The following is a 120,026-nucleotide window of genomic DNA, read 5'->3' as shown; positions in this document are numbered from 1 at the left end:
GGGCTGAGAACAGGAGAGCTCGGCTCAGTACTTGTAGCTGAACTGCAAGTATCATTTTAGGATGAGAAGAACTGCTTGAAGGATTTAGCAGTAACTTTAAGAAACACTGACAAAATATTCAAAATAAGCCCTAGGCAGAGAGGTTGTGGACTCCCCATCCCTGGAAGTGTTCAAGGCCAGGCTGGATGGGGCTCTGAGCAACCTGCTCCAGTGGAAAGTGTCCCTGCCCATGGCAGGGGGTTGGGACTGGATGAGCTTTATTGTAGAATCATAAATGGTTTGGGTTGGAAGGGACCTTAATGTAGGTCTACCTCTTGGTCTTGGGATTTATTAGTTGGATTGTCCAAGTATTCCCCAGGAGAGGGGCAGCCAGGGACTGGCAGGGCATTTACTGGTATAGAGACATTACACCAAGGTATTATTTTTCCTTTTACAGAGGTCCTGTTTGTTTCTAACTTTAACTTTATCCCTAGAAATGTATTTAACTGGACATTCAGAATCAATCTTTAAGCACATGATCTTACACTGTGGATATGCTGCTGACTCCTGAACAGAGCCAGGTAGAGTCACCTCCCAGCTGTTGGGAGCACACGCACACTTAAATATCAAGAAAGTGGTTGACTGAAATAGCTTCCTGTACTATGGTGGAGGTTTTCCTGTACAGAGCTGTGCAAACCCCATGCAGAGCAGAGGTGCTGATTAGAGACTGGGTGGGACATGCCTGATCTCGCTCAAAGATGCCATGACACACTATTCTAACCATCTTTTTCAGGGCATTCTGAATGCTTAGTTACATACTGCAGCTTAGAAATATAACTTAAAGCAGTTGAAATTCTGTTACAGCAGAAGCAATGCCAATTAGTGTTTGCTTAAGGCAAAAGCCAAGAAGGAGGTTGTGTGGGCAGCAGTGGCAGTGCCCAGGAAATGGAACATATTTACACAGTCAAATCAATGCAGTGAGTAACCTGTAGCTGCTTTCTTTAAAGAGCCTATTCTTGTGTAGCTGCTTGGAGGTGAAAATGCTTGTCCAGTTTTGGGGAAAGATGGAGAGTGCATGTGGAAGTACACAAGCCCACCAGTATGTGAGTGGTGTGATCTCTGCTCAGCATTGCAGAGATCCATTTTCCTGCAGCATTTCTGAGTTACAGCTCAGAGAAGTTCAGCCAAGAGTGACAGCATGGATGAGCAGCCTCTGCACAGAGCGTAGAGCAGTACAGCAGGAGGTTCAGTAGATTGTCAAGCCTGCTGTGAAAGTTTAAGAGGGAAAATTAAGTCATCACTGCCTGAATTTGGTGTTTTAATAGTTCTTACCAGTAGGTGTTCAACTTAAAGACAATAAATACATCCTTTTACTCATTTAAGTTCAGCCAGAATTATTTCAGCATCCAAATTGCTGTTAATAATGAGATTTGCATGTTTATCTCTAGGCTGGTTATTTCCTCATCACAATCTTGGGGGTTTACAATCATTCCTAGTACAGGGTTATGCTGTATGCAAAGTTCCCATGGATCAAGTTAGCCTCACTTGGGGCAGGGCTTGGCCAGGTTTCTGTGGCCCTTGTTGAGCAGAGGTTTGATTACCCGGGTGGGAGGAGGTTCTGTGGCTCCAAAGGCCCCTCCTGGCTCAGCCCCATCAGCCCTGGGTGCTGTGGCACTGGCAGGAGTACAGCTCAGCAGAGATGGGCTTTGCTTAATCCTCACTCTAATACTTGAGCTGCTGGGAGCCTCTGTGGGTTTAACGTCTGCCAGACCCGTGTCCTCAGGCTCAGCTGTTAATTTGAGGGAGCAGCTCAGGTCTGGAAGCTCATCCTGTTGTGTCTGGCCATACAAAGCACCCTGGTGCTATAATGTCCAAGGTGACCTCCCCCTCCCTTTGTTTTACCCTTCTGCTGGTGTCCAGATACTCCTCCTTATCTCTGTGGAAGAGCTGCTGCTGTCGGGTTTAGGGATGCCCTCAAAGTTTAGAGAGTGAGAAAGGTCACATCCAGCTCCTGTTTACCTGGAAACAGATGTTTGGGACAGCACTGGGCTGAGTGGCTGTTTGGTTTTGGCTCTGAATCCAGCCACCCTCAGGTGCTTCTCCTCCTTCTTTTAGGTTTTGAAACTAAAATTCCCATCACTCACAAGAGTGGGCTTTCTGGGCTGCAGCTGTGAGGGAGTATCCAAATGGGCAAGAGAAAAGAAATTTGACCAGGAGGTCTAACTCTTCACCTCATTTAGCATTTGAATGATCAGGTTTCAGGTTTGGAGAACGAAACATCCTCCTGCTCAAGGTTTAACTCCTTGGTTTTCCAAACCCCTTCCCAGAGCCAGTTAACACACAGAGGCTGTGCACAGACTGAAGTAAGTTTAAGCCATTTATTATGGTGACATTTGAAATCTAGCATGAGTTTTGACATTCCCTGCTCTTAGATTTCTAACGGCTGTTTGGAGTACAGAGTCACTTACATGAGCTATTACCCTCTCATAGCCATTTTTGAGAAAGGTGTAAGACTAGAAACAGTCCTAAATAAACAACATGAATAAAAAACCACCTAGGTGTCTTCAGGCATCAGGCTCCAAGATCAAACAAACCTAGGATTAGTTTAAATTACATTTAATTTTAGTGTTTGGCTGTTCATCCTTGTAACAGTCAGCTGGGGGAACAAAAGAGGAAATTTATTTTAGCAATACAGGAAATAAAATTGGGTCACAATTAACAGACCCTTTAGCAGACTAGAATCCACTGTCAATTCTACTGCCTTTAGTTAGAGCTTAATACATTCTCTGAAGCAACAGGTACTTCGACAATCCTGTTCAGAACTACTGTACTTGCAGTATTTCAGACTAACAACAGATCAAGGACACATTTTTTGTCAGGGTGGACTGATCTGAGGCCCTCGTGTGCTGTAACTTTGCTTGCACCCTTTGGCTGAAGCTGAGCTGTCACAGGCAAATCTGGGGGATCTGGAGTCCCATCCCTGCATCGGTACCAGATTTCAGGCCAGGCAGCTGTCACTGATCTGCACAGCGCAGAAACAGAGCAGGAGCCACAGCAGGGAAAAGGCAATCAGGCACTATTGTGCTAAACGCCCCCCAGCCTTGTACCCCCATCTCTTAATTTACTACAGATTTTCACCACAGTAGCTGAATTACTCCCTATCATCAGCTTTGAAGTTCCATGCTAAATCACTGCCCTGAAGGTTATAAAACCACCCATGTCTTCCATTGTTCATGTTTGCCGTTACATTCAGAAGCGATTTGGAGACAAGTGCAAACAAAAAAAGCTGCAACAGCCAATTTCTGCTGCTGCACAACAGTCCCATGTCTTAAACTTACAGCGATTTGTATAAAAATAGTCATGAGTAAATAGAAAAGCACAAGCAAAGGAAAGCTATTTCTCAGTCACTACAACAGCCAAGACGTTCAATCTTCACCAAGAACGTTCATCACCCCTACGTTAAAATCATCTTCAATTTGTTTCAAGTAACCATCATCATTCCCTCCCCCCTCATTGTTTATTTAACTGCAAGGCCACCACCCCAGTCCACTTCAAGAGCAGTGAATGACAGGACCCACCACCATGGCTTTGTCCCATTTGGGGCTGCAACTTCCAACCCCTGCTGGAATAGGTGTGGAGGAGGTACACGAGTAACTGTTACACAGAAGGGACTTAAACCAAGACAGTCTGCAGAGTAGTAAATAGGAATAAAAGTATCTTAGTGTTAAGAAATGCCTTGCAAGTCACAAGAACAGTCTAACCAAGGTGTACCATTAGAAAAGCTTTCTAACAAATCCAAACTATAATTTTTTTTTTAATGCCATCAAACACACTGATAAAAATCATCACTAAGTGTCACTGTTTAGGCACAGTGCCTTCGTAAATACATTCAGGAGCACTTGTAGGCAAATGTGAATTCCAGAACTTGATGTTCTGCCAGCGTCCACCTTGTTTCTGCATCAATTTTTCCCTTGAGCTGGTAACTTTGGACAGCATTCAAAATTCTGAACGTAGATCCATTAAACAGTGATTGGAAAAGACAACAGGATATGTACTTCATGTGATTTCTTTTCTAGTATTGTCTACACTAACAAAATAGACTAACTGTAATTCTTTCAAGATCAGAAAAATATTCCAAGCTGTAGCAGTGCAGCATTCAGCAGTCTGTAAACAGCAGCAGGGTCCATTTCACGCGGGATCTTGCGCAGCTGCTTCTGCTTTCTGCTCACTTGCTGCTTCATCCTCTGGTGTCTCTGGAGCAGTGGTTAATGAGCTCTCAGTGCTGTTCACAAGCAGCTTGGATTCCTGGTTATCAGCATCAGTTCCTAGTGTTGCTTTTGAAGAAATGTCATGAGGAAGATCAAGAGAAGGTAAAGATGGAATTGAAGGCAGGAGGTCATCCAGTGTGGGCTGCTTCCCTGATCCTTCAGGATATGGGGTTACACCTTCGATGTCCAATGTTGATGCATTTTCTGGGAAATGGAGATAAGTTTGTAAAAAAAAAAGTTATCAGGCTAAGAGACAGTGCCTCTGGTTACCCTACATCTAGAAAAATCAGCATGATTGAGACTCCTCCTACAGGACATGAACAGATTCACAACTGTCAAACGCCTGGGCTGTTCACTCAGCTCTCCCCAAATCCAGAAAATCTGATGCTGCACAGAGGTTTTAAAAGAACACAAACCATTTGCTCTGCTGTGTTCTTGCCCCTTTTGTTATTTTGTGTTGCAACTTTACAGTCATCCCACCTTTTAGAAGGGAAATGTGTACATCACGTGAAAGTATTTTTTACTTTTTTTAAATAGAAGAGTGTATTGGGTTTGCAGGGCCAGGCTTTGGTAGTGGGGGGCTCCAGGGGTGGCTCCAGTGAGGAGCTGCCAGAAGCTTCCCGTGGAGCCAAGGCCAGAGAGCTTCATGGCTGAACCCATCAGTGTCTGTGGCAGCACCTCTGGGATAATGTAGTTAAGAAGGGGGGGAAATGGGACTGCAAAACAGCAGCCAGAGGGAGGAATGAGAATATGCAAGAGGAAAAACTCTGCATAGCCCACAGTCAGTGCAGAAGGAGGGGCAGGAAGCACCCCAGGCATCAGAGCAGATTCCCCTACAGCCCAGGGAGAGGCAGCTGTGCCCCTGCAGCCCAGGGGGGAGCCCATGCTGGAGCAGGGGATGCCCAAAGGAGGCTGTGACCTCATGGGAAGCCTGTTCTGGAGCAGGCTCCTGGCAGGACCTGTGGCCTCATGTGGGACCCAGTCTGTTCCTGAAGGACTGAGCTGGTGGAAGGCACCCGTGCTGGAGCAGGGGGAGAGTGTGAGGAGTGCCCGTCCTTAGGAGGAGGGAACAGCAGAGATGTGGGATGAGCTGACTGCAGCCCCCATTCCCAATACCCCTGCGCCTCTGCCAGGAGGAGATGGAAAACTTTGAGTAAAGCGGAGCCTGGGTAGAAGGGAAGGGGTGGGGCAGAAGGTGTTTTTAAGATTTCAGACTATTTCTCATTATCCTGCTCTAGTTTGAATGGTAAGAAATTAAATTTCCCCAAGTTGAGTTTGTTCTGCCTGTGACAATAACTGGTGAGGGATCTCTTCCTGCCCTTATCTTGACCCATGAGCCTTTGCTGGATTTTCTCTTCCCTACCCAGCTGAGGAGGGGAGTGACAGATTTGACTTGCAGAGCATCTGGTGTCCAGCCAGGGTCAGCCCACTATAAAAAGGCACTATTGAGATGACTGCAATTTTGTTTTCCTTTTACAACTGTGAATTTACACTGATTTTAGAAATACCTGCTTTTAGGGTCAGTTTAACCTGGATCAATCAGCATTTTCATTTAAAGAGTCCCACATTCTATAAACTTAAGGAAAAGCGCATTAGATTTTTCCACTTCTAAACCTGATTTCTGCTACTTTTTCCATCTCACTTTTGCCATTCTTTCTGATTTTTATTAAAATTTGCCTATTTCCAAGAAGTGGGATGATGTTAAGCAAGCATGAGTTGGTGCCATTCCAGAAATAAGATCTAAAGGAAATCTTGAGTGCACTTACCAAAATAAGCAGAGGCTTCACTATTTGACATTAATGTTTCAGGGCCTACAGAAGCAGCTGCTGCTGGCACATTGAAGGAGGCAGATGGTGACAGGCTGGACACTTCTGTTAAGCTTGTGAGCTCAGAAACTGAAATTCCAGACATATCTAGAAATCCTGGAAGAGAAAGCAAATGTCAGTTAGATACAACCCAAAATTCTAGATTCAAAAGGACATGTAATATCCAGACTGAAGTCAGTGAAGTCCCCTTCCCACTAAATGCAAATAAATTTAATTTATGTGGTACCCAAATTCTCCAGCTCTGAAATCCAGGGAAGTCAAAAACTTCAAGGAAAACTACCACTAAGTGCTCACAGTTCTGAATTTAAATCTCCAGCTCGTTTAAGACCGTATTAGTTTCTTTAGATGTCCTCTAAAGAATTCGTGAAAAAAGCACCTAAGAAAACATACCTGGATCCATAACTCTCTGGAGAGGGGGAGGAGGAGAAAGGGAACTTTCTGGTGAATAACCACTTATTTCTTGATCTGTGGCATGATCCAAGTTCATAACTGTTTCAGAGCTGTCATTCTGAGAGGTAGCTGCCAATAATGGAGTCTGGAATAAGATAGTAAGAAGGAAAAACATCTTTTTACATCAGAAGTTTCACCTGAAGCCAACCTTCCCAAGAAAGCATCCTGCCTGTCTCCATATAAACCAGTTCAGAGAGAAGCTGTGATGCTGAAAGTCAAACACCAATTAGGACATGTTCCAGTTCAGCCCTTTAAAGCCAGTCTGTTCTCAGAACTTGGTTCTTGGAGGTGCATCTTTCTCCTAGAGAGGTAGGTGTTCCAACATGATCCTCATTGACTGGCACAGCTGTAGGATGCAAGACTTGAAAATAGGGAGAGAATATCTGGCAAAAGCTTTCATCAGCCACCACTGGTGATCTGGTACCTGCTCAGCAGCATCAGCTCTCATTTTCCCTTTACCCAACTCCATTTCATTCAAGCAAAATTGAATGCTGTATTAAAATACACTCTTACCGATGTCCCAAAAAGCAGAAAATTTTGAAACTCTAGAGAACATGGCAGAGATAGGAATTTACTTCTTTCCTACCTCTGTGTAACCATTAGTGGATGGCACAGGAGTTCCAGCTTCTGGCGAGGGTGAAGGTGATTTGCTTTCTGGCTTTTTCTTTGATGTTATGGACTGTGTTGGAATTCTGTGCAAATAGCCATATCCAATACCACATCCTAAACTGTACAAGAGAAGTAAAATGACATAAAAAAGGTGCTCTTAACAAAGCTAATATTTTTAATTTTGACTCTTTTAAAGAAGAAGAGTTTGAGTCTTTTATCTATAGCAGGAAATACCTACCTGCAAGAATTTCCACTTAGAGCACTGAAGGAACACTCTGCCATCAACTTTTAGACATGCACAGCTTAGCTTTCAGTGAATTATTTTATATCTTTACAAAATATTTAACCTGACCTGATGTGGGTTTTGTTCTTGCTTTAGCTAAATATTTTGACTATGAGAATGCAGATAATGAATCTGCTAATGGGGAACTCAACATAGGGGTTTTGCCATTTGATTCAACTCGAAAAGGATTAGATCCAGAATGTGCCCAATTCCTAGTTCTAAGCTAATTTTTTTTATGGAAAGATTAACAGTTTTATGTGACAAGTGTGAGGAAACAAGGCTTAAATCAGAAACACCAATAATTGATAGCAGTAATACTCTTAACAGGAGCTTATTTACAGCAAGTGTGTAACCTGTCATCGACAGAGATCAGTACCTTCCTTCTCCACCCCAAGCTCCATTGGGAGTCACAACTACCTCTCGGATGGAATCTGCTTCAGTGTTATAAACCATCAGCTTCAGCGGCTTCCCCTCATGGGATTCAATCAGGGAAAAGAAATCCTCTGACTATGAAAAAAATAAAGGAAAGTATTAGTTAATAAACCCAAATGTGCAAGTCAACATTTTACATAGTTATTTACTCAATGTGAGATATTAAACACCCAGAGACAGAAAAATCACCAATGTAGTTTGATCTTTAGTGGCAACTTCTTTTTATTGTCACACTAAAAAGAAAGATAATGTTTACCTTAACAATAAAGCTTCTGTCATAAAATCAACCTTCCAAAATCCCCCAACACCATCCCCATACATTTGATTAGATTTATAAAAAAACAAATCCTACAACATACACTTGGCAGGCACAAAGATAATCACTCCCCACTGGAAGGAACATGCACCCTACCTCCTGGAGAATCTGATCAGATCCAACAACGTAGTCAGTGTATGGCTGGAGACCAGCCAGAGCTGCAGGAGATGAAGGCTCAACGTCCTGTGAAAGAATGACACGAGTCATCTGCACCCACAGCAGGATAAACTACCAAGATCCAAAAGAAAAGCTAACTTCCAGAGCAAAGAAGGAAAGAACATTTTGTTAATGGGATAAAAAAGTTCTTGAATAGTCTACATCTGTGTGTGATATCCTGTAAAACATGCTGAGTAAGAAAGATGAGGATGCTACCAATTTAAAATAACATCCTCTGAAGATGTTGAGAAATTGCATCTACTTAAACAACCCGAAACATAAACATTCTTTCTTATTCAGTTCTACTCTGTCAGCTATTTTGTGATGCTTTTTGTAACATTAGTATTAATTTAATGAAGTTTAGCCAATACAGAGACACCAATCAGGCCGGAATCTTTTTGCTTTTGCCATTGATTCTTCAACATAAAACAAAAAAACCCTTCCCACCTACACTGTTTGGTCCAGTTGGGATGGAGTTATTTTTGTCACTGTCACTGGCAACACTAACACCACCCACTCCTACTCAAATAGCTCAGACAAACCTTCAGGACTGTGTTCCCTTCCTGTGTGTGACTGCAGCACTGTACTTTACATAACAGCTACTGCTAAACATCACAGTGTAAAACAAGGTTACATGAACAATAACGAGCCACCCAAGAACTCCTCCTCACCAGAACATGCCAGACGTGTTCATTGGCTCCCTGGAAGCTGCAGAACCTCACACTGGCTCCAAGGAGGCCTTGTCCTCCCCACATGTTACTGGGGATCACCTCCACCTCTCGTATTTTCATTGTTTTGATGTTATACACCTCCAGCTTCACTGCTTTCTCAGCATTTGCCTTCAGCAGGTCTTTCAACATATTGTTTTCCTTGTTCTGTAGAGCAGAGATATAGGACTAGCATTATTTCCAATTGCACCTGTAACATGTCACATCTGTGGCAGAATTTGAATACAAAGAACCAAAACCATCAGTGTTTAGGCTCTGTGGTTCACAAACACAGTTCCATTTTCTTTTACTAGAAAGCAGTTAGTTCTGTCAACACACGTCCCTTTCCATAAATACTTCCTATTATTCCATTTCATCACTGGCATTCCTGTCCTTCACAACTACTATTAAATAATACCAGCAGTATCAGATGCCAACTGTGTAGTCTAACCATGAGCAGCAACGTTTCACTTCATGTCTCTGAGCCCCATCCCTCTTCAACAGCCCTTCAAAGTCACTGCAAACTGACTGTGAAATAATATCTTTATTTCTGTCATGTTAGAAGATTAAATGATCTTCCCCCAAATCTGCCCTTACAATGACCACTTCCAAAAAAGGTATCTCCACTCATAAAACCAAGACAAACTTAATGAATTCAGCTGGTATGTGGTTAGGGTGGAGCATACCAGGCAAAGCTTTGAGCCTTTTAAATAAAGAAACAAAACCCCAACCAAAACAAAAAAAAAACCCATCAAACCAAAACTCAACTCTCCTCTCCTAACCCAACACACAGGAACTGTGTTCTTGGTCTCAAAAGTATGATTCTTTTTCATGTTTTATCAAATGTTGAAACAAGCTTGTTTAAACAAATGTTGAGCTCTGATTATTGACTCACCAGTTCAGTATTCACCTTGTGGTAGAAAATCTCTATGAATAAGCAATAAAAAACACTGTGCTGACCTGTTAAGAAGTTAAGGTGAGTAAAGGCATAAACAAAACCTTTTCCTCAAATTTGGATCTAGCCAAAGAGACTTTGAACACCTGCAAGTTTTACTCTACTTTTAACGTCCAATGTGAGAAGTTTCTCTACTTGTGACAGTTTTGGGTTTTACCTTTCATCGCTACCACGCCCACATTTCATGTAGGGTGGAAAAAAACAACACTGAAATCATTTGAGACTTACAAGCCTCGTGTGTCCTATGGCAATGATGAAATCAAAGAAAGGTTCCAGTCCTCCTTGTTGGGCTGGGGAGTTTTCTTGAACCTGCAGAACATACATTTTATCGTTATTCTACATTGATCTCCAGTTACGTAAGTGAAAGTGTTAATCTTTCCACTTGATTCAATATTTACTTTTGAGCTGAGCCAGAGATAAGGCACCAAATGACTGCCCTCAAGAAGCAGTCCATAATTAGGACCTCACTTTTATAAAGCTATGAACAACAGATGTCCAAATCAAGCTGTAAAAAGCAGGTTTTGAACTCCATATCAGACACAAATGTTGTGATTCAGAGTTCACAGCCTGGAATTATTAAATACTGAATGCTTTGGAGAAAGGCTTGGTTTTCAACGTGCTGCTTCAGGATTTTCTTCCTTGATTCTAACAACCTGAGCACAGTGAGAGTCCCCACTTGCATCAGAGCCATTTTTCCATGAACACAACTGACAGATGGGTTCCCACCTTTCGAGTCCATTGGAACAGGAACACTTACACAAGAGCACTACAAACACACGCCTGCTCACAAGTTCAGGTCAAGAAAACTGCCACCACTTACAAAAGATTCCTAAGAGATCAGAGTTGGGACATCTCAATTTCATTATAACCAAAGTTGTCGTAGGAGAGATGTCATAAATATAGACAATACTCATTAAAACACATTCATACCAGGAAAACCCCCACCAAAAGTTCACAGATTACATGAGAGTCCACCCACTTCAAGGTAAACCGACAAAGCAAGATGGTATTAGGGAATCACTGCAAACCTACTGACAGTTTGCTCTTAACTTCACTTTTTGTTAACTCAGCAGCCCTTAACCTTGGATATATTTGACTCCTGAGGGCTACCTCAGAATTTAAGCACAAAATTACAACCCATGCATCACCTAAAGGAAGTTCATTGATACATCTTATATTTGGTCTGGTGTTACCAAAATGCTAGATATGCAATTTTACTTTTTTTTAATAGATAAAGTTGTATTGGTGCTTTTGCTGGCAGAATTGTCTATAAAAGTTATATATTTAATAGCATAGCTACTTCAGCAAAACCTTCTAAAGCAAAAGTAAGAATAAAAATCATGCTTTATTATTAAACAGTCAAGACTGAGCACCGTAACCACAGCTGGAGTAGAAGTATTAACTTTTATCACAACCCTGAACTGCATCAAAAACAAACAGGCAGCTTTATACTGATGCTGAGAAACACAAAATGCAGATGAAGTGGAAAGCAGCACGTGGCAGTAAAGCTCCCATTCTTATTCCAGGGAGGGAAAATAGCCACGAAAGAAACGATAACTCATGCAACAGCTGTTATCAGCAACAGCTCTGCCTATCCTTAAACTTCCAGATATGCATTTACACCACTGTACGTGCAGGAAATCTGCTAAAGAGAGCAGTTAAAACAAACTTGCATCTACATCTGGGAGAGGCAGCCACGGAGGAAAACACCGCTGGAGCGGGAATTAACCCCCTAACAAGATGCTGTGAAGATCAACAGAGAAGGGCGTAGGGAAAGGAAGGGAGCAGGGAGGGAAGAAAGGGAATAGGTAGAGAGAAGAACAGGGAGAGAAGGAGAAGAGCAGAAAGAGAGAACAGGGAGAGATGGAGGGGAGCAGAAAGAGAAGGGGCACCGGGAGGAGAGCAGGGAGAAAAGGAGGGGAGCAGGGAGGGAAGAAGGGCTGTTCTACTCTTAAACTACTTCCAGTTCCCCGAGAGCAGCCCTACAGGCTCCCCCGGGCTGTTCGGCACTCAAGTCCCGGCCTCGAGCCCGCTGCAGCCGCCGGGATGGGCACCCGCTGGTACCGGGAGCGGCGCGGCCGCCCCGCCCCTGCCGGCGTGGCAGCTCCGGGAAGGAGCCAACAGGTGGGAGCCAGGGCGGCCCAGCCAGCGCGGGCGGGATGCGGGAGCGAAACCCCGCCGGACCCGCCTCAGCGCCCGCCACCCCTCGCCGCCCTCCCGCCTCCCTCTCTCCCTCTCCCCGCGGGCCCGGTGCCGGCCGCCTCACCCCGTGCACGTGGAAGCCCTCGGCGCCGCCGCCGGGGCCCTCGGAGCTGGATCCCAGCCCCATGGCGGCCGCCCCGCCACCGCCCCGCCGGGACCCGAGCGGACCCGGCCCTCAGGCGGCGCCGGCCCCGAGCATCGCCCTCACGCCGCTCCCGCAGGCCCGAGCAGCGGAGCGCCGAGCGCAGCGCCGGGACACAGCGGAGCGATGTGGGAGCGCGGCTCGGCTCCGCGTCCTGGCGCGTGACCGGCGGGGAACGCCCCCTAGCGACGGGGGCGGGGCGGGAGAAGCGAGGCGTTGCTGCGGGGGGCGGGGAGGGGGCGGGGTCAGTGCCGAGGGGCGGGGTCAGTGCCGAGGGGCGGGGTCAGGAGTGAGGGGGCGGGGCCAGCGCTGAATCCCCGAAATTCGCTGAACCACGGGATTTTTCAGGGTGGAAAAGAGCTCTGGGATCACTGCATCCAACCTCTCAACGAGCCCCACCGTGGCGACAGACCATGGCACTGAGTGCCTGTCGCTGTTGGGGCGGTCACGACACACACGGACAGTGCCTCTTTCAAGGGCCAAAAAGCCCTTTATTAAACAAAGCAGCCTCTTTTATACGCCTTTTGTATGTTATCATTCGTGTTACAGATTCGCTGGCTGCTACACTACTACAATAGACTCATTGGCTGTTATTAACTACAGCATATTACCATTGGCTACCTGTGGCATAAGCGTTCAAGCATTCAGAAAAATAACGGGTGCGGATATGTTGCTGTTTTCTCCTTCTATTGTTTAAATGTCATGCTTCTGTTAGTACTACATTCTCACAGTTAAAAACTAATTGTTTTTCTTCTCATGGACTTTTCTTACAGTCCTTCTCTAGCCGAAGTAACAGGCCTGAGCCATAGTTTTACAAAGACAGCAAGGCCTTCATTTTATAAGGTTTTACTTAAATGCCACATGTGCCACATCCAGTCTTCCCTCAGACACCTCCAGGGATGGTGGCTCCACCACCTCCCTGGGCAGCCCATTACAATATCTAATCACCCTTTCAGTGGAGAAATTCCTCCTTATGTCTAACCTAAAACTCCCTGGGTACTGCTTAAGACTATGGAAAAAAACCCAAAACCTGTCCACTACTGTTCTCATTTTAACAGCCTTTAACAATTATTCCCCTGATAGTATAATCCAGAAAGAGATTATTGCTATTTTTTTTACCAATATTGTGTTTCTGTTCCTCTCTGTAGGCAGAGAATTGTGCTCAAGAGCAGTATTTCTACCAGCTGAGACAATTTTTAGCATTAATAGCTGAAGAAGCAAATCAATAGTCCAATGTTGCTGTTTTCCAAGGTGTAGGTGATCACTACGAAGATGTGGTATTTCATGTCTGCCCCATTGTGTTCTACTTAAGATGGATCTTTCTGATTCTGCCTTAACTCATGAAGGGAAAAGTTCTGAAAGTTTTTAAAGTAGCAGAATTAATTTGAAACGTTACTATATTAATATCGTTAAAATGCTAGTTATATTTTCTGCATGAGCATTTTCATTTCCATATAGAAGTATTGGTTTCATTAAAACTCCGTGGCCTCCAAGATCTCATTTTTCCAAAGGATCCATCAACATAATCTCTCTGGTTCAAGTCCGATATGTAAAAAGAGAAGAGAAAAAAAAGCTGCTTTTTTCATCCTCTGCCTTTGCTTCCAAGTGAAATTCTTGCATTCCCTGTCACTTCAGCAGCTATTTATGCTTGAAAATCCACAGACATTGGTTCATATTTATCCAAAGAAAGCATGGGATAGTCTCAGAAGCATTTTTAAGTAACTTTTCCCTGGAGTTGTCTCTAAGCTGTGACTGCAGATCCGTGCATCACGTTCATTGAGCAGATGGGAAGTAAAAGTATTCAGAAAAAAAAATAAAATTATGCCTAGCATTCATCTGTGGGGTTTTTTGCTGTGTATATTTGGGAACCTCATCTCATAGTTGTGTTTTTTATGAAACTGCTTTTCTTCAGAATGTTTTTTGTAACAGGTGAGCCAATGAGGAGCTGCAGTGCTGGCCGTGTAATTGTATTTCTACAAACAATAGAAATGAGAAACCTTTCTTCAGACGTACCAAAAGTAGATGCCAGAGAAGAGAGTCTGATGCCAGTACTAAATTAGGAAATACAAGACCATAACAACAAAAAAAAGGAAAATCTAGAGGAATTCTTCGCATTTGTGTTTATCACAGAAGGCAGTGAAGAGGTTTCCATTCCCAAACCTTTCTTTGCATTCCCTTATGTTAAGGTGGAGGTGAAAGAGCCCATGAACAGAGAAAACAAAGAGTCAGTTTGCAGGAATAGGTGGTACTTGCCCCATCTTTCTGGAGGAGCAGGGGAAGGAGCTGGCACACCACAAGCACATGTTTTGTACCGTTTGCTCAAAGCACTTTGGCTGCAGGGGACTGGGAAGTGCCAAACACAATTTTTAAAAAGGAATTCTAGCAGAGATCTGAAGGGGAGGTCTGTAAGCCTCAATAAAGTAATAGAAGCTACAGTAAATAACAGTTTTAGTGGGTACCTGAGTATTACATCCCTGGGAAGAGCCAACATGGCTCTGACAAAGGGCTGTCCTGTGGAAATACACAGAAAAGAGTGATCTGCTTACTTGGATTTCACAACTCCCTCATCAAAGCATTGTCAAGGTTTTTCTAAGGAAACTAAGCAGCAATGCTTTGAGTTATATTTATTTCAATGAGTGGCTAAAATAGAAGAAATAGATAATGGGAGTGAATGATCACTGAAAGATCATCCAAAGAGCTATCAAAAAAACCAAACGTTGGTTTGCCTCATAACCTAAAAGCCTGGAAAGAGAGGTATGCAGTGAGAGGACAAAAGGTGTAAAAATATAGATAAGGTGGTCTTTTTTTTAACTTATGCTTTCACATTTTGCTTGTCACAAGTTTCAGCAGTCTGAAACTTGGTGATCCCTTAGTCCAGTGTTTCATCCATCTCTGCAGGTTAAATTAGGAGTTGTAGAATAAAAGAAATCTAGGAGAGATTTGGTAAATGTAGGCATGTTTTAATTACTATTTTATCTAATTTACTAAAGAAACCGGTACCAAAAGTAGTGCTGCTGTCAATAAATTACTGAAAAAAAATCTAGTCCGCCCTGGGCCACTTTTTTGCAGCAGTTTTGTTTGGAAAAATACTTTAGCTCATATTTATTCAACACTTGAGCAGCACTCCCATATTAAATTTGTCAGCTTACCCAGAGCCCAGAGACTCCAATAAATTATTAAAGAGCAGCATTGCGTAGCAGGATTTGTAGTGACACATTGTGTCTTCTCACAGAGAGAAATCAAGCTTTATTTTCATGTAGCTCCCTTGAGGATGATTCTGTGCTGCACAGAGATTTGCTTTAAATGGTTGCATGGGTGCTTCGGGAGCATCAGCACAAAACTGTTTCAGACACTAAAAAAGAAAGTTATTTATTCGATTAGAGGTGATAAATTTTAGGAAAACAAAGGTCTGTCAGTGGAGAATTATATATAGTGTGTGTATGAATATATATGTTATATAGTCAATGCGACATTTTGCAAAAATATTTAATTTTTTAAAAATATACTTTCTAAAAGAGAAAACTTACTGCTCTGCTTTCCAATCTGGCAAATGTTGAGTAATTTTGGTTTCAGCACCACAGTCCGAGGAGCCCTGCATGTCTGTTTCAAGCATTGGAAGGGTTTCACTTCGTTTGAATGTTGTTGCTGTTACATCACTTTTCAAAATTTTGCACATTTAGCACATTTTTGGTTTAGTCTTTAGAATCTGAATATTTTAGTTTTTGGATTGTGATGCTGGTTTAGAGCTGGAAAATCAAAGAAACCAGAAGAATACATGGATAATTAATTATATTATGCAAGAATGTTTTTATAGCTAATGGATAAAAATTATGAAGGACTCAACAGAAGGCTGGAAACATCTCCTGGATCTTAGAGGGAGTGTATCAATGGTAGTTCATCCATAGCAAGGCAGAAGGCCTCGCTATTTAAAAAGTAAAATGAGATCATTAGACTTTTAGCCAAATATGAATAAGTATAAATATGTAAAAACTAATGCATACTGTACCTAAGTTTATAATTATCTAGATTACATTTCTTGTTTACTATAAAATCGGGAATAATTCGTTGTTTTGTTTGGTTTTTTTTGGTGAATACTTCTGTATTATTCAAAAACTTTTTCACATGAGGAAGAACGTTTATTTGTTTCTACGGAGGGAAAATAAAATAATCTTTGGGGTTAACACTGTTTTATTGTGTCTACTTTGATTTGGTTGTAACTTTGGAATTGCTTTGATGTAATTATATGCCAGAGGCAAGGAGGCTGGAATCAAAGAGCTTTCTGAACAGGTCTTACTGACTGTTCCATTAAGAGGCAAATCCCAACCTAGTGGCAAAAAGATACGAGGACTTTAGGAAGATTTTCCAGCCTCTTCTCCCTGTGGGGTTTTTTTTTTTTTTTCTGTGATTATTCTTTCCTCATTAGTCGTGTTGTACAGGAAACAGTCTGCATTTAAAAGTTTAAGTTTCTGCATTTAAAAGAGTTTCTGAAAACGGGCAAAGGAGGTTTTTTGGTCCCATGTGGCACTAAACAAAGGTGGCATCTTCATGTCATCAAAACTGGTAAATCCATAAATGGTGGATGAAAACTGTTGTCAAATTTCTGAGCAAACTCTTATTGAAATTTTACTTTTTAAAATTTTATTATGTTAATTGTGTATTAGACAGTGGAAATAGGATTGAATTAGTGTTAATAAATAGCTAGGATTAATATTTTAGGTATTCTCCAAAACCGTTTGTCAACAGAGGATTTTCCTGTTATAGTAAAGTCAGTCCATGATAAAAACCAGCAAACTGGTAATGCAAGGTTAAAACCATAACAACTGGTGGGTCATCAGAAATTTATTGTGGTTGTTACAGGGCTTTAAGCCACTACAAATACTGCAGCGTTATGACATTTCCACACAATGATATCTGCATCAGGTCTTTGCTTTTGCAGATACCGAATTTTGAAGGAAATGTCATTTATCATTCATGGCAATGGAACTAAAACAATGTAATCCAGAATTGGCAGATCCTGCAGAGAACTGAACACTTTAAATGCTTATTTTTCAAAGCTCTTTGTGTGCTTAGCAATTTCAGCTTGACTGTACCATTATTTTCTCAAATATCAGTCTTTTCTAAACGTTCCTCTGTAAATGTAAGATGTGTGCTGACTGCTCTACATTTAGATATGTAGATACAGTATAAAAAGCTGCAGCTGAGTTAGTTGTAGGTTTCTTTTTTCAGTCGGTGGAGAAAGTTTCAGGCAATTCTTGGCTGTAGCTGTTTTTAAAGACTTCTCAAGGCTGTTGTACAAGTAATTTTTCAGTATAGCAGAAGGACTGTGTAGCATGAATAAAGATCTTTGGCCTCTTTCAGAACTGTTTTACTGTAGAACTCACCAGAAATTAAGAAATAAAGGTATAACCATTCAAAATCTCAAAGGATTAATGTTTTCAAATACTGACTGTCTAAAATCAGCAAGCTTCAGAAGTAAGCTTGCAATGCAGAGGAAATTCTGTGAATGAATTTAATTAGTTAAGAATGATGAAAAATATTAACAGAATATTAGTTCTTCCGTCATTATCAATGCAAAATATTTGTGTAGTAATAGGCCTATAATAAATTTCAAGATTATCAAAGAAGCTGACCCTAAACAATGTTTTGGTCAAAATAATTGGGAGTAGGAACTAAACATTACTGAGGACAATAATGTTTACAGAAAGTGGTTATTCAAAATCAAAAGGAAGAGCATCTCGTAGATCAAACCAGTTTAAATTACATTTTCTTAAGGAAATTCATTTCATCTTCCACTTGTGCAGATGATGTGCAGGACCTTTATCATGTGAACAATTGAATTTAATCCTGAACAATTATGTATCCGACAGGATTATCCACTTCACTGGCAAATATTAATAAATCTGTCACGATCTTCAGTCATATTTATTTATACCTCTTGGAAGGCAGGCACAGGATGCTCATGAATGGGAATTCTAACAGTGATTAGACAACATTTTCATATTTGCATCATACATAAACAATTTAAATGATCATCATATTGTTAACAGTATCACCCTTCAGAACTTGTAAAGCATTGAATCTTTTAACCTTGGAGAAGCATAAAGAAAGATAATTCTATATTTAAGAGTTGCCAGGCAGGGGCAAAGATTCAGCTGTATCCAGTTTTGTTGATTTTGTTGTACTAGTGTGTTTCAAGCCTCCCTCTTGTACTCACAAAAGAGAATTTCTATTTCTTATAAATAAGATATTGATGGTAAAGGAAGTTGGTGCTTCCAAATCTATGGAGTGCAGCTACATTCAGTACAGCTGTATGGAGCATAATATGAGTTTTAACAGCGTGATTTTATTTATTACTAAGCTTTGCAGAAACTACACAGCTCATTCTTTTGTCTCTTTTACTGTACCACTGTTCCAGTGCTATCAGACCTGCTCGGGTTGGTAGGCAAAGGTATTTCCTGTGCAAACGGAGCTCTTGGAAATGTTCCAGCATTTAAGCAGCACTGCTGGATGCAGGAGCAGCTCAGCTGGGTTAGTAGCAGTCAGTAATGCAGCCATCAGCACACTGGAATAACTGGGATTTTGGGATAAGTCACCTCAGAGCTTTGGGAGTGAAGGGGTCTCCCATGGAATGGTTGAAGTTGGAAGAGACCTCGGAGGTCACCTGGTCCAAGCTGCCTGGAGCCAACTCTCCAGGGCAGAGTCAGCCTGCCAGCCCAGTGAGGATGTGTCAGGCACTCTTCCCTAGAAAGGCACTTCAAAGGCTTCGTGAGACCGTGCTCAAGTGGCTGAGTCACTCCCAGGGGACTTTTTTAAAGAGTCTGAGCTGATTAACTCTTCAGGCTCCAGCCCCTTTATGATGATTGTAGCTTTGCTGGACTTGTTCCAGTAGATGAGTATTTTTCCTTGCACTGGGGAGCCCAGAACTGGGCGCAGTTCTGCAGGAATTCTGTCCAACAGCTGCTGAACACAGAGTGGGAATTTCTTCCCCTGACCTGCTGGCTATGCTCCAGCTGATCCAGCCCAACACATGGTTGGCTTTATTTGCTACGGGGGCTCATTGACTCATGTCCAATTAGTTGTTCACCAGGACTCCCAGATCCTCTTCTGCAGAGCTGCTTTCCAGCCAGTCATTGACTTCAGTCCTCTGGTTTGGACCAGAAAAAGTGATCACAAGGTTCCCTTCCAAAGGACACACAGACACACATGAAACTGCTCTGAAAAACTTTCAGAAATTGTTGTGATGGTTACTTCATTTTCTTGCACTCTTCATCATTGCTGCAGGTTTCTGAAACACAGCAGAGGACACAAAACCCTGATCCTTTGAAGGAGCCAAGACCAATTTCTTCCCGGCAGAATTTGGCAGCAGTGATTAATGTCCAGCACCATCAGCACCAGGACCATGTACGAGCTGCTGAAAGCTATAAAGATGCATTAACCTCCTCTCCAACAGATCATAAAGAAAGTATTTTTTAAAATCTCAGTCGGCATCTCCCTATACAAGGTGAGAGAAATTGTTCTTTTGGTGTCACATCCTCAAAAATATAGAAAAGGAAATATTGCTTAATTTTTCAAAACCATGGAATTATCATGGTGGAATTTTAAAATAGTATTTCTGACATTGAAATGGAATAAAAACCAAAAAGGAACATGAACATAAAAAGGAAATCCAGCCACGTTAGCAATTTTTGTACTTATTTATCCATTAAATAAACTGCATCAAATTGAAAAATATTTTAAAATTCCTATGTAGTACAGTAAATCATCAGAAGAGAGCATCATATTACAAATATAAAAATAAGGTCAAACTCAACAAAAAGGAAAATTGCTCAGGTATAGTTTTCTACTCACAGTAAAAGCCACTTCTTAAAGCCCATGAAGTATTGGTTTGGAAAAACTCTCATTTACGTTTGTGAATGTTTGATTCTCAGGGCCATTAACTGGCAGAAAATTGCATTGAATTAAGTATGAATTCCATCTACTCTTTTCCTGAGAATTAATGATATGCAACATATCACAAGCTTTAATGTCTTGCAGCTTCATTTAAATAGAACAGCCATTAACATTTTGCAGGATTGCTCTGATTTTCAAAGAGAGGCCATCTCCTTGTTATTTGTACTTGACTTCCTCCGTGTTTCCTCTACTTGTTTATTCATGATAGAAATTATGTTAGGCCTGTCACTTCAGATAATTAATGATGCACAGGAAAAATCAGTAAAGAATACCCTTGGCTGATTATTCATAATTACTCAGATACTGCAATAGTTGCGCTAATGGGGAAATCTATCTTTGATTTAATTATAAAACTAGATTGAAATTGTTTTGGGAAAAAAATTGATCTGCTCTGTTTCTTTTATGATAGAACTCAGTAGAAGGAAAATAAGAGGCTCTTGATACTTACTACAATTGTTATCTAAATACTTCATTTTTAATTACTTGTTATTTTCTCAGACAATAATGAAGTTGGCTTATTTTAATTTGGGTGATTGATTGTCAAGATGCAATAACTGTTTCTCCAGTCTACACACCAGCACACTGTTTTTACATAAAAGCAGTAAGCAGGAAATTGCTCCATGAGTTAGGTTGGCATCACTAAATTTTTTTCCAGAGAAAGTCAGAGAAAAGGAGTAAAGGAATGAAATTATGAAAATGAGAGATCGGTAATCCCCTAAATACTGTCTCTGTTGGACAGAAAAAATACTTATTCAATACGCACACCTGAAAATAGAAGAAATGTTTGGGTTTTGTGGGTAATTGTCACCAAAGTGGTGACTGATCCATCCATCCTTTCTTGTGTGACATCTAATGATAGGTTTGGAACTCTTCCTAAACAGGGGAAATGTTCTACATGCTTTTGGGGATGGTAATACTAGTTCTTTTGTTATCTATTCTGATAGTATTTAAAGTAAGCAAATTTGGAATATTGTTTAATGCCAGTTCATGTGTAGGGCTTTTTATTTGTGCATCTCCTTTTATTTTCACAAGTTTTTGTCTTCTAGATGAGGAGCGATCTCATGTTCAGGAGACAAAAATATGAACAGGCAATAAACCTGTTGGGGTTTTGGGAGGTCCCCCTCTCTTTTCTCTCGAGGAATTTTTCCCATATATGTTGCTGAGGCGACAAATTGCTGGGTGCTTGGGAGAAACAAAAGACCTGGCCATAGATGGAGGGGTCCAACGGGCTGCTCTCTTTCACCTGGGCCTGTGGGGTGTTGTTCTCGGCGTTCTGACGGAGAGAGAGGCTGCCATCATGGTGGAGGGAATTCGTCAGCACTGCAGGCGTCTGCTTTCGGCTGCCTTCCTTCTACCGTGAGTGGAGCCTGCTCACTGGAGCAGCTGTTGCACCAGGACCCTAACACCCCACCTCACTAAAAGAGGCACCTTTTCACCATCTGCTGGGGTGCCTCAGGGAGAAACCCTGGGATTCCCAAGCCCACCTTTCCCTGCCCCGCTGGGAGCTGGGCTGCAGCCGCCCTGCCTCTGGTGTTGCTTGGAGCCTTCTCTGCTCTGTAGCCCCGCTCACCCTGCCTGCCCAGACCTCTGGGGGTTCCCGCTGCAGCTCTGGAGTTCGATACATCTCGTCTGCCACCTGGGATTTGTGCTCGTCCTTGCCGTTCCAGCCTGCTGTTCCCGAGGGTCCGGCCGGACACTGGGATCGGCTGCCCAGGGGTTTGTGAAGCCTTTGTCCCATCCCTTCCCGGGATCCCAGGGCACCGGTGCCGCGTGCTCCCCGAGCTCGCTCCGGAGCGCCCCCTGCAGCCGCGGGGGAACCATCGCACCTGCCCTGCTCACCGGGAGCCGCCAGCGCCCCTGCCGGCTGCGAGCGGAACTGCACCCGAGGGGAAAGGGCCCGACAGCCGAGAAGGCTGGCACTGGGTTTGTGATTGTTTGCTGTTACTGCCACAGTTATTGCTGTTTGTTTGACTGGTTATACACATATAGATATATAATAGTAAAGAACTGTTATTCCTATTCCTCATATCTTTGCCTGGAAGCCCCTTTAATTTCAAAATTATAATAATTCAGAAGGAAGGGGGTTGCATTTTTCATTTCAAGGGAGGCTCCTGCCTTCCTTGGCAGACACCTGTCTTTCAAACCAAGACAAAACCTTTACCAGAATGTTGTAGAAAAATCATAGGTATATAATGTTAAATAAGCTTAAAAATTTTGATTTCATTCAGATTTCCATCCCAAGTTTTAAAAAAAAAACTCGTGAAAATATGAAAACTCTGTTTTCTTAATTTCACCTACAAAATTTTCCCCTTCTGGGTAAAATCCAGGATTTCACAGGAGTGTCTGTAGTGTGACATGGAGAATTAATAGATCCGACAGGTTTGGAAGAGCTTTCTGCTTCTGGAACATGGAGACATCAGCAGCATCTGAATTCCTCTTGGCTCTGTGACTTTGCCATTATTTCTTTTAAAAATCTGACCCTTTTCCCAAGAGATAAACAGCATTGCTGTATCTGATTAATTACAGGCACAAACCAAAACAAAATTAAGTGTGCATGATTTAAGTCAATATTTAAATTTTTCCAGATCTGATATCATCTGAGTTATTGTAAGGTAGAGATAAAATGTACTTTAATGCTTTATCATTTTTAGGTAACTTTTCAGCCCTGGAAATATTAAAATTGCTGATAAGTAGTAACCTTAATAAAACTAGAAAAAAAAAATTTAAAATTTTAAAATAAATTCTTTGGAATGTTGAAGAAAAGATAAATTTTGTAATCTGGCTATAACTACTTCAAGGGACTCTACTGCTGGTCAGGCATACAAGGGAATATTTGTGGATTTGGGATTTTCAGAGCAACACCTCTGTGCAGTTTATGTGACTGCTCTAAGGCTCAGTTTGTAACCCAGATTGTTTGTAGCTGGAGTCTCTTCCCATCTTTAGTGATTCTAGGGATGTTTGCTCAGGGTGGGTTTCTACAGGCCTGGGATGTATGAGAGTGGATGGCACAGATCTTCCATCCTGCACGGGACTGTGCCTGCAGCACTGGATGAAAAGCACAGTAAAATGGTCATTATTTAGATGTGCAATTTTTTTACTTCTGAGCATTGGTGTCCAGCTACAAATCCAGCTACCCCTCAAGAACTTGCTGTACTGAGATGGGAAAGTCCTGCTCCTCCTCCAGTCTTAATTCTTGCCGCAGGGTCTCACCTGCCTCTTTAATTCTGCACCTGATTCAGCTGTCTGAAACAACAGGAAAACGACCAGCAAAAATAGGAATACATTTTCCCTGGCTTAGTGAATCAAACCATTTCACCCCATGAGAGGAAAGGTTCCAGAGCTCAAGGCAAGTGAGGGATCTGTTGCCAGGAATAGAGTGATAACAAGTCACTTCTTTTTGCAGCAACAAGCTGTTAGAGCAGTTCAGCCGTGCCTGTAACATTACCCCTGGCACAGCTGATCATCGCTTCTGAGCTGTGTGAGTGCCTGTAACTGGAGAGCCACGAGTCAGTGCCCTAATGCTCCGCGCTCCTCTGCTAGATAAATTATCCTCCCCAGCTGCTCGAAGGGATTGTTCCTTCCGGAGTACGGTTGTTGAAGGAAATGCTGCTCTTTATCAACACCGCTCTTGATTTTATTTGTCATCATCACCGTAGTGCAGGTGTCTCTTTGTGAATGGTGTCAAGCAACTCAGTTAACACCTGGCGCGACTCATCGATTCTCTTGCTCAACAAAGGGAGCTTTGTGCCTTTAGCAGAACTCAGGGGTTTGCCGCGATTTCAGGGTGAGTGGGAGCATCAGCTTGGAGATTTAACGGAGAAGTTTAGAGAAATGCAGTCATTTATGTCCCAGGGAGAGATTTGAACTGGCTGCTTTCCAGCAACGCATGCCTTTGACAGAGTTTAAATTTATTTAGTGCCTGGCAGAAGTACTTCATTAATTGCAGCAGCACTCCTTGTCTAAGCATATAATCAGAAACAAGGCACTTAAGCTGTCATGATTCAATGCAAGAGTCGCAGTACTTGGGGAAAAGTAAACAAACTCATTTTCCTCCGAGGCTGATTTCTTCCTTGGCAGAGTTTATGTGCTTGGTGCCTGATTTGTCTCTTTTTAAAGTGGTTGATTTTGCATTAATCTGTGCATCAGAACTGGCAAACACATGATCTGTAAAACTGCAAGAACTGTGAAGCTATAAATGGCATATGAAGGATGGCATATGTATGAAAAAACCTGTACATTCATCAGTATATTATAAAAAGTTAGACATCTATCTGAAAGAAAACCATCCACTTATTGTTTATAAAATTATATGCAGATATATGCTTACTGCAAATATTTCAGAATTCTCTTTTTTGTAAAACAACTTTTCTATTTCATGGTGCTTTATATAGGTAAATATGGAAACTTCACATTGAGAAGATTGGTCAGCCTCTGCTTTTTCCAAATAGGCACATGGACAATTTAGTCAAGCTCTGGGATAATTTGGGAAAACTGGAAAGAACAGAAAGCTATGAAGAGTATGATTCAGATTCATCCAGATCCTCTGGGGCTTTGGCTCTTCATGTGGCACAGGACCACAGCTTCGCTGACAGATCGTTTGTAACTTCTGGAAGTGATTTTTCTGCTCTGGTGAACTCAACCACCCCTTCCATTGTTTGGGATAAGACCACATTCCCAAGCTTTGTCTCTATCAAATCCAAGACTTGTACATGCAGGGCTGTCTATAAGGAACGTTGGCTGCTATCCTCAGGTTTTCCTGTGCATTTTCATTTAACTGTGAAGTACAGAACTCATTTGTGCGGTCCTTTTTCAGTGCTTGAGCCAAGTTCTGACCCTTTGAAAAGGACTAATTTGTTTCACCGCTTCCAAGAAGTTATCCTGTTAATCTCCAGGGAGAACACAATGTGCCACCACGTCCTCAACTCCTTTAAAGCTCACAATGTTCTCTTTGCTTCAGTCACCGTGAGCCATTCAAGAACAGCATGAACCTTTTAGAAGCTGGCAGTACTGGCAGTACCCTGTGCTTTGTCCTTGAGTACCTTGCCATGGCCTTTAGCACCAGAACAGGCATTTTGAGTTCTTGTTCCAGGTTTCAAAGCAATCTTTTCTTTCTTTTCCATTCCCACCTTTCTGCATCAGCACATGTTCAGTGCAAAGCTGTCAGCTGTGTCAGTCCAGACCCATAAGTGTTCAGAATCCTACCCTGGAGCTGCACAATTCAGTTCTCCTGCAGTCCTTTGCCTTGGATTTATCAGGGCAGGAAGGAGATTCCAATCAGGACTTGCCACAGCTGCAGGTGAACATCTTACCCTAAAATATCAAAACCCATCTAAAAATATATAAGTGCAGAATTCCTAACAGCTTTTTGCTACTATTAAAGAATAAAGGAGGCTGGGAGGCCACTGAGGATTTGAGGAACTTGGACACTGATTCAAAAACCGCTGTTAAAGTTTGCCATTGGAAATCCCCACTAGGATATTGGTTTACTGCCTTCTGATCTCAGTCAGGTTGAATTATGTTGTTTACCATGGATCAGAACCATGACCATGAGTAGAGAGCTCTGTTGCTCAACTGCTTTGCAGCATCCAGACTTTTTTAAAAGGTGATATTGCTCATCATACACTTAGAGGGTCAAAAGATTAACTGCAACACTGCATCAACATCAGCCTTACAAAGGAGGAATCTGAACAGGGTTTCAGCTGATGAAAAAAATAATTCTGACTCTATTAGTAACCAAATGGGCGCCACACATTATTTATTCCTGAGTCCAGCTGGCAAGACACATCTCACATCCATGTGGTTAAACTCTTTTTTCTCTAAACATGAGTGTGTGCAACCCAGTTGCCCACTGGAATCATTCCTGGCCCATATTATGCACTAAAATTAGACCAAGTATTGTCTGGGATTGTGGTGGCTGACATGGGGCAAAACCACACCAGGAATTGTGCAAATAGTTTCACAACATAGGCAGCAAAAAGAAATGCCAAGCCCTTGGCTCTGGTAAAGTTTAGTTCTTGGTGTAGAAAGAGATCTGGGTCTGAAGAGATGTGTGGAAAAGTTCCCTTTGAGCCAACTAAACCTCTGGATTAAACCTTTGGTTTTGGATTGGTGATGTTGAAGATGCAGAGCTTGGAGTTGGTCAGTGTAGCAGCTCTCCTGAGCACTTCATCAGTTCATCAGCTTGAATATCCCTCTTTGTACAAAGTCCTGGGGTTTTATTTCTCCATGGCAAATGTGGAGAAAGGGTGTATCAGAATGCCTTTCATCTTACCTTTGCTACTCGAGTTAACAGTCATGTTTGCCTCTCTGTCTGGTTGGAAGGTTCATCTCAGTGATCTGAAAGCTCAAAGTTTGTCATGTTTGGGAATATCACAAGGGCCTACATGGAGAAAATCCATCAACCCTACACAATAACAGGTAATCCCACTGCTGTGACATCAACAGATAAGGTACTGCAAAGGTTCCCATCTTCTTTGCCAGCAAGCACTTACCATCAAGTTAAACAGCAAGGAGCTCATTTTCCAAGAGTTCCAAGTGAAAAGTGCTGATTTAAAATGCTGGCCATGAAATGGGGAGTGGGGGAAGAAGGGATGGCGAGCTGCATCCTAAACAACATAGCTCAAGCAGGACCAAGTGCAAGGACCTGAGCAGCTGTCCCAGGGTACAGACCCAGATGAGGCTTGTCAGGTGCTTTTCCTCCTCATTTAGCATTTCCTCCAATGGAGCAGTTTCCACAGGCAGCTGAGCACCGAGGGCTGGGAAGGCAGGGCTGCAGCACCTGCTGGTGCACTCACAACCCTTGCCAAATGGGGTTTGTCAGCAGGGATTCATCTGGTCCTAGCCTGGCTGAGGACCTACTGGTTTGGGGGTACCCAGTGAGTCCAAGAGGCCTGGCCTTCCTTCCAGCCCTTGTACTTTTTTCAGGCCAGGCTTGCCATCCCTGGCCCTGCCATCCCTGTTCAATGTGCTGGTGTTGGTTTTTCTGCTGGATTAGACCACACCTGCAATTTCCTAGCAAGGGAAATCCTGATCCTCAGCCAAAAATAACTTCAGCAGGTATCCAGGTACAGGTGTTCCTCTGCTGCTGTCTTCTCGGGGGCTCTTGTTGGTTTGGCTGGAACGTGTGGCACTGCAAACACAGTTAAACTGCAGCTAAACTACACCAACCAGAGGAAACTGAGCCACATCCACACGTGGAGGCACTCAGCCTTTTTCTGCTCTTTATGCTGAACTTCCTGAAACTGGCTGAAATTTTGTTCTTTCAGATATGTTTTTGTGTGTATGTTCCTACATCCATGCTTTGAGGCCATGAGTTGGGTTTTATATTCCAGAAATTCTGATGTTGAGAAAAACAGGTATGGCAGGGTGTGTGCCTTTCTTTTTACACCAGCATGAGCGATGTCAGAAAGAAGAGAGGAGGGAAGATAAGAGAAAGGTGCCTTGATGTTATTCCCTAAGCATACAACTGAGATAAAAATTTGTCAGTCTTGAGTGCATGAATATACATGGAGGAAAAGCACAAATATACATACTGACAACCCACTTAGATACAGAATATTAATTTCTTTCTTTTTTTTAACATCTTTTCACTTTAAAAAATACAGGAAAACGCAGCACTTCTAAAAACCTCCATGCTGCAAGAGCAGGATGGCACCATCTACAGAGCAGGTGTGCAGGTTGTAGCAGTTTAAGGTGATGAATTTCCAGTCTGGGGCACAGTGTGATTTATGAGATAATTAGAAAACCAAATGCGTAACCACCCTGTTTACGCGTGTGGCAGTCAGGATTTATAGACAAAAGCTGCATTTTGCTTTATATTAGTCACTATTTGAGAAACTGGGAAATGCCATTGAGAATTTAACACTGCAGTAATTGAGATAAATAGAATGAAGAGGGGCAACAGGCTGTAAGAACAGCAGAAAAGTTATTAAAGGAGTTTTGTTCTTGTTTGCAAGAGGGCCCAAATCATCTAAAGACATTACAGGAATATTATGTAATGGCTACTACAGACAGAAAAGATGTAGAAAAAGCTCTCAGTCTACTTGTAGAAATTGAAAAAAACATTACTTAAAATAGTCTTTAGATCTTTTCATGCACATTCCTTTCTGTTACAAATTACACATAAGCTCCTGATTTGCTTTTCCACTTTTTTCTTCACAGTGAATAGCATTTTCTTTTTCACTTTAAATGAAAAGCACTGAAATTAAATTAATAAGCATATTAAAATACTATATATGAATGTTTTTACTATTTTTTCCATGTTGAGTAAGGACTCGGAGGCAGAATGTAAGCTGTTTATCTTGTACTTTTTCCTCTTTACTTAAAGTCAAAGTGAACCTTTCCAGTAAGCACAGTGGGCAAGATTCTGATGTCATTAATACTAAAGTTTTCCTTTCATTTCAGTGGAGTTAGGAGTGTTTATAATGTTCCACAGAGTACTTTTTCTAAAGCATGCAATTTATTTTCTTATAGAAAAACCACACACATAACTCTTAAGAGTTATGGGACTGAAATCTATGGATTTCAGTAAACTGCTTTCTAGTGCAATGGTTACTTAAATACTGAAACAGGAGGTTGAGTTATGGACTGAAGGTTCTGCAGAATTTGGAGCACGGTCAAGTTACTCTGCTGTTAGAAGTAAATAAATAAGACATTATTTCTCAAGACTTCTTTCAGTTCTGTGTGGTGCTTAAACAATATGAATTACTGATGTTTTGCTTCTCTCTTTAGATTTTTCAATGTAATCAAATCAATATTGGGAAATAACAGTGCGAAATTGCAGCTAACTGAGCACTTTGGTCTGACCCAACAAAACATTTCATTACGAGCTGCAAATGAACACTTAATGATTTTAATGGGGCTTTATGAATGCTCAAAATTAATCATCAGTCATTAAACATATTAAAGCAGGTAGCAAGTTTTGCTGCTTAAAGGAGCCCTTTGACCTTGGTTTGATGAGCAGTGTTTTGGATAATTAAGAGTCTAACCATCCAAATTCTTCATACTGCACTGAGTAAACATTGTCACACTGACAGCACCCAGCTGTAAAATGTTATTCCTGAAAATTTTATCACTGCCTGTACCAGGGGAGATGGTTTTCTTTTTGTATCCTCTGTGCTCAGACAAGCTGAAAAGCTTCTACAGGGAGTTTAATGACAAGAACTTTTGATTCATCTATTCCATCTAGTTTGTCAATAATATATATTGATATATAAAGTTTTAATATAGAGATTTAATATTTAATACATAAATTCATTTATATTATGAGATTCTGTCTGTAGGAATTCAGGTGCAAGCTGTGCCACTGCCTCACTACCCTCACAGGGAAGAATTTCTTCCTAAATATCTAATCCAAACCTGCCCTCTGTCAGTTTGAAGCCATTTCCCCTTGTCCCACCACTCCATGTCCTTGTCAGAAGTCCCTCTCCAGCTCTCCTGTAGCTCCTTTAGGTGCTGGAAGGTGCTCTAGGCTGCTATTTCCTTGGAAGGAAAGCATTCAAATTATTTTGACAGTGACCCAAGTCCGTGTGATACTTAAAACAGAAATGCCAAGGCCAGAATTCAAGTCAAACCATTAGCAAAAGTAAACTGGGTGTTGTCAGATGCTGCTGCTGATAAAAAAGTGGGGTGTTGGTTGTTGTTACTCATCTCCCCATTCACTGAGCCTTATGCACTGGTTTACTCTCTGAGTAGAACATGTGCCAAAGATGGTCCTGAATCCATCACCTCCCCAGATGGTGCAGAAAGGTTTTAAATAAAACCAGTAACTCTGTCATGTTGGGGAAGATGAAACAGGAAAGCCTTATAAATATGATTGCCTGACAAAAGATTTTGGGAATATGAAAACTATAAGCAACATTGAAATGAAAGCCACCTTTTGAGATACCAAGTCTTAGTTACGGAACAACTGGAAAACAATGGTATGGCCGACTGAAGGTAATCCCCTCTTGATTGAACAATACCCTCTGCTTGCAGGCAGGTCCAAGGGTCAGAGCAGACCCTACTAGCTCAGCAGAAGGGGTCCAAAGAGTAGTTTTTAGGAGTTAAGATGTAACACTCTATGGTAATATAAGAACTCTTATAGGCTGTATGTAAATGCTATAGGATTTGTATCTTGTATTAGATTGGTTAGTGACAATTAGAATATTCAGTACAGAACATGATTTATTGTATTGTAACCAGGACTTCAGACACTCTTACTACACTCTCTCTCACTTCTTCACTCTCATTCCTCTCGCTCTCTCTCTCTCTTTACTTACCCGCTTACTCTCTTGCTCTCCTGGGCCTGCTCCAAGCTGAGTCTGGCAGCTCTGAGCAGTGCCCCTGTACCCACGCCCTTTGCAATAAACCGCATGTTCAAAGATCTGACTTCAGAGATCTCTCGTCTCCGTCCGTCCCGACCGTCCAACCACTGACACACCAAAGCTCCCGCACTGTCATATGCAGTAGTCTATGTTGGGAACATTATATAAGGCCTGACATCTCCAGCAACCCCCAGGACCTGGGATTTCTCCTGCCCAGCTGCTGGAACCCAGCCTGGCATGCCCTCAGCCTGTGGGATCTCTTACTTACCTCCTAGTCAGAGAATCATGGAATCATTAAGGTTGGAAAAGACCTTTAAGATCATCAAGTCCATCCACTTGTCTTGCATATCCCCCTTGAAGACCTCAAATCCTCAAGTTCACCTTTTTTTCCCCTTCTTATCAGTAGCACCTTCCCAATTAGCTCCCTCCAAAGCTCAGTTCTGGTCTGGAGATTTTGTTCTTCATCCCCACCCTGTTTATCCCTTGTGTCCCTGTGTTTTGTTTATCCCTTTCCCTTTTACTTGTTATCCCCTGGGTACTAAAAAAGCCCTTATCTTGTAACTTTAGCGAGTCATGTTCTCGTGTTCCATGTGCCTCTGACAGTCTGTATATCAAACTTGTTTTAAAAATTGCTCTCAGACTAGAGTTTCTGTGTGCATTAGAACTTCCCTGCACCTCAGCTGCCCTATAAATTTATCAGGCAGCATTTCTCATGAATGTGTACGTCCCAGTGTGTGCTAAACTGGGATGCTGTTCAGTCCATTTCCCTTTCCATCAGACATCACCATGTGAAACATCAGTAAATGTGGATTAAGTGTCTGTATTTCCTGAGACCAACTTTAAGTCTGATAAACATTTTTACCATTAAAGTGAGTATATATACATATGTATGTCCGGAATTCAGCTTGTGCTTTAAGGGCTCCCTGAAAGACAACTTTTTTTCTGCGCTCAGTAACTCTCACTGGATCACATCAAGTCCACCCAAATATCCTTATTTGCTTGTACAGTCGCAGAATCTTTTCCCATCATCCATCCTATCCCACATGCTACCACCCCTTATGCTTCCCATCACTCCTGAAATATTCTACTCATCCAGAAAATTTTTCTGTCATCAAAATATTTAATTCTGATCCTGTGTGAACAAGGACAAAAGGCTGTATACTAATTAAAGAGTGCTAGATCACTAATTAATGAAACAATGCCAGAAGTCCAATTAACTGAACAGTGCTAGAGCACCAACTCAGATGTTCTGCTTTTTTTTGGACAGAAAAATGCTCACACACACTCTGGCATAACGCTGGTTTGCACCAGCCCATGCTCTTCATAGCAACTTTTACACACGGTTTGGAAAGCCAGTATGGATAAGGATGCATAAGCAACATGGATGAGACCTTTCTGTTTCAGAGATAAAAGAGTTTTGCCGTATGGACACAAAAAGGGACCACTTGAGTTGGTTTTGTGGTGTTGGAGTTGGACATGATGATCCTTGTGGGTGCCAAGGGGAAACGCAGACATCCCTCAAGAGCTCTGCACTGAAACAATGCCTGGAGTGGAGGAATTCTGAAAACAGCTGTAATTCATCATCCCCAGTGTAATTTATTTCTCCTCTGGGCATTACAACACAGCCCAGCATCAAAGCCACAGCGATGATAGCATGTGCGTGGCTGTGGAGGACAGATTACAGACAAACAACTGCTCGAGATAAATGCCTGATGTCCAAAAGGAGAATAAGCCACTGCATTCTTAAACACGGTTGTTTGTAGGGAACACATAAAGCCTTTGGAAAAATAAATTAGTGGTTGAAAACGAGTGAGCTGGCTAGGCCTAACTGGGATGATGAGTGCCGTGAAGGTGAGGGAAGAGACTGCTTGGGTAGGAGGCTGCTTTCTGACCTCCTACCAAAACTATCTGGAAGCTAAAAGTGGTCTGTGATGTGAGGGGGAAAATGTGCTCAATGACTAAAAGAGGGTCTCAGTGCTGAAATATCACACTGAACTTTTTATGGCTCCCACTAAAATAAAAATGATTTGTGAAAGAGGTCTGTAGGGGTTATATGGGAAAGGTCCTTGCTCGTGCATTCCATGGAGAGTGGATCCCATTAACACAACTGGGTGGGTGACCCTTGCTGTCTTCTCCGGTTCATTTCCTTAACTCTCCCTTTTTTTACTTGACAGCTACTCTCTGACTGCAGTTCAAGGTGAGCTTTACTTCCCACCCATTGATGACTTGTGTGCCCCAAGGGGATTTCCCCTGATCATGAACCCAAATCTCTGGGTTTCCATCAGCTGCAGGCATTTCTTGTTTTCTTCCTGTCTGGACACAAAAAGCAGAGCTGTGTTTATATTTATATTTATATTTATGTTTATATTTATATTTATATTTATCTGAAGAACTTATGCATCTACTATGCTCCCTGATTGCACCTTTAACCATTACATGGATATAAATCATGACGTTCCACCAGCACAAAATATAAGGGACTGCAGTTAATGAGGATATGAAAAAAGCTGTGGTTTTGTTTATCTATTTTACAAAGATCAGTTCATGTCACATGGAGTAGCACAAAGCTGGACTGACACATAAATCTCTTACAAGGGACTAATACAACACGTGCACCCACAATTGCTGGTCTGAAGCATTGGCCTCTCCAGCCTGGATCTGCCCTACCTTGTTTTCACTTGATCTGAAAGAACTCCAAATTTCTCAGAATTTTTCTGCCTCATGGCTCTGGGGGAACCATACAATGTGGAGGTGTTTGTGTAGCCTTGGCTCCACATTGAGCAGTTGGGTTTTTTCCCCAAGGCAACATTTTTTATCAGTTTAATAAGTTATGGGTATAGATAAGCTGTATTGATCCCAAATTTAGACACAGCTGCTTAGCAGATATTTTAGTATAAAAAGACGTTTTCCTGGAACAGTGTGACCATTTCATTAAAGATGTTTCAGCTTCTGGTTCTTCTCGGCTGCCTGAGTAAGTAGCAATTTATTTGAGCTGGGGAAGGGTGAACCTCTCAGCCTCTAAGTGGCAAAGATTAGATTTTTTTTTCTCTGCAGTTTCTGTGCTAGGGCAAAACCTTATGTGGAAGGGTTTTCCTCTATTATGGAAGCATTATCTCCATGGGAAAGGTTTGGGAGTTCTCTGAGGGAGCAAAAACCTGCAACCTGAAAGAAAGAGAATGTAGGTTGGTGCATCAGGGTGGGGTTGGAGTATGGGAAACAACTCAATTTATATCAGAGCTCTGTATCTTGAAGCCTGTTTATGGTCTTTTTCACTCATGGAGGCTTAAAGAAGCCTCCAGGATGGAGAGTGACCACAGTGTCACCACGTGCAAACATCAACCACTCCATCTTTCAGACCCAGCTGGCTGTGGTGACTATTTCTCTTTAGGAATCCACACAACAAACTGCTCTCCTTCCTTATTTGTGTTAGGGGCAATCTCTGGGACTCCCCTGAGGGATGCTCTTCAGAAAGATGCACTGGCAGAGCGAATAATTGGAGGCCATGAAGCCCAACCAAACAGCTGGAAGTGGCAGGTAAAGCTGGTGTCTTATATTTGAAAAAAAGCCTTAAATTTGAAAAAAAAAAACAGTGAGAAAATAACAGCTTCCACTGTCCAAAGCCACACACACTGTTTGTGCAGAGGCATGGCATGGCTTGGGTGTAAAATATGTTGTTGTTTGATCCAGGTGTCACTTCAGATTTCCTACCCCGAGGACATGGGATACTACGGCCACATTTGTGGTGGAACCCTTATCAGCAGCAAATGGGTCATGACTGCAGCCCACTGTGTCAGCATGTGAGTAGGATAAAAAGTGTTAAAACTCCTGTTCTGCTCCTCATTCTTGCTGCAGATGGGAGCCAGACCCTTTTCCTCCTCAGAGCTCCCCAGTTGTGTCCTGCCTTGCACAGCTGGACGTCTCCCTGCTCACTTAATCAGGGGCGCTGGAAAACTCTGCTTTAGCCTTGATTTTACATATTAATGGCTAACTTCCTGGGAGTGGAAATCAAGCTTATTGCTGATTTGCATAAGAGGAGGTGCATTTGCATGAGTGTGAGCATTGCTCATGTGTTTGCATCCCGAGGGCCTGCAGAGAGATGGGAAGATGGAACAAAAGGGGTGTTTGCTTGCTCTCAGGCCGTGCTGTACAAGTCTGACATGCACGCCTCCAACAATGCCGTGGGACACCAGAAAGCCAACAGTCCCCTTTAATTGCTTCTGCCTTTAGTGATTGCACTTACACAGTGTGACCAGCTGGTCCTTCACACTGCTCCAGAAAGGTGCAGAGATGCAAAATGAATCTTCTTGTTCAAGACCAAGCTCAGCATTGTGGTAGCTGATGCTTCACCTTCAGTTTCTTCATCAGCAAACTGCAGACAGCATGTGCCTGATTTGTAAAACCACTTAGAATCATAATTTAGGTTAGAAAAGGCCACTAACTAAAGGCCACTAACTAAAAGGCCACTAAAAGTCCAGCCATTAACCCAACTCTGCCAAGCCCATCATTAAACCTTGTGGACAAGTGCCACACCTGCACATCCCTCCAGGGATTTAAAACCACTCCACCACTGCCCCGGGCAGCCTGTTCCAGTACCTGACCACCCTTTCAGTGAAGAAATTTTTCCCAATATCTATTGGACATTTCCTCTCATTTTGTACTTTTTACGTGGGAGAAGAGACCGACTCCCACCTTGCCAGAACCCTCTTTTCAGGTAGTTGCAGGAAGCAACAAGGTCCCCTCTGAGCCTCCTTTTTCCCAGGCTAAACACCCCCAGCTCCCTCAGCCGCTCCTCATCAGACTTGTGCTCCTTCACCAGCTTCCCTGCCCTTCTCCAGACCCACTCACAGCAGATTTGGCTACAGTCTATTGGAAATCCTCTGATGGAAGGTGCTTTGGAAATGATGACACTGGTAGAAGGTCTGGGTGGTGCAGGACTTGCACTGCAAACCACTCAGTGGGGAGTAGATTTTGCATCAATTACTCTGTGATTCCTTTGCAGGCCCCCAGATGTATCCTACCGGGTGGCTCTGGGCGAGCACAACCTCGTGCAGGTGGATGGCACTGAGTACTACATTGATGTGGATGCAATCTTCACTCATGAGGGCTGGAATCCCAATGCCATTGCCAACGGGTAATTATTTTTAATGACATCGGGTGTTTGAATGACACTGAGCTTCCTGTCCCACTAGGGTTTATATGCATGTTCAGTCCAGCTCCCAGTGAGGCTGGATTTGTGGGAAGCACTGGGAGATGCTGCAAAGGAGATTCCCCAAATGGCTTCCTCTCTTGGAGGTGTTCCATGGTGTCCACATGGATGATCTCAGTCCTGTTTTGCCCAAGGTGGGGAAAAGATGGGCCTGTTTTACCCATCTATGGGAAAAACAGATGAATCCAGGATGTACAGAAGATTAGTGGACTTGCCATAAATCACAGCACTGTGTGCATCTGATGAAGGAAAGCCAACAAGAAAATGCTGAAGGACTGTCTCAAACCCCCCTCAGAGACATGCCTGTCCACCCAGGGTCCACCAAAATTCACCTCAAACCTATAGGAGACTTTTGGGGACTGTTATCCCCTTATCAGGCTGTACCATGGCCTCTTCTTTCTTAATTGCTTTTATTTTCCTGTCACCTGTGATAGCTGTAAGGAATAATTAATTATGTTTGCAAGGTGCTTGTCTGTTGTGCAGAGGCTAGAGCCCTGTGTGAGTGCTGAAATTGGACTGAGGATGTCTGATTCATGCCTCATCCAGGATTTTCAGTAAGGAATCTTTCACCTGTGGCCTGTTTCAGCTACGACATTGCCCTCCTGCGCCTCAAATCTCATGCCTATGACAATGGATTCGTTGAGATTGGAACACTTCCGCCTAATGGACAAATTTTGCCCAATGACTATCCCTGCTATATTACTGGCTGGGGAGTGATCAGTGGTGAGTAAGGGGGAAGGAGGAGTGTCCAGGGGGACCACCATTCAGATAAAGCCTCTTTCCTCAACCCCTGAAGCTGCTGGGCTAAGATGTCACCCTTTCTCGTGTCCCCTTTTCTGTGTAGTGAATGGTGACAGCCCGGACAGGCTGCAGGAGGTGGTGGTGCCCGTGGTGGACCACAAGATCTGCTCCCAGCCAGACTGGTGGGGATCCCAGGCAAAGGAGACCATGATCTGTGCGGGTGGAGACGGCGTGAGGGCAGGATGCAGCGTAAGAGCTCTTATAATCTTATAATCAGAGGGTTTTCAAGCTGCCCTCTTTCTTTTTTCTTTCTCTTTCACCTTGCTGTGCCTTCAGTTCTGGTTTTGCCATTTCTCCACCTGCAAGAGCTCTCCTGCAAACCCTGGCCCCTTGGCCGCTTTCTGCTGAGTATCTTCTGAACCAGGCCTTCTCCACATTCCTCCATCTCCCCAGAGATCAGAGAACAGAGAGAAAAACATGCAGATCCTCAGGGTGCGCTTCTCCCCTCTGATTTGGGAGAGTAGATTGGCCCTGTCTTTCAGCAGCATGTCCCAAGTGATCCTGGGGACAAGGCAGTCACCTCTGCCCTGACCCAAAGGATGAAGCTGCGGGGAAGTTTGTCCACTCTTCCAATGCTGTTGTGTTGTTGCACCCTGGGCCAGGCAGTGCTACCCCCTGCTTGTAACCCTTCTCCTTCCCATCCACTCTGTTTACAGCTGAGGTTGCTGCAATTTTGGGCTACGTCCAACAGCTCCCTCTGGCCCAGGTTAGGTGGAAAAAGATGATGTTGTGAGATTCCCGTTATCCCAGGGGATCCAGGTGGCCTCAGCATCAAGGCAAGGAGGTTTGGCATGTGAAGTCAAGAAATACTTGCTACCTCTCCCTGTATTCCTTTCACTGTAGAGGTGGCTTCTGATAAAAGCAGCCATGCAGAGCCCTTAAAATATTGTGGGAAAATGCATAATGTGTGATTATGTAAATATAGGAATATAATATAGAAATATATAGAAATAAAACAAGTTGTACAATTATACATAGTACAGTTATAGGTATGGGATAATTTTAGGTCTGTAGATATTTAGTGTATATTTTTATGTGGCTTAATTATGTCAGAACCTTGTTACAAACCACGTTTTGAGACAAGGAAGAGCCTCATATATTTTAACTCTATAGTGCTCCTTACCCCAGTCATTGCTCAGATAATTTGGCCGAATATTTCGTTTCTTTCCTCCAATCCAGGGGGACTCTGGTGGCCCTCTCAACTGCTACAGGGATGGCCGCTGGGAAATCCACGGGATTACCAGTTTTGGGTTAGTTCCCTACTGTAACACCTACCATAAGCCCACCGTCTACACACGTGTGTCAGCCTACTTGGACTGGATCCGGAACGTAAGTGTCTTCGTGCCTGTGAGGTAACCTGGTGCATCTCCCCTGAAAGCAAGGGATTGCCAGAGGAATGTTCCATTTATTTTTCATTCAGAGGAGTTTTTTGTTTATTAAACCATTAGGAGTGGAACTGGGAAATCTGGAGGGGTCTAAAATCAGGATATTTGGAGCTACTTTTGGTGTAGTCAAACAGTTCTAAGGAAGGAGCTGCTGCCTTGTAGCTGAAATGCTCTGCCGAGGACCATGGACAAAATTCAAGCCAGGCAGGAGCTGGGCTCCGTGTCCAAAAAATTATCATCACCATTCACCCAGACAAAACCTTGCTTCAGGAAACCACAGGAGGAATTAGCTGGATGGGAAATGCAGCAAACATAAAGCACCTCTAAAAGTGAAAATCCTTCAAATCTGCACTATCCACCCTCAGCTTTACATTTGGGAATGAACAACGAGCTCTTTGCTCCTGAAATAATGACTGGCACTGCCTTTTCCCAGACACAGGGGATGGTTTTGTGGAAAAGCCTCTGTAAATTGTGGGTTCTTCTGGAAGCAAAGGTGGGGAGAGGTATTTTAAATCAGTGTGGGTTAGAGGGAGGGCACTGTGGTCCATAAACCCTTTTGGATGGGAATAGGTTGTTGCATCAGTCCCCTGGCCCAGCTGGGAACAAGCCCTTCTTCAGAGCATTCCCTGGCATGGAGACTTGCCTTATTCTGCTCTCTGCTGAATTAATCTGTTTTTTGCTTTCCAGACTATTGAGAAAAATGGAGATAACTAGAGAAGGATCACCTGGTGCATGAATATATGAGAGAAAATGGAGTATCTGTGCTCATTAACCCTTCTCTCATCCCTTCTGCACCTCTCTGGGCTATTAACAGCAAGATTTGGCTAATACTGGTGTAATAAAGTCTCAGTGAATGCAGCTAGTGACCTGTTGGTGTGTTTGCTCACACTTAGGCTCTGGGTCAGAACCCTGTCAGCAGGGAAGGAGGCTCAGGGAATGCCCCAGTCTGTGACAGTGCCCTTAACCTGGGGCTGGGCAAGGCTGTCATTTTGGCACCAAACCTGCAGAAAATGGTCATGATGGACTTTTCTCGTTGAGGGGTCCTTAGGGATAGCCCCACCAGAGGCAGAGGTGGTCAGGTCGGTGCTTCCAGGTCGGTGGGAGCAGAGCAATGTGTGATGCTGCTGGGCACAAGTGTAAATGCTCCTTTCCTGATCTATTCTCAAGCAACCAGCAGAGGTTTTGCTCACAGAACTGGGTTCTCTTCATATTCCCAAACAAACAACTTCAATCAATCACTGCTCATGGAGAGAGCATTTGCCTCAAGTGTATTGGCAAGCTCAATCTGTAGAAAGTACAATCCATCCAATTTACTCTTAAATTTACTCTGTACAGGATGATTTTTTTAAATTCATTTTTTAAGACTGAGAACATAGAAAAGGGCATTGCTGGAGGGTGCTTTTCTAGGCAGGAAGCAATAAATTCCGTGTAAAACAATCCCCTGTGTGGTTAGGTGTGCAGGGGCCCTTACTCAGCCAGCTGAGCAAGCCTGTCTGCAGTGAATATTTCCAAATATTGTCCACTCCCTGTTAGAGACTGGCAGGGCTGGTAAATGGAGGGAAGAAGGAGGAGGAGGAGGTGTATGTGCACGATAAGGCAAGATTTATCTTCTGATCGATTTCAAAACCACCCTTTCCCATCCCTGGAAGAGTTTAAGGCCAGGTTGGATGGGGCTTGGAGGACCCTGGTCTGGTGGAAGGTGTCCCTGCTCATGGCAAGGGGGATTGGAACGAGGTGACCTTTAAGGTCTCTTCCAACCCAAACTATTTTGTGATTCTGTGAACTACGAAACCATCCTCTTGGAAAACACAGGGAATCCTACACCCCCCCCCCCCCTTCCCTTTTTCTGTGTATGACATGCACATTTATGGATGAAGGGTTTCGATTTAGCTCTTTAATAATTTTAAAGTACCTATGTCCTATCTCTCCTAAAACCTGCACACACCTAGGGCATAGCACTATTTTAGCAAAATCCTCTCTCTTTGGGGGATGCACAATTCTCCTCTCCAGAAGCCACTAGAGGGCATTTGCCAACCAAGGGAATGTCCCACACGGTTATCACCGACTGCTAAAGGAGTTTTTGTGGGTCAAGACTGATAACGTGCCATGTCTCAGCCTTGCACTCTGCCCTCCGTGTTTGTTTGCAAACCCTCAGATAAGCAATGACACACACAGGAGCTGCTTTTCACCTCTGTTTCCCAGAGCTCTTCTCTGCAAACTGTTAAATCTTCCTTATTATGGCAAACTAAAATGAAACCGGTGGTATTTTCTGTAAGGCTTGTGAAGGAGCAAAGTCCTGGCTGTATTTTTGGCTCTCAACTTTGTTAGGCTGCACTTGGCAGTATCTCCTGGGTTCTCAGCAGTTTGGGAGTTCTCCTCTTCTGACAAAGTAAAAACCCTTCAATCTCAGTTTTTCTACCCCTTAATATTACTGGATGGTTCTTGCTCCTTTTAAGAGCATTTGTGACTTCTGCTGCTATGTCACAGAATCACAGAATGGTTTGGATCGGAAAGAATCTTGAAGTTATCATCTAGTTCCAGCCCCCCCTGCCAGGGACAGGGACACTTCTGAAAGAGCCTGGGTGTGGTGTGCTCTGTCCCAGGAATGTCCATTCTAAGAGCACTGAGCAGCCCTGTGTCAGGAGCACACTGGCACCTGAGATCTTGGCTTGACTGTATTCAAGTTTTTCCTTCGCGTTTCAGAAGGAATTGAAAGGACATTGATCAAAGGCTTTGAGAAATGGCAGTTTTTAAAGGGAGCCTCTCGAACGACTTCCAGAATTACTCAGATGCTGAGAAGCGAAGTGTTGCTGTGCCTGATGCCTGGGGGGGTCTAACCTTGTGTGCTTGCTGTATGGGAGGATTTGGGGATGTCCCAGGGGGTCCCAATTTCTCATCAGCCTCCGTCCCTGGCCAGGGCTGAGAAAAGCTGGGAATCACTGGAGATGTTGCTGCTACTGGGACCACGCCAGGAATTTAGTGATTATGCACGTGCCTTGCCACAACCCAAAACACCACAGCCATGCCCAGTTTGTCCCCTGATGTGACAGCAGTGATGGGCTGTCCCTGCTTCTGCCCACAGTTGTCTCCACAGGGCATCAGGTGCTTGAAACCTCTGGTCATAAGCTGCCCTCAAATCCAGGCTGGACATCGCTCCTTTAAATCCTTCCTCCACATAAGCAAGCACTGGACCTGTTCCTACGACAGCCAGGAGGAGAAACCTCAGGCTGTACCCACAGGAGCAGGAGAATCAGGTGCTGGAGACGTACAGCTCTAATTCAGGGTCATTATCACATCCCTGGTGCCAAGAGCAAGGTTTTCTTTCCACGTTTTGCTGACAGGAACAGCTTGTGCTGCTCAGCCATGATTTATTGTGGAGGATAAGAGGGAGGCAGGAGCTGGCAGCACACGGGCAGGGCATGTGTGCCTCTCCTGTGCCTCATTTCCCTGTCACTATCCAAGTGCCTGGCTAGAGCTGCTTGTTCCTCAGCACTGCTGGGCAAAGCTCTGATCCCAGGAGCCCACCTTGGAAAGCCTGTGGAAAATGCAGCACTCCACAGGATTTACTGTGTGGACACGATAGGTTTAACAGCAATGTAATATCCAGTGGTACTGGGAAAACACGGCTGGGCACAGTGTTATAATGCTCATAGGGAATGTCCACATCCTTTTCCTGCTTCATCCTCACACACTGCGTCGTGAGGATGAAGCTGAACCAAGGAATGAACTAGATTTTGGAAAACTGGTGCTTTCCACGTCCCTGTGGAGAGCAGAAAAAGGAGACAACCATGGCAACAGGAGAAATAGCTCCTGGGGGGCTGGCTCTGCCAGGTGTAGGGTGCTCTGGTGAGGTGTAAGGCTGGCTGCAACACTTTGAGATATTTTGGGAGGTAAGGCTGCAGATGCTGTGAAACAGGGGGTTCACGGGTCAAATATAGGGGTCTGTGCCATTAGGGATGTCTGAGAACATTCCATCCCATTATATCCCATCCCATCCCATCCCATCCCATCCTTCTGTGTCAAAGGGGCACAGCTCTCCTGAAGTCCCTTGTCATCTCACCACCCCCATGGGGATGTCTTCATAGCCTTGAGCACCTGAGCTGGCCCAAAATACAACAGAGCTCAGGAGTTCCAAGTCACACAGAGCTAAGCTCAGCAATAGGGCCCTCAGCCACACCATGGCTGCATAGAGATATTCTGGTTACAGAGATTTCCTCATCCAAATCCTACCCTGGCACTGCTGTCCTTTATCAGAATAACCCCCAAAATCTCTGCAGTTGAAATTGTACCACTCCTTCACCAATAATTCCTTGCTCACTCGCGGGCAGAAATGATGGATATTTGGGAGTGTGGCTGCAAGGGGCTCTGTTGCCTCCTGACAGCCATTCGGCCTTAATTACCAGAAAGCACTTTGGGATGCTTTGACTATGAAAAGCACTTAGGTACCATTAAATTTTCATCTCTATTTACTCCAAAGTAGTAGCCAAGTATTTATTTCCAGGGAAATGTAACAGGTAATAGTTTCCTTTGCAGGGGATCCCAGGGGAGCAGGTTTATTTTGGAGGGAGAACCTTCTGTGTTATTCATCCTGTAGTATCTTACCCCCAGTGTGTGGCTCAAGTGGTCCCCAAGGAATCAGCTGTCAAGGTCATCTCAAGTCTTTCAGCCTCCTCATCTGGGCTGACCTGAAAGTCTTCACAGTCTCTGAGCTTGTGACAGAATACTTCAGCTCTGCTGGTTGCAGATGTTCCAGTTTTGGTGGGTTTCATGCACCTACTGATGTAATGGAGTCAGGCAAGTCCAGCACAGGCATTTTGTCCTCACTCAGCTTCCCCAATCAAAATAGAGGTGCATCCATGGTGGGGTTTTGAGCATTTACCTTCTGGAGATGGTTTCATCCAGCTGAGGATGTGTATGACAGGCCAGTGAAGCCCCAGAACATCCGCATCTCTCCTCCAAACCCCAGTGGGCCATTTAAGCCTTATTTTGTTTTCATTTACTGTGATATCTTTCATATACTGTGAGATACGTGGTGCCTCGGGTCCCACAGAGGAGGACAAGCATTTCCCAGGAGCAACTTGGCCAGCTGAGAGGCTGGGAGAAGGAGGCAGCTGCCCAGTAGATGGCAATACTGCCATTTACTCAGCAGCAGGCTGGGTGGGGTAAAACAAGCTGATGGAGACGTGTGGATTAAGCACCCTGAAAATTCCTAATGGTCGTAGCTGTGAAGGAGACTCACAGAATCATCTCCTGGTCTGGGTTGGAAGGGACCTTAAAGATTATCCAGTTCCCATCCCCTGCCATGTGCAGGGACACTTTCCACTTTCCACTATCCCAGGTTGCTCCAAAACCTGTCCAGCCTGGCCTTGGACACTTCCAGGGATGGGGAATCCAGAACAGCTCTGGGCAGCATCTCACCACCGTCACAGGGAAGAATTTCTTTCCGATATCTAATCCAAACCTCCTCTCTTTCAGTTTAAAGCCGTTCTCCCTTTTCATTTTAAAGCCATTGCTCCTTGTCCCATCACTCCATGCCTTTGTCCCAAGTTCCTCTCCAGTTCTCTTGTAACACCTTTAGGCTCTGGAAGGGGCTCTGAGGTCTCCCTGGAGCCTTCTCTTCTCCAGGTGAACACCCCCAGCTCTCCCAGCCTGGCTCCAGAGCAGAGGGGCTCCAGCCCTCAGAGCATCCTCATGGCCTGCTCTGGACATGCTCTAGCAGCTCCACGTCCAGGGAGCAGCAGTTTATCACAGCCTCTGTGCCAGGAGGAGCTTACGTTTCCCTTGAAATGTGAGGCCAGAGAAGCCCTAGGGGAGTGTCTGGGCTGGCTGGAGATAGTCCCTCTGCAAGGTGCTGCTCTTAAAGCCCTGCCCACTCTGCTTTTACAGGGCTGCACCTTGGAAGGGGTTAAACCAGCTGCAACCCACAGTTTCCCCCGTCCTTGGCAGGGCTGAAACCAGCCAGCTGTATGCACCCAAACCTGTCCCAGCCCGGTGACACCCAGCTGGCACTCCCGCCCCGCTTGGCACCAGGCAGTGCTGCTCCTTCCCATCCCTGGCAATCGGTGATTCACTGACCCCAGATAAACCCGTCCGTGCACTCCCCACCTTGCTTAGGGCTTCACCACCCTCTTGATTTCCATTTATTTTCTTTTTCTTTCCCTGCACGCAGCCACCCCGCCCGCCCTGCTCGCAGCACCCGGAGGCTCAGCATTACTCATCGCCCGCTTTCGGTTCGTTCCGAGGTGCCAGCGCGGGTCGGGCTGTGCGTGCAGCCACCAGACTAGAAAGCATTTTGTCCCCGGGTGGCGGAGCTGCCTCCGGAAAAGGGATGAGTCATTTGGCGACCCGGGGCCGCCGGGGACGGGAACAGGCTGTGACGCCAGGCTCGGTGACTCCAGACCTGGCGCCGTGCGGGAATGAGAGTCCCGAGGACTTTCCTCATCAGGAACAGCTATAAAATGACGGATAGGATGGACTTTAACTCCGTCAGAGGAAAAAAAAAAAAAAAAGAAAAACCAAACAAAAAAACTCAAACCAAACAACACAGGAGATGCAGGGCAAGGTGAGGGCAGGGGTGTTGGCTCTGCAGCACTGAGGGCATTTCCATAGGGCCAGATTCTGCATGCCGAGGGCTTGTGCTTGCCTTGGAGGCAGGAGATCTGGGGGGAAATCTCTTTTTTTTTTTTTTTTTTTTTTTGTCGCTTGTGTGGCTGATAGAAGGAAACGGGCACGTTTGTAAAGCGTGTCTGAGCAGCGGGACACTGCCGTGGGCAAGGGTGTCTCAGGTCTTCTGCAGGGGCAATGAAAGCATTCTCGGCGGTGCATCCGTGCTGGCTTCGAGACCTCTGCCACTCTAACTGGCACTTCCTCTGCCCATCCCCGTGCATTTTCCATGGAATTCAGCAGAAGTTGTCCAGAGCTGAGGTTTTAACTCAGACCTGGAGGTTAGCATGCCTTTCCCAGGGAAAGGGCACTGCATTGTCGTCCATTATTGGCAAGTTCCCATGTGAGTTTTAGTCTGTCACTCGTATGGGATGGGAAAAAAACCCAAGGTCCTGCACCTGGGTCAGGGCAATCCCAATCCCAAGCACAGGTTTGGTGGAGAATGGATCGAGAGCAGCCCTGGGGAGTAGGACTTGGGGGTGTTGATTGATGAAAGGCTGGACACAATCTGGCAACGTGCACTGGCAACCCAGAAAGCCCCAACTGTGTCCTGGGCTGCCTCCAAAGCAGTGTGCCTAAAGGAGCTGGAGAGGGACTTTGGACAAGGTCACGGAGTGATAGAACAGGGAGGCTGGCTTTAAACTGACAGACGGCAGGTTTCCATTAGATATTAGGAGGAAATTAATTACTGTGAGGGTAACCTGGCACAGGTTTCCTAGAGAAGCTGTGAATGCCCCATCCCTGGAAGTGTTCACTGCCATGCTGGATGAGGCTCAGAGCAACCTGGTCTAGTGAAAGGCATTGGAGAGGGGCTGAAGTAGGTGATCTCAAAATAATCCCTTCCAACCCAAAGCATTCTATGATTCTGTGCTCCCCATGGGGATGCCCATGCCAGAGGCTGGTTGATGGGATGCAGCACCTTGGGGCTGTTCCAGCACTGTCCCTTGCGGATGATGGGTCTGGTGATGATGCCTCGTGCCAGGGCGTGCCACAACATCATCACTGCGAGCCAAAATCCCACCAGTGCTGCAGCTGGAGCTGTATGATGGGGACTATTCCTCTCCCAATCAGAAAATAGTTAATTTAAGAGGGAACTATAGACATAAACCCCATAAAAGAAAAAAAAAAAACAACAACCCATAACCAAACATCCTTCTGGGTGGGTAAACAGCCTGGGCTTCACCGCGTGTTGCACAGCCTCCATGGATGAACCTCTTTTCAGTATTTCTGCTTTTACAGCTCAGTAAATAATTTGTAACAAATAGTTCATTCAATTAATTGAGCTTCTCTGCTCTGGGGGCAGATGGCAACCTTTAAAAATGGATTCCCAATGGAAAACTAGACAATGGCATTCTTTGGCCAATTTCCCTTGTTTTCAGGTCAATGGTAGTGGTTATGATTTATGCCTGTGCTGACAGCCACAAACCCATGGGAAAGGTGCACTTTTCCCCATCTAGATTCCTGGGATTTATTAAAATCCTTTTTCCTTTGTACCATGGGCTGCTTCACATCCTCCCCTGGTCTCTCTGTGCTGTTGCCATGACCAGGAGTATTTTCTCTGTTTTTCCCCGGGGGCACAGGACCATGGTGATGCTTCTGTCCAGCTGCATCCTTCCAGGTCCCAGGGGTCTCATGGGGCAATGAGAAATGGTTTGTAACCCATAAGGGAAAGTGGTTTCCAGGGTTTCCCAAGATTTCTCCTTGGTGATGTGGATGCTGCCATGGCTGTTGTCTATTCCATCATCCCTTAGAGACAAGCCGCCACCATCCACAAGCCCAAAAAGTTTGGGAACACCACATCCCATGCACTGATTTTTACTTTATTTAGGGAAAAGAGAAAAGGTTATTGTGTCAGCAAAGGACATGGGAGAAGACACTGCCGTATTCAAACAAAATTCTTTTATTGAAAGTGTAATGGAAATTTCTTCATATTGCTTTGATGAAATGAGAGACAGCAGCTGTAGACAAATATGCTTTTTTTTATAAACAAATGCAAATGGATAAGGTAAAAATAAAGCATTTTTTTTAACTTGTACCTTTAAGCAACATAATCACAATATATACACAAAGAAAGCTAAAATAAAGCTGTGTTGAAACCAAAGCGTTTCAACCAATACATTAGATAATTACAGATTGTGTCAATAAATACCCAGTTTTAAAACTGTTTAACAGGCAACTTTTTACACAGATACCGAGAAGAAAAAAAAATTATATATTTACAATTCAGTGCCCTGGGGAAAAAAAAAAAGAGAAAAAAAATCTTTTTTTTTTCTTTTTGGCACCAACACAAATAAAAAGAATAAATTATTGAAAAAAAAAAATCCACAAAGGCAGGAGTCAATCCCAATCATTCATTAAAAAAAAAGTGTGTGTATATATATATATAAAATATAGGCATATATTTTATATATATAAATATACATATGCAGAGAAACTTAGGAATGTTACAAAATATATTAGTGCCAATAAATACAGAATGGTACCAGACTTTCAACTGTCAGTATTTTTTGATGCAGTCTGAAGGATAAGGAACTACCACCTAGGAGATAATTGAAAGAGGGATTTTTCAGTCTGAAGAAACAATGACAACAACAAAAAAATAACAATAATAATAATAAAAATAATAATAATAACAATAATAATAATAGATATATCCAGGAAATCCTCCATCTGCCAGTAGTATTCCTACAGTCGCCCTCCTGCCCCAGGGGCGATGCCTTGCGGGAGGAAGCGGCGGCAAGCGTGGGCTCAGGACTCACTCGTGGCCGTGGGGGGTCAGCTCCACTTCCAAGTTGACCGGCTCAATACCAGAGAAGATGTACAATTAAATAGCAACAAGAAGGATTTAAAAAAACCCAAGCAACCCATGTTTCGTACGCCAGAAGTTTCCTAAATTGCTGGCAGGTTTGCAGTGAGGCACCTGTCGATGAGCAGGTATCCAAGAGCACCATCCCTGTGGTCGGGGATAGAAACAGTTCAGCCAATAGAAAAATCCTCAGATCTGTGTTTTGGGGTTGTTCCCCTTTGTCTGTGTGTCTCTGCACCCCCAGAAGTTCCCTCCAGCTGCTCCCAGGGCAGCAGGGCTGGGACACCAGAACTGTCTCCTCCTCCTGTGCTGGTAATGCCGGGAATCACTCCCATCACCAAATTTTCCAAGGGGGACTTTAAAGCCGGCAGGTTGTGAATCCGTTTAGCTTTTTCCATACCACTGGTGTAGGCACTTAGTGTATCACTGATGCTCAGATTTTTTGTCCAGTTACATCTCATGGCCAAATAGTGTCATGTTCTCAGACTGACTTAAATAGCAAAAGGCCAAGGCAGCCTCCAGTATCCTTCCTAAAACACGATGATTTATCTCATTTTAAAAACCAAAAGCCTTCAGTTTTTCAGCTTGGTCTTCAGGTGTTGCTGTTTCTTCCCTCAAAAACTGTACTCACAGAATAAATAACCCAATAAAATTCATATCCAACTGTTTTGCTTGAATTACCCGATTCACCTATGTAAAAAAATAGCACAATCAGTGTGACCCACTGGATTTTGGGGAGTCCGAAGGAGCACTTGCTGAGGAGCTTGAGCACAGCATTGCTGTTTTGGCTTTGCTCTCCCAAAGCCCCTTGCAAGGGCTGCCCAGGTCCTTATGGTTACACCTCCCCACTGCTGCTGACAGTTCCTCTGCATATTCAGGCACCATAACTGATGGGGAAAGATCTCATGGCCAAATCCTTACGAAATTAAATAAATTATAAAATAATTTACAAGAAAAGGGGTTGGGTTTTGTTTCGAGCTAGTTCATGTCATTTCTTAAATAGTTGAAGGTTTTGCTTGTTTTGCTCTCCACAGTGGTATTAGGCAGACCAGACACCATTCTCATGTCTGCTACAAGGCCGGGAGAAACCAAGGGATGTTGCATGAACTCTTCCCTCATCCCTCCCCTCCCACCCACTTCTGTTCAGTGTTTTTAGAAATGTGAAGTGAAGACCAAACAGCCAACATTATTCAGACTCAGAAAAACCAGGGTCATCTTCCTCTTGAAGACCTTATTGCCCTTCCAGGTCATCGACAAACCACAGTGCTATTCATGTACTACAGGTAGAAAATAAATAAATACAGATATATTATGCAAAAAAATATGATTGTACACATAATACATCTGAGGTATTACCAATTTAAATAAGGTTTCATGCTAGTTCAAGCTTCAGTGGCTAGTTAAATTCTGGAACTTGCAATAAATAGATGAAGAATGATCATGTATATAGTGTATGGATCTCTTCTGTAAACCTCGTCAGATTTAAACGTAAGAGTGTGTCGGGTCAACTCTTACGCAAACCACAAATTTTCACAATAAATACAGCTTCAAAAAGTTGCCTTAAAAAGTTCCTGCAACACTGAAACGTTTCTAGAAGGGGCTGTATGGACGACTGGCAACGTTAGCGAGGAGTATTTCTCAACAGGTCTTTTCATACAAAACACAAGGAAATTCTCAGGTGAAAGTCTGTTTCCCTCCCTCCCCTCCCCACCCCATCATGAAAGTTTAGAAATTTTTGCACAAACAGCAAGAGAACTGATTGTAGCTGCAGTATGTCAAAACGACCATGTTCTATAAAGACCAAAAATAGTTCATTTGCTTAGAAAGTCTTGGGCTGTTGCTGTTTTTTCCTCCTTATATTTGAGTAGCACACATCATCCTTTCAGTGAAAGTTTGCCTGTCCAACTGTTTCTCTGTTTTCCTGTTGGCATCAGTCCTTGCCCGAGCCATGCAGGTGTTTCACACTTTCACTGTCTCCATCAGCGATGACTTGATGGCATCCTCCAAAAGTTGATTGTCTGTGAAAGGGGCTGGGGTTTCAGGGACGGATTCGGACAAACCAATGAGGGACTCCAAGAAACAGGAGCCCTGATCTCCGGCTTGCGGGAAGCCAGGGAAATTAGGCAACTGAAACTGTAATGCTGAGAAGTTATCCAGGTTCTCGTACTCCTTTAAGGAGTTGTAAAGGGGTCCCAAGTTATAGTCTGAGAAGGACTGGAAGAAATCCAAGGAATCAGAGGAAAGGCTGAGATCGGCATAGCTCTTGGAGCAGGGCTCAGTGGAGGATGAGGCGCAGCAGGACAGCCCCTCACACCTCACGTGGGCTGCATCCTCCAGCAAACCCCCACTGTCCTGGTTGGCATTCTCATCCAGGCACTCCGAGAGGTGGGACAAGTGGCCAGGGACAGGCTTGGCCTCGCTGCCGTGGTCCTCAATGAAGAAGTCGGTGGGGTGGAAGCAGCTGAGGTCATCCTGGCCACGCCCGCTCTCCTCCTCGGCATCTGAGTCGTTGAAGTGGAGGATGCGCGCCAAGCCGTCGTCATCCACGTCTGACTGGGATTTGTCGGAGGGGAGGCTCTCGTAGGGCTCCTCCAGGTCCTCGCTGGGGTGGGAGGAGATGGAGGAGTCTGTCATGTCACTGCTGCAGCTGTTCTCCCCCAGGGCCTCCAGGTCGGGGCTGAACTGGAAGGCAGGTGCCAGCGGCACTGCATGCTCCTCCAAGGAGCCCTTCCCTGCCACGCATCCCAGCGGCGGGAGCCGCTCCCGGAACGGGGGCTCAGCTTCCGCTACCTTCTCGCTGCTCTGCTGCTGCTTCTCCAGCTCCAGCTTCATGATGGTGTGGATAAAATGTGTCTGCACGCGGGCCTGGTTGAACTCGATCCTGCCCTCGGTGTTGCCACAGCCGTCCTTGGTGCAGCCGCAGGGGAAGGAGGTGTGATCCATCTGGCACAGGGAGAAGCAGAGGGGGAGGATTAGGATGGAACCCGGTGGCACAAAACCAAAACTGCCCGTGACTCGTCTGCCCTGAGAAACCAAGTGGCAGCTGAGGGGTTTAAAAGCAGGAAAAAAAAAACAAACCAAAAAGAGACACTCTGCTCTTTTGAAGAGGTGTCATAAAAAGTTGGATTTCAGTACAAGTGAAGGAAATTAAAAGATTCCAAAAAAAAGGCAAAATATAATGGTCCAAAAGGAGACATAAAGGGGCAAAAGTGAGTTTTTTCTTTATTGCTGTTTAATGATCTCACTATCTGGTCTGCAGCAGCCACTAGAGGGGGGCTGTGACATACACATGGAGCACCCGTGTGCACCCACCTCCGCCACCCCCAGCCTCCAAACACGGCACCGAGGGAGCGAGCAGCGCCCAGAATAGGCATTGAGGCTCCCCAAATACAGCTGGGCAGGCACTCGCAAAAAATACCCTGAAAAATATAACTCACTAATTGAATACAGAGGGATTATCCCACAGTGCAGGTGGCCTGCACAGCTCGCTGTGGGCTGACGCTCAGCTGACACTCCCACGTTTGCCTGAGCGTGCTGGGATTTGTGACACACACCAAAAGAAAAAAGAATTAAAAATAAAACCTGGAGGAGGGGGAGAAAGCGCAGCCTCGTGTGAGGAGCAAGAAGCTCTTCCTTGAAGACATTCCCACGTGGCCCATCTCCAACAGGAGATCAAGCAGGTGTGAGTCTCGTGGGGATGCAGAGCAGGGACATTCTCACTGCAGGCTCTGGCAGCGTGGGAATGGCTGCACGTGTGATTTGGGAAGAGGACAGTTTCGAGCAGAGTCTGCCTTGCAGCCTGAGGGATGCTCCAAGATCTCTCCTCGCCTCCAAGTGCAGGTAGGAGCAGATGGATTTACAGGCTGCCCCAACTTTGTCCAACTTGCTCACACCCCCCTGCTCTAACGCACAGCTGGAGCCGCGGCATCCCCCCCGTGCCCAGGGCGAGGGCAGTACCTGGCATTTAATGCCTGCCAAGCTGCAGCTGCAGGTCTCGGGGTCGCAGACCTCACGGCAGTCACAGCCGCAGTCCTCCCGCGACAGGCGGATGTTGTGCAGCTCCCGCTTCTCCTCCTTGTCGATCTTCTTCACCCCCACGGCCTTCAGCAGCGCGCGCCTCTTCTTGGCGGGGTAGGGCTGCAGGAAGAAGCCGTCCTCCAGGTCCACGTTGCTGACGTCGATGTCGTCGTCGGAGATGTCCTCGATGGTGAGCTGGTTGGCCTCTTCGGACTCCTTCGTGCCGTTCATGGTTAGCTGAGGGCGAAAAATGGAGAAAGCATTAGGGGCTTGTTTGGGACTCAGAGCCATTGGAACCCCCAGCTCAGGGAAAACAAGAAAGGAATGACCTCCACCCCATGGTGGCCAGCCTCAGGATCAGTATCTAAGTCAGAGCCCACAGAGATGTGACACCTGACTGAAGCTGTGTCCTGGGATATCAAGTATCTAAATGAGAAATGAAAAGACTTCAGGAGATGCCAAGAGGATTCTCAAGTGGATCCCAGAATGGAGAGCTACTACCAAAAGAGTAAAAAACATGTTCAGCATCCTTTCCATCACCTTTCAAAGGTGGAGAGCTAAATGCAGATTCCCCACCAGAGCCTGTGTTTCTTGGAGACCCAAACTGAGAGCCAAGGATTGATGCCCCCAAGTCTCAGAGGCTCTTACTAAAAATTGGCCAATTAACTAACAACATCCACCAGCTCCTCATCAACCCAGCCCCACGCTCCTACTCACTTTCCATTTCAACGCTTCCAACTTCTCCTCTTTTAATTTCTCTTCGAGTTTGCCCCGACGGACGTTTTCCTGCTCCTTTGAAAACTCTGCCAGCGTGAACTGCCGGGAGGAGCTGTGTTTGCTCACCATCCCCAGGGTACAGCCCCCACGGCTAGGCACACTCGTGAAGCCCTGGCAGCGTGGGAAGTAAAACACAGTGACCCGGTCAAACTCCACATTGTTCTTCTTTAGTCTCTTGGATTTCTTCAGGATAGATGTGGCTAAAAAGGGGAGAATTAAAAAAAAAAAAAAAAGAAAAAGAAAGCACGAAGTCAGTGCTGCCATGCTGCAGATGGAATAGAAATACTACAAACAGGTGGGACTTGCAAGTAAGTCTCTCAACAGGGACACGATGGGACAGGGCTACAACATTGCTTGGTGGTGTTTTAGGAGCTAACACTTCAAAGGTGGGATGAGGATGGAGAGGAAGCTAAGCCAAGCCCCGCTGCATCGGAGTCACCGATGAGATTCACCGTACGCGGCGGCTGCTGCTTCTCCTTCCCGCTTGACTTCCCCCAGGGAACATCCATTTGCTTATTCTTCACGTGTGGCACAGCATAATGAACAAGCAACCAGCCATCCTACACATCTGTCTCTCTAAATCCACTCTGCCCCACGCTCAGGAGCCCCTGGTCTGCTCCCAGGATGCCGGGGCATTGGCATTTCCAGGGCTGCATGGCTCCAGCTTTTGTGGCAGGGCAGAAAACAGCCCCAATGTCTGCTTTTTCTGGTACTTCCTTTCACCATCCACTGGGAGGAACTCTGAATCTATGGTTTAATCTCCAGAGACTCATTTGAGAGCAGCTGCAAAGATGTTAATCTTTGTGCAGGTGATCCCCGGGTAAACATGGCAATACATGACTCTGGTTTATCTTAAAACTGCTGAAACATGCTACACACCATTTACAGCAGAGCCTCTCCAGAGATACCTGGCCTAGCACATCTGCACGTGCAAATGCAGCAGATGGAGGGGGATTAATTAGTCAGGGCAGGTTCAGAGTCAGTGAGTTTCCACGAGTGTGGCTGGCCAAGAAAGGAAAGCGAGGCTCAGCAGCCCTGGGTTGCAGAGCTGCGTGAGTGTGGCAGGAACAAGAGCCAGCTACACCCAAATTTGTGGTGGGGAGGTATTTCAGGTCCCATGCTCTGCTGGTGCATGGGTGCTTCAGCTGCCTCCATGGAAAAAAATAACCCAGAAAGGATGGGTGACTGCTGCAGAGCTGGGATCAAGCCTGGCTCCTCTGGTGGCAGAGCCACAGGCAGCCCTACAGTGGGATCCAAGGAAAGGACTACAAGAACCCGAGGGGCTCAGCTGGTTCGGTGGGCCCCAAGGGCTGTGAAAGTGCAAGACTGGACAGTTAACTGCACCCACATTTCACAGGTCTCACTTGCCAAAATACAGTGTTTCGGTTTCATGTGAAAAAAAAAAAGGAAAAAAAAGTGTTCACCCAGCTGTGTCAGCAGCTTCTGCTCAATAGCTGGGGGTTCACACTGGGCCCTGCAGTCACTCTGATCATATCTTTGCACTGTGAGTTGCATTTTCACAATAACCTTGACTCAATCTCCTAAAACACGAGCTCTTTATCAGTAGGCAAGTTAACCACCACGATCGTCTATTGGCCGAGCTGCTGCACTTTGGCATTTGCTTCTCTCTCCCTGCACCCCTCCTCCGAAATTGTTTTCCCATTCCTGACCCTTTTCCAATTGAGCCAGAGAATACAAAAAGTTCATTGTTTTGTCACAAAACCTGGGAAGACAAGCAAGAATGAGACTCTTTATTATTACAAGACTTCTAAAGCCTTTTCAGACCGCTGCGTGTTTGTGTATGTCTGCTAAGTGGACCTTAACTGCTATATACAGTGGGTGTTCAGTATAATTTACTAGGTTGGACTATTTCTCCTCCATGAAGATGTTCCTCTATTGTACTTTTTATTTTTCTCTTCTCATGGCAGATAAAGGGCTTTACAACACTGCCTTCTGTGTGTTTTCCTAAAAGCTCTCAAAACTTATATTGCTGGGAAAACAAAATAGCTTTTATCTGTACTAGCAGCGGAGGCAATGTCAAACGTGTCATGTTCTTTGGCAAAGTACCAAATTCACGTAGGAAACAAGTTCTGAAATGGTAATTACACTACTGGTTAATCATTTTTAAAAACCAGCATTACGGGCCTTCGCTGTCTGATTAGTTTTTTTCCTGTGAAACAGCTTGACAGGGAATTGAGGGTTGGTGGGATGGTCCTGCAGCAGGGGCTTGGAGGCACCCACATGCCTCTGCACACCCAGGTCCTTGGGTTTCTATGCCTGGAAACCCAGACTTCAGCAAAAACATTCTAAAGGAATAATAAATACTGGAAGGAAGGGCTGAGGAAGACCACTGTGGGGAGGCTGGATGATTATAAATTGGTGTCATGACAGGTAGCTGGCATCACAGCCACTTCTACCCATAAGGGTGTGCTCCAAGACGGTCTCTGTGTGGTCACGACCCACCAACATCCTATAAAAAACCCATGCAGAGGCATGGCTGATCCTGGGAAAGCCAGAGGTACTCACGGGTGAAGCTGGACGTTAAGGCAGAGCTGGGCTTGGGCTCCCCACGGGAATTCTCCTCATCAGTGTCCCAGCCTGAGGATGCTGAGGAGGAGAGGGGGGAGCAGGAGGAGGAGGAGCAGTAGGTGCTGTCATCCCCCAGCTCTTCGTACTTCCTTTTCAATACTCCGCTCATGGTGACGCCGTTTTTGTCATATAACTGGAAAACAAAGGAGAAAAGCAAAATGAAGCCAGGGAAATACTGGCAGTTTCCAGTGATGAGCAGGACAGCTGTAACCCCCAGCAAGGCTTCCCCATCAGATCCACCTGGCCGTGCAGATGTGATCCCCAAAAAGTGCTCCCCTAAAACACCTCCCCTTACTACACTCACTGTGCACACCTGTGAATTTCTCTCCCATTTGACAACACTGCAGAAAGAAAATGACCATCCCAGACAACAAACTGTCCAGAAACCAATTCAATCAACACAAATGTTATCAAACAGTAAGTATTACATTTTGCTTACTAATTCTTTTATGCTCACTCCTCACCCAGATCGCTTTCTATGCAGTTACAGCTTTAACGTCTTGCTAATTACAAAAATAAGCCAGTTTGCAGAAAACAATCTGTTGGCATGATTTACTTGCTACAGCCCCCCGGGGAAACAGACTTATTAAATGAAGCACTGAAATACAAATATATCAACTGTGAAGAACAGCCCTTCTCCTCACGGTGCCTTTCATAGTCAGTCCCCCATTCAATAAGCTATTCTTGTTTAGGCTGGGTTATGTATCAAGCATAGTAGCAATTAAAAACAACGCAGCTAATTAAAAACAAAGGCACTCTGTACTTGCCTAGATTCCTAAATTTCCTGCATGCTTTGCCCCTGCTCATCTTAAAGGGAAAAAAATAAAAGAAAAGCCAAAAATAACTGCGTTGCATCTTTTAAACTTCGCTTTTATAAAGTTTGTGCAAATTCAGAGGACAAAAAAAACCCCACAAAAGCTACAGACTTTGCCCACAGTAGGTTTGGACAACAGTCTCAGGCACAGGGTGGGATTCTTGGGGTGGTCCTGTGCAGGGCCAGGAGTTGGGACTTGATGATCTTTGTGGCTCCCTTCAACTTAAGATATTCTATGGTTCTAATGGGTAGCAGCACCCACCCAACCTGGGATGCTCCTGCACTGATGACAGATCATTCCCCCTTTTAGACCCTGACAACACCACCCCAGCTGCCCCTGCTCCTGCAGAAGCCACTGCCAGCTTATTTTGGAGCCAGTGAGCCATCCCCAGAGCCGAGAGCCAGGCTGCAGCCAGAGGGGTGACTTGCTCTGGCCCCATCCCACCAGGCTGTAAGGCACAACCATGATGGGAGAGATTCAGCCCCAGCCCAGGAATTCCTCCCAGCAAGGAGGGGAGAGCTCCAGCCACCCCATAATACACAAAAGCTAAAGCATCTCTACAATTTGGATAGTGGTGGGACAGTAGACAGCCCTGGGACAGTGACAGTGCAGATACAGGGGTGCCAGACACCCAGTCCACATCCCCTCCCACCACATGAAACTTCTCCACCGGCCAAATTCATTCTTTGCAAACCAAACACTTTCTCACTCCGCTTTGCATGTCTGAAGTTAATTAAAGCCTCTGAAAAAGAAAAAAAAAAAACAACAAAAAACCACTAAACCTGCCATTCTGACAGCCCTGAGGAGGCAGCACAGACACCACACCAGTTTCAGAGCCTCCCCACGATGGGATTTTCAGTGTCCCGACAGCACTGAGCAGTATCACGTTGCAGGACAGGAGCACACACAGTTCCTTCCAAGCCCTGCACCAACCCTCCCTTAATTATGTTTACCACCAGCTTCCCAGGAGACAATAGTCACCCAAAAGGTCAAAAAAGTCCCTGGATGAAGCACTTCCCTGGCCTGAAGAAGTTAATCATTCTCTGCAAGGCTTACTTACAGAGCCAGTATGTCCCCCATGGTCCCCTGAAGCTGGGGAGAAGTGATCCCTCCATCCCTCCTCCTCCTCCTCAGCAGACCTGGAGCTGCAGGTGGTTTTGCCACAGAGGGGTTGTTGTTTTTTTGGCCTTAATCCAAAATAGATGCAGAGAAGGTGGATTTGGCCACGGTCCAGCCCCAGCAGCACATGTCCTACCCGACACCTGGATTAACCCCTTTCCTGCCTGCTCCACAGCAAAGCTGAGCTCACAGGCAGCCACAAAACAGCAAATAACAAACCTTTGATTTGTATTATTTTTGTGCATGTGCCTCTTGTTCTGTCTCACATTTGCTTTAAGAAACAACCAGGAGCAAAGAAACTCTCCAAATCCACGGCAGGGGTCTGAATCAAAGCCTGGGCTGCAGCCAGAGGTTTGCAGACCCCACTGCCCACCTGGAACAGGCAAAAACTTGGCAAAAAAAATCCCACTTGTGTAGCTTGAAAGGGCATCAGTTCCTGCTGCAGAGAGAATGCTCCAAAGGACAGTGACGGATGACAGTGAGGGATGCTACTATAGCCAAGGGAGGGAGGCACCAGCTCCCCAAAATGCCTGTAGGACACATGTCCAACAGCAAATGCCCTCAGAGATGCGATGCTGACCACATCCAAGTCTCGTGGGAGACACCGAAGGGTGATGGAGCAGCCAAGGTCATGCTGCTGAGACAGGGTTAACTCCCAGGCCTGGACCAAAGATGCAGCAGCCCTGATGCTCAGGTCACCTGCCAACCCAAGAGCCCATCAGGGGCTGCACCACATCCCCCCAAACCACCCCACAGGGAAAACCAGAGCACTCTCCTCCAGCCAGCGAACCGAGCTACACAAACACCAAGCTGGAGCCAAGGCAAGCTGTGCATAAGATGGTGCAATTCTATTTATTTATTTTTTAAATACTGTCATCAGCCAGGAGGATGAAGGGAGGTGTGTGCAGCTCCCCATCTATGAGAATGAGCCAAATGAATAGGGAAAAACCCCACTTTTGGCATGCTGTCTTCTTCAAGACACCTATTGTTTTGTTGATGCCAAGTAGGTGTTGTGCAAACAGGAATCCCAGCTAATGGGAAAAAACTGGTGAACCTGCTGCCCACCAGCCAAAATATATTAATTTTCCACTGTTACACCTTCCCCCTCATTGCTGATTTATGGCTGTGATGTTTTCCAAGTTTTCAAATCCTTCTCAGGAGCGATGTAGTGGAGCTGCACCCATCGATGTAGGCATCTACCCTACCCCAAAAAATCCTCCAGATGGACATGTTACTGTCAAAGCCAGGATGATCCTCTGCTCCCCTCCTCTCCCTGGCACGTGGGGACAGAATTCACACCAGCAATTTGGATGCTGCCTTTAAAGCCATGTCACTGAGGCCACTGGCCACTCAGCCAAAAAAGCCCAGACACAATGAGGATATTTTAATTGCAGTAATTTTGCAAGGGACCTTAAACCCACAGCGGTGTCTTACAAGCAAGTCACAAAAATGTCCACAGCAGCATGGAAAAAATAAATATCTACATCTGAGCTTGCCACTGCAAATCTCTGCAGGTACCACCGAGTGCAGGATTTTACCATCTTCTCCTTTTCTTTTTTACATAACCTGAAATAAAATAATCCTATCTTCCTTTCAGTTGCCAAAAAAGACATTCTGTTCTTGGCTAAGACTTCTTACTCATCTATTTTACTGAAAACAGCTTTTGGAACAAGTACATAATGCAATGGATCAAACCCGCAGGAATTCCTCTCTGGCACCAGAACTCCCACTATCCTGGGAATACTTTCTAACAAATATTTAGCCCAGATGTGCATTCCTTTCTTTCTCTCTCCCTCCTTTTTTTTTTTTTTTTAAAGCATTAAAGTTTGGGGGGGGGGCGAGGGGGGGCAGTCTAGTTGGGGGGAAGGGAATCAGATCTGCAAAGTCCCATTTCTGGCACCCAGCAAGTCACAGGGCAAAGCCCTAACACACTGGAATGCAAGGAATTAATGTTTTAACTATCCTCCTCTTGGACGACGTCTCAACAGTAAATATTTCGAGTAATTTAGATTTAAGAAGGTTTGGCATTTGTTTAGCCAAGTGCAGAGGAAGGCAACTAAAAGTCCCTACCAGTGTCCAGTCTCCAGGAGACTGCACAAAGAGGCATCGTGGCTCTGGGCAGAATTACGAGGAGAAGATGTTTCCGTGCTGTATTTTGGGGCTGTAGATGTGCTTTGAAGTGTCAGGCGATCGCAGCAGTGCAAGCAAAGCAAAGGAAACTCCTCACGGCGAGTCCAGCAGCTGCCTTTTGCTTGTGCCACAATTCCCATGGTATCGCAGGAGAACACCCAGGAGCAAGAATATTTCAAATTTTGGGGTTCTGTCGGTGGAGCATCCTAAAGAATGGAAGGCTCCCAAATCTGTGCATGAGTTATTGAAAGCAAAGTTTCTTTTGCCAACTGACTTGGGGAACATCAAGAAAACAACAATACCTCTGAACCCCTAATACTCAGCACAATGCACTAGAAGTATTTGTTTTCCAGTGACTTTTTGAGCTGGTTTCCTGACTTTAAAGCTCAGCTGCCTGCCTGCAGCAAGACAAAGTGGCCTCATCCCAGGACACGAAGGTGGACTCTTCCCAGCACACCGGGACGAGGGCTCGGGTGCTGGGAGCAAGTTAAAGACTGTGAGTCAGAGCGGCTCCCTCTCCCTCCCCCAGAGCTGCAGTGGCTGTGCAGGTCTAGCAGGAGTAAATATTAGTTTAAAAAACACCACTGCATATTTTAGCCAGGTACGGCTCCGAAGGCAGCTCGTGGAGCAGAGCTGGGGGAGTTGCTGGGGTTGGTGTTTGTTTGCACGCTGCCGTTTATTGTGGGTAAAGAGACCTCGCTGTGAGAATCACCAAAAAGTGCTGCGGAGCTGAGCTTCCCGCTCAGCTATCCCAGAAATCTGATGTCTAACAGCAGTGATGATCCCAGTAACACCTCTGGGTTATTTAATTATAACCACACTATCAGCACTGATTCATTGCTCGATCATTTAACTATTTTAATTCTTTGCATATTTACTTAAGTGGTTTCCCCTGTGCCTCCGTGACAGCCTCCTGATGACAGCACTTCCCAATTTCGGGGCTGACTGGAGCCAAGGGGAGCGGGATCATCCCACCAGGACCCTCCAGGGGACAGTCCCACGCGTGTTCCCAGCCACATAAAGCTGTGCTTTCCAGTTCAGACCAGATTATTTTCACCCAGCTGGGTCTAAGGTTTCATAACCTTGCTCCGGTTAAAAATAGCCTCTGCCTACTATGCAACAGCAAAACCCAAAGTACGTCGTGCTGTGGAGTGGGAGCATGAATCAGCCTGTAGCACCACGAGTTTATTCTCCTGTCAGAGACTGAACAGGCAAAACACCTTCCCCGGAAAAAGCAGCAGAAGTGTTTACCCATCTCCTAATATCTGGAAGGCCACAAAGAAAAAAAAAAACAACAAAAAAGGCTTGTCAGGTTTTTGTACCAAGCCCTTACTTCTTGCTGACAGCTTGAAAGGTAAGTAAGAAATTTTAGCAAATGCATTAAAGGTTATCTGACACGGCCCAAAATGAAAGGAGGTTCGGATGTACTCAGCGCAGATTGTGCTCTAACAAACAGGAAAACAGCGAAGTGTGCTTTGTCTAGGAAAATCCTCTATTTGATCACACCTCATGAATAATTCACACCAGGTTTCCATATTTGTCCTCCTGTAGGTACACGCTGTGCGTTACCTTCCCTGCTATATATACGCACGCATTTCCTGTGCTGAATTATTAAAGGCTTTGCCGGGAGCTGCGGAGTCTCTCCGGGAGGAGAGCAAACCCAACCATCCTGAAAATAACCCCGCCCCCCACCCCACACACACACCTTGACGGGCTATATCAGCAAACTGCTCAGCAGAGAAAATTAAAATAATTTTCATGAAAAAGTAATAAACTAAAATAATAATTGGACATCAATTCATGGTAACAAATGACAAGACTTAACCTCGCAGTGCTGGGTTAAGGGTTGGACTCGGGGATCTTAGAGGGTTTTTCCAACCTTAAGAATTTCCTCATTCTGTGACTTCGAGTTTTGTAAACGGCCGTGAGGCTTTTCTCTCCATCCATCCCACCCAGGCGTTGGCATTCCAGGCGTTAGTAAGGCTGAGCTGCTTTAGGAAAGGGCTGTCCCTGTGTGTCAGCCTCTTCCTACAGCGACATTATGTAACTCGGAGGTGACAGACACTTTTGAGGATGCCGGGGGTAGAGGAGGGAGTGGGGGGCGCAGGCAAAAAAAATTATAGAAACCTGAGAGAACTTAGAAGTTGGGGGCGGGGGTATCCTTTTTTATTTTTCCTCCTTTTTTTCAGGTGGGCTGTAAAAGCCGCGATGTTTTATTTCGGGAGGCGGGGGATGTGGGGGGTGCCCCGCTCCGTCTGTCCGCCCGTCGGTCCCTCCGTGCGCCCGTCGGTAGGTGTTGCTGTAGCGACGGGAAAGCATCCCCAGCCGGGCGGATTTGGGGAAGCGCGAGCCGGCAAGGCTCCCCCCGCCCCCCCAACCTTTCTCTCAACATCAAAAAATTGGAACCGCGGCGGTGGGGATGGAGCGGAGCCTGGACTTACCGGGGCGGGGGTGAGAGGGGAACTCTGCGCTACTCCTAATAAATATTATAAAGGTGTTCGGGTCTCTGTACAGCACAGCCGACGGGAAAGTGCGGGGGGGTGTGTCGGGGGCGCAACAAACCCCCACCCGTTCCCCCAAGGAACGCCGTCCCGCTGCCCCGGAGGGTCCCGGAGCTTCCCGGCGGCTCAGCCCCAGCCGCAGCCCCGCCGGGCTCCGCTCGCCCGCGGGCGGGAGCAGCGCGGCCAGACGGCGCCGGGGCGGCGCGACCGCCGGGAACGGGCGGCGGGCACCGGCAGCGACCCCCGGCCGGCGGGACGGCTCCGAGCCGGCTCTCGACAGCCGAACCCCGCGCCGGGCAGGCACCGACCGGACTCCGCAGTCGCAACCCCCGGTGGTGAAACGCGAGCCTCCCGCTCGCCCCCCACGCCGTCTTCCCCGCATCCCCATCCCCATCCCGGCTGTCCGCGGCGGTCCCTACCTGCGGCGGCGGCGGTGTCGGCGCGGCGGCTCCGGCTGCAGCGGCGGTGCCTGGCGCGGCGCCTCCCGCTCCGCTGCCGGGGCCGGGCCGGGCTGCGCCGCCCCGCGCTGCCCTTTTCCGTCAGTGGAAAACTCCGGGCTCTGACGCAGGCGGTGACAGGAGCGGGGCCGGCCGGCCCGCCCGGCTTCCTGCCCCCGCCGGGCGGGGCGCTGAGTCAGGAGCGGCGGGAGGCACCGCCCCGCACCGCCCCGCACCGCCCCGCATCGCCCTGCACCACCCCGCACCGCCCCGCACCGCCCCGCACCACCCCGCACCGCCCCGCATCGCCCCGCACCACCCCGCACCGCCCCGCATCGCCCCGCATCGCCCCGCACCGCCCCGCACCGCCCCGCACCACCCCGCATCGCCCCGCACCGCCCCGCATCGCCCCGCACCGCCCCGCACCGCCCCGCATCGCCCCGCACCGCCCCGCACCGCTGCGCGTCCCGCGGGGAGCTGTGTCCCGCCAGAGGCTGAGGAGCCACAGGGACAGGTTGGACCCCAAGGTAGATTTGAGTACCAGCGGGAGCTGAGGACCCCAAAATAGATTTGGGTCCCACGGGGAAGCTGTGTCCCACAAGGGCTTGGGGAGCCACAGGCACAGCGTGGACCCCAAACTGGGTCTGGGTACTGCTTGGGGTTGGGGACCCCAAATGGATTTAGATCCTGGAGAGGGGTGTCTATACTATGAGGGATTGGTACTGCTTGGACCCCAAAGTGGCCACGGGGTGCTGGGAACCCCAAAATGGATTTGAGTCCCACAGGGAAGCTGTGTCTCACAAGGAGCTGAGGAACCACAGGCACAGCATGGACCCCAAACCACATTTGGGCACACAGAGTCTGTGGACCCTGAAGCTGCTTCAAGGGCTTCAGAGCCCACAAGGGGTTGTGAATCCGCAGGGAAAACTTGGACCCCAAAACAGGTTTGGGCACAACAGGGGCTTTGGGTCTTATTAAGGGTTGAACGCCTACATGGCAAAGGTTGAACCCCAAAATGGATTCAGGAACCACCGGGGGCTGGGGACCCCCAAGTAGGCTTGGAACTGAAAGGGTTTTGGACCTTTCAAAGGGTTAGGGTCCCTGCAAAAGTTTGGGATTAGGGACCCATGGGCACAACTTGGACTCTAGCACGTATTTAAATACCACAGGGGGCTTGGGAACCCAGAGTAGGTGTGAACCCCAAAAGGGGGTTGGGTGCTTCAAGGGGTTTGGAGCCCACGAAGGGTTGGGTACCCACAGGCAAAACCTGGACCCTGACACACATTTGGGTCCCACAGGGGATTTGAGCCATGCAAAGGTTTGGCAACCCATACTGAGGGTTGGACTCTAAACAGATTTGAGTCCCACGGGGAGCTTGGGACCCATGGGTAGGGCTGGGCTCTGAAAGGGCTTTGGACCCCACAAATGGCTTGGGTCTCTGCCTGGGATTTGGGACCCACAGGCACAACTTGAACCCCAGCATGGATATGGCTGTTTCAAGGGGCTCGAAGCCCACAAGGGGCTGGGGACTCACAGGCAAAATTCAGACCCCAAAACAGATTTTGGGCATCCCAAGGGCTTTGAACCCCACAGTGGTTTGGGACCCACAGGCAAGTCTTGGATCCCAGAACAGATTTGGACACCACAGGTAATTTGGGACCCATGAGCAAGGCTTGGAGCCTGGAACAAATTTGAGCCTCACAGGATGGTTGGTCCCACAGGGATTAGGGGTCCCACAAGCAGGATGTGGCCCCCACAAGGAATTTGAGACCTATACTGTGCTTGAATTCCACAGGAGAAGCTTGGCCTCCACTATGGGTTGAGGTCCAAAAGCAGGGCTTTGCCCACAAGCAAGAATTGGTCCCAGAAAGGGCTTTGGTCCCTGGTGGTTGGGATGCAGACCTGGGAGTCATGTTGGATTTGCCTTGCCTAAGAAGGTGGATGAGACTGGGTTGGGGTGTGTGGGATTATTCCCGTGCTCCATTGTGGGCTCCTTGGCTCCCAGAGGCTGCCCACACAGTGCTGCAAGCCAGAGTGCTGACGCTTCTTTCCAGGAACATTATTTTACTTGTAAACCTCTTGGGATGCTTTTCATGGTCTTTTTCATTATTTTTTTGTGACACAGGTGTCTCATGGGAAGTGGTGCTATCAGGATTTTCTGGCCTTGCCCCTGTGTGTGTCAGTGATTCCTGTGGGCAGGACATCCCTACTGGTCACCCCAACAACAACACTGCAAGGGCGAGGGTGAGCTGAGAACATCCTCAAGCTGATTTTCCTGCTGTACGTGGTTGATTCTTCTCTCCAGGTGCTTCACCCCTCTACCTGGCTCACTCACCCTGTGTCTCTCTCCTGAGCCCATGAAACAACAGCTGGGTACAGAGGCACGGGAGGGATGAGCTCAGCTTTTTCTTCAAATATGCAAATGTCAGGGAGGTAATCCATAATTCAAGGTGGTGCCCTGATGACGGGTGGGTCCTGTCTTTGAGGCACAAGGGCCTTCCTGAATATCCCAGCGTGCAGCCCTCGATCGCCGAAGGAGCGGTTTCCCTGAGGTTTCACTTACCATGTTTGGACATGGCCATGATTAATATTTCCTAACAGGAAGAAGTCATGCGTGCAGGCTTTCCTCTTTGGGGTTTGGGTCGAGGGTGGCCAAGTTCAGGTTGTACACTGGCTCCTCGCTTCCTCTGCCTCACAGGCTACACCCTCCCCGCCAGCCCCGCAGTCCCCCTGGGCTGAGCCCAAAATGGGTCCTGGCGCCAGGGAGGTGTCACCACACAGCCCCTGGGGGTCCAGAGAGCTTCGATGGGACTAGAACAGGCTACAATATCACCTGCCTCTACATGGTGTCTGTGGGACGAAGGAGGGGTCATTTGCTGCCCTCCCCGAGCTGAGTTTGGCAATGAAACCCAGGGTATGGGGGAAAGGGGATATCCTGGAACACAGCCGGAAAGGCTGCCAGCAACCCCCAGGTTACACATTTTCTCTTTTGCTTCTAATAGTTTTGATGAAAGTAAAGCCACTATGAGATATGAGTCCCACACAGGGCAGAAATTATTTAGTGATTCAGTCAGGCAATGAACAATTCTGCCTCCACACTGCCCATAGTTGTGTGTGTGTGAAAGAGAGGGGGGAGTTGAAACAAAACTTATTTTTAAAGTGGCAATTTTTAATTTTTTTTTTTTTAAATCAACCTAGAAGCACTACTACCTCAATAACTGGAAGCTTACACAAGACGATAAATAGCCATCAACCAATCTAAGATGTTTTCCTGTGTAGGTTAAAAGAAGTATCTCAGTTTGACTCAACATGTATTTTGCTATTTCTTCTCTGAGCCTCATTCCTCCAACAAATTAATTCATGAGAAAGAGAGAAAAAAAAAAAAGAGAAAAGAAATTTCTGTTTCTCTTTACCCTGAGCCAGGTTGGCAAGGTTTTTAACGCAGCTTTTTCACCTCTCGAGGAGCATCCTCTCCCTGCAAAGCCGGAGCAGCTCGCAGCCCCTGTGCCCAGGAAAGCCCTCTCTGCTTTGGCAAGGCTGCTGGCAGCAGCGGCCCGGAGCTGCCTTCCCTGGCTGGGCGCCACGCGAGCGCTGCTCCGGCGGGAGGAAATTCCCTGCTGACCGGCCGCAGCAGGGATAAGTGCCCTGGCACGGAGCAGCGGCCGCAGAGCAAGCGCAGGGAGCGGGGAGCCCAGCGGGAAAGGACCGGGGGAGGATTCGGCGCGATACACGAGCAGCGAGATAAGAGGTGTGAGTTGGACAAGCTCGGGATGTCAAGCTCCTCGCTGCTGGTTTCGTGCTCGCCCTGCAGCGGGCGAAGCGCTTTCCCTGGGGTTAAAAGCCTCTTGGTGCTTAAGGATGCATAAATCAGGAATATCTGGGCTTGGAGATAGGAATTTTTTTTCCTAGTTTTATGTCACATCCCTGATGCAGTTCTAAAAAGGCTTATCAGCTGTATCTGGCTGTGGTTGTGTTGCTGGGTAATGTAACAGCCCATCTCAGACTGACAACTCAGGGACATGGGAAAAGAAACCATGGCTAAACCAACCCAGCTTGAGCAGTCAGATGTCCAGCACCACCCCCTTTGTCCCCAGCTCACTGTCTGACCCTGGTCCTCATTGATTTTAGACCAACACAGCTCCACCATCTTCTGCAAAGTTGCTCCTGTTTTGACCTGATGCTCTAAGACAGTCACATCTATAGGATTTAAAGCCCTGTGTGCCGTGGTGTTATGGACCTGCTGGGTAATTATTGATACATTTACCAAAATGTGCTTTCTTCATGCTGTCAGTCCTTGGTAGAGATCGGGACAGGGTAATTCAGTGCTCTCCTACATCCACAGGCACCCTGTGAGCTTGAGAGAGATGCAGAATGTGACCTGTTTGCTGGTGAGCGCTGATATAATTGTTAGATTCCCAACAAACACACAAAAACTGTCACCCTGAGCGAATAAGCGTTAATTTAAAACGCAGGCATGAAATGGGAATTGGGAAAGCGCCGCATCGCTTCAGCCGCTCGCTAGCGATGGTTAGTGGGCAAGGAAAACAAGTATGACAAAACCCCACGTTATGCAGACAGCTGGATTCAAGTGGGGCACCTGTGTCCTCAATTAACCCAGCTCCCAGTTAACTTTGGTGCCATCAGAAAGCCTCACACCAGGGTTTGGAGGTGGGAAGCACAGGAGTGCTGCGTTTTTCGCTCCTTGACATTTCGTGAGTCGTCTGTTTTAGCGCTGAAACGTCTCAAGTGATGGGACCGCTGCAATTTCTCTTTCAAGGGTATCACTCTCACACAATAATTAAATCTCTGGCTTTCAAGCATAATTGCCAGTGACAGTGCCTCCAAAATTGCTTCTTTATGCTCGACTGTATGTTCTGTCTCCTGGCAGAAAGGGCTTCTGTAAAAATAAGCCAGGGAAGAGTTGTGAGTGACAGCAAAGGCAAAAGGAAGCAACACAAACTCCATCCTTTTCCCCCCAAAGGACAACAGCTGTCCCTAAACATGGAGGTGGCCAAAACCTGCACAATCCTGGATGCCTAACAGGCCCAGGAGGAAATAGTAGCTCACAGCACAGCTCCATCATTACCAGGCCTGTTGGAAAACTGCAGTTTTTCAGCACTAGGACCTGTCTCCTGCTCCAGGTTGGTAATTGGTGGTGTTGGCCATGAGCCAGGCAGCACTCACAGCTCTGTCTTGAGAGGACAAAAACCTCCATTACTTTATGCTCTCTAATTCTCCCAAGGTGTGCTGCTGTCTATCAATGGAGTCGCCATGAGGTAATAGAAATTACAAACCTCCCCAGACTTATTTGTCTGAAAGCGTTTCTTGTAAAAATACTTATATGAGTCTCCAGAACCGTGGCACATGAGAATGGCAGAGAAGAGAAAGTTCGCAAATTAAATTGCAACAAAAGGCTCTTTATCATAAACTATGGGGGAGACTGGGTGAGAGGGTTATTTCACTTCTGTTGGGCTGGCTGGTGACAGCAGTTAGAGAGAAAAAGTGGGTTTTTTTTGTCTTTTTGTCACTTTGCAGTGAAGCTGCTCTAGACCCTGAGCTGGGTAGGATGATGGGATTGGCCAGACACTGCTGGGCATTCATTTCCTGCGCTTGCCAGTGTCTGTCTCCCTGTGAGCTTTGGTAAGCCCCTGCCCTGTCACTTTGGTGGCTCACAATGGCAACATCGCAACTCCAGTCTCGCTGTGTCTGGCTTTTGCCTGCAAGGCCCCACCAGCCACTGCCCTCCTTGCAAGAAGCACCCTAAACCTTCGTCACACCCCGTTCTTAACCAGCAAAAACCATCTGGAGCAGACATATTTGCAGTGATGTGACAGACAAGCTCTGGAGGAAATACCTGAGCTGTCTGAAAAAGTTACTCCCCCCCCTGCCTCCAGCAAAGGCTGATGAGTTGAATCCGGGATCTCGGCATGATCCTATTTTGATGCAAAGTCGGAGCAAATGGGCTGGACTGTGAATGGGAACATCTGGGGTGCTGCACACCTGCCCCCATGAGTGCTGGGGTGAAACCTCCAGCACAGGAGAGGGCTGCAGTGGCTCCTTAAGAGTAAAGAGTTTCAGAGCAGAGAAGTCAGGATCCAAATCCATTAGAAATAACAGTATGACTAAAGCTCAATTTTCTCCTCTAACAAAGGTTTTCACAAGCCCACAGTATGGGGCATTGCTGCCCCTGAGCAGCTCTTAGGATGCTTGAGCTGGACTGAAACATGAGTAAAATACATGTGAAAATTATGTATACACAGGTAGGTGTGTGTGCATCTCTTTATATTTTACTTGATTGACAGAAATCACAGCCAATCTCCCAGCTAAAAAATGCTTCTCCTGTGTCACCAAGAGCTGGAGCAGCATTTGGTGGCCACAGTGGCTACAAGTGATGCTTCAGTGCTTTCTCCTCAGTGCCAGACCTCTAGATGATGGTGCTTGTTTAAAAATGGAAGCTATCAAAAGGGCACCAGGGCCACATTTGTGTGCTGGTTTTATCTGTGAGCTGTCATTATCCTTCTGACACTTGCAGGACACCCAGGGTCACTGGGTTTTAGAGTCAGATCCTGGTAGCATGAAAAACTTACCCTGAAAAGGGCAACTGTGTGGAATTAGGTACAGAGAGCTAATTATTATTTGTCTTTGCATGTTCTGTATGGGTTTGGTGGCAGGTCATGCTCCCAAAGTCCTTGTGGTCAGTGTTGGGACTTCTGAGCCAAATTCTCATCTGCTGTAAAGCTCTTTAACTCTCATCAAGGCCACTGACAGAGCTGCCATGTCCAGGGGTATTGGTGTTCCCAGTGTAACTGGGCCTCATTGTTCCCTGGGAAGAAGATCCTGATTCTTACCCCCCAGTTTTACCAGTGGGAAACTGAGGCAGAAGGGGGGGCACAGGCCTGAGGTTTTGAGGCTGAGCCTAAACCAGTTCTTGCCAAGCTGCCCTGATATCAGTGCAGGGGAAAAGCTCCAGAAACAGAGACTCTGGATTACCCCATGCAGCAGCTCAGGGGTTTCTGTAGGAATCCTAAACCCTCTCTGCAGGCACCTACTGAACACAGGTACTCGGGCAGGACAAGCACTGCCCTGCGAGGTGGAAGCTGCAAGGGAAAACCCCCACTGAATAGTTTACGGCAAAATATTGAGCCCTTGGTAATGTCATTGCCAGCCAAAACAGATGACCTTCAAAACCTGGAGGCCTGACCTCAGAGGACCTGGGAGCATCCACCTGTCCTCCCATCTGCAGCCGGGAGCCACTTGCATCAGTTTTGCTTAAGTAATCTGTGACTGATCTGGCTTTTTCCTCCTCAGCTTCCCTGCCAGTGCTGGCCCCCCGGCGCCCTGCACTTGCCTCGAGATGCTGTTCAGCTCTGGCTCCTCTTCACGGAGCAGCGGCTGCTGTGCTCTGAAAGGTTACACAGCCCTCAGCTGTCTGCTGCTGAGTCTGCAGGAGGAGATTCCTGCTGTGCCCCCACCATCTCAGCACCCCCTGACCTCATGTGGGGTGTGACGGGCAGAAACTGGGGCACAGGGAGACCTCCTGCCTTGCTGGGGCTGCTCTGTCAGAGCCACTGCACTCCTTGCTATGAATTAAAACCCACAAAAGGGGTGGCAGACATCATGCGGGTAGTGGTAGTGTGACTCAAGTCTTCTCTGGGAGGCAATGCTGGGCTGAGCTGGCCTCGTGCCCCTGCATGAGGGGGCATCTCACTTTTTTGGGACACTCTGTCAGGGGTATGTAAATCTCCTAAATCTGCAGTGCTAACAGTCCTGGAGGACAAAACCTCCTGGCTCACACAGTGCCCCATTAACGCTGCAAAGGTCTTAGGGAGCCAGACAGCCCCACAACATAGCCTGCCCCCAGTGCAGCAGGGTGGGTGATTTGGGGTTTGATGCATCTCACCCCACATGAAGGTTATTTTCCCCAATCATCCTGTAAAACTGAGAACCTGCATTTGTGCTTCTGCCCCTCAACTTTCCCCAAAGAGTAGAAATGAAGATGTAAGTTATACACACTTACAGATACACTTATTAACATAATGTGTACATTGCGGTGACATCTGTGGTTGGTAGAAACCTCTGTAAGACAACAGGATAAATTATTGACACCTCACTTAACAAGAGGCAGAGGGAGAAATGGAGATGAACACTGCTCTTTTGAGGCCGAAATACCCACAAACTCGTAGGAAATAGGAGCAGCTTGGCCAGTCCAGCTTAAACCCAACCATGCTGCAACTCAGAGGGGATTACGGAGGGGAAATAAACCTGAGTCCATTTGGTTTCCATTCTGGTTTTTGAGTTCCTAAACATTTGCACATACAGGATTTTCTTCCAAACTGTGGCAGCTGCAAAAACGAGTTCTCTCCTCCAAGCAAGAGCCAAGATTGCCACGTAATGACCTGACCCCATGAGACAGACTGCTGAGAAAAGGACCAAAACTGTGGCAGTTTCCCTGCATGGGCAATGTGCACATGCGTGCCCAGACGTGGGATTTAGGGGAAGGCTTTGGTAAACCAGCATTGGCTACATGCAGTCTGGAGTGCAATGAAAAGAGCAGCCTTTTTCTTTCATAAAACACTATTTATTTTATTTTGGAAATGAATCCACTCAAGGCAACAGAAAGAAAAAGATTTCAAGAATAGTATAAAAGTGGAGGTCAAGTTTAATTCAGAAAGTTAATGTTGCAGGGGGCCCGAAGTAGGTTTTCAGGGCTCAGCTTCTCCCCACAGGTGTGATTTTCTGTTTGTCCATGGTCCTGAGGAGTCCATGGACCTGAGGAATCTCTGCCCTGCCTGGGGTGCAGTCAAGGTTGTATCATGCACTCTGGAGAACACCACAGCTTCAACTCCACAGAGGAACACTGCAGGGGAGAAATAGTTCTTGAAGTCAAGCATTATAATTTACTAACAGGTTTATTAAAATCTTATTAGAAGATTATTTTTTAAAGTCCGTTTTACACAGCTGTTGTCCTTCTGCTGCTGTCTAATCCTGGAAAATCTCGGTGAATGAGTCATTTGCACTTACTATCTATTACACCCTCTTATTATAAGCCTGAGTGTGTTTGCATTTGCTTCAAATAATATCACTAGAGCCACAATGGTGCCATAAAATCTTCCACATCTCCACTTTTGGAGTCTCTTTTGCTGTTGGAACAGAGGTACCACACCCGAAGGTTTCATGGGGTGGTTCTGGGGCTCAGAAGGACTCAGGGAGCATTTCGTTTGGAAATAACCTATAACTTAATTCCCCCAGTCCTGATCTTTAAGAAGAGGTTTTTAATGTCTGCCTTTTGTGTTTGGTAGGTCAGAGACACATTGTGGAGGATCAAGGATCTGCAAAGGACATTCCTGCTTCCTGAAGACAACCTCAAGCACCAAATATTTGTGCCTCGTGACAAGGAGGACATCTGGCAGTTGTGCCTCAGGGATATCTGAAGGCCACAATGGGGTTTTTTGCTTGGTTTTGATATCTGAAGGCTGTTGAGCATTAAATGTGGCCTTCAGGACGGGACCCGGCATCGCTGCTTTGTTTGGCTCCTGGACATGATGCTCCTACTTCCATGACCATTAAAAAGAGGATAAAGGAGAGCCCAATATAAGAACATCAATTTATGGAGTGGTGCTGGTTAGCAGAACGTGCAAACACTGTCATAATAATAAAACATAATATTGGTGGGTACAGAGTGTGGTTTGGTCACAGCTTTTGTTCCCAGCTGTGCCCTCTCCCTTTACCAGTTGTGAGTCTCACCATCACTTTGTGATGCAGCCCCAAAAATGCCCAAACATTCCCTCAGTCCATTCTCATCCTCCTCTTACCCACCCAGGAGGACTCAGAGGGAACAGGGACATGGGTGGAAGCTGCCCTGTCATGAGATGGGCTCTTCCAGCCTGTGCAAACTCTGTTCTCCTGACATCCCAGAGTGACCCTTTCCTCTGGGTCATTTGGCCAGAAGTCAAGGGAACAGTATTGCTCCGAATGTAACTACAGGAGGGGGAAAAAAAAAATCATATTCAAGGTTTAAAATCACTTGCTGCAGGGGTTGTTTCCATTGGCAGAGTCACCAGAACCAGCACAAATGATTCAAAACATTTTGTTAAATGAAATTCTCAGATGATGTCAGAGCTGAGGCTGCTTTAGCAAAACCAAAAGAGAAGGAAGGTTGAAACCAAAAAGAAGAAAAAAAAAATTATACCATTTGATAGAGAGGGATTAGGAGCTTAAAGTTATTTTTATAGGCTATCCAAATATTTGAAAATTTGGAAGTTCATAGTTCCAGTGCTTTAGCTCAGCTCTAGTCCTGCCAGCCCCTTAGTGCAAGTCACACAATGCAGCCAGCTGGGCTGGACTCACTAAACTCACAAAGCCTATTTTCTGTTATCCAGCCCTGGCTCCCATATCCTATAGGCTCACCAACAAATCCCACCACCTTTGCCTGCCTCAGTTTCCCCCTGTCAAATACAGAGATTTCTATTCTCTGCTATAAAGTGCTTTGAGATTTGGCACCGAGAAAAGCAGGGAGGCATCTCCTCCTGTGTGGGTCCTGACAAAGGAGCAGACTGATCACTCAAACACAAACAGCAGCTCTTTGTGGGACTCTTTTTTTTCATACACCACCCGTTTCTGTTGGACACAGAAAACCGAGGATGAGGCTGCTGAGATGCTGTTTTCTTTCATGCCTGGCACCTGCCTGCTTCTCCAGGGCCATGCAAAATAATCACGTCTTTGTCACAGCTCGGCTAACCCACTTCATCCTTTATTGATTAATAGGTCATAATCCTATTTTAGTGAAAACATAACCATGCCCATGGCCAGAGGATTCAGGTATCGCCGACGTGGAGATTACAACCTCTCAGTCTGCACACAGAGAGTGAGACGGACTGTCAGAACAAGAGCACTTGTTAAGAGGAAAATCAATAATGAGCTATTTGGGGAGGGAAAAAAAACAAATCCCCACCACCACAAATGCATTAAACATAGGCTGCAGTGCTCCAGCTTTGTATAAGCCCAAATTAAATGTGACCATAATAAACTGTTTACTTTCTTTGGGTTTACCCAGTAGAAAGGAGATTCCAGTTTGCCGTAACGCCTGTGACAGTGCAATGTTGGGTGTAGTTTGTGGGGATATGGTTGCTGTTAGTAAGTTTTGCTGGAAAATACTTCAGCCTTTTCCCCTCCTTCCTTTGGAATTGTAGCTAATTGTAAAGTGTTGGAGCTGTAGCCTTGATTAGTTACATCCTCACTGAGGAGTCGGTTGCTCAGGAGAGTTTGGAGATGTGGAGATGGGGTGTCCTGCTTTTCTCTTCCCTTCCTTTCCCCTGTTTCACGTTGTTAAAATCCCACGCTGAGACTGAGGGGATTTGTGCCAATCTTAGTGTCTTTGATGCCCAGGCAGTGCTTACCTTCTCATCCCCCACCATTTGCCAGCTTCCCAGGGACTGCTTGTTATTGCATGAACACCCAGCCTGGAGCATCAGGGAGGGATCAAAATCCTGTCCTTTGCAGGCAGCCCACAATGCACAGAGTGCTGGTTTCACCCCCGGCTTTCAGGCAATGCTGTTGCTCTTCAGTTTCCTGGCAAGGGTGTGTTTGAGAACGGGTGACCCCACAGCTTTTCTCCCTCTCTGGAGCCAGAGAGACACAGATTTAACAGTAAATAATGAAAAAGAACTAGATTTCCTTTGTTATGCAGCTCATTGAATGAGGTTTCCCACATCTGTAGAAGTCACCACATCTTTTATGAGATTTGACTGTCAGCAAGATGTTATGAATCCCAGATGTTAAAATATGGATTTATTTATAACTCAGAGCCTATAATAGAGCACTCAAAAAGATTATCTCCAGCCCCCCTCCTCAAAAGATCTTCCTGAAATAAAAGCATTAGCTTTTATTATTTTTAAATTATTATTGCCATATGATTTATCTTGGATATTACCTCATTAAATGTCCTTTAATTACTGGGGCTTTAGGGCTGGTGTGCATTTGGCTTCGGGGAGCATTGGGCAAGGAGAGCTCAGCACCAGTTCTCCCATCCTGAGTGGGATTGTTGCTGCTTGGAGGCTGGAGGGCAGCGTGGGCAGAGGGGTGGCATGGGGAAAATTCAGCTCCAGGAGTTCCTTGGCAAACAGCAAGGGAGGCCCAGCCAGCTCCGGGCACCTGCCAAACTTGGAGCTGGAGGTGTTTGGTATCCATTGCAGCCCCAAGGAAATGCTCTGGTCAGTAAAAAAGCAGTTCCTCACAGCTGGTGACCATTACGCTGAACACAGCGTAGGACATGCCACAGCTGCTATTCTGCCGGAAGATGGAAATGTTTTTGGAACCGCTTTCGGAGCATTTGTTCCACTAATGCTCTCTCCCTCCCTCCTCCTACCCCTCGCTTTTCAAATTGCTGCAAGGAAAACCTGCAAGTGGAAGAGGAGGGGCCCTCCATGGGCACAGGCTACACTGAGGGCTGGGGTGCAAATATTCCTCTGGATTAATTCTCCAGCAACATCTCCGGGCCCCAAAGGGAGCTTGCGCTGCTGGGAGCTGTGCACTTGCATGCAGCAAGAGACACTCTGCCACATCTGTCTCATGCTGCAAGCAAAGAGGGCAGGTCTGAAGGGAAGTCAAAAAGCCTCATCCTGCACAAGAGGAACAGAAAGTCAGTGATTTTCCCCCAGTGCACACAAGATGCTGGTGGCAGCCTCAGGAATCATGGAACAAGTGTTTGAGGCAGTGGTGGCTGAGAGCAGCCTTCCTTCCCATCCTCCCTGCTCCCTCCTTCCTATCCTGCCTGCTCCCTGACACCTCCCCTGCCATGGCAGCCCCAGCTCCCTTCTTGTTCAATAACCCAGATTTTGGAAACCCGGTCTTCCATTCCCTTCCCTTTCATTTTTGAAGCTAGATCATCTCCTGGGGCCGGCTAGGAGAGTGGACCCAGTTCAGAGATGGCAGAGAGGGTCTGGCCAGATGTGACCATCCCATGAACCCCTTGGTTGCCACCACTGCAGCCTTTAAGGATCAAACCCATTGTCCACACTGCAAAGGTGTTCCAGCTCTTAGATCACGTCCAGCCCTTTCCAGCTTGCAAGCGATGGGCTGGAGCAAGGCTGGTGCCTGGAATCCCAAGACCTCCAGGCTAAGGGCCAGCTGGACAGGCAGGAAGCACACAGCCCATGAGCCCTGCTGAGCTTAGCTTTGCTCTCGTGCCTCACCAGGTCCATGTTTCCCTATAGAGGTAGTGGCTCTCTTCGCTCCTGGGCTGGGGCAGTTTGGTGTTTTAAAGGCAAGGTGGGAAGGAGGATGCCTTGAAATCATACTTGGGGGTGGGCCTGTTTCACTCTGGGATCTGCAGAGCTGGAAACCTGTACCTTATCTGCACCACACCAGCTATGAGCAGAGGGAAAGGCAGGAAATTGGCTGTCAGTGCTGACACTACACAAATCTCACAGCGCTGTGAGGAGGAGCAGCAAGTGGGTAACGGGGAGAAACTACCTGGGCTTGGCACTCCCTGGCTCCTGGGATATGGTACAGAAAGGACCAGAGCTCTGGTGTAAATCAGCACAGCTCCTGAAGAGAAAAATCTTTGGCGTGAGCTTACGGGACACTCACCAGCTTGTAAATATTTTTCTGGCATATCAATTTGTGTGTCATGGGATTTAAAACCTTCATCACCCTAACGTTTCCCATCCCGCAGAGAGCTCTGATATGAATATGATACGCACTTGAGAAGGTCTGCCAGCAGTGTGATGTTACAAAACTTGTGAAATGCCTCACTTAACCACAATATTATGCGTTTTCCAAGCCACATACCTATCTATTACAAGGTCTTTCAGATGGAGCTATAGACAGCCTGTGGGTCATGAGATCCTGACCTTGGTGTGTTTTTACTCCCTTCTTCTCATGAATTAACTCCTGAACTATTGACTCTCTGTTGAATGGATAGCAGAGTTCAGCCACATTTTACATACAGGCTGCTTTTCCATCCTGTATCTCAACAACTGCAAACCCCAAGGACGAGTAAATACTTCAACCTCAGCCGTAAAATTGATGTGTTGCAAAATGAACAAAATGGGTTTAGTAACTTACAAGGCAGATACCATCAAGTTCATAATGAGCCAGAACTGAGTTTTCCTGTCCCTCTCCTCAGCAGTGAGGCTGAGAGCTGGGAGCAGATCATCCCCTTGCAGATACTCAGTTAATGCCTTATATCTTCTTCACTGAAAGCAAAATCCACCTCTGGTTGTGTCAGATCTCAGCCTCTTGAGCCCATCTGAAAGGAAAAGATTGACTTAAGAATCCCAAGATGTTCAAGGAAAATCTCCAGCTTTAAAGTTCTCTCCTTGCCTCCTGGTTTTTGAGTCTGCAGGCAACTCCCTGGTAGGTTGAGGAGCTTTCCTCCGCATTCAGAAAGGCCAAAAAATCATCAATAAAACATAAAGTTCCCAAGACCTTGTGAAGCACAAAAAAAAGCAGTAAAAGAGCAGATATCATCCAAATTGCCAGTACCTCGTTAACACATCAACAGCCACATTCCGAAGCAGCAGCAGGGTGCAAATGGGCAGGGTAAATGGGGCTACAGCTGCAGGTTGAACCCCTATTTTGTCATTAAATAAGGGGCCCTAAAACCTAGCGTATAAGACTGGCATCACTAGAAGCCATGCAAGCTATTTCTACACTGCACATCCTACTAGACAGAACCTTTAAAAAGTCAAAAATTAAAACTTAAAAATAAAAGGTTCTGTTTTCTTAGAGGTCAGATGGAAAACATTGTCAATTTCTTCTGTTTCCAAACCCTGAGTCCTCACACGCTGGCACCAACTGTTGGTTTCTCTCTTGTTTCTTTTGCCTCTGTTTCACGAGTTCTTTTACTCAGAGTTTGCATTAAAAGGCAGAAGATGCTGAGTTGTTCTTCTAATTTGATGTTTATTATTTTCTTATCTTTGGTACAGCTGCACGGGATGTGCTTCTTAGTTAACAAGGTGGAAAATGGCCCCGAGTTCTAACTTCCAAGGCCATTTAAAGTCCAATCTATCCAATTAGGGAATGCCAACTAGTTTATTTTTACTTATAACCCAGTAACTATTCATTTATTATCTGCATTGTGGGTTTTTTGAACCAATACCAAACCACACAGATTCGTGAAGAAGAAGGAGAAAAGAAGAAGAACAAACCCACACCCAAAATCCTCCATTTTGTTACTAAATCCCATAAACCTGATTTTTCTACATCTCTACATATTCCACCCAGCGATATAACTTTTAATTACACAGCAACAATCTCAGTGTTATCCCATAATTTGGGAAGCCTTTCCCAAGGCCTCAGGTCAAATGCAGTGTGCTTTTGAAAATCATTGCCTGTCAACACCGAAAGATTGAAATTATCTGAACCCAGGATTCCAACAAAACATAGCTTAGGGTCTGGTAAAGAAATTCTCCTTATTATCTGGAAGTTGCTTCACTAAGTATTGAAATAGCTTCATGTATTCCCAAGGCTTCCTAGCCAGCCTGGCTTTGAAAAACACCCCTCTGTGCTCCTCTGGCATCAGAGATGAAAAGTTTGAAGCTTTTAATGCTGAGTCTTCATGTCTAACTGACAATGAAAACACAACATCTGTCTCCCCACTCCAAAATACAATAGATGCAGTGGTGGCATATTAATAAATATTCTCAATAAAAAATACCATGAAGAAATAGTAGGGTGAGCTTCAGGGCAGAATGTTTCCATCATCTTGGCAGGGCAAAGTCACTGATATGCACCCCCAGATTAAGCTGAAAAGGGGAGCAGAATGGGACTGAACCCACCTGGTGCAACCCAGGGGAGGCAGGGAGCTGGAGAGATGTGTAGGATGGCTTTGTCTGCCATCCCAGGTGATCTCCATCAGGTATAAACAGGGCAATAACACTCCTCTGTCCCAGAGATGGCTTATCAGGAGAGGCTGGTGATAGATGAACTCATGTCACATCCAGGCTGCCTACACGTGTTGTCACTGGGGCACCTTCTCTGCAGACATCAAAGGGGCTCCTGCTAGCCCAGGCTGGCAGACTGGTTCCTGCTTCCTCCCAGGCCTCCTGGAGGGAGGTGATGGCAGCACTTGAATGAGGCTTGGCAGTAGGTGGTCTGAATGCTCTGGTACCTCCCCAGAGCCTGGGATCAAACACCCTCCCAAGAGCACCAAGAAGTTGCTCATTCCCTGGCATCGCTTTTGGCCCATGCTCAGGCTCCCATGTGGGCACAGTTCAGGGCATTGCAAGGGCCAGGGGCTGGGACCTCATAAGCAAGACCACTCTGTGGGATGTTTTGAAGGGTCGGGGAGGAGGTGACTCTGGATATGAACCCTGTTCTTATATTTATCTCTAAGGCCAGGTGAGTCTGGGTCAATCTGGCCCTGCTTGATTTGCTGCTGCAGCCACAGCCAAACCCTCTCACTGGAGTTAAAGATGGCCCCTAAAGACTAAAAAACCCATATTAAAAGGAAAATAGGCAGCTAAATTAGCATCACATTTAAGCAAACATCAGTTCAGCTACGGCTCCTGATGCCTGAAGCCTTGCTGGAGCTATGGCCAGTCACAATGAACTCCCTTCCCCCACTAACAATCCTTAAAAACTGATGCCTTGGTTCCTTATAAAACATCAAAGTAAGGAAATAAAAAGGAGAGAGGAACGGGGGAGGTTAATATTTCCCCAGGTTTTCTCAGCCAGCCCGTGTGTCTCTGAGCAGAGATCAAGGCTCCGTGTGTTTGGGATGTCAGACACTTGCCTGGGATTTCAGCCTGCCCCAGCCACAGATGTTCTGTGTGCTCAGCCCATCCATATAGAGCATTTTCAGCAGCCTGACAAGCCCAGGATATTCATGTGCTGCATAATTTTTTCCCAGGAAATCCTATGAGAATCCTACAAAGCGGGAATAATAAAATATACATGATACATCAATGTTCACGGAACGAATTAGCCTTAGCTGCACTTCATCTCACTTCTTGCTCTTCCTCTGTCCTGGCTGGAAACTCCCTAGGACAGAGTGTGCTCCTGAGTCCTTAATGTTTAGAGGATGCTCTGGAAGTCCCAGCTTGTGGGTATGTCTTGGTTGTCACACAGCTTCACTGAAGATGCCTGGGCTCTCTGTAGAAGGATTGGAGATTTAATTAAAGCAAGATGGCAAAGTGTGGCTCCTGTGCTTCCAGGCTGGATTTTGCACTTCAATTTCCATAAGGGCAAAGGATGCAATGAAAAAGGGAGAAAGAACATAAGTGGAAGAAAAGGGAGGATATGCTGCATGAGGAGCATCTGGATTCATCTTGAAGGGTTGTTTTGGAGGTTAATTTTCATGTTTTAAGGAGCATTGACATTGAAAATGCCCTCTCAGAAGGAGAACAGAAGGTTTTAAGACACATATACAAGGCAAGGCTCATTAAGATTGCAAATCAAATAAGAGTCCTCCCCAGCAACAGAAGAAGAAGAAATTAAAACTAAGAAAGTAGGTTTAGATTGGCTATTTGGAATAAATTCTTCCCTGTAAGGTGGTGAGGCCCTGGCACAGGTTGCCCAGAGAAGCTGTGGCTGCCCCATCCCTGGAAGTGTCCAATGCCCGGTTGCACAGGGCTTGGAACCACCTGGGATAGTGGAAGGTGTCCCTGCCTGATTTTTACAGTCTCTTCCAACCCAAACCATTCTATGATTCTGTTATAAATCTCTCGCAAGACGTTTCCAGACTTTGTTTTGGTATTTTCATGTAAGTTTGTTTGCATCATTTGCCCATAATGAGTCACCTATTCAATAAAATTAGTTTAACCAGTAAATACAAATATCTAATTTTTCTACCAATCAGCTGAACTTCACTCCAAAAACATCTGAGCTGGTGCTGCAGCAGGTTCCCCCTCATCTTTGCATCCTGGGATGCTCTGGTGACACGGAGAATTTCCCTTTCCTTCCACAGCAAAGCAGCTTTGTTGGAATCACTGCTGAGAATGAGAAAATATTTCATATGGATATCATGTGCAAGGTACCCAGACCCTGCTTACCTAATCAAAACCACAGCAGCTTGTACTCAAATCTTGTTTGGGACTGACCAAAGAGGCTGGGAAGGCTACTCTCAATGCCCACTGTCAAATATCCACTGTCCTTGCTCCGAGCCCAGCTGGCTGGAAAACTCCAGGGCTCTTGAGGCAGTGCTGTCAACCAGACATGTGCTGTGACAGAAAAATAGGTCAGAGTCATCATGTTGTGGTCTGATTCCCAGTGTGTAGCCAAAGGCATTTCTGTGACTGAGTCTTTAAATATGGGGGGGAAAAAAATGGAGATGAACCTTAGGGATGCTGCAATAAGCACCGTGACATTTTGGCAGCACGGGACTCCTTTGGACTCCTTTGGTCATGGGGCCTCCTGGAAACAGCCAAACATTCCAGGAATGGCTGTGGGGAAGTGCCTGGAGCATTTTAGCCAAGACGAAGCTCTTGGACCTGAAGCAGAGCTCTTCAAAGGCACAAAAGGAAACCTTACTCCTCTTGAATTTCATGCTTTGGAAAATCTACCTAGCCATAGTATTTTTTGCTTGACAGGCAAACTTAGGCTCAGGTTTCTCCTTTTTAAAATAAGCTTGACAAACTAATTAATTAAAAAAATCCAGCTATCATGTTCTGCTCTTGCATGTGACACAGTAACCATTAAGGCATTAGGAGATAAATTTATCTGAGCTCCGAGGGAGGAAGTTCCAGGTTGTACCTGGTTTACATTAAATAGTAGGTCAACCTGGTAAAGTATAAAGTTAAGCACACAAATAAGTCTCACCAGGACTAGGGAAAACATTAATGTGATTAAATATGTCATTAAGTGATGACTCAGAAGAGCCAGACTAGAGGACACCGCAGAAATACTCCAGATTTATTTCCTCTATTCTTCTGTCTGGATGAACACATCCAGGGGTTCAGGCACACCACAGAATCCAGGTAAATCCTGCAGAACCTGAAAGGCAGAATGACAAAACACAGTGCAGACAATGTCCATGACCTGGCAGATAAAGACTGACCTGCAGAAGAACTGATTTAGCTGTGAATTTTCCATCAGGTGAGCTCTTTGATCCTGGCTTTCCATCCCAGGTCTAAGAGGCAGAGTAGGTAACTTCATGGCCCTTTAGGGATCTGTTGGATACTGGACACATTTAAACCTAATAGACTTACATGTTATTTAGGTTTATTCATTGTAAGGCCTGGAGGAAATAATTCTTGGGTTTATCACTCAAATGTATATAATTTAGGAAAAAAAGAAAAGTGTGATTAAAAAAATTCTGTAGATGGAAAATCAAATACAAACCTTAGAAATTGGTTCCTGGGATTGACAGTTCTTATTGTTGGAAAAATAAATAAATAAATAAACAAATATTGTTTCTAATAAAAATTTGTCAGTCTCAATTTTTTTCATGTGCAATCTTATTTTGGCCATGTCAGGTAAGCAGAATATCCTTCTGTCATCTTTTGATGCCCTACCAGAGTCACCCCTAAGCTATTTCCTTGCTTTTCTATACATCTTGAGGGCCCTTTAAGCCTTTCAGTGCAAGCTATATATTTAAATCCTTTCACCAGTCCTGTGACTCCCTCCAATTTATTAACACTTCTTCCATTTGCCCTCTAAACCCCTGGAAGATATTCTCCAAAATTTTTGCTTCCTGGGCTGCTGTGCTGCACAGTAAATGTGAACAGAAAATCTTCATTCCTCAAAAGATAGATGTACAATATATATTAAATATTGATTGCCTGCGATGAGCACAGCAACCAATCAAGGGTCCCACTACCCCAATCTCTTCTTTCTTTGGCCATTCCCAGATTTCCCCATCACTTGCAGACAGTAGTAACATTTTTTCTGCAGAATATCAGTAAAAGAGGTTGAAGTATAAGACCAAAACAACTCTGCAAAGCACCACTAGAAGCACAGGAGCTCAGTGAACTGTCTCCTGTTGCAATTAGAGTTTGAGATCTATCAAATGTCTTGTTCTTAGCAGATTTTATGTATGCCAAGTGGATTTAATCAGCTTAAAATACCTTGTGCTACTGATACCTTTATAAAGTGCCAGCTCTATTAGCACTGTTGTCCCTATCAACAGGGAAAAGGTAAGTTTGCTTTGACAGGATCTCCTTTCCATGAACCAGTGCTGATTGGTATTGACTGCATTAGTGTCTTTATTAATCTGGTACATTTGAACTGATGTACTTATCAGCAGTTTATTATTGTGCTAGAATTGATACAGTCTCCAATTGTAACTCGCAGACACTCTGGAAATAATGAAATCCAATACTAATAGCCCTCGGGCAGCTTGGTGAAAATCCTGGGGTTCAAGTTATCCATTTAGCTTGAGTCACTTGCTGCTTAATGACCACAACAAGTATTGGTGGAGCGGAGGTATTTAATTTTCAGCACACAATAAGACTCTGTCACTGGGCTGTTTCACCAGTACAGCACAGAGGTACTCACTGAACAATTCTTCCCTCTGTCCTTTTGCCTCCTTTACCAATATCCTACAATTTCTGACTGCTCCTTTTTACTTATTGTTAAAATAAGCTTTTCTTTCCTCTGAATGTGCCAAGTTTGACTCAGTGAGTGGGCACACAGACATTACCCTACAGGTAGGGCATATGCATTTTGGGGCAAAGGCAAAACATGCTTCGCTGAATTTGTAATTATCAGTCACATATTTCCTTAAATTCTTTCTCTTTACTTATTTGGCTTGTAAATTATATCAGCCTTAGGAATCTGGCCATTTTTGGCAGCTCAACATGCATGTAGTGTGCCCATATATGTGTGTGTACATGCACGTGGATTTTCTCCTCAATCTGCTGCTTTTTGTGTGCACATTAGAAAATCTGCATACTCCCAGTTCAATTCCTGCTTCTGTTTAATTCAGGCAGTAAAGGAGTAGCTGGAGATGTCCTAGGAAGATAAAGGAGCTGGGTTCAGGAGCCATAAAAGCCAAACATCTGCTGGAAAGCAGGACACTCCCCCCATGGCAGAAGCTGGTGCTGGATACCTGCCAGCTTCTCCTGCTTTCCCACACCAGGATTTTTTCAGCTGTCCCTGCTGCAGCAGCAACAACTTTAACTTGCAGAAGAGAACAAGGACTCAGAGGTGTCTCAGAGGGGTGTTCCCCCCATTCCCATGTGCTGCTGGGAACTTCTTAAAACTTCTTAGAGCTTTGTTGTTAGAATTGATATTCATAGAAATATAAATTCCTGTGTATATTCCTCTTTTCCTTACCTGATGAATGAAATACTTGTCCCCTGACTGGGAATGCATTTTGCTTCCGTGGAGAAGGAGCTTCAGAAGTAGACCAGGTTAATTACAGGTATGACCTCAAGGTTCAAGGTTCAACAGTCAGTATAAAGGAACATCCTTCCTTTGGAAAAATCAGTGCTGGGTTGGCCAGTGTTGGAATAAAGACATATCTGGGCAACATACCTGAAGGTAACCACCCCCTGGGCCACTGGGATCCCTCTCCAGGCAGCACCTGTAGTTGACCTACAGGTAGTGCAGCAATAAATTTAAATGAAATGGTTATATTTAGATTTTTTTTTCGTCTGTGAGCTGAATCTCATCCCACCATGCCTTATTTCAAGCCCCAGTTTACCCTTAAATTATCATATCTACACCCTGTTATTCTGAGTACAGCCCTTCAAAGACCTCTGCTAACCAAAGGTGTCTCACCACCACCTTGGCGTCCTCTCCCCTTCTCATGCTTTCCATGGGTTCCTGATTCCTGTTTGTTTTGGAAAAATCCACGTTTCTCAGGTGCCCCAGACCAGCCCTGTGATTCCAGCTGGACTTGGATCCTATCCCATCCGTACAGGACACCAAAGCTGGCACTGCTTGAGCTTCACCAAATACCTTGGCCTTAGAGGACTCGAAGCATCGATATTTGACGCAAGATGTGGGGACAGCCCCGATTCATGATGACACTCAGTGAGCATCCCAAGAGCTTTCCTAAGCCATTGGGTGTCATCAGTAACGTCAACAAGAAAAAGGTCAGCGCATTTTGTGGGCAGATCTCTGACCTCCTGGGCAGCTCATGATTTCCCAACGCTCCTGTGCTGCGACAGGAGTGATACATTAACTTGATAAGCTTGTGCAGGTTTGGCCTGAGGAATCTCTCCAGCTGTCTATCTTCTGCTGTTCCTTTTCTTGTTAGACCTGCGAAGAAACCGAGTTTTCAGAGAATTCTACTGTTGCTGTAAAACATAATTTGCTCTGCTGCAGAGCAAGCCAGGCAGAGTGAGCTGTGACTCTTTTCCTTCCTTGCTGGCTGCCTATCTGGCATCACTTTCCCTCATAAGCTGGGCTCTTAAGTGGAGACAGTGCATCCAAGGTAAGGATATTACCTCAAACCTCCTCTCTATAAATAGGCCTGGCTGCTGCCCCGAGGTTGCTTGTTCTGCTGTCAGAATATGGCTAAATGGCTACTTACGAATTCCAACATGTGCTTGATGTGGAGATTACAGCTGCTATCCAAAACAAAGGAGCTTTCTCTCTCACAACGTGCTGCTCCCTTTATGAGGCAGTTTGGAAAACTCCGGTCTCTTGAGAGGGTTTAATCCATGCCCTGGTGCTTCTTTTGTGTGAGGACAACACAGCTTCCTCCAGACCTAAATGAAAACAGGACCCTTGAGTGTCTGTCAGAATATGTTTGGTGCCCTGAAAATCACAGGGGAGGAAAGGTCTGATCCCTGGGGGGTTCACCTGTGAAGCAAAACGAAAAGATGCAGGGTTATGTCAGCACAGCACAGGATGGTGAGTGCAGGGATGCCAACCTGGAATGGCCTCAGTGCAAGAGTGTGGCATTGCCTCTGTACCCCCCGGGAGCCAAAGGAAAGATGCTTGGTTTGGGCTCAGGACTGTGCTGATGTCTGTGAGTTGTGATTAGCTGAAGGTAGTTAATGAATATTGGTTGGTACAAAAAGGTGAGGTTTTGCAAAGAAAATAATTTGTTCAGTTCCCCTGCACAGCTGCGTTGTCACACAGGGGCTTTAACAGAGCCAAAGAAAGCTCTGCTTTTCTTGTACTTTGTCCTTACACTATTTTTTCCTGCTTGAGGCAGTTTTCAAAGGAAGTGGGAATGGCTGTGTTCCCTTGATGGATGTGGGAAGTGGGAGATCAGGTGAAGGGGTGTTTCCTCCTGTCCCCCAGCAAGTCCAGGCAGGATTTGAAGCAGGCTGCCCCACCACACATCCTGTGATAGAGGAGAACTTCCCTCACACTGAGGCATCATGGCAAAGCCTAAGCATGACACAGCAGCAGCAGCAGCTCCTAAACACTTGGAAAGCCTTGTCCTTGCTGGTGTGGTGGGGCTGAAGCATGGCTAACGCAGAAACAACTTCCCTTTGAGTTCTGGCAATGGAATTTGGGTGTGATTTATTCACGTATGCTGGGTTGGCATCTCCAGCTGCCGTGGCAACTCTACAAAAAAATATAATTAACTTTCTCTCTTGGCAGCCCCAAGGCAGATGGCCATCACGGGCCTGGCAACAGCAAGCCAGATGGCACGGGGAAGGCAGTGGCTGAGGGGTGGCCGTGCTTCCCCACCCACCAGCTTTGCCACGGGAGCTGGGTATATTCTGTGGGTGGCCAGTATTTATATTTGCTTGTAAATTACGGCCCTCAAAATGCTAAATGAGTCTGGCTGCAGCCTCAGAGCACAGCCTGGCTCCTGTGGCCACAGGTTTGAGCCGTGCAAGCGGAGCCACGCTCACCTCCCGGTACAAAAGAGTCCTTTGTGCATGTTCTCCTGCTCCTCAGGCGTGCACTCCTCGGCTACTCCGCTGTCCCGTTGCCTCCAGCCGTGCCAGTGCTTGTGACTCAGCTGGACTCAGCCACCTAGAGCTCTTAGCTATCAATCATGACACCTACCACTTGTCTCTTGCCATCTGCTCTCCTCTTTTCTGACATCTCCAGAGCTTTGCTCCTCACCCACATGCCATTTGGTTCCACGTCTCGTGGAAAGCATCACCCAGGCAATGCTTCCCTGCTCTCACCACTGGAGCTCCTTGCTCTGGTGGGAGGAAAAAGTGGCTCTTGATGATGGGAATGCTGATGGTCTGCCTGTGTTTCAGCCTCCACTGTCAAGTCAATGCCAGCAGCAGCCAACACCTCTCTCCACCTACAGCATCCTAAGGCAGGGTGCACAGCCTGAGTCACTAAACAAGGATTGCAATCATTTCAGGGAGGGAGGACTCATCGTTCAGGCTCTGCTGATATTGCCTTTAGCACTCAGCCTGGAGTGCTCCCATGTCCTCAATTCCCCCACTGGATGTGGCTGTGTCAGTGCCTCAACCTTGCCACATGACATGAGAGGCAAACCTCAGCTCCCACCTGTGACCGTGTGCTCGGCTTCCTTCCCGCTGCACTCGTGTCCCAGCCAGGGTGACAAGCAGCTTCAATTTACTGGGTCCCAGGGGGTTTCATTTTGAATGTTTTATGCAGCCAGGGCATGGCTGAGGTCCTGGGGGCCGTAGCATCTCCTCCATCCTGAACATGTTTGTAGGTGTGGCAAAGCTGTGCAGGGCATGTCCTTGGTGTGAATAAACATCCAAAGGGATGTACTTTGCCACTTCTCTCGCACTAATGCAGCTCTTGTTAGCTGATGATTTTTGATGGAGATGTGTGTGCACTAATGGGAGATTGCCAGGCTAGAAGTAATTAAAAAAAAAAGTTCCTTTCAGCATGTTATAATCATTCTGAATTATTAAATAGGACAGAATTTTTAAAGTCTAATTCACTTTTCCATTATTTATGCTGTCTGCTTCAGTTTTATTCTGTCTTTTGAGAGTTATGAATCCACCAGAAAGTTTCACTTTTGGGTTGTGATGATGTCGGTGTTGGAGGCTGCCAAAACTCCAACGCTGCTCATCTGAAAACCCCGTATGAGGGCTGCACCTTTCCCCATTTCCATGCACAGCACTTAAATTTCAAGCCCTTTTTAGCACTGCACCTACAATGGAGGAATTTTTCCAGTTGCAGCAAGAGGCCACTGAGGATCAGAGAAAAAAGTCAGCACATCAAAGGTGCAGGGCAGGGAGCAGCACATGGGCAGATCTGTCCTGCAGTAGGTATGTGATCAAACAGATAAGTGTCCATGCCTTCAATCAGCGCTGTCTTCCAGCCCCTGCTAATACATCCCAGCTCTAGCTGCAGCCTCTGCTTCTTAAATGCTCTGAAACAAAAGGGTTTTAAACCGTAATTTACTGTTTCTTTTTTTGACATATTTCTAAATCGGTTCAATATGGTGGTGAACCGCTAAACTGAAGTGTTTGACTTGCTTCCAAATCGAAGTGATCATAAAAAAAAAAAAAAAAAAAAAAAAAAGGAAAGGGGAGGGTGGGGGGGGGAGAAGAAAATGCAAGGAAAAGAGAAGTGCTCTGCTAGTTTGAATCAGTCACCCCTGCACTGTGATTTAAAACCAGTGGAGCACTTCAAGTTTTCATAAGCACTTAGCTTTGGAAGCAGTCCGAGCCCCGAACACGTGCGTTTGCGGAATCATTTACCATTATTAGAGCGTTTGAATGGTGCTTGAGCTCTCCCTCTGCCCCGATAAGCACTCCGGCTGCCTGTGATTAGTAGGGTGGTTTCAAGCTTGTGCACAGTTGAGGGTGATTATTTTCAAGCGTGCCATCGCCTGTCCCTATCTCCAAAGATCTGAGATCTTCCAAATTCATTAATTCCTTCAGCTCATCTGAATGGAAATTACTAACTAGACGTGGTTCCCTCAGTGCAATTTTACAAAGTGTGTCACAGAGAATAATAAATGTTTGCAGCCAGGGCAGATGGAGCAATAACGTGCATGCCACAGAGCACTCCTGTGCTGGGTCAGACCTGTTATTAAGATATGTGATTGTGGAGACTCTGTGCTTCAGCCACGGGCTGGGAAGTTCTGGTTTTCGATGCCCCAGTGCTTGCTTTGAGCTGGAAAGGGCAGAAGGACAGTGCTTGATATTCCCATGTGTTTTATAGCTTTGTGTTGTGCTGCACTGATGGACAATACTTGGCTAAGCTAAGCCCAGGGTTTTGCACCAGCACAGAGGAAGTCAAGGAGGTTGTCAGATGAAGCTGTGCAAAGAGCTGATCTTTCAGGTTTGCTGGCTGACCCAAGCAAGTTAAAAAAAAAAAAAAAAAAAAATTGTGTGAATTCAGGTTGACTAAAGATGGAAATGTTTTGCTTTTCTGAGCTAAGGAAAAATCTGAAAGAAACAACCCTGTTTCTTGTTTTTCACTTGTTAAGCTTTTTGGTTGCTAACTGCTTGCAAATTTTGCAAGAAAATTCTGTTGCAATAAGAAAAATGGAATTGCTTCGACTTGAAATCATCTCAGCAATTTCCCTCAGGTCTTTTGGCGAGGTGGTAAAAAACAACAAAAAAACGCAAACACAAATTCCTACTTTTCCATGGAAATTTTTGGCTAGCGGAAAGACCACATGGTCCAGTGTAAAAAAGACATGAAATGTCCAAATTTGTGCATGAAGCAATCTGGGTCAGTGACGCTGCTGCAGCCCAGCTCCCTGTGAGGGCTTTGCAGGAGCCCAGAGCTCTGCTGCTGCCGGCAGGGAAGATGCCGGGAGTTTGAACTTTCGAGAGGGTCCCTAGATTCCTCCATGTGGAAAATCAGAACAATCTGCTGGCAAAGAGGTCAAACTGGAGGCATAAGAAAGATAATCCCACCCCTACCTCCTCCCAGACGTGCAGCCAATGATCTCCGGTGCCCTGGCCCAATCCAGAGCTCCCCTAGCCCATCTCAGGACATCAGGAGCTGGCTTGGCTCTAAAAAGGAAAAAGAGAGGGAGTTTTCCCTGGCAGACAAAGGATGGGAGTGATGCCCTCCGTGCCTCTGGGACCACCAGGCCCCCCGTGCAAGGGGCTATTCTCTGTGCTATCCAAGCAAGGTTTGAGTGCTGTGAGGATCAGGCTGGAGTCCCCAGCCCGCCCTGGCTCTTGGCCAGGTGTCATTTCGTGATGGCTGCACTCTTTGCTGACTGGTTTGCAGAAGAAGGGTTAGGGGAGGACCAGGTGTTTGGATGTCCCTGCTCCCTGGGAGGTTGCAGTCCCAGCTGATCCCACTTCTCCAAGGCTCAACCTTGGGCTCCTGTGCCCAGCCCACGCTCTGTAGAAACAGGTGTCTCCAAAGGATGGTCCTGGTCCCCTGTTCTCAGGTGAAATTACTGTCTCTGTTGCCTGTAAATATTCAGCTACCTGAATTTCAAACTTTCCTTCAAAATACTTGCATGAAAAACTTCTGGGGTTGGGTTTTTTTTGTTTTGTTTTTGTTTGTTTTCTGTTCTGGTTTGGTTTGGGTTGTTGGTTTGTTTTTGTTTTTTTTTTTTTTGCAAGAGCAAATTCAGAAAATATTTTTGAGAGGAATGCCCAAGTAAAACCTCAAAAACATTGATTTTACACATCCAGTATTTCAGTGTCCCAAAGAAATGCATAGCAGAAGGTCTCCCATACCTTTGCGAGAAAATAAAACAATTTCGGGCCAGACCTAGCAAGCATTTCTTGAAAGGAGAAAGTCATTTGTTTACAAACTGCCCTGATATTTGATAAACCACTGAGAAACTGGAGCTGAAGAGAGTTAATGCTTTTTGGAAATACAAGAAAGAGTTTGAAAGATCAAGACAGAGCCATGATAAAGGTTGACAACCCTTGGGAAGCTGTGCTGATGTCTTTAATTACAGGAGTGCAGGAGGGAGCGAGGGCCGAGGTTCCTGTGCTGACCACTGGCTGCCTGGATGACGCTGTTACAGCTGTTTCCCACCTCTGTGCCTCAGTTTCCCCTTCTTCAAGTTGGAGACTGGGATTCAGTCCTGCCCTGCAGAAGCTTTGAGCTGTGCTTGCACCTTGCTGTAAGTTCTAAGAAGTTTGTGGTATTGTGGGGGTTTTTTTCCCTCCTAGATGACTGGGTCTCTTTTGTCTCATTTTACAATCCTAATGGAAGGGAAAAATACACCTGAATTTGTTCTGGAAGGGGAAAGTCGTTCTCATTATTAAGCTGTTATTTTTACGAAGCTGTACCTCGCAGGCCCTCAATACTTATGTTAAAGTCATCAAAACCCAGGATGAGATCCCATAAACCATTCTTTATAGTAACCAGATGGTCATCAAGGCTGCAGAGGTACCTGACAGTGCCTATTACAGGGAAACACCTGCACAAACCTTAACCCCCTCTGTGCCAGCCCTGCCAGTGGGGTGACCTCTCCTGCAAAAGCTGGGTAGTTATTTGGGGGGGATATTGTCACAACCCCCCCTCCCCAGACCCATTAACCAAAGCTGTCCTGTCAAAGGGATGTGTCCCCAGCCCTGACTCCTTCCCTTTTATTTTTAACCCCTTCTTTGAGCATAATGTGAGTAGGTGGAATAGCTGCTCCAGCCTTCCTGCATCTATTAGAAAACTTGGTTGAGTTTTTCTTGTCTTTCTGCTTTATTTCTGGGAAATGCCACTGGGAGAGCTCTTTGGCAGGACCCCAGCTCACTGTGGACAGGGCTGCGGGCTCACATCACCTCTGAGAACCTTCCTGCTGGCAGAAGATGCTGGGTCCCACCAGCCTTCCCCATGACACTCAGTGCAGCCCCTTTTGGAGTCCTCTTTCCTCCCAACTTTGCGGTTGTTGGCTCACCTGTGATACCCAAAATGAGCTTGTGTGAGTGTCAGGACAGTGTTAACTTGTGTCACCGTGCCCAGGAGCGGTCAGCAGGCAGTCCCTGGGTCAGGTTGGCCAGCTGATGGCAGGAGGATGTTCAGAGGGAATGCTGAGCAGAGGATATCCCACAAAAAGCATAACCCATCCAGGCAAGTCAGTGCACTGACAGCCTCTACGTGACTAATAATTCCTAATAGCAGCAGGTTCACAGCACCTGGTGTGGCAGGGAGGTGCTGTTACTGAAAGGCTTGTTTCATCTCTCCTAAAAATCAGAGATGGACTGGTTTTGCCATCTAAACCAGTAATTAAGCAGAACTGGTAAAAAAAAAATAAATAAACTGAAGCTCTGTAAGGAAATACACATTATTGGCTTTGCAAAGCTGGTTTGAACCTGTTTTGATCCATGTGTATCCCAGCCTCCTTACAACATCCTGCAGCAGCCAAACACTTGATTAAAATAATATTGTTCAAATCCACCCTTTAAGGAGAGACAACAACTTCTGAGAAACAATTACGTTTTATTTCATATTATTTCTTTTTGCTCAGAATGAGCTTTTATAACTGTGAAAGCAACATCCCCCAACCACAGCATTAAACTCTGTGGCTTCTGAGCAAGGGGGAAGCACTGGGGCTCTTGCAGTCCCCTTCTTCCCTGCCAGCCTGATGTAACCTTCATTGATGTGCCACTGTTCTGCATTGCCCAATTCCACTTGAAAAACAAACAAAAAAAAAAAAAAAGTGAGAAAAGGAAAAAAAAAAGAAAAAAAGTGAGAGAGAAAAAAAAAAAAAAGAAAAGCCCTTACTCGTGGGTTCTTTCCTCAGAAAGCCACACCAGCTCCGGTTCCCAGAGGATGAGTCACGCGCTGACGTCCAGCATCCTGCCTCTCACCCCGAGCCCAGGGCAGGACGGAGGAAGGGCGAGAGAACCTTCAGAGTTCCTTCTGTAACCTCACCTCGGTGTGCTGGCAGTGGCCGGGGGTGTGGGGATGCCGTGCTGAGCACCATGGAGGGGGAAGTGCAGCCCATCCCTCCCCCAACACCTTCCCAATGGGATCACCCCTCTAAATAATAAACATGAGCAAGCAGGGGTTTTTTGCCCTTAAGCAACAAGTGTGCTACTATCCTAAAAAAGGGCACTAAATGGCTTGGGAGATTCCTGTAATAAGTAGTTATCTCTTCTTTCTGCAGTTTTTAAATCGTGTAGGTGTCTATTTTCATTATTTGGTTACAGATATGCACTACTGATTTCTTTGGTCTAAATGCTCAGGAGTGACTTTCTAGCCTCAATTTTTTGATGTCTGGTGAGTATTGATGCTGCCACTGGTGGAGTCACCATCCCTGGAGAGATGTAAAGGACATGTAGATGTGGCACTTGGGGACAGGGTTTAGTGGTAGCCTTGGCAATGCTGGGGGAATGGTTGGACTCAATGGTCTCAGCGAGCTTTTCCAACCTTAGTGATTCCGTGATTCTGTCTGTCCCCTAAAAATCATGGGTTACATTTGAAAAGCACAGTCAAAAGTGATTGGAGCGATTATTCATCTTTGGGGACATTTTTGAGGGTACTTTGGTTGCCATAAGTTGAAATAATTTCAAGGTTGCCTGTCCATGCCCTGCCTTTCCAACCTCTACCTCTCCATGCCCTGCCTTGTGCCTCCATCCTTTCCTTCTCCATCCTCTGCTTCTCCATCCTCAGCCCCACAACAGAACTTCCTTTACTCACACCCTTTCCACCGGTGACACTTCCAGCCCACCAGCTGCCCCTCAGAAACGTTCTTTAATATCTTTAATCCACCACAGAAGGATGACTTTGCATCTGTCCACCAGCATCTCCACTTCTATTGTAAACTGGGCCTTCAGGCACTTCCTGAAAATAGTTGATGGCTCAAGTCCCTTCCTGAGCAATCAAGTGCTGTGAGCTATCTGGGTTGGAAAGTGCAGATATCCAGAAACAAGGAACAGTGGAAAGTGTTGATTTCCAGGCTATTTCAGTGTGATATCAAAGCATGATGGAAAAATAGAGGATTGGGTGTTGCCAATGCTTTTGAGCTTAGGGCTGGTACCTATAAATAGAAACACCCAAAATTATTCTTAGAAACTGAGTCACTAGTTCTTAATATTTCTAGTAAGTCAGTGGGAGTTGTGCTTCTTAGGACAGAGGCAAAAAGTGTGTAGGCCCACACAAAATAAATCAGCTTCTAAAAGCAATTTCTGGCCCTTTTGCTCTTGAGCAATGTTTTCCCAAACAGGAAGATTTGTTTAACAGTGAGATAACTCACCCAGATCAGCTGTTCACAGCCCTTTTTAGCCATAAAGGCACGCACTCAGGTCCTTCCCCACAACCCCTGGCTGCTCCTTTTTGCAGTTACCAAGCTTTTCTGTTGAGTTTTTGCCCCCAGGGGCACCTCAGCCTCGGTGAAAGCACTGGCCAGGGTGGGGTGAGGGGGTGGAAGAGGAGGAGGTGGTCTGTGAAGCCTTGGGATTAGGGAGATGGTGTGGGTCCAGGTGTGTTGCAAAGGGAAATGTGGTGGCATCTCATTGTGCAGCGTTTAGAATCATGTGTGGGACAAGTCTGGGTGTCCCAACACTTTATTAGGGAAAGGTTCTTCACTCAGAGGGTGGCTGGGCACTGGAACAGGCTCCCCAGGGCAGTGGTCACAGCACCAAGCCTGACAGAACTCAAGAATTATTTGGTAAATGCTCTCAGGCACATGGTGTGACTCTTGGAGGTGTCCTGTGCAGGGCCAGGAGCTGGACTCGATGATCCTTGTGGGTCCCTTCCAGCCCAGGATTTTTTTTGAACAGCAGCATTTTCTGTTGTCCATCAGTGAGTGTGTGTCAGCACAACTGCAGAGCCCAGGGGTGATTTTTACCTTGTTTTCTGCCTTTTCCTCCTTGGCTGCAGCCACACATGTTCAAATTGTGCCTCCTTCACGCCGAGAGGGAAGCAGGGAATTCCCTGCCACTCTTGCAGTGCTGACTGCTGCATCTGGTCTGCAAAAGTCACTCTATTCACACAGGCAGGAAGAGGATGAGTAACAGAGCCCCAGAAGTTCTTCCTCTCTCAGATTTATGGTCCTTTCCCTGTGTGAGGGCTAAGTTCTTTCCCTGAGCAAAATTCCTAAATCAATGGCTTGATTAATAGCTGAGAAACATTTTCCCACCAAGTCGGGAAGGACTTTTCACACATAATTAGCTAAAAGAGCCAGAGAAGACATACAGATCTTTAAAATGTATATTATTGTTTTAAATTGTATAAAGTAATCAGTTTTATGAGTCAGATGAATAAAACAACCTTCTTGGGTGTTCAGTCACACAAAGGAGAGCAAAATACAAAACAAAAGGTCTGAGATGATACTCTGTAAGTCAGAGCTCTTAATTCACTGCATGCCAAGGTATGTGACTAATGACCATCTCAAATTGCATAAAGACCTGAACTGGTAGAGTTCACCTCAATTTCCTCCACCTTAACTAGTGCATCTCTGATAAGCAGTGTGTGTGCATTAGAAAATGGGAATAAGCTAAACCAGAACATTCCTTGTCTGAGTTACACACAGGATGGGGGAACGTGGGGGGAATCTCTCAGAAATTAGTCTGTCTGTAGTGCGTTTCCCAGAGTGACTCCTGTTCAGACAAGCATAACATTTGCAATTTCCCTCTAACATTTTTCAGTGGGTTGGGGTTTCTTTTGTTGAAAAAAACCTCAGCAAAAAAAAACCCCTGATCTATTCAGAATACAAGGCTGGGTCAAGATTGGATTTTAGAAAGTCTGATGCTACAAGAAATTTCAGTTTCAGTTGTAGTGACACCACATTGTGTTAGAGGATGCAGGACACAGGGATAAGACAGTGTTTCTGCCTTTGCAGGAGAAAATACATGCCACATCTGAGGTCTTTGTGCAACTGAAATACAGATAATCACCACAAGAGAAGAGTAGGAGGTGGAAATTGTGGTGGATGCATTTTCATGGATTTCAAAGCAATGCTTGGGTGAAAACTGGATTTTTTTGTCAGAAATGCCCAGGTGTGGTCAGGGTATTGACAGCTCCAGGGGCCAGTGGGGAACAGCGACTTATCTTTCAGCTAAACCAGACCTGCTTCTCCTCGCAATTCCTGACCACTCCAAGAGGTTCACAGGACTGCCTTGGCCAAAAAGAGATGGTTTCCTGCTGGCAAGACAGGAAGTTACTCCCTTTGAAGCTTGTGGAGCAGAGAAATTAATCCTTTGGTAGAGATCCATCTGGCCTTAGCTCCACGTCCTCACCTTCCCCATGGCCATGGTTGTCTAACAGAAGAAGCAAATGGCCTCAAGTTGCACCAGGGGAGGTTTAGATTGCTTATAGGGAAAAATTCTTCACTGAAAATGTTGTCAGGTATCATAAGGAGCTGCCCAGGGCACTGGTGGAGTCACCATCCCCGAAGGTACATAAAAGATGTACAGCTGTGGTGCTGAGGGACAGGGTGGACTTGGCACTGCTGGAATTGATGATCTTAAAAGTCTTTTCCAACCTAAACAATTGTATGGTTTCATGCTCCTGTAATTTAGGAGGTCTGTCCTTCCCCTAGTGCCCAAAGTGTGGTGAGCAGACAATCTCTGATTCCCACTCAGCTGGACACCAGCATCAGGGAGGGGAATATCTTAACTCAAGGACACCCAGCTGCCAACTCAAGATTTGACCAAGGATAATGAGATTTTGGCCAAATCTTCCTGGCAGACTCAAGGCTTTGCACACAGCCCGAGCAAGCTGAGGGTGCAACTTCTTAAGGTGGGAATGTGACAAACCACCAGGTGTTCATGAATACATTGCATCAAATGAGAAATCTCACACTGAACACAGATCTGGGCGGGGTTAAACCTGACACGGAACCAAGAGCTTGGTTCCTTCAGAGGGACAAGGTCTGGGTTGAACGTTTCTGCTGTTAACATGCCCTCCAGCACTCCAGAACTCCAGAATTTGCTCCAACACGAAAAAAACCCATTCACCTTCGTCACGTGTTACAGCCCAGCACCTCTGCCAGCTGCAGGGACACTGCCATGGTCAGGCCTGAGAGCACAGGATATCAGGCCAGGTTTAGCTGCGCACTTGTGGAGGAGTCACATGAGATCTCCAGTGACTGCAAAGGGAGACCAGGGAGACTTGCTCAGATGGGCAATTTGGGTGTCTGCTCCTGTCGAATGAGTCACACCTGAAACATTCAAAGGCATCCTACCTGCTGCAAACAAGCAGCCTTTCCCATGAAACCTCCTGTTTGCTATTCTGACTCTGGCACCACATCTGATTTTGCATGATAGAAATCAAGTCTGTGCTTACTTTGGTGCGATGAGTGCTGTTTATCAAATCAGTTCATTTCTCTATGCAGAGTAAATTTCAAGGTGTTTGTGACAATTACAGTTTTGTGTGGGAACGCCACAGAAGCCCAAGGAATAGCCTCAAACTGAAAGAAATTTATCTTCTGCTACAACCCACTGATGATCAGAGGAACGCACCAGGAAGAAAGATGAATGCCCAGGGTTGGAGATAACTGCACATAATCCCCTGGGTTGTATTCCAGCTCTGGAAATTCAAGCCAGAATTTGGATTTTTGTGCAGAAAACAATTTAATAAATTGTTTTTTCATTTCCTGGCAGTTTTTCCCAGCTAAATTGCTTTGTAATCCCCTCTCACATCCACTGGTGGAGGGGAAAGGAATCCTGTTGAAAGGGTAGACAAGCACAGAGGGAAAGAAAAAAGACAGTGGTCAGAAATTGTAACTCCACAGCACAAATTCAGAGCAAACAAGACAAGGAGAGAGGATGGCATCCCTCCCCTGTTATACAGTCACCACGGTGGGGAAGGTGAGGTAAAACTGGGTGGGTCTCAGCCCCGAAGCATCCCAATGGATGCTGCTGACCTTTGCAATCCCTTTCCTGGTCTCCCTGTCTTTTTGCTCCTCTTTTCTGCACATCCCCAGAAACCAGCAGCACTGCTCAGGATACTACAAGAGTATTTTGTGTAGAGTGTTCCTGTTGTGATATGGTGGAACCACAACGTTTAGTTTGGCTGGTAAGACATGGCAGCGTGATCTGCTGTGCTGAATATCTCCTGAAATCTGATTAGCAACGCATGACACTGGATCTGGGCAACACTTATTGAATCAAGTGAGTTTAGATGGTTAAAAATGACCTTTCCCCTAAATTAAAGACTCATAGCATCATCTTATTGTGACCTTTTTTTATTTTCCGGCAAAACAGACCCCAAACAACAACAGCAGCAACAACAAAAATACGTTCCGTTTTCATTCACCCTCGCTCTCTTTTTTTTTGCAAACAACAAGAAAGAAGTTTTCTGTGTGTGAAAAACTAAATGGATGGATGTTTGCACTGATGCAGCTGAAAAATGTCACATTAACAAATAGCTTTTGTCTAAAAATTGTTGAATGAAAAGATTTACTATTCTGTTCATGAAAAGATCTCTATGTGGATAAATAATTCTATGTAACTGCTCCTAACTGCTGACTGCCTTTACAATACAACCGGCTCCCCGCAGCAGGGAAGGGCACAACCTATGAATGGATCTTGTCCTGCCTTGGGCAACTTAGATGAGGGATAGCTTAGGATGTAAGAGATTTGCTTGTGGGGAACTCCAGGCATGTCTTCTCTGGGTGGTCTCCTCCGAGTGTTTTGAAGAAGGCTTTGCTTTCAGGAAGGCTGCCATCATTTTACTTAGACTCCAAATGTCACTGCTGTGCTGTTCTGCAGGAGAGGGCTGGCATTCCATGTCCTGGGACTGTGGTAACCAAGCCCTGGGGCTACACAGACCTGAACTCCCTCCTGGTTTCCTCCAAGTGCCTGTCCAAGTGATGTTTTTTCTATGTTTGTTTGCTTGTTTTCCCAAAAGAGTAGCCCCAAAACAAGTCAGGCAAGGAGCAAATGCCAACATGGTTTTTTAGCTCCTGTTAGACCAAAAGACTTGAGCCTGTTACAAAGGGACATAACCTGTGAAGGTTGTGGGACCTGCTGGGGAAATGCCATGGGAGTTTTGCAGCAGGGTGACCTACACTCTGGCAGAAAGAAACCAAAGTGGGAACAGAAACATCCCCTTTTCCCAGTTCTCCTCTATCCCTCCCAGTCTACAGGAAATTCCTCAGTTTGCAGGTTCAAGGGTGAAGTTGGTGGTAAAGTTATTGAACGCAGAAACCCCACATTCAGCTCTGGCAGTCCTTGAGCTGTGAGAGGCTGAGGCTGCAGGAGACCGTGGGGGCTGCATCCATCATCCTACATCCATCCCATGGCATCTCTGCTTGGCTGGGCTGGCTTCTAGGCAGGCAGGACCTTTTTTCTGACCCAGTTCAGTCACTCTCATGCTCACCACAGCTCCTGCTTTGCAGTAGCTCCAAGAGCTGAGCTCCTGCAGGCTGGGAGGCAGGGATGAGGGTGGGTGGTGCTCACCACCATATGCAAAAACAGTTATTCACCTTCATTTGCAACAAGTTCTTCAAAGACTGACCCTTTTGCACAACACTGTGCCCAGGATGGAGACCATCATTTTTGTTTTGGAGTGTGGATTGGAGGCTTTTATATATTTCTACTTTTTAAATTAACCCATGTGGCCCCAGAAGCAAGTCCCTACTTGTATATCTGTGAAAAAAATATATATATGAAAAAAATATATATATATAAAAGTATGCATGTCCTTCTGTGTTTGTGTGTGGTATACAGTAACTCAAAACTGATTTCTCTCAAGCTCGTTTACTGAAGACTTTTAAGCAGTAAATGAATTCAGGAAAAGCTGGGAGAACTGGTGAATAAGTTAAAAAAGAATAACTGGATTTTTTTTTTTCTGTGCATCTCCAGAAGTGAAGCAGAGTTAAAAGCACAGAACAAAAACCACCGTAAGACCAAAAGCAACAATAGAGTGTTTTCCTTTCTGTACGTTTGTCACAGTTCTTGCTGGTCATGCAAAAAAATAAAAACAAGCCCAAATAAAATCTGGCACACAGGTCATTATGTTCTTTGGGAATCAGAAATAGACTGAGTGGGCTTGGTAGGCAAACACACATTTCACAAGCTCCTTCTTGTCACAAAGCCAATATTTGTTCAGGAGAGAATTCTTCCTTTGGGTAATTAATATTTTTTTGCTATTTATTGCTCGCTGGATGGATGTTTTGGAATGCGCAGGGAAGGGGGGGAAACCTGGCAGTGTTCCTTGCAGTTATTCCATTGCTGCTGAGGCCTTCCAACAAAAATCACAGCACCGAGCGCACATTCCTTTCGTAAGCAAAATGGATCATCAGGCGATGGAATGGCTTCAAAGGAATGTGTGCATCATGCCTCTGACATTTTGCTACAGCTAGAACAGGAGGGGAGGGAAAAAAAAGAGCTATGGATGAGCACTCTCCTTAGATTGTAGATTTTTTCTTGCTTGTCCACTGCAAAGGAGGCTTTCCAGCTGGCACCTGGGAGGCTGGAGCTATTCCACTTCCAAGCCACACGTTCGAGAGAAGCCAGAGAGTTTACATTAGAGAGGAACGGGAGGTGAAGGAAATTGTAAACTCGAGTGAGATGTTATAGGGCAGGTTAGATGCTGGTGGGTAGACTCACAAAAGTGGAATGTTATTGCTAAAATCTGGCTCCTTCCAAAAAACCCTTAACATTGTCAAAGCCTTGAGTTTTGTCTGCTAGTTTCAGACATTCCAACATATGCTTCTTATTTTGTTTTTAATACTTACAGTCCATCCAGAGACAATTCATGGCAACTGTGGCTATTGTAACACTATATAAAACACAGGGTTTGATGACAACTGATATGAAGTGTGATTGGAAAAAATAATGCCCCCTGGTAATGATAATATTTCCTGCTCAGATTGGTCTCACGATAATAGGGCTGCTCCAGTGGTGTTTTCAGAGTTATATACAGGACTCTGGTATTACATTACAGCTGCTGCCTGGTTATACATCCGTGTGAATAAGAGGGAATAAATGCACATGCAGAAACACCAGAATGTTGAAAATGAGGGCCAAAAAATGGCAATTCCTTGTTTGCCTTGGGACAGGGGTGGGAGAAACTTTGTCAACTTGGACATGGCTGACCAGGGAAGCATCTTGGGGGCTGGATCTTTAAGGTCCCTTCCAACCCAAACCATTTTATGATTCTGTGATCTTGCCTTGTTTCAATGAGAAAAGTGCCCCCAGCACCCCGGGTCCCTGCTGGTCTCTGTCCTGCACCAGCAACCCACCTTGGCCAGCTCATCCTTGGGTGCTTGGCAGCTTGGCTCTGGAGGTCAGAAATAGCCCAGAGCAGGAAGCTTGGCTTTCAAAGGGGAGGGTGGATGTGGATGAGAAGCAGAGCTGCTGCTCTGGAGGGAGGCAGGGAGAGGGGGGAAGACAACCTGCCCACTGGATGGGGTTGCAGATGGTTCACTTCATCCTGTTCCAAGAGGAAACATGTTTGAATCCTTTGTTGTAGCTCCACAAGCCATCCAGCTCCCCAGCTTGGGGGAGCGGGGGCTACTCTCATGTGGGAGCAGAGTTACTGCTGGCTTGGGATAACAGCACTAACATGAGTCTGTTTATCTTGGGTTTCCCCATCTCATCCTTCTCACTCCATGGCACTTGATTCCAGCAGTGCCAGCAGACCTAAGGATTGGCTCTGCTTTCTGCCCTCTGGCTTTTAGCATTTAAATCCTTGCTTTTTCCAAAAAAGATTCCAGGTTTCAGGGGTCAGTGGGTGTAAGGGAACTGAGCTAAGGGACTGCTTTCCTCCTCCAGAAGCACACAGATATCTGCATTGGTGAAAAACCTGCCCGAGAGGTTGATGCTGCAGGACTGGGACACAACTGACAATTGCAGAATTATCCACTGGTTTCCTGTGACCTGCAGCAAATTCCTTCCCAGATTAAAGGCCTAAATCAATGGATGTCAGATAAGGGCAACTCCCCTTAAGCCTGGCTCTGTGTGGCAGTGAGCTCTGCATGCTCATTGTGACTGCACGATGGACATCAAAACCCAACGTGCATCTCATGCCAGCCTTGGGCAGCATGAAGAGCTCAAGGCTGATTCCTGCTGTTGAAGGTGACCATGACAGCCCTCCGGAGACAACTGCAGATGGAAAAGTTCCCCAGGAAAGTTGTGAGCAAAGGAGTCATTCCTGAAGGAGGAATAAAAAGAAGGTGAGAGGGATTTTTGTTATGACTCTAGGAAAGGTGTTTTGACTCTCTCATCCTCATTTCAGTCCCACACAGCAAAACTGGGAGCAAATGAGGCTTTTCATGTTTGGTGGGGGTCCTGGGACCGATGAAGCTGGGCTGTAGGATTTCACCTCCAGAAAGCAGGGATGCTTCAAAGACCCCTGTACTGGGGGAATGTGCTACCACGAGAAATATATCCAGAGTCCCCCATAAATTCAGAGGTCTTGGACTCTGTGGCTTGAGACCACATATCAGGGAGTTATCTGAGCAAGGGGGCATAAGACAAAGCTGGCAAACAAGATCTGATCTCACTCGGAGAGGGAGGGAACTGAGTCACCCAGAGATGCACTAACATCAAGGGGAAACTTCAAAGAAGCCAAGAAACTCAGGCTCAAGGACTCCAAGGAAATATCTTCAAAGGCTGAGCAATTTGACCGTGGGGCTGGGAACAGCGCTAGTGTCCACCCTTCTCGGATGACGGTGGAAGGGGAAATTTTGCAACTCTCAAAAGTCTGCAAACATGCGCAAAGACACGTGGAAACGGGGAATCGTGCAAGATGCCTGGCGTCACGCCTTGGGAGAGAAACCAGCTGAGGTCCCCTGCGCTCTCATGAGGGAGGCTACAGGACTTTGTCTTACCAAATCTTGATGAGAGCCTTTGGCTCTGCATCATAAATATTGGTAGTGAAATTTCCAACTGGGTTTTTATTCTTCCCAAACTCTTTCGCAACTGCTTCCCTGCTCTGCAAATCGTGTTGAGCTGCTGCTGCAGCAGAAGGACCCTCGGTTCCTGTCTCAGCAAAGTCGCTCAGGGACAGCGAGCACTGGGGGCACTGAGGGGGTCACACATAGGATTATTTCTCATCCCTCTCTAGAGCAGGACCTTGCAGAGTTGGCTATCACTCTATGTCCTCCTCTGCATTTTTCCTCAGAGGTTTCCTTCAGCCTGAGGTGGAAGATGTGTAGCACGAGGTGATGCAGTTTGCTCCAAGTTTGTTGGCTAATGTCATGGAAACTCATTTCCCTGTCAAGAATCCCAACCCAGGTGCAAGCCACTGCACTTAGACAGGCTTTGGGGACAGCCCTACAGCTACCTGACCTGTCCCAGTACACACTGTGCCAGCAAAATTAGCAGGAGAAAGCCTCTGGAGTAGGTGGCCCTGGCGCCACTTGCCCAAATGATGCCCAAGGGCGGATTTGCCTGGCACCAATGACAATGGGGACAGTTGCCACTAACGAGGTTGTCAGGTCCCAGGAGGAGAGGGAACAGCCTGCCTCAAGGTAAAGCAGAGCCAGCTTTATTCCTGGAGTCTGCATTGGGTCTGAGACTGACCCCTCCAGCTCAGAGAGGCAGGAAGAGGGGCTTGGATCCCTCGGCGTCAGTGACAGCCAGCCTTGGTGTGCTTTGAGCATGGCCAGCACTGAATGCTGATGGAAAACCGCCAGGGCAGGTTTTACATGCACTAAAGCTCCAGCCTTGGCACTGTGAGAACTGGGTGAGAGATGATAGGAAGAACAGTTCAAGGGATGAAGGTGCTGCACCCAAACACTGCAGAATCAGAGAATCATTAATGCTGGAAAAGACCTCTGAGATCATCGAGTCAAAGCTTTGGCCAAACTAAACCATAGCACCAAGTGCCACGTCCATTCATTTCTCGAACACTTCCAGGGGTGTTGAATCCACCACTTCCTCAGGCAGCCTGTTCAAACACTTGACAACCCTTTCAGTGAAGAAATTCTTCCTGATGTTCAGCTTGAACCTCCCCTGGTGCAACTTGAGGCCGTATTTGCTCTCTTCCTGAAGAGAAATGTCCACATGTTCAGCAGAGTTTTGCACGCTGGGCAAGGACCACATACCTCCCTCTGTCCATCCCACTGAGCAGCCTCAACACCGCAGCTCCATCCCCTGTGTCCCAAGGATGGCTTCATCCAGCTGGCACAGGATTGTGCAGGACTGGCTGAGAGCTGTGTTAGCAGCCACCGCAGGAACTCTCTGGGGGTTGCCGCTTGCCAGGCCCTGCTGCAGCCCACGCTCTCCTGCCCTAGCTGCCACACTCCCCTGACAGCCAGCACAGGTAGGCACCACACCCAGAGCAGCCCTTTCCTCCTCTTCCTGGGCTGGGCAGACACCAGCACCCAGCTGTGTGGGTTTGCTGTCTGCCTGCGATAACAATCACAGAGAAGAGCCGGCTTTTTTTTGTAACGGCTCTGATTCTTTTTTTCCTTTATGTCTGCAATCTTCTCCTGAGCACTGCTGTGAGGGGCAAAAAAATTCCCCATGACAGGCATGGTGAGGAGAACTCACCCAGCAGCAAGCAGAAAATATTTCCGTGGCCCTGGAACCAAGCAATGACTAGAAGCCAGATTATGATTTTAGTTTTATTGGCAGGAGCTTGGAAGAAATCCACTAGAATAACTTGGGTATGCTGTGCTGTAAGTGGGATCACAGTCCCCTGTTTTGCTGCCTGCATGCCTGCTCTGATTCTTGGGTGCAAGTTTGGCTTTCTGGATGGGAATGCAGCTGGTTATTGCCAGCCAGTAAACCGGCTCGTTTGGCATCAGCAGCAACCGGCTGCCAACACTGCGACTCGGCTTTTAGCCAATATGTGAATTTATTTTTTTTCTCAGTGGTAAAGAGAGCTCTTTACCACTGAGGTTACTCAAAGTGTGTGATTTTGGGGTGGTCCAGGCACAGACACTACCGTGCATTCGTTTCTCGGTCTGATTTCTATTTGGGACCAAGAACAAGTAGCACAAGTGAGCTTGGTCTCCTGTTTTCCTTTGTCCAGCAGGTCCAAGAAGGAGACATTCATAAAACAGGGCTCTGAAACAATCTGCTTGCCAGCAGGCATGGGCTGGCTTCTCCTCAACATAGGTTGAAATGTTCAAACAAGGCTCATCCCCAAATGCTGGAGAAACACAGGGAACCTGACACCCACCTCGAGTCAAACCCATGGCTCTGCCCCAGGACAGAAAATGTCATGAAATCGATTAAGAACAGGGCTGAAGTTTGTTGATAAAGACCATCTGGAGACCCTGACAACATTGTGGTATCAAGGCTGAAAGGCCAGTCCAGCAGAAGGAGGAGGACCCATCCATGTAGTCAGTTGGGTGCAAACAGTGAGGGGACCTCATCCTGTGTTGCTGCTCCTCAGCTAGTTCCTGAGGAGGTCATTTCACCTCCAAGCACCTCAGCCAGGGACACCTGAAGAAAGAAGGCTACAGGGCGCATTCAGGAAAACGTGCACAGTGTGAGGCCATGGGGGTGTGGGGCTTTTTCTACTGGCAATGCCTAAAAACCCCTTTGCAGATAGGCCCTGACTGAGTCTGAATCCCTTGGGTAAAGCTTTGTCTCTCTCCAGGCCTCCTACAATCTCCTTCCTTGCCCTGACAAGGGAGACTGAAGCTGCCTTTGGTTGTTGCTGCCTTTCCACCCTTGTGTCTGGAGGGTGCCATGTAGAAGCCCTGGCTGGAAGGAGCCTCCACTTTGTGGTAACCTCGCAGCCATCCCGTCTCTCCTCACCACACAGCCAGACTTGCAGCCAGTACAACTGTCTCCATCTTAATCCCTTTCCTTTCAGGTGGGTTGGGAGCAGAAAGGAGGAAAGCAGGCTTTGCCAAGAGAAGGAGAGTACTGGCACTGGGAGGCTACAGAGGAAGCAAGAGAAGAAGGTGATATAATTGTTTAGACGTGGTGATGCTTATTGCATGTAGAAACCATGTCAGCACCATGAAAATAATTATGCCTATGCCATGAAGATTAATAAATTAGAAGATTGAGAGAGCGAATATACCCTGAAGCACGTTTCATGCAAAAAAAATTATGCAAATGTTGAGGAAATAGCTAATTTGGTGCCTTTTCAACACACGAAATGGGATGCTTCTAGTTTGGGCAGGATTTGCCTGTTTTACCGTGAGTCACATCCGATCCCTGCCACACTAAATCCAGCAAATATTGGCAGCACAAAGTAGGAATGTGCCCATTGACAGAGGACCAGAAACAGAGTAGTTTTTCCCAACTTGATATGGGTTGTTCGTCTCTGGAACTGTTATGCAATTCTGAGTATTGCGTCTGTATATGTGGCTTATTATTAATTTATCCTTTGGGATTGCATCCCGTCAAGCCTAGCATTTTATAAAACAGTTATGCAGGTGTATGGAGACACTGTGTGCCAATGTCAAGTGAAAGTGTGTTGCAGCAGTGGTTTAAATGACAAGTCTTCCTGCTGATGATTTGTCCCAATGTCTTCAGAGCAGAGGCTGTAGGACACTCCTCCACAGATTTCCATATGAAACCCGTAACTCCTGGTAGAGGATTTCCATTCCCTCTTACTAGCTCCTCTGGGCCAGGCACGCTGTAAATTGAATTGCTTTATTTAAGGACTAGAACCAAAACCCTGGAGACAAATGCCTTCTGTCTTCATTCATATTTGAATTTGTGGCTTAGGCCCACCTCCAGGTGCGATGTAAACTGTCTTTTGTTTTTCTGTGTTAAGGTGTGGTCAGAGCCAGTGGTCAGGAGACAACATCCAAGGCTTGGTGACCCATTCTGACATTCAACAGGTCCTTCAAGGTCTGTGTACCCTTGTGCAGAAATGGGCTATTCAGGAGAGTAAGACTGGGATACAGCACTGATGCCCTGTGTTTTCCAAAGGAATATTGTACAATATTTATTTTGTGACCGGGCACGTTGACTCACGGGAAGGAGAAGGAAACCAAATCCCCAAGGGCTGAAGGAGGGAAGACCTGCCCTAAGCACCATCAGGCAGTGAGAAGGCTGGAGTAGGAACCCACCACATCTCCTGCCTGTGCCCACAACCTGGGGCATTTGTGACTATCAAGGCAGCAGGAGACCTGGAGAACAAAGAAGAGATTTGCCCAAAGATACAAAACCCCCTCATCAGCTGCCTTGCAAACTAAACTGCAGTGCCATGTGGGTGTGAGGAGGGGGCAGGGGTCCCCCCTACTTTAGATCCAGCCATTTTCCTCCCCCAAACCACACACCAGAACTGGTGATCTGGGTAAGAGGGGATTCCATCCGTCTCAGGGCAGGGTTTCAAACATTCATGCCATTTTCACTTTCTCCATGGTGTTTTCTAATGCAGCTGCTGTGACTAGCCAGGTCAGCCTGTTCACACATGGAAATAAACCCTGTCCAGGAAAAAGATGAGCAAATAGGGTAAGATGTGACTTAAAAACTCTGTCGCGTGAAGCAGGACATGGCTTGGCTTCCCTTGAAACCTGATTTGTGCTGCAAAGCAAGAACCAGATAATAACAGAGTCTTGTGCTTTTTTTCATTGAGGGTGCCTGGGAAACAAAGGGCTGAGAGTCACATGCTGCTGGTGGTTAGGAAATAGTAAAATGCATAAATCCTGAGTCTGGGAGAGATCTCAGCCCAAGGGTACCAATGATTTTGCAAATAATAAATCCTTCCTCCTTATCTTGCAGTATTTATGATGAAAACTGGGTGCAGGTAAAGACACATGGCTCTCAGAAAAGCCAACACCAGAACTAGGAGCTCTTACCCCAGAGAGGGTAAGAAGGGTTTAGGTGGAGAAAGTGTGCAGGACAACACTAATACACTGATTTTGGCCATAGGCTGACGAGTGTTTCTACCCCCACTTGAAGATGGACTTTCTCTTTGTTCCACACATGCCTCTGGGAAAAAACACAGCATCCAAAAAGGATGGTTGTTGCTCTGCCTGTGTCCAGGAATGAAGCTGAGCAGCTGATCTCAGACGATGGGTTTTCCTGTGCAGGGCCAGGAACTGGACTCAATGATCCTTGTGGGTTCCTTCCAGCTCAGGATATTCTATGAGTCTTTGATTCCATGGCTGGTGGCTGATGTTTAAAAAATAACAGCTTTTTGCCCCCTTGTCTCATCCTTTCACAGGTTCCCATGTAGGCTTTTCTGAGCAAAGAGTTAGGCTGGCTTCACATGCCTTGCAGAGATGATGAAGAAAATGGAAATCAATATGCTCTGGTATCTGAGTTCTTCCAGTAAAAGATGAATCCCTCTGAAACGTGCTGGGATGCAGGAACACAGATGTTTGGACTACCATACACCACCTATATAGAAAAATTCCCTTATTTTAGTTGCTCTGGCTTTTGAGAGCACTGAACAGAGTTGTTTTTAGGGCACAGAGGGGTTTAAATCAAGCAGGAAGATTTAAGCTGGAGCAGGAACAACATTTGAGTGTGTCAAATTGGTTTGTGAAGGGCACATCACCCTGTGTCTCTGCATCCTCCCATTATGCAGAAAATCCCAGAGGCCTGAAGAGAGAGGCTGGGCCTTTGAGGAAGAAAAGAGGGGGAAACAGCATTAGATGGGATATTACCCACTGACTGCTATTTCATTTCTCCAGAGAAATTTACGATGTGATCATTAAATCCTCAAGAGACAAACCTGAACAGTATTTTCTTCCTCCTGGGCAAAAATCTTGGAACTCTTAAAAAGACATCGTATTTCACAGCTCAGCAACCCAGCAGCATTTAAAAAACTGGAGGGAGAAGAGGAATTTTTAAATGAGTAGTCTTTCTTTCTTTCTTTCTTTTCTTTCTTTCTTTCTTTCTTTCTTTCTTTCTTTCTTTCTTTCCTTCCTTCCTTCCTTCCTTCCTTCCTTCCTTCCTTCCTTCCTTCCTTCCTTCCTTCCTTCCTTCCTTCCTTCCTTTCTAAAGACTCCATGCTGTGAGAATTCTTTTCAGGAAAAATAAATAAATTCTAACATCTGGTAATTAATAGCTTATGAGGCAGAGAATAGTTGTCTGCAGAGGCAGTTCAGAGAGCAGAGTGTTTTCCTTGCCCCTTATCTCTGGAGATCGCTGCTCACTCACTATCGCAAAAGCTCTCCGGATACGGCGCTTAACCACAATTCTGCTGCTGCACTTCAGGGAGACAAACAGGAGGATCAATACAGAAATTGTCACAATATTGAGGTTTTCTGTCTCAGTTTTGTCTCCAGCCAGGACCACAACAGCTTCATGGCTGCCTCAGCCTTTGCAGCTCCACCTCAGTCACAGCAAGTGGACCTTGACCCTTGGACCATTCCCCATCTCGGTGGTCTCCAAACCTCTCACATCCTGACAGCATCTTCACAAGCTGTTCCTGGTGCAGGAAAAGGGTTTTTTCCCCCTTGTTTTATTGGGGAGAACCTTTGCAGAGGGATAAAGTGGCTTGCAGAAGGTCACAAAGAGGGTGTCTACCAACATACTCAGAATTTCCACCACAAAACTTTCCACTTTACCCTGGTACTGCTGCTGAGGAATAGACCTGAAACACAAAACTCTGGCATAGTACTTCCGTCCAGATGTCACCCACACCATTACATACATAAAAACATCCAGATCAAACTAAATTTGTGGGCCTTTGAGGGTTGCAAAGCCAAATCTCTGAATTTCTGAAATGTGCAGGGCCAATTTTATTTCAATTTCTAGCAACCACAATGCCTAATACAAGAAAGACATTTCTCTTTTTAATCTCAAAGCCCTATGCTACACTTCAGAAGAATGGGCTTCCCTGGAGAAGGAACTATTAGAGAAGGACATAGGATGGCCAAGGCATCCAAAATTGATCCCCACAGCACTCAGCTCCACAGAATTTGCCAGTCTTGTCATTGTTGAGGAAAAGTTTGCCTGAGACCTGTCATGCATCTTTAGATAACTGGGCTCCCTTCCTTGAATTTCTGTGGACTTCCTGGGTGATAACCCGCAAATCTGCCCATCCCTGTTGCTTAAAGTTATTTAAGCGCTTAAATCCACTTAAAATCCACACCTCACATCTGCATTGCTCAGTGTCAGCACCAGCTTCCTGGTGCAGAAGGATCCAGACACAAGGATGGCAGAACCTCCAGTACTGTGCAAACAAAGGCAATGGGTTTCATCCTTCAGCCCCTTATGGTTTTGAAGCAGAAAAAAAGCCAGCTCCTAATGAGTTTAAACCTTACACTGACTTGCTAAGAACCACAGGGCTTTGCAGAAATATTTGTGGCACCTGTACAGCCAAAAAGGTGCTTTCCTTCTGGCATGGTGAAGATTATACAAAAGGTGAACACCCTTCTCTCACAGCAGGGATGCTGTACATAGGTGCCTGGACAAGATGTGGCTGGATGTAGATATTTAATTCTGAATTGCTGCCCATGCAAATGGCTCTCCTGCTGTTCCCTGAGCTGCTCTGGGATGGACCTGCTGCAAGCAGAGGGATGGGGCACCTCAAGGCTCCAGGCTGTTCCTGCAAGACAATTTCTTTTTGGTGTTACTCAATGCACTGGGATTTCTCCCTGTTGTGTGAAAAGTAGGTTGAGACCCCATGCTGTGCAGACAAAGTTAAATTTCCCTCATTTTCCAGGAAAAGGCCGACTGTGGAGTTGTGCCTGCCCAGCTGGGACCAAGCCTGCTCAGGCTGTCACCTCCCTGCTCTCTGAGCTGCTGGATGCAGTGCAGTTCAACTGGGAAGGAATTTATTCCAAGGAGGTGGGAGAGGCAAATTGGAATTAGTGCTGAATCCACCCAGGGACCGAGTGGCATGCAGACAGCTTGCATTCCTCACAGCCCCGTCCTCTGCAGTCAGGCTGGCCCCATGGAGCAGCCAGGATGCCACATATTGTCCTGTTAACCTCCAGAGGATCAAAGTTGAACACCTCAGAAATTAAAGAGATTTGGAAGATAAAGAGTAAATCTGTTTTCTCAGCTTGTGCTTCTCGAGGGGCACATGCTGTGCCCCAGTGACATCCCCTAATTTTCAAGAAAAGACTGTCTTGGTCCTCAAAAAGGCAGCCAAGGAACTAATTCAAATTTTTCTGTGACCCTCCAGGCTTTGAAGGACAGCTAGCCTCTGGTCAGCCTCCTGGTTAACATGAAAGAGCAGAAAAGAGTGTTCTTCACCCAGACCTTGGCACTGTCAAGTGTTTTGAGTGCCTGGTGTCATTGTGGGAGGAAAGTGCTATTATCTCACTCTCCACTTAATGCTCCAGTGACAGAACAATAAATTTGCAGTAGCTGGAGTTCAAAGGAGATAGATTTAGGTGGCAGAGGGGTCTGGACACTCTGATCAACCAAAATAAATGGTCAAACTCCCATGGACTCAACGCTAGAGTCCTCAGGGAAATCAGTGGGAGTTTTCCCATAGGATTGCACTGCGGTAACTTAAATTAAGCAAGGGAAAGGTTTCTTACTCAGACACTGAAAGAAAGAAGTCTCCTCTCGGCAATTAAAATATAGAATTCTACTTGAAAGTGATTAATATTTCTAGTGTCTACTTATGGCCAAGCCACGTATCCCCAGCCCTACCAAATATGAACTTAAATACACAACACTCTCCGGAGTTATTTCTCAGTTAATAATTTATGTATTCTGGCAACAGATCAATGCAACTAGAAACTAGTTTAGTAACTTACCTTCAGGGTTGTCTATCTATAAACACTGCAGATTCCTAAGTTAAACAGAACCCAATTGTTTTCCCGTGTAATAGAGGCCAGGGCCTGATTTATATAGTTAATTTAAATGGTAATCTGAAAGAGTTGGGAAAAAAGCAACCTGTGTCATTAAGGGTTATGAAAGAGGGAGAAACTGTTTACTGCTGGGTTCAGAAATATGAGATATAAATGAAGATAAAATGCAAGTATCAAGACAAAAGTAATAAAATGATACCAGTGTGTGTTGTCTGTGCTTATATAAGGGCACATAAGTCCTGGCTGATTTTTCCAGAGGTTGTCCTACACCCAGTAGAACTGTCTGATGCTGGGATTTGTGTGCAAGTGTGCAACCCAAACTCCTGCCTTTTTAGTGCTGGGCTGAGCCCAGTGTCAGAAAGCAAGCAGGGATCACCTTGCTGCAGCCAGACTGGGAGTTTGAGGGGCATAAGGGTGCCCAGGCTTATCCCTTCCCCTTACTCAGGCCTGGAGAAGAGAGGGGACAGCAGCCTCTATGGATGGCTGGTGCACCAAACTCAGCTCGCATTTGAAAGTGCCTTGCAGTGACTAATTAACAGGCATCTGTTACAACTTGTTGAGCCTTATCTTCATTTTCATACGTGCTATTTTGGAATGAAGTTCTATTTAGGCTCCTAAGTGTTGCTCAAGAGTCACATTACAGGATTAGCCTTCCTGACAAAGGGGAGGGGATGCTTTGTGGTTAGCAGCATGGGGTAGGAGGCAGGAGGCTTTGCCCTGTCCTGGCTGCTGCCTTGTCACCTGCTCTGGAGCTGCTCTCTGGACTCTCACTAAGCCTGCACAGAGAATGAGGTTTCCTGAATATCTGTGGCGCACTCAGAAAGCTTCTTTTAAAAGAAGATGTCATCTAAATATTACTTTAATAGTTCATCAGATGCCACTGAGTTACTCTTCTGCAAATATCTGATCCTGCAAACTGAGCTGCATGGTTCTCCCCCAGGTGCAGACACACATCCTGAGGGGAGAAGTCTTAAAAGAATGTGGAATCATTGAATGGTTTGGGTTGGAAGGGACCCTAAAATCATCCAGTTCCAATCCCCTGCCATGGGCAGGGACACTTTCCACTATCCCAGGTTTCTCCAAGCCCCATCCAACCTGGCCTTAGACACTTCCAGGGATCCAGGGGCAGCCACAGCTTCTCTGGGCAACCTGTGCCAGGGCCTCCCCACCCTCACAGTAAAGGATTTCTTTGTAATATCTAATCTAAATCTACTCTCTTTCCATTTATAGCCATTCTCCCTTGTCCTATCACTCCATGGCCTTATAAAAAATTCCTCAAAGTCTTACATCTGCCCCATCAGTCCTTGGCTACAGTCAAGACAACCAGGGCAGAAACCTCTGGATGTGCAAACCACAGCCCATTGAAGCTGAAAGCCTCGAGATGGGATAATAAAAGATACCCTCTTTGTGGGTCAGAGTGGAGGATTACCAGTGCTCGCCCACACTGTGTAATCTTATCTCTGGGTGCTGCTCGTGTGAATTGTGAATTCTTCGGCTGCATGTGCACATGGACTGAAGGGAACTTCCAGATCCCGTGAGCTGACTCATCTGAACTGGTTTTTTGGGGTTTTTTTTGTCTTTATCAAAGAAAAAATAACAAAGGTTCCTCAGAGGAAGATTTTGAGGCTACTGAACCCCATGCAAAGCTTGTCTGCTTGGGAAGTTACACAGCAGCGATGTAAAACTCAAAACCACTGAATAGGACTGGTAAAGGCTTCCTTATATTTTAGGACTAAGTAATGGAAGTTATTGTTCCAACAAGGCATGTTCAAGGCCAGGTTGGAGAGGGCTCTGAGCAACCTGGTCTAGTGGAAGGTATCGCTGCCTGCAACAGGAGGTTTGGAATAAGATGGTCATTAAGGTCCTTTCCAACCCAAACCAGTCTGTGATTCTGTGATTCTGAGGTGGGTAACAACACAAACCATCTGGGCAGGGAAGGCAGAGCCCATGTCTTAGGCTCTTCTGAGAGACCCTGTGGATCTGCACATTATCTCTTCTTCCGTGGGCACTTTTGTTATGAATCATCTGCACGAACACACCCTGATGGTCAGCGGAGAGGAACGGGCACTTTGGGCTACAGTTCCTCTGCCATATTTTAGTCATCTGTTGTAGGAGGAGATCAGTTGTGCTCCAGACCTCAGTGGGCTGGTCTTTAGTAGCTAGTCAGGTGGGGGTGACTAGTTTGGATGATGCTGCTTGGATACAGCCATCTAAAGGAAGCATTTGGGCATCAGACTATTTCTCTGGAATCATAGTCACTTCCTTACAGTTCAATTTCAAATGCTGCTAAAGAGAAACCAACCAAAAAGGAAAAAAAATACTCTCATTTCAGAGACACTGAAGTAAGTGGGAGTGTGAACATATGTGTGTGTCCACATGGGAAACTACTCTGGAGTCACTGCAGTTCTTTAAATACCTACAAACATGATGCCAGGTTCACCTCCCCTCCTGCACACGCTCTCCCACACACATAGGCTGCACGCTCCTGGTTTTCCAGTTTTAATGCAGGGGATTGGAGCAGAGAAAGCTGCTGTTGAGCTCCAGGCTCCTGCAATGGCTAACACCAAGCAATCTCACTTGTCTATGCTCACTTGTCATGTGGCAGTTGGCCTGACTGAGGAGCTGCTCCCAGCTGACACCCACTAAAACCATACATTGTTCTAATAAACATAATTAAATTATTTTATAGACAGCATCCCTCAGCCTCTGTATTGGTATAAGAGAACTGAGTGAGAAAATAGCCCATCAGCATCTAAACCCTCTGATTCTTATTTCATTGGAGGAGATGAAAGATCAGATCTTGATTTTAGCTACACTGATGTTGATCTGGAGCAACTCCAGGTGAGCTATCTGGACATGGCTAGGACACAATTTGGGCCCAAAGTGTTTCATGGTATATCCTCATAGCATGAATTGCATGAGTGGATTAAAGGAAACACAAGCCCTTCTGATTTTGAGAATGAGATAAAAGTTCAGTTCCTCTCCTGGCTTTCCTGGGGTGGTTTTGAACTGCTCCTTGCAAAGGTGAAAAGAGGGTGTTGTAAAGCCACTTGCAACTTATCCCACTGCCCCTGCTCGCTTCCAGTGGAGGTCAGCTTGTGTCACCCCGTTGGGTGGTTTTCACCTCACCCATCGTGACCTGCAGAGTGACAGGCATGACCATGACACCAACCCCTCCAATCTGTGCCAAGGCCAACTTCTCCTTCAGGCCTTTTGGGGGAGATTCTCACTTCCCTTCCCTCAACAACAAATAAACCACTATATAAATATTATTCAGAAAGCCCCAGGTGAGAGAACGGCCCCCACAAGCCCAATGCAATGATGGAGTCTCAAAAAAGGGACGTTAGTGGACTCTAAGTGAGGGAGCACAAATTCCTGGTTCAAATTTGCTGAAATCCCCCCCACATTAGCTGTGAGTTTCAGAGCTCATGGTCACATTCCTCATGTATCACTGGCTTATGGAGAGAAATGAAGCTGTTTGGGGCTCAGTCTGATAAAGGATCCTTCATATTTCAACATAAGCCATAGTAGCACCTAATCTTTAGAGACTGGAACAACAGGAGAGAGCCCAAAACTCCTGTTAGAATGAAGCTCTCCCACAAGTCCAGGTAGATCTGGTGAAAGCCACCACCTCTTTTCTCCTTTGCACCTAATTGCACTTGACTGGTTTAATGTGCAACATCCCAGTTTCAAAAGGTGGGTGAGGAGTGTCCCCCCCAGACCAGCCTGCTGACCTGCTGTTAAGGGACATGGGTGGGATGGAGAGAGCTGAGGCTGTCCTCAGGCTGTGGAGGACATCAACCACCCACTTCCCACCTCCTGGGATTTCCAGCTTTATGCCACAGGAAGATTTAAGGGATATCAGTGCCCCGTTTTGTGGGCAGGCTGATCCTGTGCACAGAGCACTGAGTGGGTGGGATCCCACTGGGGAATTAGTCAGAGGAATGGCTCATTTCTGGATGCTGAGGAGCTCATCATGACCTAAACCCCAGGCCACTTCCAGCTGACTGTGTCCAGGAGCAACCCTGGGTCCCATAAAATACTGCAAAACTAAAAGTGAAATGCTCACATCACCTTCAGATTTGGGTTTCTGCTAAATGGACCCTTCAGGCTCTTTATGTTGAACTTAGATGTTGGGGTTTTTTTCGAGGCCCTTAGTCCCTTTGATGTTTAGTTCCCAGTAGTAAAATGAAGATGTTAATATTCAGTCCTTTTCCTTCCTTTTTTTTTCAGACAGCATTCACCTCTGCTCATTATTGGACCTGCAGTAATAAATGCAAAATAATTATACCCAAAATAGGCCTGCAAATTAATCTATCATGAGCAATACAGACTGCAGGAATTTTTGAAAAAAACTAATTATTGTTTTATGCAGCACATTTTCTAAATAATATGACCTAATAAAGCTTCAGGGAAATACCAGGACACAAACCTTTCATGTCCTGCTTGTGATACTGGGAAGCAGCTTGAGTCATTCTACTCCTGAACCAAATCCTCTTGCAGCTGCCTGCCCAGATGACCCTGTGCAGATCTGACCAGTACTGAGAAAAATCCAGTTAGAGACAATGTTTTGTAGACCCAGAAAATTAAAAAAGTATCTCACTGGTATTTGTCATTCTTTGGGGGAAAAATGATAGGAAGAAAAAATCCCCAACTGTTCCAAACATAGTGGATTTTAGTCTTTCCACTCTTTTATTTTTTCCCTCTGCAATATCTGAACAAGCAGCAAAGATTGTAAGAAGTGGGTTAATCAAATTGTGTGCCTGGACATTGATGTTGCTTTGACTGAGCGCTGTGTCTGTCCTAATTAAAGAAAACTTTTCCAGGGGGTAGAAATGCACTTGAGCCCTTGTATGTTTGTGTTGGTCACTTACTGAACATGGGAAGCTGTGGCTTTGCTTTTTCCTTCAGTGGGGATAAAAACACACGTATTTCACTTTTGGCACTGCATTTCTCCATCAGTGGAGAGAGCAGAGTCTCAGCAGCAGCCCCTTCTTTTTCTTCTTTTTTCCCCCTGTTTTCTTTTTCTTTGAAAGGAGCATTTGATATTGATTCAAGATGTCAGAATGACACCTCTTTTTCATAGACCAGAGGATGAGAGGGTGCCTTGGGCAGATGCAGGGTGAGTTTCTCCCCATGTATGTGGCTCCAACTTTGACATGATCCCCAGGAATTTAGCAGCCTCTGGAGCCAGAGCAAGCATCTTGAGTTCATGGTCCATGAAGGTTTCTTGGAATCAGTAGGACTTGTAAGAAAGATGTGTTCTCACTGTTGGGTCACCTGCTGACTGAGCAAAGAGATCCCTGCTCACAAGGACATCCTGTGATACAGTGAGTATCGGTACAGATGGTGGTGAGGGAAGGATCTGGTTTCATCTTCAATATCAGGAAAAATACTTTTTTCTGGCTCCATCCTTACAGAGAAACCCTTCTATGAGGCCACAGACTCCTGGTTTATAGTGAGAATATGTGGGAGGAAAGCTTTCCCCTTCAGAATATGGAGAAAAAAAAAAGCGTGAAGTACCCACAAATCCTCAAACCTGAATCTGAGGGTCTTTTCTTCTTTCTGGCCTCTCCTGACTTTATTGCTCCTGAAACTTTGGCATTCTTGTCACAGCGGTGACACCAGACCTGAAGGAGGTGGTGGCAAGGCCAACCACTGTGCTTTGCCGAGCTCTTTCTGTCCGAGGGGACATCTGCTAAAACCAGCTGTGGCAGTGGCTTGTGAGTGATGAAGAGCTGGACTCGGACTGTGATTCAGCTCATTAAAAGCACCCTGGGGGCTGCTATGGTTATTTGCCCCCTGTAGTGCTGGCATTTTTGAGGCCAGGTCAGAACTCATTGCTCCAGGCTCTGCGCTGAGGGCCCTCTCTATATCCTTTGTCAAAGGACACGCATTTAGCCTGTGCCTCATCTTTATCCACCATGGCGAAGGCAGAGACCTGTGTCTGAGCAGGCTCCCATCCCTCGGCTCCTCTCCCCCGAACAAATGTGGTCAGCGTGAAACAAAGCCCAGAGCAGCAGCACGCTCCCCTGTGAGCAGACGGAAAGTTTCAAAGGCACAAAGGGTATTTAGGCACCAACTTCAAAGTCAATAAGTTGGATGCCGAAAAAAAAATCTCCCCTGTAGCCTTTATGTCATGCCACTTAATAAGTAATTAAAAGCTCAAAAATCATGAGTCTGCTGCTTTCATTACTTCCTAAAGCACACTCGATACATCATCACTCTGTGAAATGCTTCACATGTACCGCATCCTACTTTAAATATGCCAAACAGTGAAGTGCTTAGCATTACAAAGGCAAAGACATCAAGGAAGCTTTGATAAAATCTGCTGAGCAGACAAACATCTCTTTGGTTGGCACTAGCCAGGCTAGGTTTTTATTCCACAATGATTAAAAACATTTCGAGTGAAGGCAGCTCCGCTTCTATTTTAGACACAAGACCATTAGGTGACAAAGAGTGAAACCTTTCATTGCTGGGATGCTGGTTAAAGGGGATTAACCCATTCGGCATTCACAGAAAATTGCCAGTGGAAGGCAAAGGTTTTCCTGCGATGACTCTTTTCTGGGAAAGGGGACTGAAAAAGGCTTTGCTGTGCTGGTGGCAGAGAGGAGATTGGCAAGATGATGCTCTGCTCACCAGTCCCAAAATGGTGTGAGGTATCTGGGGTAGGTTTACAGGATGGGGCACAGCTCTTCTGAGACAGGGAGGCTGACATCTGTGCTGTTGCAAAAAGCAAATAGGCAGGGCTTTATTTTTCCCTCTCAGGCTGTTTGTGGTAGAGCATGTCTGGCTGTGAGCTCTGGATAGTACTCAACATGGTGAAGTCCCAACAGTGACAGGGTGTGTTCCTGTGATATAAATAGACATTTAAGATGAGCTAAATTTACTCAGTGAATCATTTATTTGCTAAAAATGTGGTTTCAGGGTGGCCATGGTCATTTGCCAAATATGATGCATATTCTCAAATGTCTTTGGATTAAATGCAAAAAAAAAAATTGGAAATGTTGAAGCATTTCATTTCAGCATATCCAGAAACATACACATACAGATAAATATCTACCTGAAACTCTGTTATTCTCATGAATTCTGAGGAACTATTCACAAAATGGAGGAGAAAACAATAACATTTCTCTTCCCAGCTTCCCCCAGTGTTTTCAGCGTCTGATTGGGAAATCTCATGTCCTAGGAGAGTGCTCCCTACTGTGTTAATGATGGGGTACTCTGACCCGGGTGCCTCTTGTTTTCTTCAGTTGGAATTACTTCACTTTGTAAGAATAATTAAATACCCACTGGACGAGAGCAAGGGTGAGGATAATTTTGTGGTTGGAGCACTCCCCTGGGATGTGGGAAGTCTCCCAACAGCTGCATCAATGAGTGGTGTTTATACAGAGTGGAACAGCTCCAGAAGAAAAGGAGGTGAGGGAGACTGCAGATCGTCCTCTAGCCTGGCTGTGGGAGACCCAGGAGATAATGACAGTGTAGGGGATGGAGCTGGTCTTGAACAGGGCAGGTGATTGTTGTGCAAAGTGGGATGCAGTTGTGCGAGCCCTTTCATGTAGGTTACAAAAATGTGGCAATTTGGTTCTTCCACCTCATCCCAGAATAAGCACTTTTTTTTTTAAACCTCAGAGAGTCTATTAAAAAGGGGAAAAATCCTTCCCACCTACTGGGAGGGCCCTCATTCAATTCCCAGTGCTGCCCAGTAGGCCAGCTGGTGCACCTCTACTCCTGAGGGGGGTTGGACCCGGGAAGCAATGATAACTTTTTATTCTGTGGTTGTGATAAGCTCCATTATCAAACCCCAACTTCACCAGCTCTTTCCAGTCTTCTGAGGAAGCTGTGAGAAAGCTCAGCATACACAGGTCACTCTGCTGGGAAGCAAGGACTGCGTGTCTGTCACTGTAAACAGAAAAGAATAATTCAGGTCTTATTTCCTGGATTTACAGCAGAAAAATATAAAGAAATCTGAAGTACATTATTATTCCTTGCAGTGTTGCGGGGGGGGGTTTATTCAGAGTAGGTTAAAGCTGAGAGGGTCAGCAATTGCTCGCCTCCAGGAGACAGGGATGTGAGCAAACTATCAAGTAACATGGAACACGCATATTTTCTAGCACCTGAAAAGCTGAGGTTTCTGCAGAGCAAGCCACCACATACTTGTGGGATTAGGCATGTTAAGGAAAATGTACTCTGCCAGCCAGGCTGTGCATACAGACTGACAAGGGCTTGTTCCTCTGCCTTGGCTGCTTGATTGTAGACTCCACTCCACAGGAGAGAAGGGAGGTTCCCTTTTGCTCCTCGTTTGTCCTTGTGCAAGACTGATAAAGCCAGAGAGAAACCAATGTTATCACCTCACAGAATAAATAGCAAGAGAGCTAAAAAAATAGTATGTGGAAACTTTTATGCCTATGGACTGTTGCTTATGAACAATTAACTCGAGCTGAGTGCAAACAGAGTCTTTGGGAGCGGGTGTTTATTGGTAGAAATATTTACCAGGCCATTGGAACCTGATTGGAAATAAAGCTGTGCAAGAGCAGTCAGGTAGGAGAAAAAGTCCTGAATGAAAAAATGGTTTCAGTGCAGGAGGAAGGCTCACAACCATCAAGATATTTTCTGCCTTTCTCTCCTCTGGCAGTGGGATGTGGAGGCCTGGTGGTCCTTCCAGGGGTTATGCTCAATGATGACCAACTTAATAGCATCATTTAGTCTTTCTCTACTTAATGTGTGATTCTCAGAGCAAGCAGAGGTGCAGATATTGGAAAGGGGGACCCACCTGCACTCCAGGTGTCATTCAGGCTCACTTGAAGAGAGCATTTGTACCCATGCAGAGCCACCCTTCTGCAGGACTCCTTATTTCAGACACAGCTCTGAACTGATTCCCTCTATGTGAGCCAGTGTGTGTGGAACAGGCCTCAAGTAACAGCCACATACATGTTTGGGCTGATGCTGCACCTGTCCCTACTCACTGCTGTCAGGGGAGCTGCTGTGCTGGACATGTGAGATTTTGTGCCCTTTGTCAGTGTGAATGGAAGCAGATGAATGATGAAACCCCTTTGAGCTGTTCTGGCAAGTCAGCCCTGGAAAGAACTCCAAATCTGCAGGGAGCTCTGTTTCTCCTCCTGCAGGAAATGGATGTATTTTTAAGTGTTCTCTGCGTAATTGTGACCAAATACCACAAGAACATTCTCTTCAGAGTGCATTTCATCATCCCAAATGTGAGGTAACACAACGCTTCCTAACCAAACCGTACAGAGGCTTGTCTGTTATGAAGTGAAGTTATTCCAGAAGAGCTACTTTACCTTAAATTCCTGCCCCATCCTAATCCAGATTAATTTTTGTGTACAGACAAGCCCTCAGGGCCTGACTCAAGGAGAACTGCAGTAAATGAGAATCTTTCTGCTGAATGCTGGATTAAGCCCGAGGTGCTTCTGGCTGCCTCTGCCTTAGCATTTTGGTTCAGAGCGGTAATGCTGTTTTATAGCAGCTTCTGGCTTGGCCTCCCCCACACCAGAGTGATCCAGTTTGCAAGCAGCTCTGATGCAGACAATTTAATATTTTTTATCTTTTTTTTTTTTCCCCTCAGTGGAAATGGAACCAGAAGCTCTGTCACAACCCCTCCTAGGAATGTCAGGTAATAAATGAGTATCTGGTCCTTCAGCCAGCCTCAGACAGTGTGCTGGGTGGGGATTTTCAGTGTAGGTGACTGGAATAAATCTGACCTGGAGTAACCACTGTGGACTGCACATGGAGAAGATCTTGAGCCCACAGCACCAGCCTGTTTGTTCTCCTTATGCTCTCCTATTGCTGCCTTGCTAATCTAGTTGTAGCAGTTACCTGTTAATCTAGATATGGCTGGTATGATGCATATCACTGTTGTATCTGTCTCCTCACAGCCCTGCACACAAGGCAAGATGACAACCTCTGCTTTGCAAATGGAGATGTGAGGCAGTCTGA

The 120,026-nt window shown here is 46.0% G+C and overlaps 3 protein-coding genes and 2 long non-coding RNA genes across 6 annotated transcripts; 3 read left to right on the top strand and 2 right to left on the bottom strand.

Annotated features, from left to right (window-relative positions):
- Nucleotides 1-2,343: 2,343 nt before the first annotated feature.
- On the bottom strand, nt 2,344-12,387 carry GORASP1 (golgi reassembly stacking protein 1). Its single transcript, XM_039549505.1, has 9 exons — nt 12,248-12,387; nt 10,210-10,290; nt 8,991-9,194; nt 8,260-8,346; nt 7,792-7,922; nt 7,110-7,251; nt 6,464-6,608; nt 6,014-6,169; nt 2,344-4,451 (listed from the first exon to the last, which is right to left on the bottom strand). The coding sequence occupies exons 1-9, from the start codon at nt 12,308-12,310 to the stop codon at nt 4,168-4,170; spliced, it is 1,293 nt and encodes a 430-aa protein (XP_039405439.1). The 5' UTR covers nt 12,311-12,387; the 3' UTR covers nt 2,344-4,167.
- A 20,028-nt stretch (nt 12,388-32,415) lies between these two features.
- Nucleotides 32,416-37,976, top strand: LOC104686505 (elastase-1-like). Its single transcript, XM_039549422.1, has 8 exons — nt 32,416-32,430; nt 32,771-32,776; nt 34,048-34,113; nt 34,267-34,376; nt 35,579-35,710; nt 36,372-36,508; nt 36,630-36,775; nt 37,766-37,976. The coding sequence occupies exons 1-8, from the start codon at nt 32,416-32,418 to the stop codon at nt 37,940-37,942; spliced, it is 789 nt and encodes a 262-aa protein (XP_039405356.1). The 3' UTR covers nt 37,943-37,976.
- An 8,537-nt stretch (nt 37,977-46,513) lies between these two features.
- CSRNP1 (cysteine and serine rich nuclear protein 1) lies at nt 46,514-61,845 on the bottom strand. Its single transcript, XM_039549445.1, has 5 exons — nt 61,808-61,845; nt 54,761-54,956; nt 52,175-52,434; nt 51,398-51,694; nt 46,514-50,383 (listed from the first exon to the last, which is right to left on the bottom strand). The coding sequence occupies exons 2-5, from the start codon at nt 54,930-54,932 to the stop codon at nt 49,400-49,402; spliced, it is 1,713 nt and encodes a 570-aa protein (XP_039405379.1). The 5' UTR covers nt 54,933-54,956; nt 61,808-61,845; the 3' UTR covers nt 46,514-49,399.
- A 388-nt stretch (nt 61,846-62,233) lies between these two features.
- On the top strand, nt 62,234-71,500 carry LOC120409742. 2 transcript variants are annotated; one of them, XR_005601515.1, is made up of 3 exons: nt 62,234-62,352; nt 63,951-64,105; nt 71,125-71,500. It is a non-coding gene; the product is annotated as an uncharacterized LOC120409742 (long non-coding RNA). The 2 variants fall into 2 exon arrangements; XR_005601516.1 differs by having other exon boundaries at nt 63,951-64,130.
- A 12,399-nt stretch (nt 71,501-83,899) lies between these two features.
- LOC109143988 lies at nt 83,900-91,564 on the top strand. The gene is made up of 3 exons (XR_002044467.2): nt 83,900-84,146; nt 89,499-89,666; nt 91,284-91,564. It is a non-coding gene; the product is annotated as an uncharacterized LOC109143988 (long non-coding RNA).
- The last annotated feature ends 28,462 nt before the right edge of the window (nt 91,565-120,026 follow it).

The sequence above is a fragment of the Corvus cornix genome, chromosome 2 (assembly GCF_000738735.6).
Source record: "Corvus cornix cornix isolate S_Up_H32 chromosome 2, ASM73873v5, whole genome shotgun sequence".
Classification (NCBI taxonomy): Eukaryota; Metazoa; Chordata; class Aves; order Passeriformes; family Corvidae; genus Corvus; species Corvus cornix.
This window is presented reverse-complemented; position numbering and strand designations above follow the sequence as displayed.

Bases quoted from the DNA above. Each gene is read 5' to 3' on its own strand.
- GORASP1 (XM_039549505.1), bottom strand. From the start codon at position 12,310: ATGGGGCTGGGATCCAGCTCCGAGGGCCCCGGCGGCGGCGCCGAGGGC. The intron at 9,195-10,209 runs GTAAGTCTCAAA...TCTGCTCTACAG, and splicing joins CCATAGGACACACGAGGCTT to AACAAGGAAAACAATATGTT. The intron at 6,609-7,109 runs GTAGGAAAGAAG...ATCTTATTCCAG, and splicing joins CCACTAATGGTTACACAGAG to ACTCCATTATTGGCAGCTAC.
- LOC104686505 (XM_039549422.1), top strand. The intron at 34,114-34,266 runs GTAAAGCTGGTG...TGTTTGATCCAG, and splicing joins CAAACAGCTGGAAGTGGCAG to GTGTCACTTCAGATTTCCTA. The intron at 36,509-36,629 runs GTGAGTAAGGGG...TTTTCTGTGTAG, and splicing joins TGGCTGGGGAGTGATCAGTG to TGAATGGTGACAGCCCGGAC.
- CSRNP1 (XM_039549445.1), bottom strand. From the start codon at position 54,932: ATGAGCGGAGTATTGAAAAGGAAGTACGAAGAGCTGGGGGATGACAGC. The intron at 52,435-54,760 runs GTGAGTACCTCT...TCCCCTTTTTAG, and splicing joins CTTAACGTCCAGCTTCACCC to CCACATCTATCCTGAAGAAA. The intron at 50,384-51,397 runs GTACTGCCCTCG...TCCCTGTGCCAG, and splicing joins TGGCAGGCATTAAATGCCAG to ATGGATCACACCTCCTTCCC.